Below are 144179 nucleotides of genomic sequence, written 5' to 3'. Positions count from 1 at the left end.
CAGCAATTTTATGGAATTGTTTCATAATTTTTTTAGACCATCCTTTGCAAGGCCACAAGAGACAAGAAGTCTGACACATAGTCAATGGCTGGAGAGGATGATATAGGAGTATCTCCAAAAGAACATCGATGCTATGACTGTGCAACTGGAGCCTTGCTCATTTTGGGCTTCCAATCTTGAAAAATGGCCTGAGCTCGCCACTTACGCCCTGGAGATCTTGTCGTGTCCCGCAGCCAGTGTATCTGAACGTGTCTTCAGTGCTGCTGGGTGTGTGCTGACAGATAAGCGCACGTGTCTGTCCAGTGACAATGTGGACAGACTAACGTTCATCAAGATGAACAAGTCATGGTTCAGCAACGACTTTGCTACCCCAGTGTCATCCTGGGGAGAGTAAAGGCTGGCGTCTTTTTGAATGTGCTTGATGCAAATCAACATGTCCAGTTTGCAACTGGGGCACAAGTGATGCCACTGAAGTGGTGTGTGTGGCCCAATTTTTGGAAACAAGGGAGACTCTGCTTGGAGTCACGTTGCTATGTTTTTAACAATGAGCCAAGATGAACAAGTCATGGTTCAGCAAGAACTTTGCTACACCGGTGTCATCCTGGAGACACTTAAGGCTGGCGTATTTTTGAATGTGCTTGATGCAAATCAACATGTCCAGTTTGAAACTGGGGCACAAGTGATGCCACTGAAGTGGTTTGTGTGGCCCAATTTTTGGAAAAAAGGGAGACTCTGCTTGGAGTCCCCTTGCTGTGTTTTTAAAAATAATCCAAGATGAACAAGTCATGGTTCAGCAAGGACTTTGCTACCCTGGCGTCATCCTGGGGAGAGTAAAAGCTGGCGTATTTTTGAATGTGCTTGATGCAAATCAACATGTCCAGTTTGCAACTGGGGCACAAGTGATGCCACTGAAGTGGTGTGTGTGGCCCAATTTTTGGAAAAAAGGGAGTCCCCTTGCTGTGTTTTACATGATATTAAAAGGGCATGACATGCCTATATCTATGTCTCCTCCTCTTTTTACTCATCCAGCTCTTTTGTTTTCGAATGAGCATATGTCCTTGTCAGTTTCCCATGTGTTTGTGGTGTCTTGGGAGTTGTTTGTCACCTTTTGGACACCTTTGAAGGTGTTTTCTGTGTTTGTATGTTTTTGTGTTTGCCTGCCATTGTTTTCAATGGAGTTCGAGTTGGTTCGTCGAACGTTCGTCGACGAACCGAACCGAACTCGAACTCTAGGGGGGGGCTCATCTCTAGTCTGCATACATACAGTTAGGTCCAGAAATATTTGGACAGTGACACAATTTTCGCGAGTTGGGCTCTGCATGCCACCACATTGGATTTGAAATGAAACCTCTACAACAGAATTCAAGTGCAGATTGTAACGTTTAATTTGAAGGTTTGAAAAAAAAATATCTGATAGAAATTGTAGGAATTGTACACATTTCTTTACAAACACTCCACATTTTAGGAGGTCAAAAGTAATTGGACAAATAAAACAAACCCAAACAAAATATTTTTATTTTCAATATTTTGTTGCGAATCCTTTGGAGGCAATCACTGCCTTAAGTCTGGAACCCATGGACATCACCAAACGCTGGGTTTCCTCCTTCTTAATGCTTTGCCAGGCCTTTACAGCCACAGCCTTCATTTCTTGCTTGTTTGTGGGTCTTTCCGTCTTAAGTCTGGATTTGAGCAAGTGAAATGCATGCTCAATTGGGTTAAGATCTGGTGATTGACTTGGCCATTGCAGAATGTTCCACTTTTTTGCACTCATGAACTCCTGGGTAGCTTTGGCTGTATGCTTGGGGTCATTGTCCATCTGTACTATGAAGCGCCGTCCGATCAACTTTGCGGCATTTGGCTGAATCTGGGCTGAAAGTATATCCCGGTACACTTCAGAATTCATCCGGCTACTCTTGTCTGCTGTTATGTCATCAATAAACACAAGTGACCCAGTGCCATTGAAAGCCATGCATGCCCATACCATCACGTTGCCTCCACCATGTTTTACAGAGGATGTGGTGTGCCTTGGATCATGTGCCGTTCCCTTTCTTCTCCAAACTTTTTTCTTCCCATCATTCTGGTACAGGTTGATCTTTGTCTCATCTGTCCATAGAATACTTTTCCAGAACTGAGCTGGCTTCATGAGGTGTATTTCAGCAAATTTAACTCTGGCCTGTCTATTTTTGGAATTGATGAATGGTTTGCATCTAGATGTGAACCCTTTGTATTTACTTTCATGGAGTCTTCTCTTTACTGTTGACTTAGAGACAGATACACCTACTTCACTGAGAGTGTTCTGGACTTCAGTTGATGTTGTGAACGGGTTCTTCTTCACCAAAGAAAGTATGCGGCGATCATCCACCACTGTTGTCATCCGTGGACGCCCAGGCCTTTTTGAGTTCCCAAGCTCACCAGTCAATTCCTTTTTTCTCAGAATGTACCCGACTGTTGATTTTGCTACTCCAAGCATGTCTGCTATCTCTCTGATGGATTTTTTCTTTTTTTTCAGCCTCAGGATGTTCTGCTTCACCTCAATTGAGAGTTCCTTAGACCGCATGTTGTCTGGTCACAGCAACAGCTTCCAAATGCAAAACCACACACCTGTAATCAACCCCAGACCTTTTAACTACTTCATTGATTACAGGTTAACGAGGGAGACGCCTTCAGAGTTAATTGCAGCCCTTAGAGTCCCTTGTCCAATTACTTTTGGTCCCTTGAAAAAGAGGAGGCTATGCATTACAGAGCTATGATTCCTAAACCCTTTCTCTGATTTGGATGTGAAAACTCTCATATTGCAGCTGGGAGTGTGCACTTTCAGCCCATATTATATATATAATTTTTATTTCTGAACATGTTTTTGTAAACAGCTAAAATAACAAAACTTGTGTCACTTTCCAAATATTTCTGGACCTAACTGTATGTGTGCATGTCTGCATAATGTATGTGTACATGTCTGTGTACTGTATGCATGTGTGTGCAGGTCTTTGTATTGTATGTGTGCATGTCTGAGTATGTGTGTAGATATCTGTGTACTGTATGTATGCATGTCTGTGTACTGTTTGCGTGTGCGCATCCCTGAGCACTGTATTAGTAAATGTCTGTATATGTGTGTCCAGGTCTGTGTATTGTATGTTTGCATGTCTATTTACCAGGTGTGTGCATGTCTCCTTGTGTGCATGTCTGTGTACTGCGTGTCTGACCTCCATACAGAATAATGAACCCCACATAGCCCTCCATACAGAATAATGGGCCTCACATAGCCTCCATTCAGAATAATAAATCCCACATAGCCCTCTATGTAGTATTATGGTCACCATATAGTCCGCTTTATAATATTATGGGCTCCACATAGTCCTCCATATGGTGTAATAGGTCCTATATATTCCTTCATATAGTATGATGGGCCCCATATAGCCCTCCGTATAGTATACTGGGACCCATATGGTCCTAAATATATTATTGTTGGTCCCATGTAATCCTCCATTTAGTATTCTGGGCCCTGCATAGCCCTCCATATTGTATTATAGACCTCACATGGTCTTTCATATAGTATTATGGGCCTTATATAGTCCTCCATATAGACTCCATGTAGTATTATGGATAATAAATAATCATCTCTCCTTTTTCCCCCGCTACTCTGGTCTTGGCAGCAAGTGCTCTGAAGCTCTTCACTACCCAGCACAGTGGGTGCGAAATAGTGATGTCATCATTCCTACTGTGTGGAGACGTAAGAGTCAGAATGTTGGTGGATGGAGAAGACAGTTCCCGCTTCCATCACTGCTTTGAACGGTATCGGCATCCAGGATGCCGGTAAAGTGAAACTGCAATGCCAGGCATGGGTGGTCAGTACCGGCGCCCAGCATTGCAGGCCAAATAAAATCAGTCTACAAGCCAGATTTGGCCCCCATAACAGAGTTTGACATATCTGCTCTAGAACCACCTGTAGGAAGACAGCGGCATTGACTTTCAAGGGCTTCTACTTATGGATCCAACTAGAAATACAGTTTTCTTCCTTCTGGGAGAGAGCTAGTTTGCAGAATTCTTCCCAGACAAGATTGCATGTAAGATTTACTAAGTCGACTTGCTCTCAACAAGATGTAATAGTATTCTGCCTCCGATCCATAAAAGATCTTGCAATGAACCACAAAACCATCAAGAAACTATGGCCATAGATTCTGTCCATTTTTTGTTTGTTTCTTAGTGAATGATAGAATATGTAGCTGTCACCTTCTCTTTGGTGTGGTAGTCTCCTGCTATTCTTCTCTCTATTTAGCTGCTTAATGACTTATGACTCAGAGACTTAATGTGACTTAATGTGAGTTTTTGGCAGGATAGCAAATAGCAGCCAATCTGAACAATACTGTCATAAAGTGATTAATTAGTACCACCATTAAGTGCTTAGATGATACTGCAATACAGTAACTAAATAATACTTCGGGGGGGGGGAATAAAAAACACAAAAAGTGATGAAGAGGAAATTAATATCCTTTACTTTCATGTTGGGTGAAAAATCTGGTAACATTCTCTTTTCTGAGAGGTAAGAACTGCTAGGGTGTGGTGGATTTTTGGAAATAATGCTACACAGCATCTGTATGGACTGGAGACTTCTGCTCAATGCAAAATGTATGAATCAATTTGTCTGTTTTTGGTGTTTTGTCAAATTGTTGAGGCATAGAACATCTGGGGAAAACTGCTTCATCTATCTTACACAGACTTTCCCAAAAAAGCAAGTATAAATGTGGTAAAATATTTCAATAATGCTTCCAAAAAGGGGCAGCAAGTCAGCAAGATGCAAATCAGGCAACCATTTTCCTTACAATAGTAGGAGGGGGTCGTGTTGTCCCCATTTCTACTGAGTTTTATATTGTTTTACAAGTATTATGTCAAGTGTGTTTTATATGGACTGTGCTGCTGCAGGATGATGAGGTTCCTCGATGTAGCAAAGCCAGGATTGTGCAGTGGCCGGTAGCACCTAGTGCTGAGGCATGGTAAAGTCAATTGTAAGTGTATTGTGCTGTAATAACTATGTATATGGTAATGTGAAATGTGACCTATTATATGACGTTAATGTGTTAACAGTGTAATGTAAAGTATAAGAATGTTTTGTAGATAGACTTTGATAGTGAATAGATGTAGCAGTGAAGCTAGGTTCCATGGGAACAGAAGGAGCTAGGAACAAAGGTGGGAGGAGTGACAGAGGGCCAGAGGGTTAGTTAGATAAATAGGTCTATATAGAGTCAGTTCTGCAGTGGGGTTCCTGGAGTAAAGAAGACATGACCTTGTAACTTGGGTACGTCAGGGAACCCAAGGTATCCTCTAACAGTCCGGAGCCTACGGCTCATCTCCGGATGGGCTTAGAAGATTCCATGGACTAGACAGACATCCAGAGCGAGAGTACCTTGGGATGAGCCTAAGGAAGTTGAATGACTAGAAGCTGTTAAAGGCAGTGAGAGGACCATGGGTAGCTGAAGAGAGAAGAAGAGGGGAGAAGCATAGGCCTAGCAGCTGGAGGACAAGGTCCCAGTCAGCGGGATAGCCAGATGGAGTACCCCGGGAAACAGCAGAACAGTATAAATGTGGCCATGTCTGTCATGAAGTTATTTTGACAAGAATTCTCCAGTGTCCTATGTCTCTCTACTTCATTTACAACGACGACCAACTGTGCAGTGCTGGACGCTGCCCTGAAGAGTACAGTAAGTGTGGCACAGCCCCACCCAAAGTAGTCTATAAGCACTGGCCCTCTCTGGCGAAGGAGTGCGGAGCCCTCACTGCTTAGTGTTGTCACTGTCATTCATATTCACTGAAAGAATGATACTTAATACAGAATATTGTGCTTTTCAGCTGAACAATTAGTTGTCTCTAAAGGTTACTTCTCTAAAAGAAGTTTCTATTGGAAGAAGAAGTATTTGCTTAAAATGTACGTCTACTGTGTGGCCATAGCTTCAATAGTGTGATGGCTGGATGTGAACCCACTGTGTCACGGGTCAGGCTTAGCCTGACCAAGCGGCTATCTGGTTTTCACTAAAGCCTCTGATGGTGAGGATAGATTTGGGTTGCAGGTAGTCACCAGGTGCTACTCCAGGACAGTCCCTGGGCCTGCAGCACCTGACTAACACTAGAAGTCCCAGAATTTTCGAGCTCCTCCCTGAAGTCCCGAAAGAGGGTCAAATGACCCTTAGTCCAAACTGAATAGAACTAACTAGAAACTAAATGGCTAAACTCAATGGAAAACTCAATGGAAAACAACAGCCTCCTGTGGTGCGACAGTAATGGCCTTAATTACAGAACAAAAGACGTTGATTATAGGATGTTAGCTAAAATCCTTCAGGTCATTCGACCCGTCTCTGGGTTCCAAAGGTAGAAATGTTACATGACCCCTCTCTGGGACTTCTAGTGCTAGGATGTAGGAGACACGCAAGGCAAAACCCAGAGACATGGTCACAACATGTAGGACAGAGATGGAACAAACAGCATAGTTACAGGAAAAATAGTCAAGGATACAAGAGGATAGGTAAGGACAAACAGGAGGCAAGCCAGGGGAAAAACAGCAAAGACAAAATGGAGACTAAATGAATACACCAAACAGACAGAGCCCTGAAACAAACAGACCAGGAACTAAAAATCAGGAGCCTTGCAGGAATCTAGACACAAGAACTAAAATCATGTGCTTTGCAAGAATCTAGATCTAGAAATAAGAAGTTGAGATCAGGCTCCTGTGTGGAGGTGGTGGCTGACAGAAATAGCGAGTGCTGGCAAAAGATTGGCTGGGGGATAAACACTCTGCAGAAAATTGTATTCCCCGTGTCCTGCAGAGTTTGGCGACACTTCCCTATAGCCAGGAGGAGACTTACCAGCAACAGGCCAATACAGCAGAACTGGGAGAGTTGCATGAGAAAGTTCAGCAAGCTGGCCAGGCACAGTAAGCATGATGGCGCATACCGGCCATGTGGGTCACAGGTGTGACAAGCAGATATTCAGTAACAAACTACCTCTGTGGCTGTTTCTTGTATCCTCCACCTGCTCCTCCTGCTGCTTCATAATATATCTTACATTGAATCATACCATACATCACTGTAATCAGATTGGAGACAGCGTCACAGATTTCCTCTATTTCTCCTATGTTGCAAACAGCCCCCCTCCTCCCCGTGGTTTTCCCAGCTCTGAGGCAAGACATCTCACGGCTGTCAAGACAGATCTCTGAAATTCCAACTTTGTCCCTTCTTTCCCAAGGAGATGATAGGTCCTATTTGAGTCCAGAAATGCAAAATACAGGTAAATGAGAAATAAAGTTCCACAACAGCATTTAGTCTGCAGTATTTTTTGCACGTTCCTAAAAAAAATCATAAAAGATTTCTGCAGGATTTCACCCCAACCCCAAACTATTTATAGCTCTTTCAAAGACAAGTCCAGAAATACCTTGACATGTCCAGTCCGCTCCATTTCTGAAAAATCAGTGTTTCAATTGATAAGCAAATGAGGCTGTAGATCTGAAGCCTTTGTCACTCCAGTTCTATTCCCCGAATCGTGATGCCGACTCAAACTTAAAGATGCAGCACTGGGCGGGGAACAGCCTCATTTGCTTATCATTTCAAAGGCTCTTTATAAGTAATTGAAAAAAGGACTGGCCATGGCGGTATATTGCTTGACTTGCCTTTGGAAGCGCTACATGCCTGTATAAATTGTTTGGGATGTGAAATAATGCAGACAGATTAATCTTAAACATTGGCCAGTTTTTCTGCTGATTGCTCTAGTTTTGGCCAGTATGCAGCTGAGGTGACAGGACTTAACCTCTTCACCCCCAGACGATTTTCTATTTTTCATTTTCCTTCTCTCCTTCCCTTCTCCGAGACCATAACTTTTACATTTTTCTGTCAATATTGCCAGACGAAGGCTTATTTTTGTAGGACGAGTTTTACTTTTGAATGAAATCATTAGTTTTACCATATAGTGTACTGGAAAATGAGGGAATGAGGGGCACTGCAGCCAAAATTTGAGATGCTGCCACCTGACTGCGGGCCCCCTATGCTAATTTTAGGTGGTTTCTCCCCCTGGAAAGACTCACCAGCTACCCCCCCCCGGCTCCTGTGGTATGATCTGATCGGATATAAGTCACTGCGCTGCCCAGCTTCCGGTCTCTTTGTTCCTGGACCCGGACCTGTTTGGGCGGCCGGTGGCGTGTACCCGCTTCGGAGGGCGGTAAGAGAGCTATCAGCAGGGAGGGAAGAGTTTTGCCCATGGCGCTTTAGCTGTGAGCGTTTATCTTTCGGCCCCTGCGATTCCTTAGGTATGAACTTCAACTTTGCGGTTAAGGTCATTTCTATTTCTGTCATTGTTTACAAGGCACCTTTCCTAGGCTTTCCGGTGTAGGTCTAAGCGGCAGGGTCACGTTCCCCGGTATCGGTATATTGGTCCAACCCTAGGTGCGGTAAGTTTAAATTTTATTTTCCGCTACATGGAATCAGGCACCTGAAAAGGAGGAACTGATTGGTAGCTGAATTTTCTTTAAGCTTCAACGGCTACATTCGCTTCAAGAGCAGTAACGGTTGAATCGATAGGGGGTGTATTTAACAGCAGCAGGTCTGGCTGTTTGGGTTTGTTTTCAACACAACAATAAAAAAACCAAAACTGTCTAACCACCTGTTTACAACTTTCCTTTTCAGTAGTGGGCTGTTTAGGCTTTTTGGTTTTTAGAATGCGCATAAGTTAACGAAAGGTTAAAGTCATACCAGGTATCCAGTTGCCGTGATAGTATTGTTTACTCCCTATTGATTTTCCAATCCCAGGTATCCTCCTTAACTCCGTCCGCTGGCAGGTCCAAAGGGTTTTTGATTCTTTAAATTCGTAATGGTACTCCCATCAAAAGGAGGCCGATGACCCGGCCTCTCGTTAAAACACAGACATGATGGGCCTATAGTAGGGTATGCAGCGAGTGGGGTTTACCAGGCGGGTGAAAAGCATGATGATTTTCAAGCGATCCCTTGCTATTGTATAACCGGCAGTATTTAATGATTCTACTTCACCAACGGGTACCATTTTTTCCTGTTATGAGCAAACTGGTATGGGGTTTTTGCCCTGAAATTTTTTCAGTTGCGGAACTGGACTTGCGTGACCAAGGCCTAGTGGGACCCACGGTATGAAATGGGTAGTGGTTTAGCGACAGGTGGGTGGATGTCAGGAGGCCTAATACTCCTGGCCGTTTGTCGATCTTATAAGGTACCGGGCCGGGTGGTTATGTACATTGTGGTTTTGATCTTAAAGCTTAGTCACACAGGCTGAAGAAAGGCCTAGGTCTATCTAGCCAAGCTTAATATATTGAATAGACCTGGCTCACTAAATATATTAGGGTGCTCTGGAGAAACAACCAAACTGTAATCCAAAATAAATCTCCGGCACTCCAATGGAAGAAAGAAAACAAAGTCTGGGTATCTTTGATGTTTTTTATTGTGAAAAAAGTCTGTCTCTGTCTCAACGTTTCGGTCATACTTCGACCTTCATCGAGAGAATTTACCAGACTATAAAGAAGAAACATAAATACAAAAGAAAAATGTCACATAAAACAAAACAGAATATTTATCAGGAGACAACTGCTCCGGTTAATGCAAACAAAGTACAGAATAGAACATATAGCATATAATTCAGTTTCAGGGTAAAAATATATGTATCGAGGCATTAGCATATATATACCCAGAAGGGAACAATGAAAATAATCCAAAAGACCATTGTTTACAAACATGAAATTTATCATACGTATATATGAAGAGATGGACAGTTACACATACCTATGAGGTAAGGGAATCAATGTATGAATAGTACCAAAAAGGAGCGATGTAGGTCACCACTTAAATGGGGAGAGAACGGTTGGTACGTGTGAGCACTAGGTGAAAACAAACAAGATGTCCATTTAAGAGACCATGCAGTAAATATAACACGTAATAAACTATCAAGTGCGTGTGAGTACCTGTGACTATATAGTGGGATATCAGAGTCAGCCAGTCAGTGTTGCAAAGGGATCATATAGTAGTATTTTGCCAGGGTAGGAGGCCACAAGTCAAGGCTGGATATAAGTAAAAAGAACAAAGGAGAGTGAGACATGAAATATAGTGGAGGAGGGGGAAAAAGGGGGAAAAAGGGGAAGTTGTTGGGGGAGAGGGGAAGGAGGGGGGGGTTTGGGGGTTTTGAGTAAAGTATAAGAGGGGTAAAAGGAGAGATATTTAGAATGGTACCTGCCGAATGGAGGTGAAAAGATTCAGTGGCTACTGCATAGATAAGGCGCCTATCTCCTCCAGGAGGGGACAGCCTAATAAAGAAAATTGGAGTAAAAATGTCAATACGTAGAAAGACCTATATAGGGAAATTATGGGACTATGCTCACTACCTGTCAAGAGCCGTAGAGAGGTATGTAGATGCTATATGTATCAGGATACCGGTAGGATCAGTCTGGGATTGCTTAGTGTGACAGGGCCTTAACACTATCTCTAGCAAGGACTCCTATACGATCAGTTGGTCTCTCCACTGCTTTTTACAGATAGTGAGTATTGTTACCCATATTTCATGTAGGTTTCACCTTACCATATATTGCACGTTTTTTAGCATTATTTACCATAGGGATTCTTCTCTTTTACCCATAGAGCATTAACCCTCGCTATAAGTTTACAGCAAGTACAGGAGACTGGCATTACCAACTAGGTAATTCATGCCAATCCCAGACTGATCCTACCGGTATCCTGATACATATAGCATCTACATACCTCTCTACGGCTCTTGACAGGTAGTGAGCATAGTCCCATAATTTCCCTATATAGGTCTTTCTACGTATTGACATTTTACTCCAATTTTCTTTATTAGGCTGTCCCCTCCTGGAGGAGATAGGCGCCTTATCTATGCAGTAGCCACTGAATCTTTTCACCTCCATTTGGCAGGTACCATTCTAAATATCTCTCCTTTTACCCCTCTTATACTTTACTCAAAACCCCCAAAACCCCCCCACCCCACCCCCCCTCCTTCCCCCCCTCCCCCAACAACTTCCCCTTTTTCCCCCTTTTTCCCCCTCCTCCACTATATTTCATGTCTCACTCTCCTTTGTTCTTTTTACTTATATCCAGCCTTGACTTGTGGCCTCCTACCCTGGCAAAATACTACTATATGATCCCTTTGCAACACTGACTGGCTGGCTCTGATATCCCACTATATAGTCACAGGTACTCACACGCACTTGATAGTTTATTACGTGTTATATTTACTGCATGGTTTCTTAAATGGACATCTTGTTTGTTTTCACCTAGTGCTCACACGTACCAACCGTTCTTTCCCCATTTAAGTGGTGACCTACATCGCTCCTTTTTGGTACTATTCATACATTGATTCCCTTACCTCATAGGTATGTGTAACTGTCCATCTCTTCATATATACGTATGATAAATTTCATGTTTGTAAACAATGGTCTTTTGGATTATTTTCATTGTTCCCTTCTGGGTATATATATGCTAATGCCTCGATACATATATTTTTACCCTGAAACTGAATTATATGCTATATGTTCTATTCTGTACTTTGTTTGCATTAACCGGAGCAGTTGTCTCCTGATAAATATTCTGTTTTGTTTTATGTGACATTTTTCTTTTGTATTTATGTTTCTTCTTTATAGTCTGGTAAATTCTCTCGATGAAGGTCGAAGTGTGACCGAAACGTTGAGACAGAGACAGACTTTTTTCACAATAAAAAACATCAAAGATACCCAGACTTTGTTTTCTTTCTTCCATTGGAGTGTCGGAGATTTATTTTGGATTACTATCTAGCCAAGCTTGTCTTTCCTCACAGTTTTGGGATCTTTTTCCCCACCTCTGGTTGGTATGCCTAAGGTGTTAGTGACAGCCCTCAGATGAACAGGGATGACGGGGAGCAATTTTTAACCATGAAGATTTTTTCCCATATTTGGCGGGCAATTTCATGGCGGTAACTTGGTGATGGTTGTTATTGTGGGTGCATTAGTTGCAGTACTTGGGATGTAAAAACCCCTCCCTTCCCCCCCCCCCCCTGCTGAAGCTTTGGGGCAAGTGTGTATGAGCGTGGTTTCAATGAGATGGGTTTGGCAACGCAAATGCATTTTGAGGAACGTCCGTACCGAGTTTGTTTTATAAACCGTCACTAGTAGAAGGGCAAGAGGCTACTGACTGTCATATAGGTTAGCGTAACATTACATACGTTTCAGATTTGTGTATTAAAAAAAAAAACAAAAAAAAAACAAAACACAACGGGAGTTTTTGCCAAATCAACCCCAAGGAAAAGGGGGTCTGCTGTTTAAGAGAATTTTGATGGTTTCAAGAGTTTTTCCTTTTTGACAATGTTTTCCTTTTCAGATGTAAGTCGGCCTAGGTTTCAAGATTAGGTCATGCCCATACTTTTCGGGCAGCGGGAAAAGGTGATCCTCGCTCTGGCGGTTGGTCCGTGGTTTCCATTGGCCTGGAAGTGATTGGAGAAGCTGCCGGGAGCTGGTTGAGCTGAGTGTGCTACCTGAGGTTTTCAGGATTGTGGAGCCGCTCTCCACAGTTGACTTGGCGACACAAGTAGATGTCACAGATTTGGTCTCCTGCAACCTAGCTGCGCTTCGCCTCGTACCCTCATCCGGTCAGTGATGGTACAACTTTTCCTGTTATTTTCCTAATTAAAGATGGGCAAGGCAGAGGTGATTTTCAGCTCATATTGGAACGTATCCAAGGAAGGATGTGTTACAGGGCTGTCCTTGGTGCACAGGCAACCAGTGCCTACCTAAGTTGATTGTGTAAAATATATATATTTAAAAAAAAAAAAAATTGGTGTGGTACCGCCAGCTGGAAGGTATTAACTTTGCTGTCCTTATGAGGGAGCGGGTGCATTTTCCATGATGCGGTTTTCGGATGGATTAATAGTGGGAATGTGTGAGGAGATAGCTCAGGTACTGTGGTTTTTGGGGGGGTCGCAGCTTGCTAGCGCTGTGCTGCTCCTTGGCGGAAGGGGTAGGAAAAGTGGTGGTGAAATACCCGCACCGGACGGCTGGTGGCGGAAAATTTCCCAAAACCCCATGGTGTTGGCTGGTAATGCCTAATTTGAAAGCTGCGACCATAATTTATGCCAAAGTAAAAGATGAGAGTGTTTTTTCCCTATGCCTCTCTATAAGTGAAAAATAAAAGTAATTTAATTTATAAAGAACTGTGTGGTGTCTTTCTAGGGGGGAAAAGGTGGTGTTTGGGTCCTGGCAGTCAAATCCAAATGCGGTGAAATTGTAAAAATAGTGCAACTGTATGATAGTTTTTGGGGACTTTTATTTACCACTTTCACTATATGGTAAAACTGATGCATCCGTATGATAACTCACATCGGTTCCAGTTCATAGATACCAAACGTGTATATTTTTAATATTATCTTAGGGGTGAAAAACAATTCAGAGGTATGTCCCAAAAAAAAAAAAGAATAGCGCTTCTGTCACCATTTTCTGAGACCCGTAGCGTTCCCATTTTTTGGGATCTGGGGCTCAGTGATGACTTATTTTTGCATCTTCAGATGACATTTATAATTATACCATTTTTGTGCAGATGCGATGTTTTGATCGCTTGTTATTGCATTTTAAAAAATGCTGTGCTGACCAAAAAATGTAATTTGGGAGTTTGCAATTTTTTTCTTGCCATGCTATGTACCGATCAGATTAATTGATTTTATATTTTGACATATCGGGCATTTCTAAATGCGACAATAGAAATGTGTGTATTTTTTTTAATTATTTAACTGTTTTATTTTCAATGGGGCAAAAAGGGGTGTGATTTAAACTTTTATTTTTTTTTTTTTTATATTTTTTAAAGGTTTTTTTACATTTTTTATTTATTTCACTAATCTTTCTATGGGACTTTATCACCACACAGCCCAATCACCTGTGCATTTCTGATGATCAGAGCACCATCAGTCTGATCATCAGAAATGCTCATTTTCTGTGAGTGCAGGCACTCTGTCAGCTCTCACAGGAAGTGAGTTATTGCAGTGTCAGGTGTAATCAGTTGACACCGCGTTACCATGACAACACATGGGTGCCCCTTAACCACAGCCATTTACAGTCATATGAAAAAGTTTGGGCACCCCTATTAATGTTAACCTTTTTTCTTTATAACAATTTGGGTTTTTGCAACAGCTATTTCAGTTTCATATATCTAATAACTGATGGACTCAGTAATATTTCTGGATTGAAATGAGGTTTATTATACTAACAGAAAATGTGCAATCCGCATTTAAACAAAATTTGACCGTTGCAAAAGTATGGGCACCTCAATATAAAAGTGACATTAATATTTTGTAGATCCTCCTTTTGCAAAAATAATAGCCTCTAGCCGCTTCCTGTAGCTTTTAATGAGTTCCTGGATCCTGGATGAAGCTATATTTGACCATTCCTGTTTACAAAACAATTCCAGTTGAGTTAAGTTTGATGGTCGCCGAGCATGGACTGCACGCTTCAAATCATCCCACAGATGTTCAATGATATTCAGGTCTGAGGACTGGGATGGCCATTCCAGAACATTGTAAATGTTCCTCTGCATGAATGCCTGAGTAGATTTGGAGCGGTGTTTTGGATCATTGTCTTGCTGAGATATCCATCCTCTGCGTAACTTCAACTTCGTCACTGATTCTTGCACATTATTGTCAAGAATCTGCTGATACTGAGTTGAATCCATGCGATCCTCAACTTTAACAAGATTCCCGGTGCCGGCAATGGCCACACAGCCCCAAAGCATGATGGAACCTCCACCAAATTTTACTGTGGGTAGCAAGTGCTTTTCTTGGAATGCCATGTTTTTTGCCTCCATGCATAACGCCTTTTTGTATGACCAAACAACTCAATCTTTGTTTCATCAGTCCACGGGACCTTCTTCCAAAATGTAACGGGCTTGTCCAAATGTGCTTTTGCATACCTCAGGCGACTCTGTTTGTGGCGTGCTTGCAGAAATGGCTTCTTCGCATCACTCTCTCATACAGCTTCTCCTTGTCCAACAGACACCATCTGCAGCAAGATGAAGCTGCAGGTCTTTGGAGGTAGTCTGTGGATTGTTCTTGACTGTTCTCACCATTCTTCTCTGCCTTTCTGATATTTTTCTTGGCCTGCCACTTCTAGGCTTAACAAGAACTGTACCTGTGTTCTTCCATTTCCTTACTATGTTCCTCACAGTGGAAACTGACAGTTTAAATCTCCGAGACAACTTTTTGTATCCTTCCCCTGAACAACTATGTTGAATAATCTTTGTTTTCAGATCATTTGAGAGTTGTTTTGAGGAGCCCATGATGCCACTCTTCATAGGAGATTCAAATAGGAGAACAACTTGCAAGTGGCCATGTTAAATACCTTTTCTCATGATTGGATACACCTGCCTATGAAGTTCAAAGCTCAATGAGGTTACAAAACCAATTTAGTGCTTTAGTAAGTCAGTAAAAAGTAGTTAGGAGTGTTCAAATCAAGAAATTGATAAGGGTGCCCATACTTTTGCAATGGTCAAATTTTGTTTAAGTGCGGATTGCACATTTTCGGTTAGTACAATAAACCTCATTTCAATCCAGGAATATTACTCAGTCCATCAGTTATTAGATATATGAAACTGAAATAGCTGTTGCAAAAATCCAAATTGTTATAAAGAAAAAAGGTTAACATTAATAGGGGTGTCCAAACGTTTTCATATGACTGAAAATCGTGCTGTCAGTGTTTGACTGTGCAATCTAAGGGGATAACTGGCGCAGGTTGGTCTCTGATCCACCTGCGCCTGTTAGGCACACATATCTGCTGATCAGATCAGCAGATGTGCGGGCAATACTGCGGGCTTGCCGCTGGAGCCCGCGATGACCGTAGGGAGGCGACCAAGGACATACTAGTATGTCCTTGGTCATAAAGGGGTTAACACCAAAGGCATTTGATACTGTACCACATAATAGCCTAATACTAAAGCTCCAGAAGCAAGGATAGGGGAAACTATATGTAATTGGGTAAGGAATTGGCTAAAAGATAGGAAACAAAGAGTAGTCATAAATGGTACATTCTCTAAATGGGCTATAGTCAGCAGTGGAGACCGCAGGGATCTGTGTTAGGACCGATTCTTTTTAATCTCATTATTAATGACCTTGTGGATGGGATTGATAGTAAAGTGTCAAGCTTTGCTGATGACAACAAACTATGTAGAATATTAAGAACTGAACTTGATACTACAATATTACAAAAAGATCTGGATAAGATGTCAGAATGGGCAGATACTTGGCAAATGAGATTTAATGTTGATAAATGTAAAGTAATGCACCTAGGACGGAGTAATCCTATAGCTGCTGTAGCGGGGTGGGGTTCCCCCAGGACGACAATGAGGCAGTGACCCAAAACAGTCTGATCCAAACAGTTTTATTGTCATCGCTGTACAGGAAAAGTCATCCGGAACACAGCCGGGTTACTCACAGTCCATACGGTTCCCCGTCACACAGGCACTGCTTGCCGTAGGAGACGGTCTTACTATACTCCGTTTTTCTATTCTCGGGGGTCCACAGACCTGTGTTATAGTTCCACACAGGCCTGAACTCTCTTCAGTCTCCTGCTCTGCAGCTTACACAACAGGCTCTGGCCCACCCAGGCCTTTACAAAGAGCTTTTAAATGAGAACTGTGGACATGAGCCACCTGCTTAACCCGGCCTGGAGGTTACTGGACTGACCACTATGTAGGGCTCTAATATGTTTCTGTACGCATTCAGGGAGATACGTACCGTCCGTCACATATCAATGGCCCCGCTATCTCACATACCCCCCCCCCCTCCGTTCAAACCCGAGGGGATGAACGGACGCACCCAAACAGGCCGCCTGAGACAGGGCATCGGCATTGCCCTGGGATGAACCGGCCCGATGTTCTACCGTAAAACTGAAATTCTGAAGGGACAGGAACCAGCGGGTGACCCGGGCATTCCGTTCCTTCGCATTTCTCATCCAGACGAGGGGCGCGTGGTCCGTTACCAACCGAAACTGTCGCCCGAGCAAATAATAACGCAGGGACTCCAAGGCCCATTTAATAGCCAAGCACTCCTTCTCCACTACGCTATAATTCTTTTCTGCCGGGGTAAGTTTCCGGCTCAAATAGGTAACCGGATGCTCAGTTCCGTTCACCTCTTGCGAGAGTACGGCACCCAGACCCACCTCGGAGGCATCTGTTTGTACCAGGAAGGTGTTACCGAAATCGGGGCTAATGAGGACCGGTTGACCACACAAGGCAGTCTTCATGGATTGAAACGCTTCCTCAGCTTGAGGGGTCCAGCGTACCATAGCCGCCTTCTTCCCCTTCAGCGGATCGGTCAAAGCTGCTGTTCTCCCGGCAAAGTCCGGTATAAACCGCCGGTAATACCCGACAATGCCGAGGAACGCTCTCACCTGTTTCGTGGACACTGGTCTGGGCCAATTTTGGATGGCCTCTATTTTATTTACTTGAGGCTTGATCACCCCGCGGCCAATCACGTACCCCAAATAGCGGGGTTTCTCCTGACCGATTGCACATTTCTTTGGGTTTGCGGTCAACCCTGCCACCCGCAGGGAGTTAACGACGGCCTGGACCTGGGACAAGTGGGTCTGCCAATCGGAACTGAAGATGATGTCGTCTAGATAGGCGGATGCGTACTTCTGATGGGGTTCCAACACTATGTCCATCAGTCTTTGGAAAGTAGCCGGGGCTCCATGTAAACCAAAAGGCAAGACAACATAGTGATAGAGCCCCTCTGGTGTAATAAAGGCCGTTTTTTCCTTGGCTGATTCTGTCAGTGGCACCTGCCAATAGCCTTTGGTAAGGTCAAGCGTCGTGAAATATTGAGCCTTTCCCAACCGTTCAATAAGTTCGTCCACCCGGGGCATAGGGTTAAGGTCGAACTTGGAACCTCATTCAGTCTCCGGAAGTCATTGCAGAAACGTAGCGACCCGGCGGGTTTTGGAATCAGCACAATGGGACTAGCCCAGTCACTCTTTGATTCCTCGATCACCCCTAGGGTAAGCATCTGTTTCACCTCTGCTGCAATGGCTTGTCTCCGGGCCTCGGGCACCCGGCACGGTTTCATACGCACCTTTACCCGAGGCTCGGTGACAATGTCATGTTGGATAACCGAAGTACGGCTGGGTATCTCGGAAAACACATCCGAGTTCTGCTGTACCAACTTCCGAACTTCCCGACGCTGCAGTTTAGTGAGGGTGTTGCCTAAGTGTACCCCCCCTTCGGTTCCCAGGATGGGTGGCACTACAGGTTCCCCCCAGGGCCCCACCGGTGTTACTCCCGTCACCATACAGTCACGGTCTTTCCAGGCTTTAAGCAAGTTAACATGATACAGTTGTTCCGGCTTCCTCCTCCCTGGCTGGTATATTCGGTAGTTCACCTCCCCCACCTTTTCCCGAACCTCATACGGCCCCTGCCATTTAGCCAACAGTTTACTCTCGGCCGTGGGCACCAAAACCAAGACCCGATCCCCTAGATTAAAAGATCTGATGGTGGCTTGTGTGTTATAAGTGCGCCTTTGTGCCCCTTGTGCCCTTGTTAGATGTTCTTTTACAATAGGCAAAACCGCTGCGATGCGGTCCTGCATTAGAGCCACATGTTCAATCACACTTTTATATGGGGTGGGCTCCTGTTCCCAAGTTTCCTTGGCTACGTCCAGCAAGCCCCTAGGGTGTCTGCCATAAAGCAACTCGAATGGCGAAAAACCCGTGGATGCCTGCGGCACCTCTCGGAGCGCAAACATAAGATAGGGCAACAGCATGTCCCAGTCCCTCCCGTCCTTGGCAACCACTTTTTTAAGCATGGACTTAAGGGTTTTGTTGCACCGCTCGACCAGCCCATCGGTTTGCGGATGGTACACCGATGTGCGCAGGTGCTTTATTTTCAACAGTTTACATAATTCTTTTGTCACCTTGGACATAAACGGGGTCCCCTGGTCAGTAAGGATCTCCTTTGGTAACCCAAGACGACAAAACATGGCAAATAACTCCCGAGCAATAAGCTTCGCGGAGGTATGGCGCAGCGGAATGGCCTCTGGATAGCGTGTGGCGTAATCCACAACCACCAATATGTGTTGGTGACCGCGTGCGGATTTTACCAGGGGCCCTACCAGATCCATTGCAATCCGTTCAAAAGGTTCCTCTATAATTGGAAGAGGCACCAATGGACTCCGGAAATTTGCAATGGGCGAGGTCAGTTGGCAGTCCGGGCAGGATTCACAGAATTTCCGTACATCTGCGTACACTCCTGGCCTAAAGAACCTCCGTAAAATACGCTCTTGTGTCTTGGTAACCCCTAAGTGCCCCCCCAGCGGGTGTGTGTGAGCCATGTTAAGCACTGCCTGACGATGGGATTGTGGCACGACCAGTTGTTCTACTATCTCTTACCTGCTTTTGTCTATTCGGTAGAGTAAATCGTTATAAACCGCCATGCGGGGAAAGACAACTTCTGCCCCTGGTTGTTGGGCCACCCCATTCACCTCTTTTACATTCTCCCACGCCTGGGAGAGGGTAGGATCCCTTAGCTGGGCCGTCCCGAAGTCCTCCCGGGACGTTTCCAGCTCCGGGATTGCTACAGTCTCTTCACTTTCCCCTGCCAACACCTCTAGTGGACCCCTGTCAGGTTCTCCCCCTGTCCCAAGGTCGGCGATCCCTACAGCAGGTATCCCCGACTCGGGATCATCGGGCTCCGCACCCAGATTCATTTTTGCCTGGGAAAAGGTATTATTTCTATCCCACAGGTACCAAAACAACGGAAAATCCCTTCCCATTACTACCCCATATGGTAGGGTTTTCACCACTCCTACCACATGCGTCACGTCCCCGCACGAAGTGGAGAGGCATACCTCTGCTGTTGGATATTTGCGGAGTTCACCATGTATACACACAATCCCAACCTCCCTCTCCGTGGACTCCGACCCCGAAATCAGCGACCCATGAACGAGGGTCACTATACTGCCCGAGTCCAAAAGGGCCTCTGCCCGATGTCCATTTACATACACATGACAGAGAGGAGGTTCAAGAATAGGGCGTGCAGCATACATCGTATTAGCATACATAGACATTCGGCGGGTGTACCCACAATCCATGGACTCCGTAATCAACGGGCAATAAGCGGCGATATGGCCGGGCCCTTGACATCTCCAGCACTTCATAGCGGTGGCGTCACCAGTTTTTGTTACTATTCCTGGGGGAACTAGTCTTTTGCCGCTCTCAGTGTGGGTTGCCCCCTCAATATGGGCTTTGTTTTTATTGTTCACCAGTGCCGTACGTGTCTCTCGGCCAGGGTCCTGTGGCCGCCGGGCCTGACGCACTGGGGCAGAGTCTCGTATAAAGTCCTGTGTGGCGGTATATCGCTCAACTAAACTCACCACCTGGTCCAGGTTACCCGGGTCTCCTTGCCCCACCCAACATTGAATAGTGACTGGCAGAGTGCGCACCAACCGATCGACCACCACCCTTTACACCATCTGGGCTGGAGACAACACCTCCGGATGTAACCACTTTTTAACCAGTTGTAGTAAGTCATATGCCTGAGACCTGGCTGGACAGGTCTCCACATAGGCCCATGAAAACACTCGTTGAGCCCTCATGTAGGTATTGACCCCCTAAACGTGCAAGGATCTCACCTTTCAATTTCTTGTAGTCCAGGGCATCCTCCTGAGGTCGAAGTAGGCTTTCTGGGCGTCCCCTATCAGGAACGGAGCCACCACTTCCGCCCACTGGTCTGCCGGCAGTTTTTCCTGCTCCGCTGTGCGCTCAAAAACCGTAAGGAAAACCTCCACGTCATCCTCCAGGCTTAGTTTCCGCAGGGCAGAGCGAACCCTGTCCCAGGGCACCCATCGGTCGGCGTCCGTTGCTGCCGGTGTCTCACGCAGGGCCGCAATCTGCTGCCGTAGCAATGCATTCGCCTCTTGTTGTTGTCGCTGGGTCTCCTGATGCTGTCGCCGGGATTCCTGATGCTGCCGCTGGGATTCCTGGTGCTGCTGCTGGAACAGACCCAATTGCTCCTGTTGCTTTTGCTGAATTGTTACCAACTGCCGCAGAAGCTCCTCCATGTTATCAGCCGGTTTATACTGTAGCGTAGTCGGCCTAATTATGGACATGCAGAGCCGTCACAGACTTCAGCTGGTGCAGCGGTGGGGTATGCCTCAATGCTCCATGACCGCATTCTCCACCATAATGTAGCGGGGTGGGGGTCCCCCAGGACAACAATGAGGCAGTGACCTAAAACAATCTGATCCAAACAGTTTTATTGTCCTCGCTGTACAGGAAAAGTCATCCGGAACACAGCCGGGTTACTCATAGTCCATACGGTTCCCCGTCACACAGGCACTGCTTGCCGTAGGAGACGGCCTTACTATACTCCGTTTTTCTATTCCCGGGGGTCCACAGACCTGTGTTATAGTTCCACACAGGCCTGAACTCTCTTCAGTCTCCTGCTCTGCAGCTTACACAACAGGCTCTTCCCCACCCAGGCCTTTACAAAGAGCTTTTAAATGAGAACTGTGGACATGAGCCACCTGCTTAACCCGGCCTGGAGGTTACTGGACTGACCACTATGTAGGGCTCTAATATGTTTCTGTACGCGTTCTGGGAGTTACGTACCGTCCGTCACATATCAATGGCCCCGCTATCTCACACTGCGTATACATTAAAAGGAAGTAAACTCGGGGCTACAGAACAGGAGAAAGACTTAAGGCCCAGTCACACTAAACAACATCGCTAGCAACATCGCTGCTAATGAACAACTTTTGTGACGTAACAGCGATGTTGCTAGCGATGTTGCTGTGTGTGACATCCAGCAACAACCCGGCCCCTGCTGTGAGGTCGTTGGTTGTTGCTGAATGGTCTGGGCCATTTTTTAGTTGTTGCTCTCCCGCTGTGAAGCACAGATCACTGTGTGTGACAGCGAGACAGCAACAACTAAATGTGCAGGCAGCAGGAGCCGGCTTCTGCGGACTCTGGTAACCACAGTAAACATCGGGTAACCAAGAAGCCCTTACCTTGGTTACCCGATATTTACCTTCGTTACCAGCGTCCGCCGCTCTCAGCTGTCAGTGCCGGCTCCTGCTCTGTGCACATGTAGCTGCATTACACATGGGTAATTAACCCCATGTGTACTGTAGCTAGGAGAGCAGGGAGCCAGCGCTAAGCAATGTGCGCAGCTCCCTGCTCTCTGCACATGTAGCTGCAGTACACATGGGGTAATTAACCCCATGTGTTCTGTAGCTAGGAGAGCAGGGAGCCAGCGCTAAGCGGTGTGCACTGGTAACCAAGGTAAATATCGGGTTGGTTACCCGATATTTACCTTAGTTACCAAGCGCAGCATCGCTTCCACCGGCGCTGCTGGCTGGGGGCTGGTCACTGGTTGCTGGTGAGCTCACCAGCAACTCGTGTAGCCACGCTCCAGCGATCCCTGCCAGGTCAGGTTGCTGGTGGGATCGCTGGAGCGTCGCAGTGTGACATCTCACCAGCAACCTCCTAGCAACTTACCAGCGATCCCTATCAGGTTGGATCGTTGTTGGGATCGCTGGTAAGTTGTTTAGTGTGACTGGGCCTTTAGGTATTCATGTTACAAATAAGCTGAGCAGCAGCACTCAATGTCAGGCAGCAGCTGCTAAAGCAAACAAGATTTTAGAGTGTATAAAAGAGAGATTAGATCCCGTGATCCCAACGTATTGTTACCCCTCTATAAATCACTTGTAAGGCCACATCTGGAATATGGGATCCAGTTTTGGGCTCTACATTTTAAAAAGGACATTCAGGAGTTAGAGTCAGTTCAAAGGCGGCTAACTAGACTACTACAAGGAATGGAGGGCGCACATATGATGAGAGGTTGAAAAAGTTAGATTTGTTTAGCTTAGAAAAAAGAAAATGGAGATCTCATTTATATGTATAAATACAGGTGTGGTCATTATAAAGGACTGGCACATGACTTATTTCTTCCAAAGACAATACTAAGGACCAGGGGGCATACACTGCGAATGAAAAAAAAAACGATTCCGGCAGCTAAATAGGAAAGGGTTCTTTACAGTTAGAGCAGTCAGACTGTGGAATGCCCTACCACAAGAGGTAGTGATGGCAGATACTATAACAGCTTTTGATAAAGGAATGGATGATTTTCTCAGTACACACAACATTGTTGGTTATAAATGACTTAATGACAAAATGTATAATAATTGGTGGAGGAAGGTGGAATTAGATGGACCTAGGTCTTTTTTCAACCTATGTAACTATGTAACCATTGAACTATAGTTGGATAATAGATATAAAGGTGTACCACTGGTGGCCACAGATAGAAGAAGGCCCCTGTGCAAGTCCAATAGTTCATCATAATGCACAATTCTACATCCTTTGGAGATGGAATTGGCCCACTTACCTCTTGGGCCCCGATGTGCACCAATGATATGTCCACCCCTGAGATGTACATAGTTTTTAGTTTATCTTTTTAGAGTGAAATGATTACAGTTTTTTTGAATGAAGCAATTGTGAACATTATGCCTTGATACAAAATGTATTCTCTGCATACCTATGTGATTGTTATACCAACTTCATATATGGAGATATGAAATTAATTGTGACTGCAGGAGCAGACTACATAGGGTTTGTATGTAGTTTGTAACACTGAAGATTTCCTCATTTTTAGTGAAAAGATACACTTTAGTTTGTATTTTTCCACTTCTTTTTAAATTGATCATTGTATTTTCTTAACAAAAACACAATGACTGAGTTACAATTCTTTGCATAGCAGAGTGAATGCTGCTAGTTTCACTGTCATCTGTGACTGGCCTTTGTGGAATACTATCTTACTCCAGCGATATGGATGATAAAAAGAAATGTAATTTAACTGATGGAGATCACAGAAACAATTTCCTAATAGGGACAAAATAGATGGTAATATTTTTTATTAAATAACAGACATGAGCCACGATTTACAATGGAGAGAAATAGCATGCTATATATGTTTAATGGTCTTATTGCACAGTGGGCGTTTTTACAGAGAATAGCTGGCTGCTCTTTCTCATTGCTGCATATTTTATAGTCTACGAATGTAACATTGCATGATTTAACAGAAATCTCTAAAACCATCTGTGCCCTTCTTATAGCAAGTATTAAAAATCTAAATTTTAGATTTGTACAATATTCCTAAATGCTAAAATTTCCATGACTAGGAGTGTAGCTATATACGCTGCAGATGAGAGAGTAACAGCCAGCTCTGCAGCCTAAGGTGATATCTCTGGTGCATACTAGGACTCTATAATTTTACATGGTATCCATATCATTAAATGATTTTTTTAAGGGGTCTAAGGTGTCTGTCTGCATATTTGGCTTTTCTGTTCCAAGATGCCTGCTTACTGGGTTGTGTGATGTTACAAGGTGCTTGTCTGTATATAAAGCATACGCAGCTTTGCAGCTCCAAAACTAAGCATACTCCACTCTGCAGTTCCACAAATGAGATACCTTACAGCATAGTAAGCTCTGCTAGTCCATGACTCAAGTGCTAACTAGAGATGAGCCAGCCTCTAGAGGCTCGAGTTCGGTTTGGTTCGTCGAACGGAGGCCGCGTTCGAGTTCGGTTCGGCGAGCCGTTCGACAAACCTCTCGAGCCCCATTGAAACCAATGGCAGGCAAATACAAACACATAAAAACTAGAGTTGAGTGGATCGGCTATAATCCGGGTCCGACGGATCCGGATCGGGTTGCCGGCAAAGTCCGGATCCGATCCGGAATCCGCGGCTATGTAACTGAATGGGGAGTCGGATCAGGGACGAGAGAGAGAGAAAGAGAGAGAGAGAGAGAGAGAAAGAGAGAGAGAGAAAGAGAGAGAGAGAGAGAAAGAGAGAGAAAGAGAGAGAGAGAGAGAGAGAAAGAGAGAGAAAGAGAGAGAGAGAAAGAGAGAGAGAGAGAAAGAGAGAGAGAGAGAGAAAAAAAACAAAAAAAAAACCACGGATCCGGATTGTGCACCCCGAATCCCGGGTAGTGGTCGGACTCGGATCGGAACCTCGAACCGTGTGGATCCGGATTTTTCAGATCCGGGTCCGCTCAACACTAATAAAAGTACATTATAAATGTACACATACAGTTAATAAACATTGCCATAACACTTACCTGTCCCCGCGATACGTCCTGCACTCTGTCTCCTGCTGCTTTTCCTTCCGATAATCGCTGCATCCTCCCGGTAACCAGCACTGATGATAGGACCTATCGTGACGTCAAAATAGCATGTGACCAGTCACGTGTCTATTATCTCATTAGCTACAGACTGGTCACATGGCTAGACATCATGCTAGGTCCTGTCATTGCATCTCTCCGGTACGCGGTGCACGTTTGTACATCCCCGTGTACCAGCGAGATGCCCTGGCACACGGTCGACTCCCCGTTCTGCTTTCCCATTCCGTTATTCACCGACTGCCACAGCCGGTCAATAACGGAGATCACCGTTGCTATAGCAACGCGCCTGTCAGCGGTGACATCACCGCTTACAGCCAGCAGCTTCTTCTCACTCACGGAGTGAAAAGACTGCACGGGAAGCAGCAGCATCCTTCCTCCCATGCAATGCTGTCTGATATAGCAGAGCTGCATGGGTTGAAGGAGAAAGAAGACAGAAGACCATGGATCATGGAGGGATAAGAGGGAGTAATAAACATGGAGTCTCTAAGTGTGTCTGTGTATTTATTTCTATTAAAGTATTTTTTCTCTGTGTGGTGTCTGTTTTTTTAACCCGTTATTGGAGATTCTTAATGGCTGGGTCAAACTTGCCAAACATTAAGACTCTCTGGCTTAATACTAGCTAGTAAAACAAAGCTAGTATTAATTCATAATTACACAGCGAGCCACCATCACCAGGGCAGCTGGAAGAGTTGGATACAGCGCCAGATGATGGCGCTTATATGAAAGCGCCTTTTTCTGGGATGGCTGCAGATTTCAATTCGCAGCAGAGGGGCCCAGAAAGCTCAGGCCAAACTGTGCTGCGGATTCAAATCCCCAGCTGCCTAGTTGTACCTGGCTGGACACAAAAATATGGCGAAGCCCACATCATTTGTTTTTTTTTAATTATTTCATGAAATTCATGAAATAATTAATAAACAAAGGGCTTCCCTATATTTTTGGTTCCCAGCTGGGTACAAATAGGCAGCTGGGGGTTGGGGGCAGCCCGTAGGTGCCTGCTGTACCTGATTAGCATACAAAAACATGGCGAAGCCCACGTAATTTTTTTGGTGGGCAAAAAACTCCTGCATACAGTCCTGGGTGGAGTATGCTGAGCCTTGTAGTTCTGCAGCTGCTGTCTGCTCTCCTGCATACACTAGTGAATGGAGCATGCTGAGCCTTGTCGTTCTGCAGCTGCTGTCTGCTCTCCTCCGTACAGACAGACAGCAGCTGCAGAACTACAAGGCTCAGCATACTCCATCCAGGACTAGTGAAAAAAGTTTTTTGCCCAGCTCACCTGTGCAATGGAAGCCAGTAATCCTGGGCTGTGCACGGAGAAGAGATTTGGAGAGCCAGTCCATATGCATAGGAAGTGATTAAGAGATTTCACCAGCACAAAACTCCAGGCATCTTGTTCTTTAAAATAAAAACTTCTTTATTTTCTTGTCATTAAAAAGTCCATGCTATAATGGTTAAGCCCATGTCAGAGAGGACGCGTTTCAAACATCCAGTTCTTATTCAGTCTCTGAGACTGAATAAGAACTGGATGTTTGAAACGCGTCCTCTCTGACATGGGCTTAACCATTATAGCATGGACTTTTTAATGACAAGAAAATAAAGAAGTTTTTATTTTAAAGAACAAGATGCCTGGAGTTTTGTGCTGGTGAAATCTCTTAATCACTTCCATCCAGGACTGTATGCAGGAGTTTTTTGCCCCCCAAAAAAATTATGTGGGCTTCGCCATGTTTTTGCATGCTAGCCAGGTACAGCAGGCACCTACGGGCTGCCCCCAACCCCCAGCTGCCTATTTGTACCCGGCTGTGAATCAAAAATATAGGGAATCCCTTTTTTTATTATTTCATGAATTTCATGAAATAATTAAAAAACAAATGACGTGGGCTTTGCCATATTTTTGTATGCTAGCCAGGTACAGCAGGCACCTATGGGCTGCCCCCAACCTCCAGCTTCCTATTTGTACCCGGCTGGGAATCAAAAATATAGGGAATCCCTTTTTTTATTATTTCATGAATTTCATGAAATAATTAAAAAACAAATGACGTGGGCTTCGCCATATTTTTGTATGCTAGCCAGCTACAGCAGGCACCTACGGGCTGCTGCCAACCCCCAGCCACCTATTTGTACCCGGCTGGGAACCAAAAATATAGGGAAGCCCGTTTTTTTTAATTATTTCACTTATTTTATGAAATAATTAAAAAACAGATGACATGGGCATCGCCAAATTTTTGTGTCCAGCCAGGTACAACTAGGCAGCTGGAGATTGGAATCCACAGCACAGGTTGGCCTGAGCTTTCTGGGCCCCTCTGCTGCAAATTGAAGGTAATAATGGGGTTGGGGCTAGCTGTATATTATCAACTGGCCCTAAGCCCGAAATTCATGGTGTCATGCCAATATTAGACATGGCCACCATGAATTTCTAGTACCGATAAAAAAACCACAACACAGAAAAATATTTGAATTATAAATAAAACACAACACAATTAGTGACTCCATCTTTATTGAAATAAAGAACCCCCCTCCGCAGTAATCCTGGGTCAAGGGTCCCGCGCCGTCCAATCCGGATCAAATATCATCTGATCGGTTTGCTGGAAGGCAAAGCGATCAGATTATGTGTCAGGTTCAAGGGCCTGAATTACTTGACACAGCAGCTGATTGTATAAACGGCTTTTATACAATCAGCTGATGCATCAGTGCAAAAAACCCAAAAAAACTACACACTTCATTGCAGACTCCTGTCCGACAGCATGAGCTGATAGTTTAGCCGGTCGGCGTTAAGAAGCCGGCCACACCGCTCAACTTATAGTGTCAGCTGATTCCGTCAGGTGACCGCATCAGCTGATCATCGCCAGGTCTGAAAAAGAGAGAGAGAGAGAAAGAAGAGGGAGAGAAGATAGAGAAAAAAGAGAGCGGAGAGAGAGAAAGAGAGAGAGGAGAGAGAAGAGAGAGAGAGAAAGAGAGAAAGATGAGAGAGAAAGAGAGAAAGAAGAGAGAGAGAAAGAGAGAAAGAAGAGAAAGAAGAGAAAGAAAGGAGAGAGAGAAAAGAGAGAGAGAGAAAGGAGAGAGAGAAAGGAGAGAGAGAAAGGAGAGAGAAAAAGGAGAGAGATAAAGGAGAGAGAGAAGAGAGAGAGAAAGGAGAGAGAGAGAAAGGAGAGAGAGAGAAAGAGAGAAAGAGAGCAAGAGAGAGAGAAAGAGAGAGAGGAAAAGAGAGAGAGAAAGAGAGAGAGAGAGGAGAGAGCAATGTAGCCTCATTTCGTGAACTGCTCCGATTTTGGAGGTGTGTCCCGCGGCTCACAGCTGATGTCTGGCTCCTCCCCTCAGTGCATAATTAAATTATAATTATAAATAAATTATAAATATATTACAAATATAATTTAAAATTAAAAATAAAAATTTACTGGGACTAGAACTCGCAACCTAAGGCTTCTTAGGTGAGCACTCTATCCACTCAGCTACTGACTCTATTGATAAAGATAGGCAGTAATTGGTAATCTTGAAGTCTGCATTACTGAAGTCTCTGCTGACTGCGCGATTCACTTCATTGCTACGTGGAGCTGATACAGAGCACTCGTGTTCTGTAGCAGAGCTGACAGTGTCGTGTGGATTATGTTGGACCTGGAGGGGTATTTGTGGATTTTAATAAAGGGGTGAAACAGGGTTTTTTTGTCTTTTATTCCAAATAAAGGATTTTTCGGTGTGTGTGTTTATTTACTTTCACGTTGATTATGGAAGGTGTCTCGGGGAGATGCCTGGCATTATTAACTCTTTATTACCTCAATTGCCAGCGCACCAGGGCAATTCGGGATGAGCTGGGTAGAGTCCGCCGGGACTGTCGCATCTAATGGATGCGGCTATTCCGGGCGGCTGCTGGGTGATATTGTTGGAGGGCTCCCCATACCGTGGCACTCTCCATCCTGACAATACCAGCCTCCAGCCGTGCGGCTTTATCCTGGCTGGTATCAGATATGGGGGAACCACATTTTTTTTTAATTATTATTTATTTATTTATTTTACTGCACAATATAGACCCGCCCGCCGGCGGCTGTGATTGGTTGCAGTGAGACAGCTGTCACTCAGCTTGAGGACGTATCTGACTGCAACCAATCATGGGCGCCAGTGGGCGGGGAAAGCACGGAATAACTAATTTACTAATGAAGCGGTAGCCATTTTCTAAAGAGGAAAAGACACCGCAGATTTGTGACAGACGTGGAGCGAGACGCCCGTGATTGGTGAGTAGGAAAGGGAGAGGGATTGTGCTGGGGACGCAGGACGCATGCAGATAGCAACATGTGCACATAGCCTTACTGTGAAAAGCCACGTTTATGGTGATCGAACCGTTCTCGAATGTAACTCGAACCGTCGAGCTTTTAGCAAAAAGCTCGAGTTCAAGTTCGATCTTGAGCACCCCCCAAAATAACTCGAACATGAAATTGGCGAACCTCGAACATCGCTCAACTCTAGTGCTAACCATTGATCTTCCATGTTGCTTCAGGTGCCAGCAAGGCTGTTCTATGCTACATGAACATGTCTGGTTCCTGTTGTCCTTCATGGCCTAAGGCTTAGAGAGCTCATCTTACCAGGTGAGCCACAACAGGCATAATGGTCATGATGTGATGGCATTATTTGTTCCCTGTGGTATTATTGGTAAGTAACTATGTTCCTATAGTATATAATGTATGAACATACTGTCAGTTGTCCATTTCAACAACTAAAGGTCAATTTTGACTTTTGCCCAGGGCCACACTGTTATGCACAAGTAGGCATACCAACCCTCAGATAGGGAAACACAATCTCTCTGCAGTCGCATATGCACCAAACTTAATCCTGTACAGCCAAACACTCTAAGGGGTACTTTGCACGTTGCGACATCGATACTGCGATATCGTCGGGGGCAAATCGAAAGTGACGCACATCCGGCGCCGGTAACGATGTCGCAACGTGTAAAGCCTAGAAGCACCGATAAACAATCGCAAAAGCATTGAAAATCGGTGCTCTGTGTAGTGTCGGTCATTTCTATAATTTCGCTGCAGCGACAGGTACGATGTTGTTCCTCGTTCCTGCGGCAGCACACATCGCTCTGTATGAAGCCGCAGGAGCGAGGAACATCTCCTTACCTGCGTCCCACCTGCAATGAGCAAGGAAGGAGGTGGGCGGGATGTTTACATCCCGCTCATCTCCGCCCCTGCGCTTCTATTGGCCGCCTGCCGTGTGACGTCACTGTGACGCCACATGACCTGCCCCCTTAGGAAGGAGGCGGGTCGCCGGCCAGAGCGACGTCGCAGAGCAGGTAAGTGCGTGTGAAGCTGCCGTAGCGATAATGTTCGCTACGGCAGCTATTACAAGATATTGCATCTGCGACGGAGGTGGGGACTATCGCGCTCGGCATCGCTACAATCGGCTAGCGATGTCGCAGCGTGCAAAGTACCCCTAACAGCACAGTCCCTAAAGCTCCTGCACGGACTGAAATATCCTAGCTACAGGACTAGGAGATAACAACTCAGACCTTGCATCCTGATCATCCATCGAGTGTTTCGTGTGCATCCTTAGGAACCAGGGGAGAGGTTGCTAATGTGATGCCCTGGCCTATCAAGTTGTCACAGGGTATTGTGCAATCTGCCATTCTGTACAATATCCACCTCCTCCTTGGTTACGGGTCCCTGACCTTTGGTGTTGCCAAGAACAAGCTAATCAAAATCCTAGGAATACTCTGCACCACACCCACCAGACACACTAGTGGCAAACCTGAAGGGAATAGGGTCGCCAACTTGGGGGGTTGGTTAGGGGAGGTCAGGAGTGTCAGGAGATAGTCAGTTGAGTGGTGACTCTCGAGAGGAGAGGTCAGGAGCAGAGCTCCTCGAGACGACTAGGTGGCAGACGTTGGTCTGGGCCTGGTAAGAGCTGGACCCCGGTCGCAGGGGATCGTGACCATGGGCACAGACTGTCAAGGAGGACAGCCAGCGGCCTTGTGCCATTACCGGGCAGGGCACGATGGGGTACGTGGACCCTAGGTCAGGAAGGAGCTTCAGGTGTCCTGACAACTTACCCGATGAGGACGGAGCCTTCAAGATCCGTTGTCCACCGGCTCCAAAATCGGGGTAGTAGCGCAATGAGGGGAATAGGACATTCCCACTACACGGTCCAGAAAATCCCAAGCGTGAACCCTGAAGCAAGCTCCCCCAGTTACCCATACGGGTTAGCGGGACCTGATTAGTTTCAGGCTAAAGGGACCAACCAGAAGACTAGGTGCCAAGGCAAAGGTCACAGACTAACAGACAACCTCAACGGGCATGGGATGCAGGCGTGCTCCCTCCGAGCGGCAACGGTGTCAAGAACTTTGGTTTACCACAGTTGTCTGTGTCAGCGTTATTGGACTGAGTGAGTACACAAGTGACCCTTACCATCCCAACGGCACCTCCCCGTCATCATCACCGAGTCCCGGGGACTCCCTCCTACCCGTGGAGGGATAAAACACGTAGCTGCCCACACCATCGCCACCGGGTATTCCCAATCGCAGCGGTAGTACTCCATCTTACCACGCAGCACGGGTGGCGTCACAAACTTTTCACATCATCCCCTGTAAATACATCCCCTTTTATTCCGAGTGGCCGCGCGACTCCGACCCCCGGGTCCGGAGACCCCTCGAACCATCCGGATCCGAGCAGACTGGCTGCTGACGCGGGGACGGCACACTAACACAACAACCACTACAGGGCAAGCAAACAGAGTGAGGTAAAAACCCAAAAGTGAGGTAATGCAAAATACATGCACAGGTGGAGTTTTCAGAAAGAATAAGTGAAAACAAGGAAGATCTCCTACAAACCTAACCAATAAGCTGAAGAAAGTGCAGGTATGAGAAAAGAGATACAAGTGTAAGGGGTGGGCAGACTCCTTACCAGGAAGCACAGTTTACCCGAATGTCGTTGTTATTAATAAAAATGTTTTTATTGTTATTACATTGTTTTAGTGGGTCCCCCTAGTGGCCGGGTGGGACGGCTGTCACCACAGAGGAGAGGAGGAGCCGGCAGCAGAAAGGGGAGGGAGGAAAAGTGTTGTTGAGGAAAGTGTGAGATCTATAAGGCAGTTGAGTCCGGGACGGGAGAGAAGAAGCAAAGCAGGGGCAGAGTGTGGGAGCTGGATAAAAGGGAAGCCGGAGAGAAAAGGAGCGGGCGGAACCTCAGAGTGCGAAGCGGTACCGGTGTGGGTCCGGTCTGTGGGTAGCCGTAGTGGGAGCCCGGTGAAGAGAATTAGCCGGGCACATCCCCACTGGAGGAGAGGTCAGGGCAGGCTTTCCCCCCCCAGCTAAAGGAAGTGTGAAGTGTCATCTATAACTGCCGGTTGTGTGAAGAACTGTGAAATAAAGAATGCTTTTTGTTTGCACCGATTCATGCCTGGAAAGTGTTTGTACGTCGGACGACATCTGCACCACCACACTCTGCCCCACCAAGACATCTCCTGTCCCGATAGTGACGGCGGAACCAGGGGTAAGCCTGAACGAAGGGGCCACGACTACAAGCCCCGAGGCACCCCTGGCACCCCATTACATGTGGCGTAGTCGGCAGGATCCGGATTGTATGCAAGGGGTCCCGACCCAAGAGGACGGAGACCAAGTGGTGCCTAGGGCACAGAATCCGGATTATTGGAGAAGATTCCCGATCCCATGGTGGGAAGAAGAAGCAGTGCCTGCAGCGTTGGACCGGGCACAAGATGGCGGCAAGATGGCCGTCGTCTTCAAGGACACAGAAAGCGCGCGAAAAATTGGCGCCAAAAGAAGAGCCTGGGGCTGGTCGGTGCCGAAAAAGAAGTTCGGAGTACTCCACCCAAAGAGGGGAGGTGCCGGTCCCAGGGCACAGATGAAGAGATGTGAAATGGGCGGTGTTTCAAGGAAAAAGAAGTACCGCCGCGGAGGGGTCGACCTGATGTGTGAGACTGGGGGTGGAGTATGCCCAAGAGCGGGAAAAGTAAGCCCGCTTCCACTTCCTCCAGCTTCTCCACCGACCCTGACGCCTTTACTAGTGACTCGTACTGCAGGAAAAATGGAGAACCCCGAGGGACAGCACGATGCATTGGTCGCGCCTGGTTTGAACCGAAGCCACCAGAAGCAGATTGCGGCTGCGTCTGCAGAGGGATTTCCCTCTCACTTGCCGGCTGTACCCGGAGGACCGGGACGGGCCACAAAAGTGACCTGGGTGACGACGTGGGACGCGGTAACCGGAGAGACCACGACCGAGGTCCGAGCGACGTACACCGCTCAGCTGCCAGCAGGGAACCGGCTCCTGGGAACCCCATACCTGGAGACACCCCCGCCAGTCACGGTGGGACCCTCGACGCCCGTTCTAGTTCCGGCTCCGGAAGAAACACACGCCCGGAAGCTGGAGAGAGACAATTGGGGCTTCTTTTGGGACCCAGTACAGCCGTCACCCCTGCCTCAACGGAAATCCCCGTCCCCAGAACCGGACCCGGTACAGGAGAGGCTGCTGGCCGAGACCGTGGCCCGGGAAATGATGACTGGTCCCCAGAGTGCGGAGTTCGAGCAGCAGTGTACCACATGAACGGTGGTAAAATTTAATCAGAAGGAGGGGTATGGCTTCATTGAAGATGAGGAAACCGGCGACCACTACTTTTATAACAGAGTGAACCTGGACATTGAAGGCCTGCCGCAACATTTGCACACGCTATATCCGGGAGAAAAGGTCCGGTTTATGCGACAGGGGGGGGATGTCGAGGCCTCTTTGCAGTCGGAGTAACCCGGATGCCTACTACGCAAGAGGCGGCTCAATGGCAGCAAGAACTGGAGTGGGAGGAATGCCAGTACCGGCGGCGGTCACAGCAAAGACCGGTACTAGCCGAGCTCCCCCACCCGAGACGCACCCTGGCCGTGGCCCCGGAAGTCCTGCCCGGACCGATCGCTGACCCGGAGAAGGGAACCCCGGAGGTGCTGGCTATTAACCAAAACATCACCACGCATCCGGTAATTGTCATGGGCAGCCCCCAGCCGTCCCGTGCCGCGACCCCCTCACCCCCGTCGGGGGTAGAAGAAACAAAGCCGGAGACGGAGACAGCGGAGTAACCCGACAAGTACGCGCCCTTCCGGAGGCTGCGCCGGTTGCCCGGGCAGTCCCTGTCGGATTACGTGAAGGCCCAACGAGCTGAATGGCAACGTGCCTATCATCCGGAGTGAATTTTCAAGACCGGAAGATGGCGGTCCTGTTTTTGTTAAACACCGGCGTTGTTTTGAACCGGAAGAAGCTGTGCTGTTTGTAACCGTTCAAGTTGTTGAGCCCGGAGAGAGCTTGATGCTGGACTGAGCCAGGGGCTCCTCCGCGTCGTTAAGAAGATTTTGCCGAGATGTGTTCCTGCCGTCTAACGTCTAAGACCGGGAGTGCTGCAAAAGCCTCCGGGCAGAAACTCCACTAAGACCGGGAGTGCCTGCCGACGGCCTCCGGGCATGACTAAGACCGGGAGCTTACAGGAGGGACTCCGGGCGCTGGACTGGTGCGCCCCTTGCGGTTGCCCAAAGGTGAACATGCTCGTAGTTTCATTGAAATGACGTTGTTTCCTTTTATGTGTAGTTTTAGATTCATGCCTTGCCGGGAGGCTTAGGCTTAAAGAGGGGAGGTGTGTAAGGGGTGGGCAGACTCCTTACCAGGAAGCACAGTTTACCCGAATGTCGTTGTTATTAATAAAAATGTTTTTATTGTTATTACATTGTTTTAGTGGGTCCCCCTAGTGGCCGGGTGGGACGGCTGTCACCACAGAGGAGAGGAGGAGCCGGCAGCAGAAAGGGGAGGGAGGAAAAGTGTTGTTGAGGAAAGTGTGAGATCTAGAAGGCAGTTGAGTCCGGGACGGGAGAGAAGAAGCAGAGCAGGGGCAGAGTGTGGGAGCTGGATAAAAGGGAAGCCGGAGAGAAAAGGAGCGGGCGGAACCTCAAAGTGCGAAGCGGTACCGGTGTGGGTCCGGTCTGTGGGTAGCCGTAGTGGGAGCCCGGTGAAGAGGATTAGCTGGGCACATCCCCACTGGAGGAGATGTCAGGGCAGGCTTTCCCCCCCCCCAGCTAAAGGAAGTGTGAAGTGTCATCTATAACTGCCGGTTGTGTGAAGAACTGTGAAATAAAGAATGCTTTTTGTTTGCACCGATTCATGCCTGGAAAGTGTTTGTACGTCGGACGACATCTGCACCACCACACTCTGCCCCACCAAGACATCTCCTGTCCCGATAGTGACGGCGGAACCAGGGGTAAGCCTGAACGAAGGGGCCACGACTACAAGCCCCGAGGCACCCCTGGCACCCCGTTACACAAGTACACGTCAATAGAATATCATCATAAAGATCATTTATTTCAGTAATTCAATGCAAAAAGGGAAATCATATATTATATAGAGTCAATACACACAGAGTGATCTATTTCAAGTATTTAGTTATGTTAATGTTATGTCTTACAGCCAATGAAAACCCAAAAGTAGGGCGGTTGCAGGCTGTTATTTCTAGGCTGCAACGCCAATAAGCATGGGTCTTTAAAAATATTGGTGGGGGGGGACCGCACACTGTTTTTTTTTAAATAATTTATTTAATTAAAAAAAAAAGCCACATGCGGTTCCTCTTATTTTGATACACAGCTAAGATAAGCGCACGGCTGGGGGCTGTAGCCATGGGCTTTATCTCTCCTGGTATCAATATATACTGGGACCGTACAGCATTTTCTAAATTTATTTTACATGAATATAACGCTGTTAGAGATGATGGGGACACGGTCTGACTACAGGCAATCAGAAACGACGTGGGCGGGCAAAGCACTGAATACAGATGAGAGAAAATTATCGGTCTCGGAACTAGTGCTGCAGGAGACTCCGTAAACATATACTGCTTTAACACTTTTGCTTCTTTTTTTTTTTTTTTTTTTTGCAGTAGCCAATCACATCCATGCTAATACTTGACATGGTTGTGATGGGCAGGGAGAGGATGGTTTGTGCCATTTACAGATCCTTGTCAAGATCGCCGACTTTTGTAGTAATTCTTCAGATGTCCGAACCCGATCCGATTCGGCCAAAGATTTTACGATTTTAACATTTTCCCATCTTTGCCGATCAGGATCGCTCATCTCTACTCAATAGCCACTGCCTTGTGATTGCCCCCAAGCTGAAATGTGCCAGCCAGCCCCTGTATAACACATTTGTAATCAGTGTCAGACTGGCCCAGCTGAGCATCGAAGAATCCTCCAGTGGGCCCCCAGTGAGCCACCGGTTCACAGTGGGCCCCCATGCTTAATATTGTGCGCGGTACTGTGAGCTGGGCAGGGGTGTTTAACGGGCAGACTGGGCCCCCATGCTCTGAGGGGCCCCCAGCCTTTCCATCATAAACTGCAGTGATCGCACAGAATCTGTGCGATCACTGCAGTTTCCACAGTTGTAGCAGGACCTGTGGTGACATCATAGTTATGTGACTCACCAAAGGTCCTTGCAATGTGGTAGTCCTCAGGGCTGCACAAAATGAGGTGCGTGTAGGACCTACAGACTTCGCCTCTCATATTCAAATGTACTCGCATCTTTCAGGCGCGCAAACATTTGAACGGTGCGGTGCCTGGACTGAGGCAGATGAGTTCCTCAGCACCATACCGACATCCGTCATTCAGGCCGCACGGAAGAAGTGGACGCGCAGGCACCAGGGAAGTACATCTGCCTCCCCCTGCAGTGTACCTTCCCTTGCAGTGAGCCTACCCCTGCAGGGAGCCTCCTGCCTCCCCTGCTGTGAGCCTCTCCCTGCTGTGAGCCTCCCCCTGCTGTGAGCCTCCCCTGCTGGGAGCCTCCTGCCTCCCTGCTGTACCTGCCTCCCGCTGCTGTGAGCCTCCCTGTTGTACCTGCCTCTCGCTGCTGTGAGCCTCCCGCCTTCCACTGCTGTGATCTTCCTGCTGCTGGGAGCCTCCCACCTCCTGTTGCTGTGAGCCTCCTGCTGTTGTGTACGCCCCTAGTACTGTGTGCCACCAATCCAGTGCTGTGCCACCCATGGTGATGTCTGTGCTCTCTCAGTCCTGTCCATGTGCCCCTCTAGTACTATCCGTGCCCCAGCTCCTCCTGTGATGTGTATATGCCCTCAGCCACTCCTGTAATGGGTATATATATGTCTATATACAGTCATATGAAAAAGTTTGGCCACCCCTATTAATGTTAACCTTTTTTCTTTATAACAATTTGGGTTTTTGCAACAGCTATTTCAGTTTCATATATCTATAGTAATAACCGATGGACTGAGTAATATTTCTGGATTAAAATGAGGTTTATTGTACTAACAGAAAATGTGCAATCCGCATTTAAACAAAATTTGACCGGTGCAAAAGTATGGGCACCTCAACATAAAAGTGACATTAATATTTTGTAGATCCTCCTTTTGCAAAAATAACAGCCTCTAGTCGCTTCCTGTAGCTTTTAATGAGTTCCTGTATCCTGGATGAAGGTATATTTGACCATTCCTGTTTACAAAACAATTCCAGTTTACTTAAGTTTGATGGTCGCTGAGCATGGACAGCCCGCTTCAAATCATCCCACAGATATTCAATGATATTCAGGTCTGGGGACTGGGATGGCCATTTCAGAACATTGTAATTGTTCCTCTGCATGAATGCCTGAGTAGATTTGGAGCGGTGTTTTGGATCATTGTCTTGCTGAAATATCCATCCCCTGCGTAACATCAACTTCGTCACTGATTCTTGCACATTATTGTCAAGAATCTGCTGATACTGAGTTGAATCCATGCGACCCTCAACTTTAACAAGATGTCCGGTGCCGGCATTGGCCACACAACCCCAAAGCATGATGGAACCTCCACCAAATTTTACTGTGGGTAGCAAGTGCTTTTCTTGGAATGCCGTGTTTTTTGCCTCCATGCATAACGCTTTTTTGTATGACCTAACAACTCAATCTTTGTTTCATCAGTCCACAGGACCTTCTTCCAAAATGTAACTGGCTTGTCCAAATGTGCTTTTGCATACCTCAGGCGACTCTGTTTGTGGCGTGCTTGCAGAAACGGCTTCTTTCGCATCACTCTCCCATACAGCTTCTTCTTGTCCAACATGCGCTGTATTGTTGACCAATGCACAGTGACACCATCTGCAGCAAGATGAAGCTGCAGGTCTTTGGAGGTGGTCTGTGGATTGTCCTTGACTGTTCTCACCATTCTTCTTCTCTGCCTTTCTGATATTTTTCTTGACCTGCCACTTCTGGGCTTAACAAGAACTGTGCCTGTGTTCTTCCATTTCCTTACTATGTTCCTCACAGTGGAAACTGACAGTTTAAATCTCTGAGACAACTTTTTGTATCCTTCCCCTGAACAACTATGTTGAATAATCTTTGTTTTCAGATCATTTGAGAGTTGTTTTGAGGAGCTCATGATGCCACTCTTCATAGGAGATTCAAATAGGAGAAGAACTTGCAAGTGGCCATCTTAAATACCTTTTCTCATGATTGCCTGCCTATGAAGTTCAAAGCTCAATGAGGTTACAAAACCAATTTAGTGCTTTAGTAAGTCAGTGAAAAGTAGTTAGGAGGGTTCAAATCAAGAAATTGATAAGGGTGCCCATACTTTTGCACCGGTCAAATTTTGTTTAAATGCAAATTGCACATTTTCTGTTAGTACAATAAACCTCATTTCAATCCAGAAATATTACTCAGTCCATCAGTTATTAGATATATGAAACTGAAATAGCTGTTGCAAAAACCCAAATTGTTATAAAGAAAAAAGGTTAACATTAATAGGGGTGCCCAAACTTTTTCATATGACTGTATGTGGTCTGGTAATAATGTTGCGGTATTTCTCCCTTGTATGTGATAATAGTCGGTCACTATGTGCTCTGTTTATGGTGTGGCGGTATTTCTCTCTTGTATGTGGTTGTAGTCGGGTACTATGTGGTGGAAATATGTTGTCTGGTCACGGTGTGGTGGTATTTCACCTTTGTATTTGGTATTACTAGTCTTGGTATAGTGGATTGTGTTGTGTATGGAGGACATTTTTTTTCTCTATCTATAAAGGGAAGATTATTTCCAGTAGAGATTAAATATGGGAATGTTTAACCCCACCCTGTCCTGTGACTATTACACTGTAGCAAATATGCTAAGTAATCGCCTATTCTAAGGGGTACATTGCACGCTGCGACATCGCAAGCCGATGCTGCGATGCCAAGAGCGATAGTCCCCGCCCCGTCGCAGCTGCGATATCCTTGTGATAGCTGCCGTAGCGAGCATTATCGCTACGGCAGCTTCACATGGACTCACCTGTCCTGGGACGTCGCTCTGGCCGGCGACCCGCCTCCTTATTAAGGGGGCGGGTCGTACGGCGTCACTGCGACGTCACACGGCAGGCGACCAATAGGAGCGGAGGGGCAGAGATGAGCAGGATGTAAAAATCCCACCCACCTTCTCCCTTCCGCATATCCTACGGAAGCCGCGGTGACGCCGGTAGGAGATGTTCCTCGCTCCTGCGGCTTCACACACAGCGATGTGTGCTGCCGCAGAAGCAAGGAACAACATCGGACCATCGCGTCAGCGTAATTATGGATTACGCCGACGCTACACCGATGATACGATTACGACGCTTTTGCGCTCATTAATCGTATCATCTAGGCTTTACACACTACGATGTCGCCTGCGATGCCGGATGTGCGTCACTTTCAATTTGACCCCACCGACATCGCACCTGCGATGTCGTAGTGTGCAAAGTACCCCTTAGGCCATGTGCCCATGTTGGGAATTTGGTCAATATTTTACCTCAGTATTTGTAACCAAAACCAGGAGTGGTAAAATCAGAGGAAAAGTCTAAGGCTTCCTTCACACGTACGTGCCTCCGGTACGTGTTTGGCGGTTTTCTCACATACAGGAGACATGTACATACGTAGACCTATGTATTTCTATGGTTTTGGACACACGTAAGTATTTGCGCACGGAATGTGTGTCCGTTCCGTACTTACGTGTGTCCATGTGTTTCTCACGCCGACATGTCCGTTTTTCTCCGGCATCACGGGAGTCACACGGAACGCAAACGTGTCACACGTAATGCTAACGGACCACACAGATGTGTTCTCTGTGGCACGCACCGGAGAAAAGACGTGTCTGTGAGAAAAAAAACCCTTTACTCACCTTCTCCTGCCCTGCAGTCTCTGCCACTGCTGTCATTGCTTCCAACCGCCGCTCATTTTGCTCATTGAATATTCACTTCACTGCGGCCGGAAGCAGCAGCAGCGGGGAGTCGGCAGGACCAGAGACCGTAGATCAGCACCACAGACAGCGAAGCTAGGGACAGGTGAGTAGAAAGTTCCCGTTCTCCGTGTGTTATCACGGATAACACACGGAGAACACACGTGTGCCATACACACGGCACACTGAGGGCAAAACGCACCTCTGACACGTCCGTGAAAAACGTGCGTGTTTTTCAGGGACGTGTGAAAGAGGCCTCTGCATTTTTAACCTACTCTTAATTTTGGCTTAGAAATACTGATGTAACATTCTGACCAAATACTGAACGTGTGAACATGGCCTAAAAATCAGTGATAACTTATTCATCTGTGGAGACCGATTGCTGGGACCTGCACCGATCGTGCAACTTTTATCCCCTTGAAAGTGGAGCTCATGTCCGACTCAACCCCTGATCCATTCATTCAATAAGTGATCACCTAACTAACCTGTAGATCGGTGATAACTTGTTTTCACCAAAGATCCCCCTTATTGCAAACTACTGTAATTGTACATCAGTTATTGTGCACAGTAGATGGGCAGGAGACGCCTGTGTTTCATAGTCGATGCTCCACCTTAACGGGGATAACGGTTAACAGGTATTTGCATATCGCTGTAGGTAGGCCCCTGGAGTCAAGTCCTCTGGTGGGCCCCAGATACCCCAGTCCGACACTGTTTCTAATAATACTATATTGTAGTCAACAGACGAAGATTCAATCATTTTCAATAAATCAACCATAGACTGCATTTTGTATTCATAAAACAACTATAATGAACTGTGGGTCTTTAAATAAATCCCAAGCCTTCTCAGTCAACGCTGAATAAAGCCGCAGCAGTCTAGCAAATCCATTATTCTAATAACCCATAGCAATTAGGAGTAATTGATTTGTTAAAAGCCAGTTAGCATGTACTGCAAAATTATGGGGGATTATGCCCTGCAGTTTCTAAGTATTTAAAGGCTCTGGGTATGCTTAGGAATGGTGATCATATTTGCTGCAGCAGCCATAAAATAGCATCCCTGGCTTCAAACATTTTACAAACTAAGTAATTCTCAATCAGCACTTTTGTTGTGGTGCAGATTTTCAAGATTTTCCTTTTGTGAGATTTCATTAGGTGCACAGTGTATTTGTAGAAAATTGCATATTTCATATATCATCCATGCACCAATTTGGCTGCATTAATGTTAGAATGGTTGTCAAGTCAGCTATATCAAGCGATTCGTCTATAGATGGATGACATGCTATCACTTGACAAATCAGCTATTGAGAGTACATAAGGCCTAAGGGTAAAATAATGCTATTTTATATCTTTCCTATAGAAGTCATGTAATAAAATATGCACCATTTCTCCTATAAAAGGATGTATCGCATAGTTTTTCTATGAGTTAGTGAGGAGCATATTCATAATGTATGTCTCCCTGGAGCCGGAGCTGGTTTTAGATAAAAAATGGCCCTGGGCAAAATTAATGATGGGTCCCTGAATGCTGAAATATCACAATAACAGACAATTACTCTATTGTAGTCGCAATACAAAGATCAATATTACAAATAATACCCCTATAAAACACCCAAATAATTCTATTACTCATTACATATAACATGAAAGACAAAAAAGAAGAAACTCCTGTATGAACCTTGTATATGTAGGATTAACAGAGGTGAGAGATGCCACTCACCTGGTGGTGTTGTGCAAGGGGCACAAATCCGATTCAGGCAGTATTTTGAAACAGATACCGCCGATCTACGTTCCTCTCTCCAATCAATAGCAGTGTGCCAAAGAGGATTGACCAGGCAAAGGGTAAGTGGAAAAGCGATTGCTCCTCCAATGACTGGGCTTAACGAAGGATATGTGCCGGCCCAATCATCTGTTAAGCTGGGAACTTGATTCCATGAGGCTCCATCCTGCGTGTCCAGGTGGTGCTGCTGCACCGACTGTCAGCTTCCACAGGATATGGGAGATTACTTGGATTGTTTCAATAGGTGAAAAGAGACGGTAGTTCAGGCACTGCAAGTCACTGTTCACCAGGTGGATAGAACAATACCTTATTGCACAACACGTTTCAGGGGCGAAAATGAGGAGAACAATAAAAAGAACAAATCAAAAACCATATACCCTGGTTTGGATGGGAAGGGGTGCATGAGAATACCCCAGAAAAAAAAAAACATTAGAAATCGCTTTATGTTCTGCTACTATCATCCAGTAGGGTTGAAAGGTCTGGGCAAATGCAGGCCTTGCTCATTTTGATAAAAGTCAGCCTGCCAGCATTTTCAGTTGACAGGCAGATGCATTTATCAGTTATTATGCCTCTGACGGCAATAAAAAACCACTTTGCCAAAACACTAACAACAGAGCAGGCCAAAACCTCCAAGACATAGAGGGACAGTTCATGCCACTTTTCCAGCATCGATACCCAATAGTTGTATGGCACAGAGGAATCATGGAAGATGCTGATACGGCAAGGTACTCCTTCAGCATCTTATAAAACGATTCTCTCCTTGTCAGAGTGCCCCGAACATCAGGGCCTGAGTGCTGGGAGGAACTTATGAAAATGTCCCAGACCTTTGATAGTGTTCCCCTGCCTCTGTTGGAGCTGATGTGTGTCTCCTTCTTGTCTACTCCTTGATTGTCCAAGGAACTATGACCTCTGCTGCCAGCGTTGTCAGTTGGGAATTTTTTGACAAATTGCTCAACAAGGGCCTTCTGGTATTGCACCATGTTACTAGCCCACTCCACCACAGAATGGAGAAATTGAAGGTTCTTCTTGTAGTGTGGGTCAAGAATGGTGAACAACCAGAAATCTGTGTTGGCCAAAATGCATATAACACGGGAAATGCAGTGGAATATAACGTCAACCATATCATATGGGAAAGACTGACAAAAGGCAAGACTTCCCTGTCTCTACCAGGAGGACAGCTCTCCTTCTCCTCCTCCCCTCTCTCCTCCTCCTGCTCCTCGTCTTCAGGCTGGATAAAGGTGGAGTGCATAGTACCCTCTGTATTGCAGGCAGCCATCTCCTAATCCTCCTTCTCCTCAGGCTCCTCTTCCTCATTATCACACAATCTGACCTGAGAAGATGAGATGAGGCTGGGTAGCACAATGTGTACTTTCTTATTCCATCTCCACCTGGTGTGCCTGCAAAGCTTCCTCTTTAATTGTCAGCAGCGAGTGTTTGAGTATACATGGAAGCGAGATGATTATGCTGATTGTGGCGTGATCGCCGCTCACCATCTTGGTTGATTCCTCAAAGTTTTGGAGAACTTCACAGATGTCAGACATCCATGGCTACTTGTCAGTTGTTATGTGCAGAAGCTGATGGGAATACTGGTGGGCATGTTGTAGCTGGTATTCAATCACTGCCCTATGCTGCTCACAATACTTTGCCAACATTTGTAATGTGGAGTTCCAGCCCATGGGCACACATCTCACACAAGTTGATGAGCTGGCACTTGCAAGTTCTGCTGCAGAACTACCAGACCGGTGTCAGCTGTAGCTGACTTGTGGGAATGGGTGTTTAATAGGATGACCAGTCCACTACCGCCCCCACTTCTCTGTGGTGATTGTTGCAATGACACTATTGTATTTGTATTCACTGCCTTTTATTAATGTGTATTTTTCCTCCTGTAATAAGGCCGGTTGCCACCAGAGGTCATGGGTCCCTCAGAGGGAAGGGATGGACTGGGAGATGACGGGGCAGCATCAGTTAATTGAGAGGATGCTCATAAGCACAGGAGGAGATATAGAGGAAGGAACGTCCTGGTTCAGTCAGATAGGTAAAGACTGTGAGGCAGCAGTCATCAGGTACCACCTCCACACCACCACATACCACCTACTTCACTCTGCCCTCCATGTCTGTACTATGCCAGAGTGGAGTAAAAGGCAAAATTTCCAGGGCAGCAGTCTGAAACTGTGTCTGTTTTATGTTTGGGCCAGTAGGTGCCTGCGTATTTCCATTTGATTTCCAAGACCTGCGGTAGGGACTGCAGAATGCTGCGCTGGGACAAGGAAGTGAACGTAGTTGCTGATGGTGGTTGCGCATGTCCAACAACAGATGTACGGCGGGAGACATAAAAGCTTGATTCCTGCTCAGTGGATTGCCAAGAAAGGAGCACAGGGGTAGAGGCTGTGGTGTGACCTACAGACACTGATTGTGGACCAAGATGTTCAGCCCTCCTAGTCAGGTGCTTTGATAACATGTAGAAAAAACAAAAAGCCAGCACTAAATGTGCACTTCAGCACTAAAAATTCCAAACTGTACTTATAAAATTTTGAGATTTTTGGCAAAAAATTGCAATTTCTTTAGCTACCCCGCCACGTCACGGCAAATCTCATTTGGGGCAGTCCTACACTAAAATATTTTCATAAAATGTGCCATACGGCCTCACATATGAATAGTAGAACTGTTCTTAGCTGCACTCACCTGGTCTATTTCAATCCCGTACCCATGACTGAGTCATGGCTGTGGGCGGGACAGGTCCAAGCAAATGCTGCATGAAGTAAACAGCCTGTGGACAGGGCCTGATGACTGAATGTGAACAGTCACCAACCGCCAAAATCTAGACTTAATACATCCCAAATTGGGGTGCATAGCAAGGTGGGGGTCAGCCACCGACCAATTCAATGAAGAAAAAACAAAAAGCCAGCACTAAATGTGCACTTCAGCACTAAAAATTCCAAACTGTACTTATTATAAAGATTTTGATATTTTTGGCAAAAAATTGCAATTTCTTGAGCTACCCCGCCACATCACGGCAAATCTCATTTGAGGCAGTCCTACACTAAAATATTTTTATAAAATGCGCCATACGGCCTCACATATGAATAGTAGAACTGCTCTTAGCAGCACTCACCTGGTCTATTTCAATCCCGTACCCATGACTGAGTCATGGCTGTGGGCGGGACAGGTCCAAGCAAATGTTGCTTGAAGTAAACAGCCTGTGGACAGGGCCTGATGACTGAATGTGAACAGTCACCAACCGCCAAAATCTAGACAGGTGGAATACATCCCAAATTGGGGTGCATAGCAAGGTGGGGGTCAGCCACCAACCAATTCAATGAAGAAAATACAAAAAGCCAGCACTAAATGTGCACTTCAGCACTAAAAATTACAAACTGTACTTATAAAAATGTTGAGATTTTTGGCAAAAAATTGCAATTTCTTGAGCTACCCCGCCATATCACGGCAAATCTCATTTGAAGCAGTCCTACACTACACCTTGCTATGCACGCCAATTTGGGATGTATTCCACCTGTCTAGATTTTGGTGGTTACCTGCTGGGAGAGCAAGTGCAGCCGTCCGTGGGAACCGTCTTTCCAGCCGTGTGGTTTACCGTAAAACTGTGTCAACGTCTCAGGCTGAGTGAGTACCACAGTGCCGCAAGGCACAGCGCTGCCCCCGCGTCCCTGCGCCCACCAGGCCCTGCACCCTTCCACCCCATCATCGGGCCCCGGGATCACCAACCCCTACCCACAGAGGGGCAACACAACACCTGGCTGCTCCGCATCACCACTCCCGGGATCCCCATATTGAGCAGCGGTGGTGCTACAAATCACCACAACCGTGGGTGGCGTCACGGACAATCTCCCCAACAAAATCCCCTTTTCACTCACGGGCGAGGAGTGCCGCTCGAGAACCCCCGGGATCCGGCCCACCGCTCGAGCCACCACTGAGCAGCAGCAGCCGGACCCGAGCAGAGGGGTGAGCGCGGTGCCGGCACCCTCCTCCCCGCCCGCGACAACTTGGCGTCACAAACAGGATCTTACCGCTCTGCCGTTGGGTAGAGGTGTGCCTTGTAACCGCCGGAGGTATCCAGCTGAAAATTTCCAGAAGTCGCCATCTTTGGCGCGAAAAGTTCCCGCTCGAGCGTCTTCTCGAGTAGCAGAGGCGCGAAGGCCAAAACTCCGCCCCAATAGAGGAGTGGCCGAAAAGAAGCTAAGGGGGACGCGATGGCGGCTGGCGGCATGTAACCGCAGCTATAGAAGCAGGGACACCAGGACCCTGCGGCCATTGACTGGTTCCTGGAAGGGGCCGCTGCTAAAGATGCTGAGTCCGACCGACAACACCGTGGTCCCCGCGCCTGGCCCCGCAGCGTGGGTGGAAGTCCGGACCGTCCAGCTAAGCAGCCGTCTGCAGGTCCGCATGCAGCTCCTCCTGGAGGAGTGGGAGGCCGACATGGCGGAAGTGGTGGCGGCCATACGGAGACGCGAGGTGGAGGGAGTCTTGGAAGGGAGGGTAAGTGACCCACGCCCCTATGCCCCTAGTGGGTCGGTCATCGCGGCTGAGGGACCCGGTCCATACCCGCTCACCCTGCTACCTCCCCCGCTACCCGCGTTAGCTGCTGCTGCCCCGCCACTAGGCCCACTACCACCACCACCGTTAGCGGTACCCTGCCAATCCGCCCCGGCGGACCGACCTGCAGCAGAAGCTCATGACCACCCTGAACCGCTTTTATGGAAGAAGCCAAAGGCTGAGCCCGTCAGCAAAGATGCACCGGAGGCACGGCGGGGATGCAGCTGCCAGGAGGCAGAGGAGGCCATGTCACAGCGGGGTCCCTCATTACTGAAGGTGCCGGTCGTAGCCGACACGGAGGGACTCTGGCTGGGTCCGTCCCCCGCACACGCTGAACCGGAGCAAACAGAAAGTACTCCCGACTGGGAGCGGCGGCAACAGCAGCTGCGCAGGGAGATCGATGTCCGAGAGGGGTGTAGAGCGGATGTGCATGCCCGCATGAATATGGAAGAAGATCGCCTGCAGCGAGCTACCATTGGGGTCCAGAGCGGTGCACCATGTGAAGGTGGCACTAGAGCCCCATGAGTGAGAATGGACTGTTAAGCCGGAAAAGGCAGCGGAGCACCGTTGTCCAGTCCCCGTTGGGACCACCAGAGTGTTGTTGAATGTTTCGAAAAAGTTGAAAGTTTTGAGAATGATAAGAAAAATGATGATACCAAGTACTTTACCTGATTCTTTGTGATTGAACCGGCCGGAGCCGGCACCGTTGTCCCCGCGGGGACCGTTTAAAAAGTTAGCATGGGAACTATCCATGGACAAGCCCGTGAACTTGCAGGGCAACCACAAACGTTAGTGGCTTGTAAATATGTTGTTTTACCGTACCGTTTTCCGCAGTTGCCGCCTCTGGAGAGGCAGGTTGGAGGGAGGGCCCTCAGCAGAGCAGGCTGGGGCCCAGCCACCAAAGGAACCGGTGGCTACCCTCTGGAGGGGAAGGACAGATCCCGCTCGGGTAACTGGTGGTGGACTGTGGGTCAAGGAGTGCTGCCTGGGCTTTAGGGGCAGCATCAGGGCCAGGTTGCTTGGGTGGGAGAGAGCGGAAACCGTACCCGTAAAACCGTTTAGTAACGTTTAAGAAATGTGCCTCCCGTTGTGGGATTATGTTATGTTTTACATGTTACTTTTTATATTTACAGAAAATAAAACCGGTGTTAGACGGGCAGCCCGCGGACGGTCTGCATTTTGCTAAGGGGGAATGTGACGCCCTGGGCAAGCCAGGGGTCACAGGTCATCACACCACCACACCCTACATCCCAGTTAGGAACACCAAAGCTACTCAAATCCTTGTTGCCTTCCTCCAGGGGCTGATGTTCACACCAGGGGGTGGGCCAGGCGGTTGGCTCCGCCCACCGAGGAGTTCACAGCTCTGGAGGCGGGAAGAACCAGGCAGATAGAAGTGGAAGTTCAAAGTAGAAGGAAGTGGTAGAGGAGCTAAGTGAAAGTGAAGTGGTAGTGGAGCAAAGAAGAAAAGGAACAAAAGGGAGCGTAGAAAGGCCTGAAGTGAGTCCAGCTAAGTGCAGGACAGGTCAGCAAGGTCAGCAACAGCGGTGATCGTCTGGAGGGGGACTGCTCGGAGGTTGCTGGAAGGACCGCGGTCGAGTAGTGGCCCGGCGGTCTGGAGCAGTATACGAAGGACAGTCAGCACTAGGGCAGGGGCCTCTCGGACCCCGGCAAGGCTAGGAGTCGCCATAATTTGCCGAATCCGTCAGTGAAGGGGACGTCGATCCCCCAACAACCAAGTCCCGATTGAAGACAACCGTCCAACCATTAGTGAGGAACACCGCCACCGCCAGGGCACCAGCTCCTCAGGGCCAGCGTCTGCGGGCAAAGAAGGGCTCCTCCGGCCCATATCCAAGCCGGGGAGCGGGTTACCGGTGGGAACCCATCGCTACCAACTTAGAAACATCAGGTGCAGGTCAGAGGGACATCACCGTTACCTGCTGGGAGAGCAAGTGCAGCCGTCCGTGGGAACCGTCTTTCCAGCCGTGTGGTTTACCGTAAAACTGTGTCAACGTCTCAGGCTGAGTGAGTACCACAGTGCCGCAAGGCACAGCGCTGCCCCCGCGTCCCTGCGCCCACCAGGCCCTGCACCCTTCCACACCATCACTGGGCCCCGGGATCACCAACCCCTACCCACGGAGGGGCAACACAACACCTGGCTGCTCCGCATCACCACTCCCGGGATCCCCATATTGAGCAGCGGTGGTGCTACAAATCACCACAACCGTGGGTGGCATCACGGACAATCTCCCCAACAAAATCCCCTTTTCACTCACGGGCGAGGAGTGCCGCTCGAGAACCCCCGGGATCCGGCCCACCGCTCGAGCAACCACTGAGCAGCAGCAGCCGGACCCGAGCAGAGGGGTGAGCGCGGTGCCGGCACCCTCCTCCCCGTCCGCGACAACAGGACATAGACATAGCACTGAAAAGTACTTTTGGTTTTGCATTGCAGCAGCAATGGCTGTAAAGCGGGGTTTACACGCTGCAACATCGCTAGCATCGGCTAGCGATATCGAGCGCGATAGCACCCGCCCCCGTCGCACGGCCGATATTGTGTGATCGCTGCCGTAGCGAATATTATCACTACAGCAGCGTTACACACACATACCTGCTCTGTGACGTTGCTGTGACCGGAGAACTGCCTCCTTTCTAAGGGGGCGGTTCGTTCAGCGTCACAGCGACGTCACAGCAGCGTCACTGAACCGCCGCCCAATAGAAAAGGAGGGGCGGAGATGAGCAGCCGGAACATGCCGCCCACATCCTTCCTTCCTCCTTTTCCGGTGGAGGCAGGTAAGGAGATGTTTGTCGCTCCTGCGGTGTCACACACAGCGATGTGTGATGCTGCAGGAACGACAAAAAACATCGAACCTGTCTCTGCAGAGATATTATAGAAATGAACAACGTGTCAACGAGCAACGATTTTTCATGTTTTTGCGCTCGTTGATCGTTGCTCATTTGTGTTACACGCTGCGATGTCGGAAACGGCGCCGGATGTGTGTCACTACCGACGTGACCCTGACGATATATATCGTTACTGATATCGCAGTGTGTAAAGCACCCTTTAGGTAATAATCACCCTAATACACTATCTCTTCTCCAGCAGCTCTCTTTACAATAAATGCAGCTATCAGCGGTATCAGAAAGGACTGTAAGGCAATAATCACTCTAAAGGCCCTGTCACACACAGAGATAAATCTTTGGCAGATCTGTGGATGCAGTGAAATCATAGACATATTGATCCATTTGTACACAGCCACAAACCTGGCACTGATTTCCACAATTTCACTGCAACCACAAATCTGCCGCAGATTTATCTCCGTGTGTGACAGGGCCTTAATACAATATCCCTTCTCCAGCTGCTCTCCCTAGTCTGTTTCCAAGGTAGAGTAAAGGCCGCTTTACATGCTGCGACATTGCTAGCGATCGCACCCGCCCCCGTCATGCGTGCATCACGGGCAAATCGCTGCCCGTGGCAAACAATATCGCTAGTACGCGTCACACGCACATACCTTCCTAACGATGTTGCTGTGGCCGGCGAACAAACTGTTTTTTAAGGGGGCAGTTCATGCGGCGTCACAGCGATGTTAGACAGCGGGCCACCAATAGAAGCAGAGGGGCGGAGAGCAGCCGCATTAACGTCACTTCCACCTCGTTGCCGCAGGATGCAGGAACGCTGTTGTTCATCGTTTCCGTGGTTTCACACATAGCGATGTGTGCTGCCTCAGGAACGACGAACAATCAACGATTTTTGCCGTTTTTCGGATCGTTAGCGGTCACTCGTAGGTGTCACACACAACGACATTGCTAACGACGCTGGATGTGCGTCACGAATTCCGTGACCCCAGCGATATCTCGTTAGCAATGTCGTTGCGTGTAACGGGGCCTTAAGCTGAGCGACCAATCATCGGGTCTTTTATAGACCCAATGATGCAATGTGACCAGCCAATCACAATACTGCAATCGCTAAAATGGCTATGGCATTACCATTATTGGCATGCAATCCACGCATGTTTATTGGCTGAAAACAGTGGTGAAACAAGCAGGGTGGAGACTCGAGCATTGCACTTGAGTACCAGAGATACCATTTTGGGGTATCAGTCTCCTTCTCCATATGGCGGGCACTGTGGACCCTGTGGGGAGGTACGTTTCCGAACCCCGATCCTAGTTTACTGCTGATGCCCCTGAATTATTTGGTTTGGTGAAGTCCATGAAAGTGTCCACACCGTGCAGGTGTTTATCAAGCCGTGTAAAACTGGCACCTGATCTAGGGCCCTGTACCCCGTGCGTGCTCTGGTCCCATGGTACTTGTCCTTACTCACCCTGGTGACCTCTCTCCTGTGTCCCCGGGTCACCATTGCACGGACCCAGCTCAACCACGTCTGCACACTTCTCTGTGTGCCACAGTTCTCTCTGTCTCTGTGAGTGTGTGACTTTTTTGTCACAAAAAATCTAAAAATCTGAGAGATCATTTGGTAAGAGCCGATATTGGCCCTTCTAAACCCTCTCACTTTCAGTCCACCTTTACCACACAGAAGAATGGAACCTTCCCTTGTTTAGGTTGTACACAATGTTCCAATGTGACTAAGGGCGACTCCTTCACTCACCCCCATACCGGTCAACGTTTCCCCATCAAGGGTCTTTTCACATGTGACTCCTCATATGTCATTTATCTCATCAAATGTCCCTGCGGTCTCGGGTATGTTGGGGAGACGACCCAACATATCCGAGACCGCATAAGTAAGCATAAATCCACCATCCGTTGTAAACAAACCCTATTACCCATCCCCTTCCATTTCATTTCACACAACCACTCCATAGCCCAGTTGCGGTACCAGATTATTGAACATGTCCCCCCGATCCGCAGAGGTGGCGATCGGATCCAGAGACTCAAGTTACGAGAAGCCTTCTGGATCCACACACTTAAAACCCTGGAGCCCATGGTACTCAATAGGGAATATGAAATTCTCTGTTGAAATTATATTTGCTCCTTATGGTAATTTGTATGTCTTATGAGGTTCCACAGGAGTCCTAACGTACCTCTGGTACTAATACTTGACATTACGGTATTCATTTGTCTTTGTATTTTCTACTATTGTTGCACTCTAATATCTTCGATACCATAGTCTCATTTTTCGACATGACTCCACTGTAATGTATTTCTTATTATGTTGTCCCCATTAGGGCATATTGTATCATGTTTTGACACTATAGTGATGTTCTCTAGATCTCACTTGTTGATACACATACATTTGAGATACTAAATATGTTAGCACCTGTATAGCATATTACTCACATAATCCCATGTATGTGATTATACTTATGTTTCTAATTGATATTTTATATCTTTTTCTAGATGTCCTAGAACACCCTTCATATGCATTATAGTATGCACTTAGGCTGTCTTCCCCTACAGCACGCTCCACAGCTGCCTATCTGTTTCACCAAGGATTCCCCTATCTGCAAGGAGTAGCTCCGTGTATCTATGTTCACTTCTGGCTCATCTGCACAGCGCATGCGTCCATTCCACGCCGTCCATCTGCGCTCTATACATTGGAGCGTGGAGAGGGTACTGTGCAACGCGCATGCGCAGGCACGTCACGTCTACGTCATGTATTTACCCATAATTCATAACACACTGTGGGTGTGTGCCTGGCGCGCGTCTCCCGCCTATGCCTCGCCCAAGGGGGCGTGGCGGCTGCCGCGCCTCATGCTCACGCCCTCAAGTCATCTCCTCTGACACGCATCACACTGTGTGTGTGTGTGCCTGGCACGCGCCGCCCGCTGATGTCCCGCTCACCGGGGGGCGTGGCAGGTGCCGCGCGTCACGCGCACGCCCGCACGTCATCACTGCCTCTCCTGTGTGTGTGTGCCTGGCGCGCACCATCCGCCTACGCTCCGCCCACAAGGGGGCGGGGCGGGGGTTGCGCGTCACGCGCACACCCACGGGCTACCCTTACACTTGGAAGCGGTGACTCCCACTCCGCCAATGGATGTTCACAAGCCAGTATATAGAGGCTCACCCCCCTCATAGTCCCTGGGCTCCCTCCACATACTGCCAAATCACCATGCCGCTCTAGGTAAGATGTTTCCTCTTTGCTGCTCCATTATGTTTCCTTTGCTGATTCTTCCATGTGACTGACTTTATATCCTGATAACATTGCAGGTATTCCCCTGGTGCTCTCACCTTATCCTATTACTTATAGGTATGTTCCAATCCTCCCCCCCCTGTTTCTATTGTCACCAACATACCTTTACACCCATTATTATTCTCTTCCTCTAGTACCACTGACGTTACCTTGGCAACTTATTTACCATACTACGTATGATCAGTAATTTTACTACACATATGACAGTGTCTCATTGGTATGTATTCTCCACTCTATACCCCTCTATCCCTGCTATATTTCTTCACTACAGTACCTTTACTGACACTCTTTTCATTTGGCAGCATTCATTTTTTTACCCCATACCTTCCGTGTGAGCCCCTTCACACTGTACGTTAGCCTCTTACTGGTACGTATCAATCATCCTAACCCCCCCCTATTCTCATCACCAGTGTTCCCCCAACTTATTCCTCTTACACTATTCATATGTCTCCACACTAGGCACTCCCCTTGTCTACTTCACATGTAGCAATGATACCTTCTTACCGAAGTATTCCTTAAGCTGACTCCTAAGTAAGTTATTCAAGGTCCCACTGCTGTGGCCCCTTCCACCCTTGTTTTCACTTTGTTCCATTCAGTGTATCTCCTTTTCTTCCCTTCTTTCTCCCAGATCTTCCTTCCTGTTTTCAGGCCCTGATGCACCTATAAGATCTCTTATTACAACTATTTACCTCGGGTATGTCCCCTATGAAGTTTTGCCTTTTTGACTATTTCGAATCTTTCTCGTTTTCCTATGCTTCCCTCTCTTCTTGTCCTCCCCCTTCCCCCCCTTTCCTTTTTCTTCCCTCTAGTTCCCTTCTTATCTTTGTTTTCCTTTTATATCTTTAGATCCTCCACTTTTATCCCTAGCGACTATATCCTTGTGTTCCACATTCCACACTACGACAATGTCTCCCTTTGTCTTCATATTCCCATATAGGTTATTATTTATTTTCATGTTTTCTCCTGATGCAATGTCATGATGCAAATTGTAAACATTTTTCTGTTTGTTTTCTTTCTCATACCATGTATGTTTTAGTACTCTTGGCCCCTGGTGAAGGCTCCTGTACGAGCCGAAATGTTGGGCGGGCAGAACCGTTTTTTGGTGAAAAATAAAAAACCTTGTTCAAGCATACCATACCTGGACTTGTCCTATTTTCTTGTACTGTGTGCCGGGACTACCTTTTCGATTGACTATATTTTTTCTCTCGAGCACCAGGACTATAGCAGCTGAGCATAACTTATCCCTTTCTGTGATTATATTTTTGGTTGTTGCTCCTGCTTTTTTATCCTCCCTCTGGATATGTCGTTTTCTATGTTTTTCATATAACGATGACGATACATCCGCTATATTATCTAAAGTTCATGTATCTAACCAATTCCTTGTAACTCCTACTGAGGAAATCCGAAGCAAGGACTACGAGAAGGAATTACGCCGACACACCACCCTGGAACTACATTACATCACTCTAGCCGAGTACCATAGGGCGAAGAGGATCCCTCGTGGACTTCGCATCCCCCTACGACCGACCCTTTTTTCCGAAAATACCTCCTGCTGCGACAAATATGAGAGCATTCTGAATAAATGCTCAATGGACCTTATACTACTAACCATTGACTTCTTGGAGAAGGAAATTAATGAAATTGGTGCCAATATTACCACCATTGAACAACAACTACAGAATACTCTTTCATCTACAGAGTTTTCGACCATCAAAACCAAAACCGAATCCACGATTCTTGAATTCCGTAAAAATCTACAAATACGCAAATGATCGAAATTCCAGCGAGACCAAAAAGATTACGTAAAGAACCAAGTGTATACATGGCGTTCATCCAGCTACACCCATCCAGGACGTCCACCTTACCCTGGACATTACACCTCGTCCAACAGCTCGGACAGCGAGCAGAACCAAGCTCACTCTTCTCATTTTTTAGGTCAGCGACGGCCGCAAAAAGGAAAACGCGGCAGAGCAAGGGAATTCGTTCCGAGAACCGTGACAACTCGTTCACAGGTAAGACCAATCTGGTCTTCAATATCTCTTCCTACACCTTGTCCCCCAGTGAGTCAGCAGTCCTCCAGAAGGGCTTATCGTTCTGTCCCACTCCGTCCTTCGACTCCTTTACCCTAGATCAAGAGACAAGGAGATTCTTTAGGAAGCTCCGTCTTAAGGTGCATTTCGATAACCTACAACCTAATCCCACAGACACCAGTAATCCTGTGTCCTCTGATTCATTTCACCTCAAGGGTTTAGGCCTACGCATTCCCAGCACTTTCTCTCCACCTAAAAACCACCATCCAGTGGAAACATACATTTCCTTGGTCTCCAACGACATCAACCGTATCGTGGACAACGTACACAAAGGCACTTTCCGCCTTAAACACAATTGCACACCTGACGAGACACGTGCAATCTCTAGTTTAAAGAACAATCCACATATAATAATTAAACCTGCGGATAAGGGCGGGGCCATTGTGGTCTTGGACAAAGTCTATTATCTCTCTGAGATTACTCGCCAGCTAAGTGATGCCAATACCTACATCCCAATTACACAAGATCCTACTTCCAACATACGTAGCGTCATCACTAACACTGTCAACTATCACCTACAGATTGGCAGTATTGATAAAAAGCTAGCTGAGTATCTTCACAAGACCAATCCCATCACACCAGTCTTCTATATCTTGCCCAAGATCCACAAAAACTTGACCCGCCCGCCAGGACGACCCATTGTAGCATCCAGCGATTCTACTCTCTCCCCTCTGGCCATCACTCTTGACAAGATCTTGTCCCCTCTGGTCCCTTCCATTACCTCATACCTTAGGGATACCACAGAGTTCTTATCCCATGTTCATACTTTAGGAACACTACCCACCAATTGCCTACTGGTGACCATGGATGTTAACAGCCTCTATACCAGCATTGATCACCACCTTGGTATAGAGGCTGTTAACTGGTTCCTCGAGTGGTACAGCCTTTTTTCTGAGCAGCAACACACTTTCTGCCAAGACCTCCTACGCATTGTGTTGGAACACAACTTTTTCTTACTTGGGGACCAATACTATATCCAGCGGAAAGGTACCGCAATGGGGTCATATGTGGCACCCCCACATGCCAATATTTTCATGGCCTGGTTCGAGGAACGCCATGTCTACAACTCTCCACTATTTCAGTCTCACGTACTGTCTTGGAAGCATTACATTGATGACGTGTTTGTCATATGGCATGGTGAGCTCCCTGATCTACTTTCATTCTTTGACTCTCTGAATGAATGTATCCCTACACTCACCTTCACACTACACCATGATCCCAGGTCTATCAACTTCTTGGATACCACCGTAATACTGGACGCAGACAGTCACATAACCACAGATTTATACACCAAGCAAACCGACCGGAATAGCCTTTTACACTACACTAGCAGACATCCCAAACACACGAAGAATTCTCTACCACTTTCTCAACATCATAGGATCACCCATATTGTATCTAACCCTGACACTAGAAACACTCGTCATGCCGAAATGAGTTTGAAATTCCAGGAACGTGGTTACCCACCACATATATCCCGACATAATGTATCACCCACTGATAACATTCCTAGACCCGTTATGCCTACGAGGATCCCTTTTGTGTCAATATACCATCCTTTCAAAATACCCGTTCGGAACATTATCCGCCAACATTGGCCCCGAATTCAATCATCCCCCACTTTTTTGTCATAAAAAATCTGAGAGATCATTTGGTAAGAGCTGACATTGGCCCTTGTAAACCCTCTCACTTTCAGTCCACCTTTACCACACAGAAGAATGGAACCTTCCCTTGTTTAGGTTGTACACAATGTTCCAATGTGACTAAGGGCGACTCCTTCACTCACCCCCATACCGGTCAACATTTCCCCATCAAGGGTCTTTTCACATGTGACTCCTCATATGTCATTTATCTCATCAAATGTCCCTGCAGCCTCGGGTATGTTGGGGAGACGACCCAACATATCCGAGACCGCATAAGTAAGCATAAATCCACCATCCGTTGTAAACAAACCCTATTACCCATCCCCTTCCATTTCATTTCACACAACCACTCCATAGCCCAGTTGCGGTACCAGATAATTGAACATGTCCCCCCGATCCGCAGAGGTGGCGATCGGATCCAGAGACTCAAGTTACGAGAAGCCTTCTGGATCCACACACTTAAAACCCTGGAGCCCATGGGGCTCAATAGGGAATATGAAATTGTCTGTTGAAATTATATTTGCTCCTTATGGTAATTTGTATGTCTTATGAAGTTCCACAGGAGTCCTAACGTACCTCTGGTACTTATACTTGACATTACGGTATTCATTTGTCTTTGTATTTTCTACTATTGTTGCACTCTAATATCTTCGATACCATAGTCTCATTTTTCGACATGACTCCACTGTAATGTATTTCTTATTATGTTGTCCCCATTAGGGCATATTGTATCATGTTTTGACACTATAGTGATGTTCTCTAGATCTCACTTGTTGATACACATTCATTTGAGATACTAAATATGTTAGCACCTGTATAGCATATTATTCACATAATCCCATGTATGTGATTTTACTTATGTTTCTAATTGATATTTTCTATCTTTTTCTGGATGTCCTAGAACACCCTTCATATGCCTTATAGTATGCACTTAGGCAGTCTTCCCCTACAGCATGCTCCACAGCTGCCTATCTGCTTCACCAAGGATTCCCCTATCTGCAAGGAGTAGCTCCGTGTATCTATGTTCACTTCTGGCTCATCTGCACAGCGCATGCGTCCGTTCCACGCCGTCCATCTGCGCTCTATACATTGGAGCGTGGAAAGGGTACTGTGCAACGCGCATGCGCAGGCACGTCACGTCTACGTCATGTATTTACCCATAATTCATAACACACTGTGGGTGTGTGCCTGGCGCACGTCTCCCGCCTATGCCCCGCCCACGGGGGCGTGGCGGCTGCCGCGCTTCATGCTTACGCCCTCACGTCATCTCCTCTGACACGCATCACACTGTGTGTGTGTGCCTGGCACGCGCCGCCCGCTGATGTCCCGCCCACCGGGGGGCGTGGCGGGTGCCACGCGTCACGCGCACGCCCGCACGTCATCACTGCCTCTCCTATGTGTGTGTGCCTGGCGCGCACCATCCGCCTACGCTCTGCCCACAAGGGGACGGGGGTTGCGCGTCACGCGCACACCCACGGGCTACCCCCACACCTGGAAGCGGTGATTCCCACTCCACCAATGGATGTTCACAAGCCAGTATATAGAGGCTCACCCCCCTCATAGTCCCTGGGCTCCCTCCACATACTGCCAAATCACCATGCCGCTCTAGGTAAGATGTTTCCTCTTTGCTGCTCCACTATGTTTCCTTTGCTGATTCTTCCATGTGACTGACTTTATATCCTGATGAAATTGCAGGTATTCCCCTGGTGCTCTCACCTTATCCTATTACTTATAGGTATGTTCCAATCCTCCCCCCCCTGTTTCTATTGTCACCAACATACCTTTACACCCATTTTTATTCTCTTCCTCTAGTACCACTGACGTTACCTTGGCAACTTATTTACCATACTACGTATGATCAGTAATTTTACTACACATATGACAGTGTCTCATTGGTATGTATTCTCCACTCTATACCCCTCTATCCCTGCTATATTTCTTCACTACAGTACCTTTACTGACACTCTTTTCATTTGGCAGCATTCATTTTTCTACCCCATACCTTCCGTGTGAGCCCCTTCACACTGTACGTTAGCCTTTTACTGGTACGTATCCATCATCCTTACCCCCCTCTATTCTCATCACCAGTGTTCCCCCAACTTATTCCTCTTACACTATTCATATGTCTCCACACTAGGCACTCCCCTTGTCTACTTCACATGTAGCAACGATACCTTCTTACCGAAGTATTCCTTAAGCTGACTCCTAAGTAAGTTATTCATGGTCCCACTACTGTGGCCCCTTCCACCCTTGTTTTCACTTTGTTCCATTCAGTGTATCTCCTTTTCTTCCCTTCTTTCTCCCAGATCTTCCTTCCTGTTTTCAGGCCCTGATGCACCTATAAGATCTCTTATTACAACTATTTACCTCGGGTATGTCCCCTATTAAGTTTTGCCTTTTTGACTATTTCGAATCTTTCTCGTTTTTCTATGCTTCCCTCTCTTCTTGTCCTCCCCCTTCCCTCCCATTCCTTTTCCTTTTTCTTCCCTCTAGTTCCCTTCTTGTCTTTATTATCCTTTTTTATCTTTAGATCCTCCACTTTTATCCCTAGCGGCTATATCCTTGTGTTCCACATTCCACACTACGACAATGTCTCCCTTTGTCTTCATATTCCCATATAGGTTATTATTTATTTTCATGTTTTCTCCTGATGCAATGTCATGATGCAAATTGTAAACATTTTTCTGTTTGTTTTCTTTCTCATACCATGTATGTCTTAGTACTCTTGGCCCCGGGTGAAGGCTCCTGTACGAGCCGAAACGTTGGGCGGGCAGTACCGTTTTTTGGTGAAAAATAAACAAACCTTGTTCAAGCATACCATAACTGGACTTGTCCTATTTTCTTGTACTGTGTGCCGGGACTACCTTTTCGATCTACAATCTGTTTTGTGACTGTTGTGACGGATGTATTGGAGATTGTGGTACAACTGATGGGACGGATCAGTTAAAAAAACGGATCCGTTGCAGCAAAGAGTCCAGCAGTAGCCGTAAGTAACCTGAGTGATGTCACCACTGACAACGCGACTTACTTTAGTTGCTCCGTGGAGCTCACAGCAAGAGGTGGTGCTCTACGGCCGCTCCTGTCAGTTTCCAATGTAGCAGAACTGAAAGCATCGTGGGACCTCGTGTGGATTACGTCAGACCTGGAGGGGTATTTGGGGATTAATGAAGTGGTGAAAGAGGGTGTTTTTTTGTCTTTTATTTCAAATAAAGGATTTTTTTGTGTTTGTGTTTATTTACTTTCACTACAGTTTAGTGATGGGTGGGTGTCTCATAGACAGTTGCTATCAATAAGCTAGGATTTAATGGCAGCTATGAATGGTAGATAATTTTTCAAAAGAATTTTTTATTTGAATAAACAGTCCATTCAAAAATTAAAAAAATGTTCACACTCTCTCCCTGAACACCGGCGCACAGAGCAATGTTCTCTAATCCACTTACAGTGGGCTCATTTGTCCTCCCATAGAAATAATCCTGAACCATAATTGGTAGCTATAGCTAATTGAGTCCTGTTGGATCCTTTATTTCATAAAAACTGTGACCGGGATATTACACATTGTCTACACCTGGATGCATGTATATATCATTATTTCTCCATAGGTTTCCATATACCGCAATAGAATAAAAGACACCTATTACGTGCAAATGACAAGCTATATTTACCTTGAGAGGTTTCTGCCTATCTGGACATAATTAGTCATCTAGTGATTTATCCAGATAATTAAAAAAAGTTCAAAAAAACGTTTCGGCTTAAGCCTTCTTCAATAACTAGTGGACCAAATCATGGTCCACTAGTTATTGAAGAAGGCTTAAGCCGAAATGTTTTTTGAATTTTTTTAATGGACTGTTTATTCAAATAAAAAATTCTTTTGAAAAATGATCTACCTTTTCAGTGTCTGATTCTCTATTATATTATTCATAGTTTTTTCTGATGAGCACCTATCGTAACTGGTGAGCAGGGTTATACCCCTTGCTTTAGTGGCAGCTATGGGCTGCCATTAACTCCTTATTACCCCGATTGCCACCGCACCAGGGCAATCGGGATGAGCCGGGTAGAGTCCCGGGATTGTTTCATCTAATGGATGCGGCATTTCCGGGCGGCTGCTGGCTGATATTTTTAGGCTGGGGGGCTCCCCATAACGTGGGGCTCCCCAACCTGAGAATATCAGCCCTCAGCCGAGTGGCTTTACCTTGGCTGGTATCAAAATTGGGGGGGATCACAAGCCGTTTTTTTTTTAAATTATTTATTTATTTATTTTACTGCAAGATATAGACCCACCCACTGGCAGCTGTGATTGGTTGCAGTGAGACAGCTGTCAGCCAGCGTGGGGGCTCGTCTGACTGCAACAAATCATAGGCGCTGGTGGGCAGGGGAAGCAGTGAATACGAGATGATCGTCCGGCATTTTCAAAAGCAGGAAAAGCCGCTGGAGCAGTGTGACAGCTGTGCAGTGCCACGCCGCGCCGGTGATCGGTAAGTATGTGAGAAAGAGTGAGAGAGAGAGACCGACATCGACAGGGAGAGAGAGACCAACTGACCGACAGACAGGGAGAGAGATCGACAGACAGAGAGAGAGAGAGATTTTCTAACCAGAAAGGAATTTAAACATCTGAGCATGCTCTGTTGCTAAAAGACGGAACCGTTACCGGAATCCGTCATTTGATGGATTGGACAAATTCTGACGCTCATAGGCTTCCATTATAACCAACAACGGATGCCGACGGAATCCTGCACACTGCGTTTTGTCAACGCTACAAAAAACATTACATTCTATGTTGCTTCCGTCCGGCGGTCAGTCATTCCATGACTGATCAGTCGCATAGCGGATGCAATGCAGGGCCATCAGTCGCAATCCATCATTAATACAAGTCTATGGGAAAAAACTGAATCCTGCAAATTATTTTGCAGGATTCAGTTGTTTCTCTAAGCAACGGATTGTGACTGATGGAAAAAGATGGAAGTGTGAAAGTGTGTTGCCCAGGTAAGGGGATACTCCGTACCGGGCGGTTGCAAATGGAAATGTCATTTTGGTGGTCGTTGCCCGGTCTTGTGCCCTGGGGCTTCTCTTGTAAAAGGGGAACTATTTTAAGTAGGGATGAAAGTTAGTGTACGTGACGCCACCTGCGGGTTGCGGTTAAGGGTGAAGAACCGCCGCTGATGAATGTGGGTACTCCCAGGGCTGGTGGTGGTTGCAGCAATGATGTTTGGCCCTCCGCAAGTAGGGCTGTGCCTGGGAGTTGTGAAGGGCAATAATGTAGACCACACAAGGTTGCAATTAACAGTCTCTACATACTCCGACTGGTTCAGGTTCCATGGAGTATCAGTGCCAATGTAGTGACCCAGGTTGCTCTGTCCCCAGCACTGTGTTGATTGGGTCCCTGTAGCATAGAGCGTTTGGGGCCCGACTGTCCATTTTGGGGTATCAGTCTCCTTCTCCGTATGGTGGGCAGTGTGGACCCTGTGGGGAGGTACATGTCCGAACCCCGATCCTAGTTTACTGCTGATGCCCCTGGATTATTTTGTTTGGTGAAGTCCATGAAAGTGTCCACACCGTGCAGGTGTTTATCAAGCCGTGTAAAACTGGCATCTGATGTAGGGCTCTGTACCCTGTGCGTGCTCTGGTCCCGTGGTACTTGTCCGTACTCACCCTGGTGACCTCTCTCCTGTGTCCCCGGGTCACCATTGCACGGACCCAGCTCGAGCACGTCTGCACGTCTGCACACTTCTCTGTGTGCCACAGTTCTCTCTGTCTCTGTGAGTGTGTGTCTCCTCCCACCAGGCTGGCTAATGCCAGGACTGGTTCCTAACTCTAGGCAACCATCTCCTTTGCATGTTACCTTGCTTTATTGCAAGTTGGGGGTGCAGCCCTCCTAATACTGAGACTGAACAACTGATTGCGTCTCACTTTGCTGTGTATTTTATCTGGGACACAGCTGACCACTTGCCACCATCCACATTGGAGTTTTGACATGACACAAGTCAGGTATTGATAATGTTTTTAACTTCAGTAGGTTAGGGACTGTCTCAGATGGGTACACCGTGACGAGGTGAGACAGCTTTTTACCTTTTTGCAAAAATGTATACACTGAGTACCCTGTTGTTAAGCACTTGCAATTTATTTTGTATTCAGGGTATTTTTCATACAATTTTTCTCCTTGGTTTTTTCTGGTCTTGAGGCTGCAATTCACATGCTTAATGTTGCATGTTTACTGAACATTGTTTCAGCTCAGGTTTTTGTGTTTTTTGTATGTTACCTTGCTCTATTGCAAGTTGGGGGTGCAGCCCTCCTAATACTGAGACTGAACAACTGATTGCGTCTCACTTTGCTGTGTATTTTATCTGGGACACAGCTAACCACTTGCCACCATCCACATTGGAGTTTTGACATGACACAAGTCAGGTATTGATAATGTTTTTAACTTCAGTAGGTTAGGGACTGTCTCAGATGGGTACACCGTGACGAGGTGAGACAGCTTTTTACCTTTTTGCAAAAATGTATACACTGAGTACCCTGTTGTTAAGCACTTGCAATTTATTTTGTATTCAGGGTATTTTTCATACAATTTTTCTCCTTGGTTTTTTCTAGTCTTAAGGCTGCAATTCACATGCTTAATGTTGCATGTTTACTGAACATTGTTTCAGCTCAGGTTTTTGTATCATTGAAGGATCGGCAGTGTCTAGCAGAGGGGCAATGATAGAGCAACAGGGAATGCTGGGTAGTGATATATTTTTAATTTATAAGATAACTGTCATGATTCAGTTTGGAAGCTGCTGTTGCAGAGCTGTATGTGTCACCTGGTTCTGCGGTCAGTGTTTTCCTGTGCTTGGCAGGTGGGAGGAGCCTATTTTTCCGTGCCTCATTCCCGGGATCACGACACTTTATTAGGATGTCTCCTCTATCGGTATGGCGCCAGTTATAGCCCTGCTCTGGAGCATGCGCATGTAGTACCTGTAAGTTCTCTTGATTCTGCCCGCTACCTGGTCCGACCCCCCTCACTTCCGTCCTCCTCGTTCAGTCCAACCTCCCTGACTTCTGTCCTCCCCATTCAGTCTGACCTCCCTGACTCCCGTCCCCTCCATCTTGTCTTACCTTCTGATCTTCCTCTCCTGCTCCCTGTTTGTTGTTCCGTCCCTGCGCCCCTTTCCTACAGCTTGCTCTCCCGGTTCTCGCTCCTTACATTGACTCCGACAACTCCCTTGTACTGCGTAACCTTGCCGACTTCTCTGAGTAATCAATTTGTGATTACTCCTGTGACACCTTGTGGATCCATAGTCCTGTTACACACACCAGTGTTCCGGTTCCCCCTAGTGGTGACTTTACAACATCCTACTCATTGCCAAATTTTGTAAAATCACTTTAGCTCCATGCCTATGCAGATGATTTTGGGTCCAAATGTAATAAAAATATAATAGAAAATAATCAGCACAGACTCTCGGTTGTATAGATAACATGGTGATAAAGAGTGGACATTTACGAAGTGATGTTTTAGTAAAGCTTTTCAGAACAGATTGGTGCTGCCATATGAATAAGAAATAAAGTTGTAAAACTGAAGCAAAACACAATTATAAAAATTGGATGATATTAAAATTTTAAAACTTCTCTGTATGCTATTTTTCTTTAGAAAAAGGCCTGACCGAAGCATTAATTCCCATCAGAGGAGGCCACTTTCATTAATAATTACTATAATTTAAAATGTATTAAATAATCATTTCCAGCACTGGCGTAATTACAGTGGAAGTGCAGAGAGCATGTGTACTGGGTGACCTTGGTGTGGGCAGGGAGCAGACAACCATACACTTTGTGAGGCTCCTCGTACAGGGAACATAAGCAGATCTCCAGTTTGCCATAGATTTCCTCGTATCTGGTTTAAGAATCACATCAAGTGTCTCTGAAAAAGATGGGATTGAGCTGGACAGAAAATCCAATTACTGCAAGCTTTCAGGGGCTGTCCGTTAAGAAGCACTGTGAGGCCATTATGGCTTCAACATGACATTTCTATTTTGACAAAGATGTCTCTATCAAGCTGCTTACTGTTGGAAACCTCTCATGTCTACTGTGTATTATAGGGAATATTTTACCCCACCTTGCTCAATAGTGATCCTATCATCTGAAGCCAAGATGTCTTAAATTTGATGAATCACAAAGGTACAAATTTCAGACTACATTCCCATTTGCCCCCAGGTTTGCTAATGGGTTAATGAGAGCCAATTATAATTATCAAACAGACAGCCAATTGTCTCACCAATCTAAAAAACTAACCAGAGGCCCCCCAAAAAAGAGTGTGGAACGAATCATGCTTACATGAGAGCCACATATCGACTGGTTATCTACTTTCTCTTAACAAAAAATAGCAGATCTAGGGTATCTTACTAGCCTTGTTAGCAGGGGTGTAACAACCGCGGTCACAGAGATCACCACTGCGACCAGGCCCGGCAAGGTTAGGGTCCGGTGTCCGCCCTGCAGAAAAGCAGCCAGACCCTCTCTGTGAGAGAAAAGCTGCGCTGTTCAGTGGCAGACCAGGCGGCCGCTATGGGGCCCGTAAGTCAGGGGGGCCCAATGCCAGTGGTGGCACCAGGCCCCCCTTGCCCACGAACCCTCACCCCTCATTTCACATAGTAATGATGAAGGATGGAGCGGAATTCTTCACTCCATCCTTCCTCATTCTCCCCCTGTGCATGCACTCAACGTTTCAGTGCAGCCGAGCGTCGTGACATCACAATTGCTCGACTGCTGTGCTGAGACTGCAGAGCGTGTTACACTGACCAGAGCAGTGGGGAAACAAGGAGAGGTGAGGACTTGTTTATTTACTTTTTAATTAGTGAGTACATGGTAGCCAGAGGCCTATGGGGGTGCATTATACTATATGTAGGATTATGTGAAGTGTATTATAAAAAGTAAAGTTAAAGGTAAAGATTCTTTTAACCCCTTCATGACCTAGGACAAATATCTATGTCCTTAGTCATGTATGGCGAGAGCCCACATTATTTCCCACACATGTCTCTGCTAATCTGATCAGCTGACATGTGCTGCTAACAGGCGTGGGTGGATCCACTCTGACAGTGCAATCTACCACGCTCTGGCGAGGATCGCTGTTTTCTGCCGCCATCTGTGACCTCGTGACGTGATCATGGAGCGCTAATGGGTTGTGATGACGGCGAGGTCAGCTGATGACCCCTGTCGCTGTCATGACTCACTTTCTGTGAATGCCAGCAGAGTATCGGTATTCACACTAGATCAGCATTTCTGCTGTTCAGAGCAGTGATGAAGCATCGCTCTGATCAATAGAAGCAATCGGATAGTGTAGGCATAAAGTCCCCTAAAGTAACTAGTAAAATAACTAACAAATGTAAAAAAGTTTTTGTTTTTCTTTTGTTTTGTTTTTTTAAAGTTTAGTTTTAAAAAACTTAAAAGTTCAAATCACCCCCCTTTTGCTCCCTTGAAAATTAAACAATAACAACACATATTTGGTATTACCATGTTCAGAAATGTCTGATCTATCAAAATACAAAATCAATTAATCTGATCGGTAAAGGGCATTGCGAAAAAAAAAAAAAATCAAAATGCCAAAATTACATTTTTTGCTTGACGCAATATTAAAATGCAGTAACAGGTGATCAAAAATCCCAAAAATTGAGAATGTTATGGGTCTTGGAAAATGGTGCAAAAAGCGCAATACGTTTTTTTTTTTATTTTACAAACTTCTGATTTTTTTTTTATCACCATTTAGATAAAAGTAAAACTAGACATGTTTGGTATCCACAAACTCATACTGACCTTGTGAATCCTATTACCAGGTCAGTTTTATTATATAGCAAACATGGTAAATATAAAAAAAACCCAAAAAAAACAATTGTGGAATTGCACTTTTTTTTTTTCAATTTCACCACCGTTGAAATTTTTTCTTGTTTTCTAGTACAATATGGAGCAGACGGAATGGTTTCATTCAAAAGTACAACTCGACCTGCAAAAAACAAGCCCTTGTAATGATGAAGAAATAAAAAAAGTTATGGCTCTTGGAAGAAGAGGTGGAAAAATTGAAAACGGAAAATCACCTGATGGTGAAGGAGTTAATCTGGGGTTTAGACACTTACCTTCTAAGTGTACAAACTCCTCAGCTCATGATGTGGGGTGCATTTGCAACTATTAATATACCTCCTCTCACTCATTCCAACACTCAACCTCTGTTATAGGCTATAAAGTAAGCATAAATCACACCCGAACACAGTCCACACATTCCGGCTACACAACACATGCTACCACTACTCATCAAACACGCATGTTGATGAGTCCCCAAAATATGGAATTGATAATAAACAGGGTCACAGTTTCTGAAAGGCTATGGACTCTTAAGGGTAAGAACGAACTTTGCGTTTTTACCTGCGTTTCTGCAGCGTTTTGAGAAGCACCTTTTTCATGCCAAATGGCCTGCGTTTTGCGTTTCCATGATATTCTATGGATAAATATGATTTCCAGACCGCACTTTGCATTTTAAAACGCTGCGTTTAATTTGCATATTTTGTGGCAAAAACCATGCGTTCAAAGAAGCAGCATGTCAATTGTTTTTGCCATTTCTGCAGCGTTTTGCTAACATTGAAGTCAATGAGAAATGGCAAAAAACAAGATTCCTTCAAATTCCTGCGTTTTACCTGCTTTTTCAGTGCAGAAAACATGCGTTTTGGACATCAAAATAATGATTTGATATGTCCCTTTACACACACACAAAATCCGACAAATTTCTGAAAAATATGCATTTATTGCTATATTTCCGAGAAAATGTATATTAGCGCTATCATTTTATGAATTACATCTATTTTCATTATTTTTCCCATTAATATTGTTTTTTCTTTTTTTTTTCTCTTTTTTCATTCTTTTTGACTGTTTAAACTTTGTTAGGCAGTGTCTTGATGTTCAAAACGCATCTGTAAAAACGCAGGTGAAAACGCATGTAAAAAGCGCTGAAAGCGCATAAAAAACATGGTAAATACGCATGCGTTTTCAGCGCTAAAGTTCAGAAAAAGGCAACTTTGGTCAAATCAATTAAGCCCAACAGGTGCGTTTTGAACTGCAAGTAGGTGAAGGCAAAGTGCGTTCACAGCCTTAGAGCATATAAGGATCAAACTTATCAAAGTTTTATGCTTTAATGTAAAAAATACAGACAGAAGGTGAGGGCCTTTTTGACAATCAACAATGTCACAAACTCTCTGTAATGCCGGCATCACACTTTTCACAAGTGCATTGTGAGAAAATCTCGCATTACACTCGAACCAATGTTAATCAATGAGGCAGCTCCGATCTGCTATTTATTCCTCAGCTCAAATCGGACTGAGAAGAAAAACCACAGCATGCTGCAATTTCTAGAGCTTCTCGTGCGATACTCTCCAATGCAAGTCTATGGGTGCGAGAAAAAAAACGGATGTCACACGGACGGCACACAGACCATCCTAATGACATCCGTTTTTCTCAATACAATTCTATTATGTATCAGAGAACACTGTAAATTCTCCTGTGCATGACTGGGGCCACACGTTAACTACTGCGATCCACTTGCATGACACTCGGCTCGTGCTGGCAGTACAGCAGAGCCGAGTGTCATGCGTGTGTCCTTGCAACTGAGGTCCGTTCGTGCGAGCAGACCTCAGCTGCGGGGGCCGGGCCGGCACTCAGGAGGGGAGGGAGGGATTATTCTTCCTCTCTCCTGCATAGCCGGCTATTGCCATTCTCGCACTGCACTAGCGGTACACCGGTGTACCGCGAGTGCAGTGCAATTTTTCTCTCGCCCCATTCACTTGAATGGGTGCGAGAGAAAGAGTCTCGCATTACAGTCGCAGCATGCTGCGATTGTTTTCTCAGTCCGATTAGGGCTGAGAAAATAATCGCTCATGTGTGCTGACACACAGGCTAGAATTGGTCCGAGGGGAATGCGATGTTTTATCGCACTCCACTCGCACTGTTTTTCTCGCCGTGTGGCTTAGGCCTAAATGAGTAACAGCTGCTGAGCCAAAAAACGGTTTGCACACTGACAGCACACTGACAGCACACGGATGAAAAGTGAGAAAAAAATTATCCTACTCTCCGGCATAAGAATCGGACCGATTTTTCAATCGCAAGTGTGACGCCGGCCTAAGGCTTTGGATTCTATAGCGCATACAAGAATCACACTTATTAAAGTTTTAAGCTTTAATATAAAAAATATAGTGCTAACAACATAAAGGTATAAAAGTTAAAGATAAAAACGACACACCAATATGCAAAAACAGTTATAAAATAAAAAAAGAGAAATAACAGAAATACCTAAATGTTCTAGCCTAAAGTTATTTCCTGTTTATTAGTGGGGAGGGGAAAAGGAATTATGGATTACAATAAGCGTCAGCCAACTCCCATATGTGAGAAATTTTCTTTTGTGCAACCTAGATTTTTATAAGCCTGGTTCTTGGCTCAGGTTTCAAGTAAAATGCTAACAATGAATAAAGGAACTCTGGTATCACATTACTGATATAGGAATATTTGAAAAAAGAGATATTTAGCTTATGTATTGGCCAATGCGTGTGAGCCCGGTAACCAGCGGCAAAGTATATCTCCATATTCCAGGAACCTAACTCAAATGCCTCTATCTGGGTTAAAAACCTCCATGTCTGGGCAGCTAGGCTCCAGCTATAAAGGGGAATGAACGCAGGCTGGTTACAGGGCAGGATGCTCAATCAGAAAAAAATGCATCTAATATATAAAGCTGAGTGTATGTGAGTGTGTATGTATGTGTGTGTGTATGTCCGCTAAAGGAATCCGCACCGTCACATTTACAATCACAAAATTTTGTACAGACGCCTTTTACAGTTACTCTCCAAAAAACCTGCCTCCATTAAAGTGAATGGAGCTGCGAGCTACAGGCTATTAATACGAGCTGTGATTGGTTGCTATAGGAACAAAGGACATTCATAGTATAAGAAGCTCATTTGTGAGGTAATAAGATGTCAGTGGAGAGACCTACACAGACAGACATAAAGGCATTGACAGAGAAAGAGGCATACAGGGAAAGAGACAGAGACAAACAGAGATAGACAGAGACAGATAGGAAAAAAAGCAAGACAGACAGAGAGACAGAAAGACACATGAGGAAAGAGACAGACAGGGATAGAGACAGAGAGAGACAGACAAGGAAAGAGACAAACAGAGACAGACGGGGAAAGAGATAGATGGGGAAAGAGACAGATGGGGACAGAGACAGACGGGGACAGAGACAGAGAGAGACAGACAGGCAAAAGAGACAGAGAGAAACAGACGGGGAAAGAGACAGACGGAGAAAGAGACAGACGGGGAAAGAGACAGACGAGGAAAGAGACAGACAGGGAAAGAGACAGAGAGACAGACAAGACAGACAGGGAAAGAGACACACCTGGAAAGAGACAGACCTGGAAAGAGACAGACAGGGAAAGAGACAGACAGCAAAAGAGAGACAGCAAAAGAGAGAGACAGACAAAGACAGACAGGGAAAGAGACAGTCCGGGGAAAGAGACAGACCGGTGAAAGGGACAGACCAGGGAAAGAGACAGATGGGGAAAGAGACAGACAAGGAAAGAGACAGATGGGGAAAGAGACAGACGGGGAAAGAGACAGACGGGGAAAGAGACAGACAGAGAGACAGACAAAGACAGACAGGAAAAGACAGGGAAAGAGACAGACCAGGGAAAGAGACACACCTGGAAAGAGATAGACCTGGAAAGAGACAGACCTGAAAAGAGACAGACCTGGAAAGAGACAGACAGCAAAAGAGAGAGACAGACAAAGACAGACAGGGAAAGACAGGGAAAGAGACAGTCTGGGGAAAGAGACAGACCGGCGAAAGGGATAGAGCAGGGAAAGAGACAGACGAAGACAGACAAGGAAAGAGACAGATGGGGAAAGAGACAGACGGGGAAAGAGACAGATGGGGAAAGAGACAGACTTGGAAAGAGACAGACGGGGAAAGAGACAGATGGGGAGAGAGACAGATGGGGAGAGATACAGATTGGGAGAGAGACAGACGGGGAAAGAGACAGATGGGGAAAGAGACAGAAGGGGAAAGAGACAGACAGGGAAAGAGACAGATGGGGAAAGAGACATACGGGGAACGAGACAGATGGGGAAAGAGAGATGGAAACAGACTGGGGAAAGAGACAGACCAGGTAAAGAGACAGACGGGGAAAGAGACAGACTGGGAAAGAGACAGACCTGGAAAGAGAGAGACCTGGAAAGAGACAGACCTGGAAAGAGACAGACCTGGAAAGAGACAGACCTGGAAAGAGACAGACCAGGAAAGAGACAGACGTGGAAAGAGTCAGACATGGAAAGAGTCAGACGTGGAAAGAGTAAGACGGGGAAAGAGTAAGACGGGGAAAAAGTCATACAGGGAAAGAGTCAGATGGGGAAAGAGTCAGATGAGGAAAGAGACAGACGGGGAAAGAGACTGACAGACACAGAGAGAGAGACACAGAGATAGAGAGAGACAGACACAGAGATAGAGACAGACACAGAGACACAGAGATAGAGACAGACTGATACAGAGAAAGACAGAGAGATAGACACAGACAGACACACAGAGACAGACAGGGAAAGAGACAGACAGACAGAGACTGAGAGAGAGACAGTTACTATCCCAGGCAATGCCCGGGTACTACAGCTAGTAATTATATAAAAAAGACTGACCCGCACATTCAACATTTGTGAACAGGTGCTAGCTGAAAACACATTATAACTACAAAATACATATAGCTGCACTCTAGAGAGCTAACAATGAATAAGGGAACTCTGGTATTGCATTACTGCTATAGGACTATTTGAAAAAAGAGTTATTTAGCTTATCTATTGACCAATGCATGTGAGCATGGTAACCTAACTCAAATTCCACTATCTGGGTTAAAAACCTACATGTCTGGGCAGTTAGGCTCCAGCTATAAAGGGAAATGAACACAGCTTGGTTACAGCGCGGAGTGCTCAATCAGAAAAAAAAATGTAAGGCAAGCACCTTGCATTTTAAATAGATTGTGTCTCCAACCACCCCCTCCAAACAGTAACTAGAGAATCCCGCTACAATGACCAACCGCCCACACTTTCATGATCAGACTCACCAGGCTGAGGTCTCAAAGTTGACACCTCTGTATCCTCAGCAAAACCCTCTATAGTTCTGAGTTGTAAGAGTAAAGGCCCCGTTACATGCTACGATTTATCTGGCGATATGTTGTCAGGATCACGGTTTTCGTGACGCACTTCCATCGTTGTTAGCGACGTCGTTGCGTGTGACACCTACGAGCGACTCCGAACGATCGGAAAAATAGCGAAAACCGTTGATCGTTGACACGTCGTTCATTTTAAAAATATTGTTCGTTGTTTCGAACACAGCAGACATATTGCTACGTTTGACACCCTGCCAACGACGAACAACATCGTTAGTGAGTCCGTCATCAGCGACGTGGGAGTGTCGTTACGAGCAATGCTCCACACCTCCTCCGCTCTGATTGGTGTCACGCCAGGGTGTATGCTATGGACAATTATACGCCTCTGTCGTTGCCGGAATCGTTGGGAGGAATGCTGTGTGACAGTGTCCACACGACTGCCTTGGTCAAACAATATATCACTGAACGATGTAGCGTCGTTTGTGAGATGGGTACGTGTGACCGCTAAAAAATGACCTATGAGCAATCTCGGCAAATCATAGCAACGATCTGGGCGTGTCACATCGCTAACGAGATCGCTGAATATCGTTGTGTGTAAAGCGGCCTTAACTAGGGGTTATTATGGGGAGATAAGGTATGCACACCAGTGACTATGTAAGGGGAATACATGAAATAGCAGAAACTGCTGTGTGAATACTGACTTGAAAAATCCAATAGCTATATGTAAGAGTGAAAATGTGAAAAATGGAATCTGCATTACTGCCATGAACATATGAATCAAGAGAAATTTAGCTACTGAATTGATCAATGCAATAGAGCCCCAACACTACGCCAAAGTATTTCTCTACGTTGGGGTCCCTAGCTTGTGTGTGTCCTCTCATGCAGTTAAAAAACTTACCGTGTATGGGAAGCTGAGACCCAGGCTATTTATGCGTATGATATGGATTGGCAATAGGTGTGGTTGGGGAGGGTTCACAAACGAAAAACTACTAACAATAAGGATAACGTTTGGAACACCATTCTAAGTCTGAACTGGGTGCAAAAACCTAACCTTTTTTTAGGTTTTTGCACCCAGTTCAGACTTAGAATGGTGTTCCAAACGTTATCCTTATTGTTAGTAGTTTTTCGTTTGTGAACCCTCCCCAACCACACCTATTGCCAATCCATATCATACGCATAAATAGCCTGGGTCTCAGCTTCCCATACACGGTAAGTTTTTTAACTGCATGAGAGGACACACACAAGGAGGATCTATATCAATCAATGGGGGCCAGAAATCTATCTTTTCATAAATCAATTCTAAAGCAACTGAAGGGAAAATGCATTCTATTGTATAAATGAACACTCTTAAGGGCCATTTACACGCTGCGACATCGGTAATGATATATCGTCGGGGTCACGGTGTTTGTGACGTACATCCGGCGTCGTTAGCGACATCGCAGCGTGTGACAGGCTGGAGCGACCTTAAATGATCGCAAAAGAGGCAAAAAATCGTTTGTCTGAGAGAGGTCGTTTATTTATGAAAAATCATTGTCTGGTCAGTAGCGATGTTGTTCGTCGTTCCTGCGGCATCACACATCGCTACGTGTGACACCGCAGGAGCGACGAACATCTCTTTACCTCCATCCACCAGCAATGAGGAAGGAAGGAGATGGGCGGCATGTTCCAGCTGCTCATCTCCGTCCCTCCTCTGCTATTGGACGGCTGCTGTGTGATGGGTGTTAGCGATGTTGTGCGCCACCGGCAGCGATTTGCCCGTGACGCACAACCAACGGGGGCGGGTACGCGTGCTAGCGATTTCGGTATCGATATTGCAGCGTGTAAAGTGCCCTTTAGAAGTCCCATTTGAGTTTAGTCCTGTCTATGGTCATGAGTTATAATTTACCTTATTATACATATATACAGTAAATGCAGTAATATGTTCTTATGCTAAAACTACTGTAAATACTGCTAGAAGTAATTAAATTAAAATTTTACAGTGGAAATTTAATTGAACCCCTTTAATTTTATTTCACTCAAAGAATAGAAGTTTTCTCCATTCAAGAAATGGATCCATTCAATATGAAGTGCATTAAGAGCATAAAATAAAAGCCCTTCTATCTCATCTGTGTAGTCTTCATTACTAGTAGATTTACTCTGAGCCAAACTTAAGTGCCTCCTTTTGGCCTTTATTAAAATTGCCTTTGAGTTATGGTTAACGTGCCTATAGGAATAAATAAAAACCCAACAGGCGAGGACTTAAAGGTGTTTCGAGTAAATAAAGCTTTTGCTACTTGAAAGAAATTATCAGTGTAGCATCCTCACGCCTCCACAAGACAATGTTGTTTAATTAGAGATTTCCTATCTGGTCTATCAAGGGCCTTTTATAATATAGTACTTTACCTGAGATATGCCCAGACTTGCTTGTATCGCCAAGAGCCTGAGTGTTTTCCTGGGCCATAACTGTATTGGTTTAGTGTTTATTGCATTCCTCATCCAGGCCAGTAATTCCAGCTCAAGCAAAGGTGTTATTAACCTCATATTGCAGCGGGGAACACACATCACTGCTGTCAATAACTGTGAAGAAGTGATATTGATAACCGAGTTGGACGGCACTAGTCGCTCAGGCATGAAATAAAGCAGGTGACTGTATTGAAGTCTCTGATTCTGACCACATTCAATTTCTTTTTATTTCCCTTAGTATAACAAAATTTAGCATTTTGTGTCCAAGAAAAAGCATCCTGTATGTGTATATGTATATATATATATATATATATATATATATATATATATATATATATATATATATCGGTGTAATATAAATTACATCCAAGGAAATGGCTATTCACCTTTATGTCTGAGTTATCAAGTATAGAATATAAACTAATCTCTAGTATTTCATGTAGTTTAACACCCTCTGGTAGAAAATGCTCTAAATTTGTTTATAGGGCATAAATGTTTTATTCATCTGAGGCAGTTCTGGTGGCAGAGGGTGTGAAGACGTTTCACATTTATTACAGGAGATAGTATGGTACTGCAATGTACAATTGAATGTGGATTGGACTTCTTCAAGTAAAATGTCACTTCAGTCTCTAAAATGTAGAAATAAAATGACTGGATGGATGTTTGAAAGAAAAAAATAATGATCTTTCGAGAAATATGGTGAAGGGAAGATTGTCTCAAAATGTTCAAACATTAGAGAAATTCTTATGTGAAATGCTCTCAGGTTGCAGTGTGGTAAGGGTCTAAACAGAAACAAATCAGAAGGATGGGACTCTATTTGTAGAGTCATCAAGTACCACTGCCGTTAAGTGCCCATATATCACCATAGTGCACAGGTACAGGAACAAAAACCAAGCTTACTACATCAATATGGGAACAAAACTATACTTACTACATGGATACAGCAACAGAATCAAGCCTATTACATAGATATTGGAACAAAATCAATCTTACTGCATAAATATGGTACCAGAACGAGATAAAATACAGGAAAATAAAGGAGCTTACCGCATAGATAAGGAATCAGAACTGATTTTTCTACATAGATGTGGGAACAAAAATAAACTTACTATACAATGCAAAAACAGAACTGAGCTTACGGCATTAACATGGGAAAAGAACTTAGCTTACCACATACAGTAGATACAGCAACAGATCCAAGTTTGCTACAGAAACGTGGTACCAGAACGAAGCTTAGTGCATAACTATGGTACCAGAACCAAGCTTACCGAGTATGTATGGGAATAGAACTGAGCTTATTACATAGATACAGTACTAGAACTGAGCATACTGCATAGGTGCAGGAGCAAAACCAAACTTACGAAAAAAATATAGGGACAGAACACAATGTCAAAATAAAATGTCTTTTGATTGGAAATGGCATGTTATTCTCATTATTTTGCTTAACTCATCAAACAGCAAGTTCTGTTGATAAAAGCTAAACAATTGTCACGCTCTCCGGCTCCCCTGCCATGCTCCCCGGCTCCCCTGCCACGCTCCCCGGCTCCCCTGCCATGCTCCCCGGCTCCTCTGCCAGGCGTCCCCCGCTCCACAGCCTCCATGCCCCATCACCTGCGGTCCCCAGGCAGCCCGGTCCCCGCTCCCGGCGCCCGTCGGCAACTCTGCTCCAGCCCGGCACTCCTGCCTCCTGTGCACCGCTCCCTGCTCTGGCTTCTGGCACCCGGGCCTCGCGCATGCGCATTAGGGCGCGCGCGCGGTCATTGACCCTCTCTTAAAGGGCCAGTGTCCTCCAACAGGATATTGAAGAATCAGGTACAGGGTATATAGGGGGATCCTTTCCAAGTGGGCGGGGCCTGTTCTTCGTGTTTTGCTAAGCTAGGAGTCAGGTCTCCTTGTGTCTTGTGGTATACTTACCTATCTCTCTCGTAGAGCCGCTCCTGCCTCGCCAACCGGTCCTGACGATACCCGAACCCCGAACAGTGATTGTCTGCCATCCCGTCAGTTCCTACCATCTCCGATCCCTGTGGTGACCCACCTTCTCGCTCCGTTGGTTACGGACTCTGCCTGACGTCATCTCGGCCTCCGAACCTGAGCTCCGTCACCCGGACTACCTTCAGAGACCCCGTGGTCCCAGGGACTTCTTCACTCCACTCCTCTGAACGGACTGTCCTGCTACCCGTAGTGCTCCGGCTACCGGGCACCTTGCCCTCAGTGAGGTGTTCAGCCCAGTGGATCCACCTCCTGGGTCTGCCCGTCCACCTGGCCCTAACAACACTGTACAAAAGATATATAGTGAATCCCTTAAAAAAAACATTAGAAAACTTTATTTTTTTTCTCAAATTATATAGTTTTAGGATACTGTTACGATTCAGCTGTTTTCACACCTTTTGCGCTCATCATTTTGCTGGACAATATACAAGTTGCCTACTTACAATCATGTGCCAACCTCTTTTTCTTCTGAGTTTCACAATTCAAACAATGAGAGAATCAGAAAAGAAAGCAGGTGGCAAGTGGATATTTTTATGAAAATTGCGTATAAAGTGGTAATGTAAGGAGCACAGAGAGTGTGAAAACATTGGAATCCTAGTAGTACTTTATACAATGTTAGGCGTGAAAGTTAATTCCTACAAATGTCCTAGACTCCTCTTTAACTTGTCGTGTCAAGAAATGCATTTTATCTGCATATATAAGGTCAATCTGCAAGTAAATAGCATTTAAAGCCTGGTTACCCAGCTTACTGTAAAATCATTGGCTACAGGGAGAAAATTAAGTTTTATTCTCCTTGCTGCCTAAAGCTTCCTGTCATAGGGTTGATGTAACTAGCCGTTATAGTCACCACTCACTACAAAGTGAGCATGATGTAATAATGTCAATAATGTCCTGACTAGTGATTGGCTTACAGACAGGTCGCATGGCTATGTAGGTCGTTTTAACTGAACTTTGACTGTCACTGTGCAAGTGTCGCATCACATCACCCGGCACAGCGCACAATCTTCTGACAGGAGCGCGTTGGCTGCATGTATTTCCATGCAGCTGAGGCGCTCCTGTCCAGAGAGCGTCAGGCCATACCGGCTGATATCAATGCGAGATGTAATCATCCCCTCACTGTCAGCTTGCTTCTCACTCTGTAAAGAGCGATGAAGCAGAGCTGACATGGCTCTCCCTGCTTCTCTCTCTGTGGGGACGTTTGTCTGTACAGAGTGATGAAGCAAAGCTGACAAGGCTCTACCTGTGGACTACGTCAGACTAAGGATTTTTTTTATAATAAAGATGGAGCCTCTAAATTTTTTTTCTTTTATTTGTAATAAAACAAAATGTCTATGTGTTGTGTTTTTTTTATTGTTTATTGGAAATTCATGGTGGCCATGTCTAATTTGGCATGACACCATGAATATCGGGCGTAGTACCATCTGAGAATACAAGGCTGGTATTAACCCCTTTATTACCTAGCAAGCCACCACCATCAGGGCCGCTGGACGAACCAGGTAAAGTGCCTGGAAATGGTGGTAAGAAACAATGCAGACAGTGTCTATACAGAGTAAGAAGCAGGCTGACACTGAGGCCGGAGTTCCCCTTGCGTATGACTCGTGCAGTTTCACATCGGCATCACTTTGCACGGACTGACACTCTCCAGACATGACCGCCTCAGCTACATGGAAATACATGCAGCCGACCGCTCCTGTCAGGAGAGTGTGCAGCCGTACAGTGTGATGCCGATGCGATACTCGCACAGTGATAGTCAAAATTCAGTTAACAGGACCTTCGATGACATCATAGCCATGTGACCAGTCTGTAAGTCAATGTCTGTACAACATTCACACCAGACTGGTCACATGGCTATGATGTCATGGAAGATCCTTTAGTCAGTGGGACACAGCAATGATCGGACGAGGAAGCAGAAGTGGCCGGGAAACAGAGTCTGCAAGACACGTCGTAGGACTTGTAAGTATGATCATAATGTTTTTTAATAATGTGCTTTTTTTTACAGCCCCTGGATCCGAACTGTGACATGAGCTTCCCAGGAAAGCTTGTGTTCGGGATCGTGTACATGATCAATATGTGTTTGGTACCAACCCCGATCTTTACAGTTCGGGATCGCCCATCACTAGTCCTGACACTTTGACATTTTCCATAGCTGAAAGATGCCAACCTCAGATTGGACTTCATAGAACTACAAACATGGCAGTAACACATGGCAATCCATCAAAAACCCAGAGATGCATCACAGGGGTCTGATGGGAGCTGGTGAATGCATGCTCCAGCCATCTTGCTATCCAAATACTGCTGCCAGTGATTTACAAGGGCATTTAAATACTTAAAACAGCAACAGCCAAGGCTAACTCTGGTCACTGCTGTTACAGGCTGATGCAAGCTATATATCAACATCTGCCAGGTATGGTGCAAGCTAAGGTCCCTAACTCGCTCTATACAAGCACATCCCTATAGTGACACAGTTACAACAAGGTTCACAAAGGTGCAAATTTCAATTGTCTGTTCCTAAGCTTGGAAAGAGAAAGACAAATGGAAATCTGTATCACAGATGTGAATGAACGCTTATAGATTTAGTAAATGTGCCCCAAACATATGAAAGCTTTTACACACCACAATACTTTATTACATACATACATCTTAAGAAAATACATATAATTCCAAATACACAGACATACACACATACACAAACATGCACACATAAGCAGACATCAGTGCATTAATACATCACCTAAACCACCATCAGTATATGAATACATCACCAGGAATACTATCAGTATATGAATACATCACCAGGACCACTATCAGTACATGAATACAACAGGAGCACCATCAGTACATAAATTAATCAGCAGGATCACTATCAGTATATGAATACAACAACAGGAGCACCCTTAGTACATTAATACATCACCAGGACCACCATCACAACATAAATATAACACCAAAACCACCATCAGTATATGAATACATCACCAGGACTACTATTTATACTTGAATTCAGCACCATAGCTTCCATAAGTACATAGTACATCCGTTGTGATATCAGGTCCACCCAATATTGCATGAACCTATAACTTCCAGTATGTCTTTAACAATGGTAAGGAGATACTGAGAGTTGTTGTTATAAGTCATTCACAGACTGTGAACCATTCAGGAACCACAATACAGATGATAAGTAGTCATTATCAGAAGTAAACATTTACATCCTGGTACCTTATAGAGGACATTATCTCTGATTGTTCTTTTTCTTTCCTTCTTCACCTGGTATAGACACCATGTTGACATTTTACATCCACAGTTTGTCTCTGCAGACTTCCATCTTCTCTATCCTTCTGCAGCACATCCTGATACCATGCAATTAAATATAGTAGCGCAATTATAATGCACCTGAATAAAAATATTTGACCCATGCTGTGACCATGAATAAATTATTGCCTCTCAACGTGATCCTTGCACAAAACATGACCCATACACTGTCCCTCTTATACCATAGTACATGCCCCCCACATTGCTTTCTCCTTTCCATACTGGGCCCTCTCTTCACACTGTCCTCTCACATTGTGTCCCTCCTATACTGTACACATGCACAGACCTGTCGCATGTACAGTGGGGAGAAAAAAATATTTAGTCAGCCACCAATTGTGCAAGTTCTCCCCCTTAAAAAGATGAGAGAGGCCTGTAATTGACATCATAGGTAGACCCCAACTATGAGAGACAAAATGAGAAAACAAATCCTGAAAATCACCTTGTCTGATTTGGCAAGATTTTTTTGCAAATTATGGTGGAAAATAAGTATTTAGTCACCTAAAAACATGCAAGATTTCTGGCTCTCACAGACCTGTAACTTCTTGTTTAAGAGGCTCTTCTGTCCTCCACTCATTACGTGTAGTAATGGCACCTGTTTGAACTTGTTATTCTGGGGTTAGTGAGGTCCGTGAAGGTCTCCTCACTGTGCAGGTATTTGTCAGGTTGCCTGAAGCTGTTGCCTGACCTAGGGCCCTGTGCCTTGTTGGTGCTCTGGTTGTAGAGGTACTTGGCTATACCCTCCCTGGCAACCACTCTCCTTTGCCACCTGGGTCACCGTTACACGACCCCATCTGGAGCCACGTACGTCCCCTTCAACTGTCACTACCGGACTCCCTGTCTGAGTCTCCATGTCCCCTCCCATCTGCTGCCTTATAGTGGCCTGGCTCCGCCTCTGGGTGACCATCCATTGGGTCCCGGACTAGTCAGTCATCCGTAATGGGGAGTGGGAAATTGGGGATGTTATGTGTTTAGGTTGTACTGGCACTGGGTTTCCAGGTCCCTGGGGGTAGGCCCTGCATCTTTGTGAGGATGCAGTACCTAGTAGTGCCTTGGAGGGTTTAGGGGCGCTACATATAAATGGACATTACTCCTAAGCATTTAGAAGGGCTGAAATTATTAATTATATTAAACCTTATGTCTCTTGGTCCTATGAAATCTGTGAGATTAAGATGATCTCACCTAACTACAAGTGGCTGGCAGTACTTTAATTTCAATGGTAGCAGAGCTTTGAGTACTTTTTACAGCAAACTACTTCAACAATGTACATGAAAAAGAATATGTAACTCCATTAATATTAGATCATGACAGGGCCCCATCTGGCGTTTGGGCTAGGGGGACATATGGTATTACAACCTCATGTAGTTTATATGCTTGCAATTAGCCCTGTTATATTTTATACTATATGTTCTCCCACATTCCTCTCTTTCTTTAACCTTCTTGGTATTTTAGTGTAATTTCAACCTTTGATGATTTCCTGATTGTTCTGGTATTCGGGCAGATTTCAATCCTCCCTTTAATTTGTGGTTCAGATTATGGGAAAACCATATTTAGAATCTTGCATGTATCATACAAGTAGTTAGACTGTGAATATAAATAATAAGGCTCATATTAATATTAGATTTAAAGCTTTTAATGCTTTGCAAATTATTGCTAACAAGATTTTGAGTAATATAATTAGATAATTAATTTGTTTTAATCACCTTTCATAAAATGTAATTGTCAAATTGCTCCATTACTACATTAATAATTATAACCAATAGTATTTTAATAATGACAACAATTAACAACACTTATATTTTCTGCTGAATTGGGATCTATGGTATATTTCATTTCTTAATGGCGCCAAGACAATTTATCAAGTCTATCACCATCTTTAACACATATGCTATATTCTGCTGGACAGTCTGTAGCTGACGTGATCGCTCCGATTTCTTAAGGTGCAGGTTTAAACTCAGTTTACTGAAGGATGCTTCAGAATATTTGTTACAAGCATACAGAAAAAGAAAAGTAACTTAAGATCATATAATTAATGTTTACATCAAGAACAGTAATATGAATATTATAGCATAATTAGCAAGGATAATTGCAATAAGTTTGGGCAGATCTGGGTAAAGTAGCTGTTCCAGCCCGGCCCGTAGACCAGGACAGCTAAAGAGCCGCACCATGTCCTCCCCCACTCGGCATTGCCGCTTGATGTCTGGACTTCACCGCTCAACATTAATGCTATCCGCCTCCTCAGGATGCCGTGAATACATTGTTGGAAGGTAGGGTTCTAGGTTCCTTCACCATTAATTATCTAGACAAAATTGTATAATTAAAAACGTCAGCTCAAGGCACAGAAAATAAAAACTGTAACTGATCCCCAGATCCCGAAAAATTAGAACGCTACGAGTCTCAGAAATTTGCGACAAAAGCTCATTTCTTTTTTTGGACAAATTTCTGAATTGTTTTTCGCCACTTAGATAAAAGTAAAAGTATACATGTTTGGTATCTATAAATCATATCAGCGTGAAGCATCATACTGACACATCAGTTTTAACATATAGTGAATGTGGTAAATAAAAGACCCCCAAAACAATCGCATTTTTTTGCACTTTCACCACACTTGGAATTTTTTCCCATTGTCTAGTACACTATATGGTAAAACTAATGGTTGTAGTCAAAAGTAGAACTTGTCCGGCAAAAAATAGGCCTTTATATAGATATATTGATGGAAAAACAAAAAAGTTAGAGCTCGAGGAAGAAGGGGAGGGAAAAAATGAAAATGAAAAACATACATTACCCATGGGTGAAGGGCTTAAAGCCCAAGGTGAATTTAGAAAATGCTAATAGAATAAAAAAAATTGAAACTTAGATATTTAGAAGCAAAACAGTGACAATGCAGTGACATGACAAGAATCTGCATTACTAATCATACGCTAAATAGTTGCAAGTCAAATTTATGTAAGAGATAGCCAAGATGATTGTCTATAAAATGAAGTAAAAAGTTCAAAACATTGTTATCATATTGCTCATTGGTGTAGGGCATTGCACACGTCTGAAACAGCAGAATTACATGAATGCTGCAGAGATCTGAGAATGTATTTATTCAAGCTACATACACTTTTTTGATCTCGTGTATGCGAAGATTCCCACCATTTGTATTTGGATTCCTGGATCACATCAGTGTATGTAGCACAAAAGTGCGTTAGAGGTGAGTCCCACCACTGTCCCCAAATTTTGTAGAAATTTTCAGAACAACCTCTATTCCTATACAGTATATTATATTCTTACAGGCCCGGACTGACCATAGGGCAATTCTGGCAAATGCCAGATTGGCCGGTCCCTGTAGTGGGCCGGTGCCTGTAGTGGGCCGCTGTATCTGCAGTCACCCCCGCGCTCCTCAGCAGAGTGTACAGGCCGGGCACACTAGCTGCAGCAGGAGGCAGCGCGCTGTGCTGCGACAACTCTGCTGTGTGACAATGTGCCCAGCATGCACACACTGTTGAGGAGCGCGGCGGTGGTGGTACCGGTGACCGCAGCTTCCTCCTTCCTATTCAAATGTATTTGCGTCTTTCAGACGGAACATAGCTTTGTGACAGGCAGTGGGGAAATACTGTATTCCGAGGGAGGGGGGGAAGGCTGGATTTTGTAGTGATGGGGCAGTGTAATTTGTGTGTGTAGGGGGTGATGGGGGGTGCATTGTATTATGTCTGGGGAGGGGGTAATGGAGGGTGCATTGCATTGTGTGTATAGGAGGGTTAATGGGGGGTGCATTGTATTGTGTGTGTGGGGAGGGGGTAATGGGTAATGGAGGGGGGGTGCATTGTATTTGTGTGTGTGTAGTGGGTGATGGGGGGGTGTATTGTATTGTGTGTGGGGGTGAGGGGTAATGGAGCGTGCATTGTATTGTGTGTGTGTGTGTGTGTGTGAGGGTAATGGGGGTGCATTGTATTGTGCGTGTGTGGGGGGAGGGGTAGTGGCCGTGCATTGTATTGTATTGTGTGTAGAAGGGTAATGGAGCGTGCATTGTATTGTGTCTGTGAGGTTAATGGGGGTGCATTGTATTGTGTGTGGGGGGGAGGGGTAATGGGGGTGCATTGTATTGTGTGTGTGAGGGGAGGGGCATGGAGTCATTAATCGAGCACTAATTAGTGTGATATTAGTTCTGGACCTGTCCGCACAGGTACAATCCCATGTAGTGACTGCAGCGCTTGTAGAGTGATTAGGACACAGGTATGTGGCGGAACAATCCACAAATCAGGGAACCAAAGAGCAGAAAAGACATCAAGCTCTGCTACACACTGCAAAAATGTGTCACATAGTGCCATACAGTACTCACATAGTGCCATACAGTACTCACATAATGCCATATAATGTCACATAATGCCATACAGTACTCACATAATGCCATAAAGTACTCACATGATGCCATACAGTGTCACATAGTGCCATACAGTACTCACATAGTGCCATATAATGTCACATAATGCCATACAGTACTCACATAATGCCATAAAGTACTCACATGATGCCATACAGTGTCACATAGTGCCATACAGTACTCACATAATGCCATACAGTGCTCACATAGTGCCATACAGTGTCACTTAATGCCATACAGTGTTCACATAGTGCCATATAGTGTCACATAGTGCAATATAGTACTTACATAGTGCCATACAGTACTCACATAATGCCATACAGTACTCACATAATGCCATACAGTGTCACATATTGCCATAAGTACTCACATGGTGCCATACAGTACTCACATAGTGCCATACAGTGTCACATAATGCCATACTGTGCTCACATAGTGCCATACAGTACTCACATAGTGCCATACAGTGTCACATAATGCCATACAGTGTCACATAGCGCCATACAGTGCTCATATAATGCCATACAGTACTCACATCTACAAGTGGCCAAAGATATTACACATTCACCTTCGAAAAGTGGGCTTGTGTACCCCCAAATGCCAGGGCTGAATTTTAGTCCGGCCCTGTATTCTTATATGGTATTATGTCATTAACTAATATTTTCCATTGTGTAACAGTGGGCGGTCCTCCCCCATCCAGTGGTATTGGCTTTCTAGCAAGAAATGTAGTCTCATGGAAATATTGTATCATAATGGGGCCATACTTTCTCATCTACTATTCACAGGGCACAAATTTCTAGAATACAAACAACTAGAGCTTCAATTATTTGTGACAACGTGCTGATCCCTTCACTTCAGCATCATCATCTGAGCATACAATTTACTAGATGCAGATTTACATTTGATTATTTAGAGGCTCTATGAAAGATCGGTTGCGTATATTTTGTAGGGTAGGGATAACAGCTTGTTCATACTATCAATATGGCAAACATTACCATGTGGCCACAGTTTGGGGCGCTGCAGATAATATTTTAATAGGCTAATGTGGTATCTTAAGGGTGTAGAGGGGGGAGGCAGTGCATGTGCTCTGGTGCCATTGCATGGAATGCCTACAAGTCGCTATGATAGTTACTGACATTGTTAAGGAAAATCTGGTTATTACAAGTAGTGGAAAAATGTTTACCTAAAGCTTTGGACATCATATAAAAATTAGTATATGCTGCCTTTTGTGAAGTGTATATTGGCATCCCTTAAGCCCACTAAATGTTTCAGGTCCCTAACAGAGATGAGTGTGACTCGCCCACCCCAGGGCTATGGGACACCCGGTGCCGGGCCGGACTAGTCCGGGGGTCGTCAGTGGTGGTGGGGCCCGACTCCGTGGCCCTGGTGGGTGTCAGTTTTATATGTGGCTTGGTTAATAAAGTTTGTGTTCGTGACGCCACCTGTGGTATGCAGCTATTAAGCCGCCGCTGCTGTGTGAGGCCTCCGGGGTGATGATATGGCAGCAATGGTGGTACTGCTCCCCACAGGTGGAGCGGTGCCCCGGGGACACTGTTGGTGCTCGTGACAGTCTATGGTGCAGTGGAAGTCTAAGCAGACGGAATAACAGAGGCAACGCCAAGGGTGCAGTTTCAAGTTGTTTACTCACACATCCTGGTATGCGCACACTGGTGCCCTCAGACGACTGGAACCCACTGTCAGGGACCTCCGCCGTTTCTGGATGATTCCTGGAGTGAAAACCGGTACCCTTCTCTCTAAGGTGTCTCTGTCTTCAGCTGTCCTCCTAAGCCTAGCTCTTTTAGGATGAACCTGCTCGGCCTCCACTACAGCCTCCAGGCTGGGGGGTCACCTGTCGGTTGATTGTCCCCTTTCCAAAGGTTCTGTGGTGGGCTGTGGCCCGGGGAGTTTACAACTTTCCCTGGGCCTCGGTTTTTACTGTCTGGAGATAATTTTGCACTCCTCCGGTTTCTAGGGACCGTCCCCTGTTGCAGCTTGATCCCTCCACCGATGTTCCTGTGGAACAGGCCACCACAGCTCAACAGCTATCCGTGGCCCTGGAATCCCTTCTTCTCTCTGCTTGGTGTCACCTGGACCCTCTGAGTCCCAGGATCTTAACAGGAAGCGTCACTTTCTTTTCTTAGCTCCTGCCTGACTAGAGCTGTCTTTCCTTCTCTCCTTCTTGTCTGCCTCCCGCAGACCTCCTCCTCCTTCCCCTCACTCTCTTCAACTACCCAAACTTGACCTTCCTTTCTCTGACTACTCTCTGATGGCTCCTCCCACCTCCCCAGTTGCTCTGATCTACCCTATAGGAGCAGGGATGGGTCTTACGGCCCCTCCCAGCATGCAGCATGGGAGGGTTGCTGCCACTATCCCTGGTCCCAGTGTGTTCCTTAGGCGGGCTTTGCACGCTGCGACATCGGTAACAATGTGTTACCGATGCTGCAGCGATAATCCCGCCCCCGTCGCACATGCGATATCTAGTGAAAGCTGCCGTAGCGATTATTATCACTACGGCAGCTTCACACGCACATACCTGCCGTGCGACGTCCCTCTGGCCGGTGACCCGCCTCCTTCCTAAGGGGGCGGGTCGTGTGGCGTCACAGCGACGTCACACGGCAGGCGGCCAATTGAAGCGGAGGGGCGGAGATGAGCAGGATGTAAACATCCCGCCCACCTCCGTCCTTCTCATTGCAGCCGGGAGGCAGGTAGGTGATGATCCTCGCTCCTGCGGCTTCACACACAGCGATTTGTGCTGCCGCAGGAGCGAGGAACAACATCGCACCTGTCGCTGCACCGGCATTATGGAAATGTCGGAGGCTGCAGCGATGATACGATAACGACGCTTTTGCGCTCGTTCATCGTATCAAAAAGGTTTTACACATTGCGATATCGACTGCGACGCCGGATGTGCGTCACTTTCGATTTGACCCCATCGACATCGCACGTGCGATGTCGCAACGTGCAAAGCCGCCCTAACAATGGGTGTAGTGTGGATTTTCCAGGGGACCGGCGTTCACTCCTTTCCTCACCCAGAATGGGGCATCACACCACTGGATGGGGTGCAATGTCCTGTGGCGACGGAAGCCTCAGGGGCGCCACACTCCCCCACAGCGAATCCCAGCACGTCCTCGGGCTGAAAAACAACAGAAAATGTGGAAAGAAACTGCAAAAACATTTTTGTTATGCATAACACAAAACTATTAAACTTTTCTTCCCTTTATGGGAGGCACAGGTACTTAAACGTTACAAACTTTCTTATAAAGAAACTCTACATGTGCACTTCCAGTCCATTGCACGGTTTGGCACTTCCCCCATAATTCTGGTAGGGGGCACAACTGGTGCAACTATTTACATATCGGCTACAACAAGTCCAGTAGCCTGGCAGTTCGTTCAGCTTTTCAAACTACAAAAGGGCAATAAACCATCCACTAAGTCCAGTGGCCTGGTTACACAGGACACATTACATTCACATACACATTCACCGGGGACCACATTCCAGTTCCGTGGCCCGGTACATATAAACATGGGGGTGACATCTTCAAAAAGTACAAGGGGCAGAAAGGCTTGAAAGGGTGTCGTCTTCAAAAAAAACATTAGGGCAGAACAAAAGGGACGTTTTCACAAAGGGATGAGGGGCAGACAGGGGCTATATACAGTTCGGCATCTTCACTTTCACTTTACTCTTCATTGCTGGGGTCCCGCTTTAGCAGGGCCCTGGGCAGCATGTAGGCCATGGAGATCCTGGTCTGCGTCTCCTGTGTGGCTGTAGCAGGCCTGCTGCAAAGTTCTGTGGCCTGGGCCTGCTTTGAGGTAGTGCTGCTGGCAGGAGCAGTACTGCACGCTGGCATAGTGCGGCGCCACTCCGGTTCTTCTAGGGCTGCTTCCTCCCGCAGGATGTGGACATTCAGGGCGTACCAGCCACGGCTCCCCATCAGCCTGGTGTATTCCACCATGTCGCCAGGCTTAGCATCACGCTCTGGATGGCCTCTAGGCAGGTGCTCCTCTATATCACGGCGGGCAACAAACACATCCTTGCCCAGTCCGGGCTCTCTGATAAAGCCCCAGCCGTCTTTCTGCATGAAGTCTATTACCTGGCCCCTTCTCACTGGGCCCTGAGATCCCTTGAGGGCCTTTCGGATCTGCTCTTTGGAGGCCAGGTTGGACACCTCCTCGGCCCTCCGCTTCTCCTCCCGGGTCTCCCGCTCTTGCTGGAACTCCTGCACCATTTTCTGGCAGGCCAGTTCATTAGCCATGGGGGTCTCCTTGGGGCGCAGCGGCTGCTGCAGTCTCCCGCCGCCAATGGGCGCTGCGTCCCAGTTCACTCCCGGTGATGTTGCTCCCAGGAGATTAACAGGGGGACTTGGGAGGGGGCCCACTAACTGTTCGGGGTCCACCCCACCCCAGGCACCGTCATCGGGGGTCTCCGGCAGGCCTCCGGTGCCCCACAGAGCGTCAGCGAGGCTGGCAGGGGAAGCTAGCGGAACGGTCGAGGGACTGGGCGGTGGCGCTTGGTAGGGCCGTGGGTCCTGATGGGTCAGGGTTGTAAATAGCTCACCCGGGCGCTGCTCGACGGCCTCCATCCTGTGGCCCACGTTCTCCGGCCCCATCGGGTTCCCTCTCCACCGGTTCACCTCCATCTGCATGGTGCTCAGCCTCCGGGCCAGGATCTTCATCTCCTCCCGAAGCAGGTCCAGCTCTGGATCCATGTTCCCGGTCCCTGGTGTGCACTTCTGCAGCTTCTCTGCCATGCTGCCGACCTGGGAAATGCTTGCTAGTACGCTGCTCGGGTGCTCGACCACGCCACTCGGCTGCACCCTTTCCCTTTTCGGAGGCGGAGCCGGAGGCTGCACCAGCATCTGGCGCCAGGCTGGCGCCCAGCCCATCACGGCCGGCACCGCTCCGCTTGCAATCAGGTACATTTTTTTTATCTGCTGGTCTGGCATTTAGACTCGTTCTGCCAGCCAGCCAGCTTTTCTAGTCGCCATATTTTTTTCTTCCGCTCCCCACGGCGGGCACTGCTTCACGCTCTTTTCTTAGACAAGGGGGCAGGGCTTCTTTTCGCGCTCTTTCTGCAGGCACGCCCCCCTTCTTCCCGCGCTCAGTGGCTTCAATGGCGGCAGTTTCTCACAGTAAAACACAGGCTATTTCACGATTCTTTAAGGCACACAGTACCCGGTGGAACCGGGCACGTAATCCTGTTCGGGGACGCCAAAAATTGACTCGCCCACCCCAGGGCTATGGGACACCCGGTGCCGGGCCGGACTAGTCCAGGGGTCGTCAGTGGTGGCGGGGCCCGACTCCGTGGCCCTGGTGGGTGTCAGTTTTATATGTGGCTTGGTTAATAAAGTTTGTGTTCGTGACGCCACCTGTGGTATGCGGCTATTAAGCCGCCGCTGCTGTGTGAGGCCTCCGGGGTGATGATATGGCAGCAATGGTGGTACTGCTCCCCACAGGTGGAGCGGTGCCCCGGGGACACTGTTGGTGCTCGTGAGAGTCTATGGTGCAGTGGAAGTCTAAGCAGACGGAATAACAGAGGCAACGCCAAGGGTGCAGTTTCAAGTTGTTTACTCACACATCCTGGTATGCGCACACTGGTGCCCTCAGACGACTGGAACCCACTGTCAGGGACCTCCGCCGTTTCTGGATGATTCCTGGAGTGAAAACCGGTACCCTTCTCTCTAAGGTGTCTCTGTCTTCAGCTGTCCTCCTAAGCCTAGCTCTTTTAGGATGAACCTGCTCGGACTCCACTACAGCTTCCAGGCTGGGGGGTCATCTGTCGGTTGATTGTCCCCTTTCCAAATGTTCTGTGGTGGGCTGTGGCCCGGGGAGTTTACAACTTTCCCTGGGCCTCGGTTTTTACTGTCTGGAGATAAATTTTGCACTCCTCCGGTTTCTAGGGACCGTCCCCTGTTGCAGCTTGATCCCTCCACCGATGTTCCTGTGGAACAGGCCACCACAACTCAACAGCTATCCGTGGCCCTGGGATCCCTTCTTCTCTCTGCTTGGTGTCACCTGGACCCTCTGAGTCCCAGGATCTTCACCAGGAAGCGTCACTTTCTTTTCTTAGCTCCTGCCTGACTAGAGCTGTCTTTCCTTCTCTCCTTCTCGTCTGCCTCCCGCAGACCTCCTCCTCCTTCCCCTCACTCTCTTCAACTACCCAAACTTGACCTTCCTTTCTCTGACTGCTCTCTGATTGCTCCTCCCACCTCCCCAGTTGCTCTAATCTACCCTATAGGAGCAGGGATGGGTCTTACGGCCCCTCCCAGCATGCAGCATGGGAGGGTTGCTGCCACTATCCCTGGTCCCAGTGTGTTCCTAACAATGGGTGTAGTGTGGATTTACCAGGGGACCGGCGTTCACTCCTTTCCTCACCCAGAATGGGGCATCACACCGCTGGATGGTGTGTAATGTCCTGTGGCAACGGAAGCCTCAGGGGCGCCACAAGTGTACTCATGGAAGTTCGGTTCGGCGGGTTCAGCCGGCCTTTAGATAAAGTTTGGCTTGCTACCTGGACTTGACATGGAAGTCACTTATTGGGCAGTTAATTTCTCTGCTCACATGCAGTCAGCCATAAACAGAACACTTCCGGGGGCAATGAGTGGGTTTTTTCTTTTTTTTGGTACACACTATATCCAATCATGCTGTTGTTATCCCCAGTGCAAGCCGTTCATCAATGAAAGCGGCTCACACTGGGCTGAGCACCAAGCGTACCCGAGCACAGCGATACTTCTGCAAGTGGTGCTCATAGGTAATGCACCCAAACTCTGAATCCGAACTGTGTTTTTTGTGTAAAGTCTTTGTTTGGTACTAACTCTGAATCTTGGGTTTACTCATCTCTAGTCCCTTATTCAAATCGAACTCTTATATGGTATCACCATATGCCATGACATAGCACCAACTGCAGCACTTGGCTATCTTTGAGAGTCTCATACACTTTTATAAATAGAGCAGTAGGGCGCACACGGGAACATTGCCTAATTCCGATGGGGCACTATAGGCCTCATTTTCTTAAACAGAGATCAGCAAATTGTTACTTTTCCTATTGTATAAATACTGTATAATAGATTTATGGTCCAACCTTTTTAATCTGAAAAGCTTTAAATATTGAAGTAAAACACGTTCTATGTAAAGCAGCAGACATACTTGTATTCTGAGTATTTTTCCTAGAATATAGCAAACCTACTCAAAACTTTTTGTAAATATCTCAACATTTTTACAAAAAACAGCAACACTTCCTACAAGAAACGTGGTGTAAAGTAGCTGGGAAGATCTAGCGGTAAAGCAAACCTTGACCGTAATGCTGCTCATTATATGAAGCTGTATTATGTAGCTAATTGCGCTGATTTATGTGTAACAATAACCGTCATGTCTGCCGCGTTGTAACTATAAAATGATAATGCCATATTAGAATTGTAGGCTAATAATTTTTTTAATTGCTTCTTGCCGCATCGATTACTCAATTTAGGAAACTGTTGTCCCAGATTTCAAGACCGACATTGTAACGCAAAAGCTGATGGAAGTGCAAAGCAAAGGTATTGCAGGAGTTTATTAGATGCACCATAAAAGATTAAAGACTAACACTGCTCCAAGCTAGTTTATGTATTCATGTATCATTAACTATTTAGCTGCCTAGAGCATTGGCTTTGCCTTGAACACCATTCTAGCTAGTTTTTTATATGACCACCATGAATTTCATAAAATATGTTTTTGAAAATGGAGTCTACTCATTAAAGTGGTAGGATATTGTTGAATACCCTACCACGATAGGTAGCAATGGCAGACACAGTAAGGCTATGTGCCCACGTTGCTTTTTTGTGTGCTTTTTTTCTGCACATAAAAAAGCATGTTTTGGCAGGAAAAAAGCAGCTGAAGAAATTAGCATTTTTTTATTGCGTTTGGGCATTTTTTTCACTTGCGTTTTTTCCTGCTTTTTTGAATTGCCGCTCTCTGGGTTAAAAACCTACTTGTCTTGGCAGAAACGATCCAGCTATAAAGGAAGATGGAAACACCCTGATTATAGGGCGAAGTGCTCAGTCAGAAAAAAAGTAACAATAAATATATATAAAAACATTGATTCACACATCCAATAGGTGTGTACAGTTGCCAGCTAAAAACTCAAAACTGCAATCAGAGTTCCCTTATTCATTGTTAGCATTGTAGAGTGCAGCGGTTTGTATTTTTGTAGTTATATTGTGTTTTCAGCTGGCGCCTATTCACAGCTATAGGATATGTGGATCAGTCTTTTTTTTATATATTTATTGTTCATTCGTGTGTCCATGCTCCTTTGTAGCTGGATCCTTTCTGCCCAGACATGTAGGTTTCTAGCCCAGATAGTGGCATTTCAAGTTAGAGTCCCGATATATAAAAGATCACCTTGTTGTGATTAATGAGCTCACATGCATTGGCTAATACATAAGCTAAGTATCTCTTTATTCAAGACAGACACACAGACAGACACACACACACAGAGACACAAACAGAGACTGACAGACACACTGAGACAGAGAGAGACACAGAGACAGAAACATGGAGACAGACACACACAAACAGAGACACACAAGGACACACACAGACACAAAGAGACACACAAAGACTGACACAGAGACACACAGACACACAGAGACAGAGACATAGATACAAACATATTCTTTTCTTCCCCTGATGAAGCTGGTGGTTACCTCACTCATGTGAAACGTACGTAGGGTGTTTTCTCTGGTCCCAGGATCCATGGTTTGCTGATCTATATTGATGCCTGTATTTGTGTTTTGAGACCTTTGTAAATACTGTTTGTGCACCTTTATTTTGAGGCGCCGGTTACACTATGAGCACTTTAGCTCTGGCATGCACATCCAGCCTTGGTTTACATTTTTCTTAATACTCAGGCACTTTATACATGTTATGTATTCCTATTTTGTCCGTCCTTTGACTTATTTATGTGGGCTTTGTGCAATCTCATTGTATTTATTGTCCTTGTACTTTTCGGACATTTTTGTATACCTTTGATTGGCGTTTAACCATTGTTTCTGGGCCCCTTTTTCACGTTCTTCCTTCACTTTCTCCATTAACCCCTTGGGGGTTTTTCAATTGCCACAGTAACCAATAAAATCATTTTTTGCAAGCATTATACTCTTGTTTCTCCGGTTTTTTATTGTCCTTGAGTATGCGTTATGCTCCCTAACTACTTAAAGGGGCACACTATATGTAATCCCTATGGAAATTATTATTTATAGATACACACAGACAGAGACACACAGAGACACACACAGAGCCTGAGACAGAGAAACACAGACACACAAAGTCAGACACACAGAGACAGAGATACATAGAGACAGAGACACAGAGAGAGACACAGACACAGAGAGACAGACACACAGAGACAGAGACACACAAAGACAGAGGCACACACACACATAGACACAACAGAGACAGAGAGCAGCAGACAAACAGTGAGAGAGACAGACAGAGAGGGAGACAGACAGAGATAAAGACAGACAAACAGATGAAGACAAACAGTCAGAAAGGGAGAGTGGGAGAGGGAGTGTGAAAGAGAAAGAGAGACAGTTATTATTCCGGGCAATGCCAGATACTACAGCTAGTTATTTATATTTGCCAAATGCCATGATAATAAGAAAGAGAATGTTTTAAAGGTATTTTTATTACTCTCTGCAAAGTCAAACGTTTACATACATTTCTTTAGTATTTGGTACAATTGCCATTAACTGACTTGGATCAAATGTTTTGGATATCCTTCCACAAGCTTCTCAGAATAGTTGGTAGAAATCTGGGCCCAGGTTTCTTGAAAGAACTGGTGTAATTGAGCTATGCTTGTAGATCACCTTGTGCGCACCTGCCTTTTTAGCTTTGCCCATACATTTTCAATAGGATTGAGATCAGGGATTTGTGATGGCCACTCCAAAACATTGAATTTGGTTACAAAGTGGCTTAAGGATAACAATTTGCCAGTATGCTTTGGGTCATTGTCCATTTGGAAGACCCATTTACACCCTAGCTTTAAGTTCCTGGCTGATATCTTGAGATATTGCTTCAGCATTGCCACATAATCGTCTTTCCTCATGATGCCATCTATTTTGTGAATTCCACCAGTTTCACAGTTGGGAGGGTATATTTAGGCTTCAAAGTTTCTCCCTTTTTCCTCCAAATGTAGCGATGGTCATTATGGCAAAATAGTTCAATTTTAGTTTCGTCAGACCAAAGGTAATGTCTCCAAAAGTTAAGAACTTTGTTCCTGTGTGCAATTGCAAACATTAATCTGGCTTTTTATGTTTCTTTTAAAGTAATGGCTTCTTCCTGGCAGAGTGGCTTTCCAGCCCATGTTAATACAGTACTTGTATCACTGTGGACAATGATACAATCTTACCAGCTTCCGCCAGCATCTTCACAAGATGCTTTGCCTTTGTTCTTAGGTTGATATGCACATGTCTGACCAAACGTGCGTTCATCTCTGGTACACAGAAGCCGTCTCCTTTTTGAGTGGTATGAAGGCTTGACATTTCCTTCAAATCTGTATTTGTGTCTAATAATTTGGATAGATGAACCAGACTTCTGCAAGTGCACAATTCTCTTCCTGTGCACTTGACTGATTTCTTTTTACTTTCCTGTGATACTACACAGAGAAGCAGTGTGTTTCAGGTGTGGTTTCATTAAAATGCATCTACAGGTGTGTCTCTAATTAACTCCGATGTTGCCAATAAACCTATCAGAAGCTTCCAGACATGACATCATCATATGGGCTGTCACATATTGTTTAAAGGCATAGTACTCATAGTGTATGTTAACTTTTTACTTTGCAGAAAGTAATAATAATGCCTTAAATATTCTCTCTCTCTCTCTTTTTTTTTTCTCTCTCTCTCTCTCTCTCTCTCTCTCATTATTCTGGCATTTGGCAAATACAAATATTTTTTGTAATCCTAATTGACCTAAAACAGGAAAGGTTTATTCTGATTATGTCAGATAGTGAGAAAAACATGCCTATGTGTCTTTTTAGATAGTATATGTAAACTTCTGGTTTCAACTGTATATATACAGATTTTTCTTCAACATTACCGACAAGTGTTCGATTGGGTTGAGGTCAGGGGACTGTGGGGGCCAATCCAGCATCTGTACTGGAGGGGAGGAGTTTGTCAGTTGGTTGCTGGAGTTGCAAGCGAGAAGTCTCATTCCTGTTGTGCTTCCAGATTACACCCATCCAGCTGTCTCCTCTTTCCCCAGCGAGGAGGCAGTGTGCCTGGGGAACACAATTGAGCCCCAGGCCCCCAGCCCTGGTTGCCATCACTGAGGGCTTGGATGGTGAGAATACAGCAGGAGGATTTTACCCGTTGATGCATGAGGTCCAGGACAGCTGTGCTCCAGGATGCTACCACAGAGGGGCCCAGCTCAAGTGTCAGCAGCTCAAGCATTGACAGAGGTAAGGGGGCCATGCCCACCCCTGGGAAGGCCTCTGTGGCTTTGGTCAAATGCTGGGGGGTTATGGACCCCCGAGAGGATGTGTGAACCTATGTGTCCAGAAATGCGCACATGTTCTGGAAATTTGAGGAATCGGGGAGAAGAATGTGTGCTCTCAGAGAGGATTTTAAAAATGCCACGGGGCCCAAAGAAATAAGGATGAAAATAGTGAGGAACCTGAGAAAGGAGTTAGAGGACGTTACTGCTCTCCGTGAGGGGATCTTACAGAATGTGGGTCTTTTCATGGAGAAGCTCCGGAATGATGGACACTTTGCAGCCATGAAGGCAGGAGCCAGGGGGGCCCTGGACCCCGTCGTTGGGACTCCGCACCTGAGGGCTGCCCCACGAGCCATTCTGGAGCCAGCCCTAGACCCTGGAGCCATTACGGGTGTGACCCCGCCCTCCACTGTGGCCCCACCCCCTGTAGGTACCTCACAGCTTGGGAGGTCACAGGAGAGTGTTGTGCCAGCCATAGCACAGCAGGGTGTCACCATACCAGACGGCATCACTCCTAAAACCGAGGTACGGGGACCCCAGAAGTGGGGTTTCCAGGTGTAACAAAAGGAGGCCCACCAGTGATGATGTGGGCTTGCCATGCTGCCTCCAGAGTGGAGAGGCCTCACCCAGTACTGCTGCAGGTAGTAGCAATATGGTGGATGAGCAGGTTTCCCCTGGCAGTGGAGAAGTGCAAATCAAGAGTAAAAAGGTGCAGAAGAAGGAGGTGAGTGGGCCAGCAGGTAGTAACATTGCTGGGTACGCCCTGAGGGATGGCCAGGAGGAGTTCAGGGCAGCGTAGCCACGCCCAATTCGAGTGTCAGCAGTGATGCATGGAGGGGGCAGGGCTCAGAAGAGAATCCAGGAATTGGGGCTGGTAGCAGAGGAGGAAGCTGTACCTCTTTGTGCCTGAGGCAGAAGACATTATCTTGCTCCTTGCCGGCTTCAGCTTCAGCCTTAGCAGCAGTATAAAAGGCAGATGGAGGCAGATAGAAGTGCAAGTTACAGCACAGATGACAGCTCAGATGTTGGGTCAGATGGAGAACTCTTGATGGAAATACGTCAACTAGAGTCTCCCAAGGTAGATCTAACCAAGTTCAGTTTTGGGGATGAGGAGGCAATAGAAGATGATGGTGGAAAAAAGAAGAAAAAGAAGAAGTCTAAAGCAGGACAAATGGAAGGACATTCAAATCATTATGGACAATGCCTTGCCTGTGCCTGCCCCGACAAGTATGGATGAGGAACATATGAAAGTGGTTTTGGTTGAGGGTTCAAGTGTTCTGAATGATGTGGCTGGTGGAGAGGTTGTGAGAGTGTCTGGTTGGTGGGAATGTCTGACGTGTCTGGGCGGTGACTGGAGAGGGGGGAGTGCCTGTTGTGGGTTTCACTGCCCTCCCAGTGGCAGCCCTCAGCATTTCGCAGGCTAGTACCTATGCCCAGGTGATTGCTGCTGGGGAGAGTGCAAGGAAAGTGGCTGAGGTTTTGTACAATGATTTTGGGGCAGGTGACTTGCCACAGTATCTTCTGAGCGCCCTGAATAGAGGGGAGGAGACCAAGTAGGTAGGGGATGGGATGGTGGACCTGTCTTTCTGGATAACAAGACATGGCCTAGCCACCTTCCAAGATAAACAACAGGAGGGACCCCCAGTGTGGTCCCTGCCAACAGCAGGTCAAGGTGGTGTCAGGAAGAACATAGTCCATTTCCGATGGGCCACCTTGAGCGGTGAAGCGTGTCCCTGGAATTGCAGGGACAAAATAGTGGAGCTCTTGTCGGGAATGGGCTTCAAAGGTCATGACCTGGTGGCTTTCATCCAGCCATTCGGCACCACCAATTTTGAGGCCACTTTCATGAGGCCAGAGGGAATGGAACTCTTCTGGGCTCAATATGAGCTGGTGAAAAACAACCCTGCGTGGAAAAATATCATGGTGAAGGACGTTTCTTGGCAGAACATAGTAAAGAAGGTGACTATGATTACAGTGAACGAGTCACTTTCTTGTGTTAATATCATGACCTGCATCAGCCGCTATGGAGAGGTGGTTCAGGTCTCCGAGAAAATAAGGGATAGGTTTGGCTTCTGGACAGGGTCCTGGACTTTCTTGGTTAAGTTAAAAGTTGCAGGTAATTCTGTTGCCCACATCCCTCCCTCGACGTTCCTGGGGAAGGATAGGATCCTGATCCACTATTGGGAGCAGCCAAAGGTTTGCCACAGTTGCGGTAGCCCCTGCCACTTCAGCGCCAATTGCAAGGTGCAGAAATGTGCTTTGTGTGGCACACTTGACCATCTTGCAGCACCTTGTAGGGCCATTTGGTGTAACCTGTGTGGGAAACTGGGTCACCCATTTAGCCATTCCCCGTGTTCCTTTGCCAATGCGATCCTTCGCCTGGCTGCAGCTCCTCAGGATGGGGAGAGCAGGCTTGGGAGGGTACTAACAGAGGTGAGAGGGACAAGGGTCCGATGAAGTGCAAGGGCATGCACCCCTCACGTGTGAGGCAGCTTGAACAATGCCAAAGGGAAAAGGAGCAGGGTGTCAAGACTCTGCCCTCTGCTCCTGGGACACTTGCAGCTGAGGACCTGGGTGGCAAGTTGGATGAGGAAGAGAGGAGGTTGCGGAGAGAGGAGTAGGTCGACGCCTCACACTCCTCATCCAGTGAAGATCAGGATGAGGGTGCACAAGCATTGCAACATAAACATCATAAAAAAGGGCAACAAGGCTTAGAAAGCCAGGAGGAATGCAAAGAGGAGGGGGTCCGGAACGCCTTCCTTGGAATGGGACACCTCAGGAACATCTATCTTGGAGGTCCCTCCTGGGGAGATACCATCAAACTGGACCAGCAAGCCAGGGAAGGTTTCTGCTACCCCGCCCTTGGTTACCCTTTCCAACCGGTACCAAACCCTGGATAACATCTCTTCTCCCTGCCCCGAAGGGGGGGAGGGTAAGGTGCCGGTGATTGCGGACAAAGACGTAGGGGCCTTTGGGAGACTTCTCCCTGGGTGGAGGGATCGCCCCGAAGCCGCCGGACAAAGGCATAACTGAGAAAGGTATGGATGTTTCTGTGTATTTGAAGCAGGTGGCCTCCTCATCAGAGGAGAAACATGTTGTTGGGGGTGGGAAAAAGTTGGCTGTCGAACTGGATCACCCATGATGGCAGCACCCACCCGTTGACGTTGGCGACCATTAATGTCGCCAGTATTAACTGAGATGCGGCTAGATTTATGGCCTTTAATTTTTTCAGCCATTTTGATGCTATTTTATTTTTGCAGGTTGACGGACCAGTTATCCTTGTGTAAAGCAAGACAGTAGAGGACCCTTGGTCCCTTCTACTGGTCTCTTGTGCCCGAACCGTATAGCGGGGTGGCGGTCCTTTTTGTGGATGTCCACATTAGGAATAACCCAGGCCATGTGGGGTTCACCTTTTTTACAGGTAACCAGATTAGGAGTAGAATAGACAGGTTGTAATTGAAGGAGGAAGCCATCTGCTCACCAATGTCAGTGGTGGAGGAGGAGTTCTCCGACCATTGTCTGATTTGGTTTTCTCTGAATGTTGCAGAGACTCCGCGGATGCGAAGAGGAGTGTGGAAGTTAAATTCATCACTCCTGGAGGAAGCAGATGTAAGACGGTCCTTTGAGGAATACCTTCAGAGCCAGGTATCATTGTTGGGCCTCTGTAACAATTAGTCAGAGTGGTGGGAGATGTTTAAGCATCGGGTGGCGAGGTTCTTCCATCCGTTTTCCAACCTCAGATGCCTGAACAAGGATCGCCAGAGCCTGAGGAGGAAACTTGAGACCCTAGTCTCAACTGGGGCTGACCCTGAAGAAATCTCCAGGGTGAAAACCTTGCTGCAGTGGTGTCAGTACGATAGGCACATATCCTTGGTCTTTGAGAGGGACTTCAGGAAATACCGCTTGACCGACCCTTACAAAAACTTTAAGATATCACTGAATAGTAAATTGGTGTTGGGTCTGAAGGATGGTACGGGATCCTTGGTACGGTCCAAGTCAGGGATCCTGGAAGTCGTCAGATCCTTCTACTCTCACCTCTTGGGGAGGAAGGAACCAAATCGGGAAGGGGTCTTGGCTTTCCTGGCTGAAACTATCCCCATGGCAGGGGTAGACCCCTCGGATGGTGTCTTGACGGAAGCTATTAAAGAAGAGGAAGTGAGACTGGCGATTGATGGCCTCCGGCCTAAAAAGTCACCAGGTTTAAATGGCTTAACATATGAGTTTTACAGGGCTTTAATGACTCTTTGGTCCCCTTGTTGACTTCGGTCTAAAACCCTAGAACGCATAACTGGGGCCTCGCAGGCCTGCTAGGTTACTTGTTTTCTATTGAAAATTTGTAAGGTTGCACGTTCTAGGGTTAATGCGTGTCTTTGCTTGGGCACCCTGCCGAAGTCAATGAAGAGATCAGCTTTGATACTTCTGTCAAAGGGTAAGGATCCATTGCACATTGAGAACTGGTGGCCCATATCGCTTCTCAATGTGGACAGACAGGTTCTGGCTAAAGTGCTGTTTACAAGGCTGGAACAGTTTGCGCCACAGCTCCTTTCGGGGGCCCAACATTGCACTGTTCCTGGCCGTAGCGCTGTTAGCGTTGTTGTGGGTTTCTGGTAGGCCATGGGGCAGGGCAGGGTGGGTCTCTGGAAAGGGTACATGCTGTCCTTGGATCAAGCTAAAGCCTTTAAACAGGTCGATCATGAGTACCTCTGGTCCACTCTTTTGAGGTATGGCCTGTCAGGGGGGTTTGTAGACTGGCTCAAGGTTTTCTATAAGGGGGTTGAGAGTTTACCATTGGTGAATTGTTGGGTTGGACCACCCTTTATGGTTGGGTCTGGTGTCCGCCAGGGCTCCCCGCTAAGCCCCTCGCTTTACGCTTTCGCAATCGACCCCTTCATTAGGAGAATAGATTTAGGACGTTTAGCGGGGGTTCAAATGGATGGCCTGGACAAGCGGGATGCCACCCTAATTGTAGTAGCCTATGCGGATGATGTCTCTGTCTTCGTTTCCTCGGGTGAGGAGGCGATGGTTGTGCTTTCGGAAGTACAGCGCTACTCGGAGGTTTCCGGGTTCAAGATCAACCAGGACAAATGTGAAAGTCTCTTGTTGGGCGGAGGAGAACCTGATTTTAGTCTCCTGGACACTCTCCCAGAGCTTCAGGAGTATGCTAAAGTCCTAGGCATTGAATTTGGCTAGGGTGATTACCCAGCAAGAAATTAGGAAGGCAGGATCCGCCTAGAGAGTGGACCACTGGAAAGGTTTGACTTTGACCCTGACGGAAATGGTCGCCCTGTGCAAATCTTATTTGCTCTCTATGATAATCTACCTGGGCAGTGTCTGCATTTTGCCAGAACCTCTCTGGACGAGGGTCTATAGCCTGTTTTTCCAACTGTTATGGCGAAACAGGTTGAACCTAGTCAAGTGAGAGGTTACTTACGTACGAGGAGACTAGGTGGTTAAATATGGTTAACCCCGTGGTATTCCTTGTGGATACCTGTTTAAAAATGAATGTTGCAAACCTCTGGAAATAGAGGGCTCCTCTGTGGGTATTCTCCTGTAGGGGTTGGTTTCGGCCTCTCTTTCAGGAATGGGAGACTGGAGGGCATGGGAAGGACCTTTGTGTGCCCCACAGACATCTTCCGACTTATGTTACCCTGTTCTGAAGGTCATCCGCTGGTAGGGTCTGGGGGTATGGGATATAAGGACCCTTTTGAGGAAGTTACTCAACAAGAGGGTCTTTTCTACACACTTCCAGAGGCTGCTGGTCCTCAGGGACTGCCCAAGCCGGGATCTAGAGGTAAGTTTGAGGGTAAGTCAAAGCGGATCCCTGAGAAGTTTTGGGACTTTGCTTGGCACTTCCAAAGTAAGCTGTATGTTAGGGACAATTTGAAGTAGAAGAACTCTGATGACAGAAATTGTCCTCGTGAGACTTATGTGGACATACTGGAAAGCATGGATCCCTTCCTGCTTTATTGTCCCTTCAATATGGAGGTTTACAGATGGGTGAGTGCTTCCACGGGTTGGCTTCGGCTGGCTAGTCTCTCCTATGCCGGGTGGGCTTATAGAGCATTCAGAGAGCTGGGTGGACGGGACCTGACCATTTTATTCATAGTCAGCATAGTGGTTAGGTACTTCATATAGAATATACATTGTTTAGTTTCGACGGATAGAAAAACCCTCCCAGTCGAAGAAGTTGGTGGTAACATCCTTGGTGACCTAGTGAAGGTACGCTCCTTGAAGTACAAGCGGTTGGGCCCATCAAGAACCTCTCATCTGTGGAGGGGTTTCTTTTTTATGGTGTGGAGGTGTGGAGCTTATAAAAAGGGCAAGTAATAGGAAAGTTCCCAGTGAGGAGAAAGTGAAGATTATCTGCTACTGCAGTAGGCCTTAAACGCCAAAAGCCCATTTGGAGTAATTGGGCCAGACCTTAGGGGCCAGACTCGGACACCGGACATGCAGGGTCCTGTGCAAGGAAGGACTAAGTGTAACTGCATCCCTAGAAGAGGGTTTAGTCCATACGGTCTGAGTGGCATCAGTTTCCCTGCAAGGAATACCCAAAGAACCCCCTCAAGAGACTGACAGTTAGTGTGACCCTAAAGAGAGGGTGGGAACCGAATGTGAGAGCAGAGGTTGAGTCTGCCACATACTGTGATGTCCTTAGAGGGGATGAGGGGCTTAGAGGTTCTCCAAGAGACCCAAGTGCCAGGGAAGCGGTCGGCTTGTAAATAGGATATTGTGACTGTCGCTATGCTGACCCTTGTCAGGGTCAAAGACAGTGCCCGCATATTGCGAGATGAAGATGTATGTGCAAAACTATCAAGTAAAGTTCCGGTGACTAAAAGAGTTACTGTGTCCGCAGATGAATGGACTTTCATTGATGTGTTGCACTGGAGTGGCGACTAGAGTATGAGGAGTTAATGACAGGCTGCACTGCGGCCAGGGAGCCTCTGCAACAACTATCATGACCCCTGTTAGCCACCCCAACACAAACTTATTTGCAACCAACAGAGCCTCATCTGTTGACTTCGTCTCATCGCTGTAAATCACCTGTTTTCAATCTTTTACTGTCCACTTTTCATAATTTGTTGCAAACTTGAGGTGACACTTTTTATGATGATATTGAAATTGGGGCTTGATCACCTTTTTTCGGGCCACTATTCGAGACTTGTGTGAGTAGCGTCACACAGTACTTGCATGGATTTCTGTGATTTCTCTATTACAAAACATACAAGCCACCTTTACTGCTGTGTTTGTCGCGCCAGAACTGATAGATCTTGTGACGAGCCAATTTATTGACTTCAATATTTTGCCTGGACATCAACTTCTTGGCTTTTCAATTGATGTATGGATTTCATTTCTTAATATTCCAACTGTCTTAGCACCAACATGATGCAGTTTGGCAATTTTCTTGGCCGAAAGACCACTATCTGTGAGCTGCATGATGCTGTTCCTTTTTTCTTGGGAAATCTTCTTCATGACTGCTCCCTTATTCAAACTAGTGACTTTTGCTTGAAAATCAACCTAATAAGACACTGAGTTATTAGGAAATGTAAGAACAGGTTGTAATTTATAGTATACAGGAAGAAAAATATTTTGCAAACGCCAGGAGCAAAACAGTATAATGGAGTGACATGACAAGAATCTGCATAACTGATCATATACTAAACAGTAGCAAGTCAAATTTATGTATGAAATAGTCAAGATAATTGTCTTTAACCCCTTCACGACCATGGACGAATATATCCGTCATGGAGCGTGTCCCGTTAAGCCCCGCAGGCGGCGGCGGTCGGCACACATATCAGCTGTTTTCAACAGCTGACATGTGTGCCTGCATGTTGCGAGTGGAATCGCTTCCACTCGCAACATTTAACCCCTTAAATCTCGCTGCCAAAGTCTGGCAGCGAGATCTATATGCGCGCGACCATGATTTTTACTTACTGCTGCCCCCACCGGAAGTCACGTGTGTGCTCACGTGACTTTCGGTGGTTGCCATCGTAGCACAGGGTCATGTGATGACGCCTGCAGCTATGAAGTTTCACTTTCGTTTTCCCTCGGCCGAGAGCAGAGAGAAACAGGAAGTGACTGAATCTGCTGTTTACAGCTGTATAGCTGTGATCAGCAGATAGATAAGAGCAATCAGATTGCTGATCACTATAGCCCCCTAGGGGGACTAGTAAAATAAAAAAAAAATTAAAAACAGTTTTAAAAAATAAAAAAAAAAACCTAAAAGTTCAAATCACCACCCTTTCCCCCCATTGAAAATTAAAGGGTTAAAAAATAAATAAATATACACATATTTGGTATCGCTCAGAAATGCCTGATCTATCAAAATATAAAATCAATTAATCTGATTGGTAAACGGCGTAGTGGCAAAAAAATTACGTTTTTTGGTCGCCGCAAGTTTTACGCAAAATGCAATAACAGGCGATCAAAACGTAGCATCTGCGCAAAAAATGGTACCATTAGAAACGACAGCTCGAGATGCAAAAAATAAGCCATCACTGAGCCATAGATCCAGAAAAATGAGAACACTACATGTTTCGGAAAATGGCGCAAAACGTGAGCCACTTTTATTGGACAAGCTTGTGAATTTTTTTTAACCCCTTAGATACAAGTAAACCTATACATGTTTGGTATCTACAAACTCGCACCAACCTCAGCCATCATACCCACACATCAGTTTTACCATATAGTGAACACCGTGAATAAAACATCCCAAAAACTATTGTGCCATCACACTTTTTTTGCAGTTTTTCCACACTTGGAATTTTTTTGCTGTTTTCCAGTACACCATATGGTAAAACTTATGGTTTCATTTAAAAGTACAACTTGTCCCGCAAAAAACAAGCCCTTACATGGCAAGATTGACAGAAAAATAAAAAAGTTACGGCTCTCGGGGGAGCAAAAACGGAAAGTGCCCCGGGGCTGAAGGGGTTAAAATGAAGGTAGTTTCAAGCTCAAAGATGTAGTGGGTGGTGAGATATAGAGCCTTAAATTCAAAAGTTCAAATTATTGTTACCCTTTTGCTTATCACTATATATGTCTTTATCCTAGACCTATCCTGATATATATGTTAATCAATAGAGAAGGAACACTGGGCACTATTTTTTAAAGCTTAGATGGGTAGAACAATTCAAAATTGTCTCCGGCAATAACAAATCTGTAGTCTGTGTGCACGCTCTCCCAGCACCCTCCCTTATGCCTAAATAAATTCTACTAAACCGGTGAGTTCCTCCATTTTCTACATTCCTCTGATATATATGTTCTCCTCCTGGTATATTTGGTCCTTATCCTGGGCCCATCCTGGTAAGTATGTGCCCCATCCTGGTATATATGTCCCCATCCTGGGCCCGTTCTGGTATTATGTCCTCATCTTGGGACCCATCTTAGTATACATAGTCTCCATCTTGGTGTATATATCTTCATCCTGGGCCCATCCTGGTATGAATGTACCCCATTCTGGTATAAATGTCCTCATCCTGGGCCCCATTGTGTTATATATGTCCCCATCCTGGTATATATATGTTATCATCCTGGTATATATGTCCTTATCCTGGCCCTATCCTGGTATATATCTCCCCATCCTGGTACATATGTCCCCATCCTGTGCCCCATCCTGCTATATATGTTCTTATCCTGGGCCCATCCTGGTGTATATCTCCCCATTCTGGTATATATGTCCCCATCCTGGCATATATGTTCTTATCCTGGGCCCATTCTCTCATGTACAGTGGATACGGAAAGTATTTGTCACGCTCCCCGGCTCCCCTGCTAGGCTCCCCGGCTCCCTTGCCTTGCTCCCCGGCTCCCCTGCCTTGCTTACCGGCTCCCCTGCCACGCTTCCCCGCTCTCAGGTCGCGCTCCGCCGCTCCCATGCCAGGCTTCCCGGTCCCCCGCTCCACAGCCTTCCTGCTCCATCGCCTGCGGTCCCCAGGCAGCCCGGTCCCCGCTCCCGGCGCCTGTCGGCAACTCGGCCCCAGCCCGGCTCTCCTGCCTCCTGTTCACCGCTCCCTGCTCTGGCTTCTGGCACCCGGGCCTCGCGCATGCGCATTAGGGTGCGCGCGCGGTCATTGACCCTCTCTTAAAGGGCCAGCGTCCACTGACAGGATATTGAACACACAGGTACAGGGTATAAAGGGGTTTAATGTCCAAGTGGGTGGGGCCTGTTCTTCGTGTTTTCCTAAGCTAGGAGTCAGGTCTCCTTGTGTCTTGCGGTATACTTACCTATCTCTCTCGTAGAGCCGCTCCTGCCTCGCCATCCGGTCCTGACGATTCCCGAACCCCGAACGGTGACTGTCTGCCATCCCGTCAGTCCATACCATCTCTGATCCCTGTGGTGACCCGTCTTCTCGCTCCGTCGGTTCTGGACTCTGCCTGACAACATCTCGGCCTCCGAACCTGAGCTCCGTCACCCGGACTACCTTCGGTGACTCCGTGGTCCCAGGGACTTCTCCACTCCACTCTTTTGAACGGACTGTCCTGCTACCTGTAGTGCTCCGGCTACCGGACCCCTTGCCTTCAGTGAGGTGTTCGGCCCAGTGGATCCACCTCCTGGGTCTGCCCGTCCACCTGGCCCTAACAGTAAGAACAGGCCATGGATCCCGCCGAAGCACTAGCGGCCCAGCTGGGCACCTTGCAGCAGGAACTCGGACGTCAGCGCGAGACTCAGTCCCGCATGCTGGCCTTCATGACCTCAGTGGATACCCGCCTGCACACGCTGCAAGCATCTGCCACGTCCCTGGCATCTCAGGTTACCACTGCACAGTCCACGGTCACGGTTCCCGTGGCGGCTCCCTCGGAAGCATCTAAACTTCGCTTGGCCTCTCCACCCCGATATGCCGGAGATCCCAAGACCTGCAGAGGATTCTTAAACCAGTGCTCCCTCCATTTCAAGCTGCTTCCGCACCTGTTTGCCTCCGACCAAGCCAAGGTGGCGTTTGTGATGTCCCATCTAGAGGGTGAGGCACTGGCCTGGATGAACCCCTTGTGGGAAAAGGAGGACCCTGTAACCACTAACATCCAGGACTTCCTGCAGGCGTTTAGAACCACCTTCGACGAACCCGGCCGTGCCGCCGCATCCGCCTCATCACTCCTCAGGCTACGTCAGGGGACCATGACGGTGGGGCAGTATGCCATCTGCTTCCGCACTTTGGCCTCAGAATTGGGCTGGAACAATGAAGCCCTCACTGCCGCCTTCTGGGAAGGACTCTCCAGTCGTATTAAGGACGAGCTCGCGATGTTCCTTCTACTCTGGATGCCCTGATCGCACTAGCCACCCACGTGGACCTCAGATTCCAGGAACGATCCAAAGAGGTGTCCCGTGAGAGACGTCCGATACAGCATTCCTCTCCTCCGCAGAAGCCCGCCGTACTTCAGTCAACGTCGTCTGGTGTCTCCGTCCACGAGCCCATGCAGATCGACCGTTTGCGGCAGTCCGAACAACGCCGAGCAGAACGGCTCGCCAAGGGTCTCTGCTTCTACTGCGGAGAGGGCACACACCTTCTACGCTCCTGTCCAGAGAGGCCGAGAAACTCCAAAGCCTAGGGCTGGTAGGAGAGGCCACCCTAGGTGCTGGGACTCTCTCAGACCCGGTTACGTGGACTGTTCAATTGACAATGGGAGAGACGCGGTTCACGGCCGAGGCGTACCTCGATTCCGGGGCAGCAGGCAATTTCATCCAGCAGGCCACGGTGGACAAGTACCAGGTGCCTGTTACTCCACTCGACAAACCCCTCGTGATTGCCTCTGTAGATGGGAGACCCCTCTCTGACACCATCTCGTGGATCACCAAGCCGGTGGAACTGCGTATCGGTGCCCTGCACACCGAGAACATCGCTCTCTACGTCCTCCCACACATGTCTCATCAAATCCTGCTGGGACTCGACTGGTTACGGACACACGAACCGTCAGTCAGCTGGGGTACTGGTGAAATCACCCGATGGGGCTCCTCTTGCCACGAGAACTGTCTGAAGACTATACAGCCCATCCGACGACCTCCGGTTCCGGAGTCTCTACCGGGACTGCCCTCGGCTTATTGGTCCTTCGCGGACGTCTTTGATAAAAAGGAGTCAGAGGTACTGCCGCCACATCGTCCTTACGACTGTGCCATCGACCTGCTCCCGGGAACTACACCACCTCGAGGACGGATATATCCGCTGTCTCCTGCCGAAACAAGGGCCATGTCTACCTACATCACAGAGAACCTGGCAAGGGGATTCATTCGGAGATCCTCCTCTCCTGCTGGAGCAGGCTTCTTCTTCATTAAGAAGAAAGAGGGCGACCTACGCCCATGCATTGACTACCGGGGATTGAACCAAATCACCATGAAAAATAAATACCCCCTGCCGCTTATCCCCGAATTGTTTGATCGGCTTAGAGGAGCTCGTGTGTTTACCAAGTTGGATCTTCGGGGTGCCTACAACCTGGTCCGCATCCGCTCTGGGGACGAATGGAAGACCGCATTCAATACTCGCGATGGGCACTATGAATACTGTGTGATGCCCTTCGGCCTGTGTAACGCACCAGCAGTCTTTCAGGAATTGGTGAACGACGTGTTCCGGGACCTTCTCTACGTCTGTGTGGTGGTGTATCTCGATGATATCCTGGTCTTTTCTCCGGACCTTCAGACCCACAGAGAGAACGTGCAGCTGGTACTACAAAGACTGAGGGAGAATCGTCTGTACGCCAAGTACGAGAAGTGTGTCTTCGAGCAGTCTTCTCTTCCCTTCCTGGGTTACGTAATCTCCGATACCGGTCTGCAGATGGACCCGGAGAAGGTCTCTTCCATTCTCAACTGGCCCCCTCCTTCTGGACTGAAGGCAATCCAACGCTTTCTGGGATTCGCAAACTATTACCGTCAGTTCATCCCTCACTTCTCTGCTCTGACTGCACCTCTCTCCGCCTTGACCAAGAAGGGGGTTAATCCAAAGGACTGCTCACCTGCGGCCGACGCCGCGTTTGGCTCCCTGAAACAGGCATTTGCTTCCTCCCCTGTGCTCCACCGTCCTGAGTTAAACCGACAGTTCACCTTGGAGGTGGATGCCTCCTCCTCGGGAGCCGGAGCAGTGCTCATGCAGAAGTCCTCCTCCGGGAAGATGGTTACTTGCGGTTTCTACTCCAAGAGCTTCTCAGCGCCTGAACGCAACTACACCATCGGTGACTGACAGCTATTAGCAGTCAAACTGGCTCTGGAGGAATGGCGCTATCTTCTGGAGGGAGCAGTGTACCCCGTGATCATTTACACGGACCACAAGAACCTGGAATACCTGCGGTCCGCTCAGCGACTGAACCCACGGCAAGCCAGGTGGTCCTTGTTCTTTGCCAGGTTCGATTTTCAGCTCCATTTTCGACCCGCAGACAAGAATGTACGCGCAGATGCCTTGTCCAGGTCATTCATGCCCACGGAGCAGGAGGAGGAGACATCCCAGCCCATCATCTGCCCTAGTAAAATCATTCCGGTGGCCCCTGTCACCCTGGCCCAGATACCGCCCGAGAAGACCTATGTCTCTGAGACTGACAGGCAAAAAGTGTTGCACTAGGGCCATGCCTCGAAAACAGCCGGCCATGCTGGTCAGAAGAAAACATGGAGTACAATTGTACGTCACTACTGGTGGCCATCCCTTCGCACGGACGTCGCTTCTTTTGTCTCAGCCTGCTCCTCTTGTGCCAGGAACAAGACGCCCAAACACCTGCCATATGGCCGTCTTCTGCCTCTGCCTATACCCTCCGTTCCGTGGCAACACATTGCAATGGACTTTATTACGGACTTGCCCCTGTCCTCCGGACACACAGTCATATGGGTCGTGGTGGACCGGTTCTCAAAAATGGCTCATTTCGTCCCTATGGCTGGACTGCCCTCTGCCCAGGAACTCGCTGACGCCTACATACAGCACATCTTCCGGTTGCATGGCTTTCCATCACACATTGTGTCCGACAGAGGAACTCAGTTTACCTCCCGCTTCTGGAGGGCTCTCTGCAAACATCTGGGAGTGACTCTGGACTTTTCTTCAGCCTATCATCCTCAGTCGAATGGCCAAGTGGAACGAGTCAATCAGATCTTGACCTCCTTCTTACGTCACTACGTCAACGCCCATCACGACGACTGGTCCACGCTTCTTCCTTGGGCTGAATTCTCCCATAACCACCACGTCTGTGAGTCCTCCTCCAGCTCTCCCTTCCATGTCGTTTACGGACTTCAGCCTTCCGTCCCATTACCTGTATCCTCTTCCTCGGATGTCCCTGCTGCTGATGCTGTAGCCCGTGACTTTGCAACAATTTGGGACTCTGTCAAGGCGTCCCTTGGACGTGCTTCCCTGCGGATGAAGAGACACGCAGACAAAAGGCGTTTGGATCCTCCGTGTTTCTCTCCAGGAGATCTGGTCTGGCTTGCTTCCAAGTACGTCCGATTGAAGCTACCATCATACAAGCTGGGCCCTCGCTACATCGGGCCGTTTAAAGTCCTCAGCAAAATAAATGAGGTCTCCTACAAGCTGCAGCTCCCGGCCACGATGAGGATACCCAACTCCTTCCACATCTCCCTGCTCAAGCCGGTTGTCCTTGGTCCCTTCTCCGCTGCTGCCAGTTCTGCTCCTCCTCCTATTGCTGATGATGACATCTATGCGGTAAGGGATATCGTGGCCATGAAAACCGTGCGGGGCCGACAGTTCTTCCTGGTGGACTGGGCAGGGTATGGTCCTGAAGATAGGTCCTGGGAACCCCAGGAGAATGTGGGTACTCCTCTGATACATGCCTTCCTGTCCCGGTTGCGGGGAGGGGGGCGTGGGGGAGGGGGTACTGTCACGCTCCCCGGCTCCCCTTCTAGGCTCCCCGGCTCCCCTGCCTTGCTACCCGGCTCCCCTGCCTTGCTTACCGGCTCCCCTGCCACGCTTCCCCGCTCTCAGGTCGCGCTCCGCTGCTCCCGTGCCAGGCTTCCCGGTCCTCCGCTCCACAGCCTTCCTGCTCCATCGCCTGCGGTCCCCAGGCAGCCCGGTCCCCGCTCCCGGCGCCTGTCGGCAACTCGGCCCCAGCCCGGCTCTCCTGCCTCCTGTTCACCGCTCCCTGCTCTGGCTTCTGGCACCCGGGCCTCGCGCATGCGCATTAGGGCGCGCGCGCGGTCATTGACCCTCTCTTAAAGGGCCAGCGTCCACTGACAGGATATTGAACACACAGGTACAGGGTATAAAGGGGTTTAATGTCCAAGTGGGCGGGGCCTGTTCTTCGTGTTTTCCTAAGCTAGGAGTCAGGTCTCCTTGTGTCTTGCGGTATACTTACCTATCTCTCTCCTAGAGCCGCTCCTGCCTCGCCATCCGGTCCTGACGATTCCCGAACCCCGAACGGTGACTGTCTGCCATCCCGTCAGTCCATACCATCTCTGATCCCTGTGGTGACCCGTCTTCTCGCTCCGTCGGTTCCGGACTCTGCCTGACAACATCTCGGCCTCCGAACCTGAACTCCGTCACCCGGACTACCTTCGGTGACTCCGTGGTCCCAGGGACTTCTCCACTCCACTCTTTTGAACGGACTGTCCTGCTACCTGTAGTGCTCCGGCTACCGGACCCCTTGCCTTCAGTGAGGTGTTCGGCCCAGTGGATCCACCTCCTGGGTCTGCCCGTCCACCTGGCCCTAACAGTATTTAGACCCCTTTAAATTTTTCACTCTTTGTTTCATTGCAATTATTTGTTAAATTAAAAAAGTTCATTTTTTTTCTCATTAATGTACACTCTGCACCCCATCTTGACAGAAAAAACAGAAATGTACATATTTTTGCAAATTTATTAAACAAGAAATACTGAAACATCACATGGTCATAAGTATTCAGACCCTTTGCTCAGACACTCATATTTAAGTCACATGCTGTTCATTTCCCTGTGATCCTTGAGATGATTCTGCTCCTTCATTGAAGTCCAGCTGTGTTTAATTAAACTGATAGGACTTAATTTGGAAAGGAACACACCTGTCTATATAAGACCTCACATATCACAGTGCATGTCAGACCAAATGAGAATCATGAGGTCAAAGGAACTGCCCAAGGAGCTCAGAGACAGAATTGTGGCAAGGCACAGATCTTGCCAAGTTTAAAAAAAAATGTATGCAATACTCAAGGTTCCAAAGAGCACAGTGGCCTCCATAATCCTTAAATGGAAGAAGTTTGAGACCACCAGAACTCTTCCTAGACCTGGCCGTCCAGCCAAACTGAGCAATTGTGGGAGAAGAGCCTTGGTGGGAGAGGTAAAAAGAATCCCAAGATCACTGTGATTGAGCTCCAGAGATGCAGTAGGGAGATGGGAGAAAGTTCCACAAAGTCAACTATCACTGCAGCCCTCCAGCAGTCGGGCCTTTATGGCAGAGTGACCCGACGGAAGCCTTTCCTCAGTGCAAGACATATGACAGCCTGCATAGAGTTTGCAAAAAAACACATGAAGGACTCCCAGACTATGAGAAATAATATTCTCTGGTCTAATGAGACAAAGATAGAACTTTTTGGTAATAATTCTAAGCTGTATATGTGGAGAAAGCCAGGCACTGCTCATCACCTTCCTTCCTAATACAATCCCAACAGTGAAACATGGTGATGGCAGCATCATGCTATGGGGGTGTTTGTCAGCTGCAGGGACAGGACGACTGGTTGCAATTGAAGAAAAGATGAATGTGGCCAAGTACAGAGATATCCTGGAAGAAAAACTTTTCCAGAGTCTGGACCTCAGTCTTGGCCGAAGGTTCACCTTCCAACAAGACAATGACCCTAAGCACACAGCTAAAATAACAATGAAGTGGATTCAGAACAACTCTGGGACCATACTTGACTGGCCCACCTAGAACCCTGACCTAAACCCAATTGAGCATCCCTAGAGAGACCTGAAAATGGCTGTCTACCAACGTTCACCATCCAACCTGACAGAACTGGAGAAGATCTGCAAGGAAGAATGGCAGAGGATCTCCAAATCGAGGTGTGAAAAACTTGTTGGATCATTCCCAAGAAGACTCATGGCTGTATTAGCTCAAAAGGGTGCTTCTACTTAATACTGAGCAAAGTGTCTGAATACTTATGACCATGTGATACTTCAGTTTTTCTTGTTTAATAAATTTACAAAAATGTCTATATTTTTGGGGTTTTTTTTCAAAATAGGGTGCAGAGTGTACATTAATGAGGAACAAATGAACTTTTTTGCATTTGCCAAATGGCTGCAATGAAGAGTGAAAAAATGTAAAGGGGTCTGAATACATTCCATACCCACTGTATGTCCCCATCCTGGTAGATATGTACCAATCATCGTGTATATATATATCCCCATTCTTGTATATATGTCCCGTTCATAGGCACATTCTGATATGTATGTCCTCATTCTGGGCCCCATCCTGGTGTACATGGTCACAATCTTGGGCCCATCCTGGTACAGGTGTCCCCAATCTGGTATATATGTCCCCATCCTGGCCCAGTCATGGTATAAACAGTATGCTCTTATCCTAGACCCCTTCCTGGTATATACAGTCCTATTCTGTCTGTAATACATAAAAAAAATCTACTTACCTTCCCTCTGCTCTCATGTTGTCCTCCTCTGTAGCCAGCGCTCAATGTCTACCAGCTGACATTGGAGTGTGTGCCATGGAACATCATGTCAGTGTCGTGCTCTGCACCTAGTCCGGGACTGTCGATGTCAGCTGACAGCCACTGTTTGGTCAGCAGTGTGTATTGCAGCACAGGGACCTGATGGGTTTCTGTGCTGCAATGCATTTCAGCTGGATGTGCACCCTCAGACGCAATCCAACTGAAGTTGGAGCTAAGGTTGGCCGGCCCCCTGCACTCTCAAGCCTTATACATCAGTAATGGCGCAAATGCCTTGAAAACTGCCCAGTCAGTGACCACTATAGCCCCCCTTCTTTTTAATAACAGCCATAAATTTCCATCCAAGGAGTTTGTTAGTTTCTTAGTTTGTTAACCATCAACTTTTTGGATAACAACTAGATATTGTTCAGAGAGCTATACTGCTTCACTTTACTATAAATCTAGCATTTAAGAAGGGCTAACAAGCCTTCATAGGGTTTAGGTGACAAATGGGGTCATGATATTTCATGTTTAGGGCCATTACTGGCTAGTCAAGCAGTGGAGGATTTTGATGCATGAGATGAAGAATCTTTCCTGAATGAAAATCATGGTTTTCTAGAAAGATGCAGACTTTTCCTATACCACTGCTTGAAGAAAGTATCTTCTAAAAAAAACTGGCAATAGATTTGGGAGATGATTTTGAGTCCCAAAAAAATCTTTAACCCCTTCATGACTGATATGCCCACACTTTGAAGCTTCTCTCACTGGGCCAAAGTGTCACGATTGACACCTCTCAGTATTGTTTCAGGGAAAGCCTTGCTATTGCTAACTCCTGGGCTTAATGCCAGCTGTCAAATCACAGCTGATATCAACCCCAAAAACATTACCCCGATTGCAATTGCAACAGAGCAATCAGGAGGAGACAGGTAAAGCACCAGAATTGGCGCATGTGGGGTATTTCCACATTCAGAAGAAATTGTGTAACCCATTTGGTGCCTATTTAGGCACCTCAGGGGCTCCCTAATTGTGATATGGCATCCACTAATGATTCCAGTTATTTTTGCGTTAAAAAATTCTAATGGCACACCTTCCCTTCCGAGCCCTGAAGTGTGCACAAACAGTAGATTTCCACTGCATATGATATATGTGCACAAACTTTCTAATAGATGCACCCCTTCTTGGAAAGCTGAGGGTTTCTTTTTTAGGCTGGGAAGGGGGCCAAACAACCATGTGCCTTACAAGTCTGATAATATCAGCCCCCAAATGCCTGAGTTACCTTGGCTATTTATCAAATATAGGGGGGCTATCAAATATAGGGGGGGACCCCAAACTGTTCTTTAAAATTATTTAAATAAATAAGTTCAGGTCATGTCCAGGTCTCGAACTGAACTTTTAACTAAAGTCAAGCTGAACCAGGCAAACTCGAACTTCCACAGATCTGCTCATCCCTAAAAATGGACCTTTTAAAAACTGTGATCAGATGACATCACATTGATGCCTGTTTATTCTGAATGTGTTGACATTCTCAAAACACTTTAGAAAAGATACATTCCACCTCTCATTTCAGGCCATAGTGTAGATGTTTAGACTTGTGGGAGGACCTTAAAAGGAAATTCTTCATGATAGAAACATAATATCAACAAGAAGGAACTCAAAGAAGTGTGAACCTTGGCTAACTAAAAATTCAGCGGCCAAAAATATCTGTTTAAATAGTACTACAAATAAAAGAAAATATTGAATTATCTTAAAGTGGTTTTTGAAATAAGAAAAACATGGCTGCTTTTGTTCAGAAAAAGTCCTACCCCTGACCATGGGTTGTGTGTGGCATTGCAGCTAATCCCCACTTTACTTCAATAAGATACAATTGCAAAACCAAAAATGACCCATGTCCAGGGGTGGCGCTCTTTCTGAAAGATATCAGCCATGTTTGACTCAGAAAGCAGTCAGAATACATATAGTTATAGCACGGGAGCTCTGCTACATTTGTATATGCATTCATTCATACATATTCATTCCCATCTACAGATCTTTCCTTAGTTAATTTGTACCATTGATTGAATTGTAGGCAGTATGTTTCTGCATTTTGCTATTTTCCAAACAAAAAGCACACATCAGACTCCACTTGGTTTTGGAAGCACGGATCCATTAAATCAGTGTTGGTAATTGAACATGCTGCTGCTTTTAATTTATTCTACTATCCATCGTGTATCCACTCATCTGTGCCTGCGCTCTCTCATTTTACACATGTAGACGCCTCTGGAGAAGACTTGAGTTGATCTTCCAGGTATAGAATATAAATATTAAACGTGATATTGACTCAGACAAGGATCTCATGGCAGGGAGATTATAATTATTTGCAGTGTATGATATTTAAGAAATAAAATGTAAATTTTGCAGCTAACATTTAAAGTACATTTTCAATTTTAGCGTATTCTCAATTTTAGACCACACACGTGTGTATTTATACAGTATATATAAATATATATATATAAATATATATACAGTATATACATATATATATATATATATATATATATACAGTCATATGATAAAGTTTGGGCACCCCTATTAATGTTAACCTTTTTTCTTTATAACACTTTGGGTTTTTGCAACAGCTACTTCAGTTTCATATATCTAATAACTGATGGACTGAGTAATATTTCTGGATTGAAATGAGGTTTATTGTACTAACAGAAAATGTGCATTCCGCATTTAAACAAAATTTGACTGGTGCAAAAGTATGGGCACTCTTATCAATTTCTTGATTTGAACACTCCTAACTACTTTTTACTGACTTACTAAAGCGCTAAATTGGTTTTGTAACCTCATTGAGCTTTGAACTTCATAGACTGGTGTATCCAATCATGAGAAAAGGTTTTTAAGGTGGCCACTTGCAAGTTGTTCTCCTATTTGAATCTCCTATGAAGAGTGGCATCATGGGCTCCTCAAAACAACTCTCAAATGATATGAAAACAAAGATTATTCAACATAGTTGTTCAGGGGAAGGATACAAAAAGTTGTCTCAGAGATTTAAACTGTCAGTTTCCACTGTGAGGAACATAGTAAGGAAATGGAAGAACACAGGTACAGTTATTGTTAAGCCCAGAAGTGGCAGGCCAAAAAAAATATCAGAAAGGCAGAGAAGAAGAATGGTGAGAACAGTCAAGGACAATCCACAGACCACCTCCAAAGACCTGCAGCATCATCTTGCGAGAGATGGTGTCAATGTGCATCGGTCAACAATACAGCGCACATTGCACAAGGAGAAGCTGTATGGGAGAGTGATGTGAAAGAAGCCGTTTCTGCAAGCACGCCACAAACAGAGTCGCCTGAGGTATGCAAAAGCACATTTGTACAATCCAGTTACATTTTGGAAGAAGATCCTGTGGACTGATGAAACAAAGATTGAGTTGTTTGGTCATACAAAAAGGCGTTATGCATGGAGGCAAAAAAACACGGTATTCCAAGAAAAGCACTTGCTACCCACAGTAAAATTTGGTGGAGGTTCCATCATGCTTTGGGGCTGTGTGGCCAATGCCGGCACCGGGAATCTTGTTAAAGTTGAGGGTCACATGGATTCAACTCAGTATCAGCAGATTCTTGACAATAATATGCAAGAATCAGTGACGAAGTTGAAGTTACGCAGGGGATGAATATTTCAGCAAGACAATGATCCAAAACACCGCTCTAAATCTACTCAGGCATTCATGCAGAGGAACAATTACAATGTTCTGGAATGGCCATCCCAGTCCCCAGACCTGAATATCATTGAACATCTGTGGGATGATTTGAAGCGTGCTGTCCATGCTCGGCGACAATCAAACTTAACTGAACTGGAATTGTTTTGTAAACAGGAGTGGTCAAATATACCTTCATCCAGAATCCAGGAACTCATTAAAAGCTACAGGAAGCGACTAGAGGCTGTTATTTTTGCAAAAGGAGGATCTACAAAATATTAATGTCACTTTTATGTTGAGGTGCCCATACTTTTGCAACGGTCAAATTTTGTTTAAATGCGGTTTGCATATTTTCTGTTAGTACAATAAACCTCATTTCAATCCAGAAATATTACTGAGTCCATCAGTTATTAGATATATGAAACTGAAATAGCTGTTGCAAAAACCCAAATTGTTATAAAGAAAAAAGGTTAACATTAATAGGGGTGCCCAAACTTTTTCATATGACTTTATATATATACAGTGCCTTGCAAAAGTATTCGGCCCCCTTGAATTTTTCAACTTTCTCCCACATTTCAGGCTTTAAACAAAAAGATAAAAAAATTAAAATTTTATGGTGAAGAATCAACAAGTTGGAAACAATTGTGAAGGTGAACAATATTTATTGCTTACTTTAAGTTTTTGTAAAAAATAAAAACTGAAAAGTGGGGTGTGCAATATTATTCGGCCCCTTTACTTTCAATGCAGCAAACTCACTACAGAAGTTCATTGAGGATCTCTGAATGATTCAATGTTGTCGTAAATAACTGATGATGATAAATATAAGCCACCTGTGTGTAATCAAGTCTCTGTATAAATGCACCTGCTCTGTGATAGTCTCAGTGTTCTGTTTAAAGCACAGAGAGCATCATGAAGACCAAGAAACTCAACAGGCAGGTCCGTGATACTGTTGTGGGGAAGTTTAAAGTCGGATTTGGTTACAAAAATGTTTCCAAGACTTTAAACATCCCAAGGAGCACTGTGCAAGTGATCATATTGAAATGGAAGGAGTAGCATACCACTGCAAACCTACTAAGACCAAGCTGTCCCTCGAAACTTTCATCTCAAACAATGAGAAGACTGATCAGAGATGCAGCCAAGGGGCCCATGTTTACTCTGGATGAACTGCAGAGATCTACAGCTGAGGTGGGAGAGTCTGTCCATAGGACAACAATCAGTCGTACACTGCACAAATCTGGCCTTTATGGAAGAGTGGCAAGAAGAAAGCCATTTCTCAAAGATATCGATAAAAAGTGTTGTTTAAAGTTTTCCACAAGCCACCTGGGAGACACACCAAACATGTGCAAGAAAGAGCTCTGGTCAGATGAAACCAAAATTTAACTTTTTGGGCACGATATGTTTGGCGTAAAAGCAACACAGCTCATCACCCTGAACACACCATTCCCACTGTAAAACATGGTGATGGCAGCATCATGGTTTAGGCCTGCTTTGCTTCAGCAGAGACAGGGAAGATGGCTAAATTTGATGGGAAGATGGATGGAGCCGAATACAGGACCATTCTTGAAGAAAACCTGTTGGAGTCTGCAAAAGACCTGAGACTGGGACGGAGATTTGTCTTCCAACAAGACAATGATCCCAAACATAATGCAAAATCTACAATGGAATGGTTCACAAATAAACATATCCAGGTGTTAGAATGGCCAAGTCAAAGTCCAGACCTGAATCCAATGGAGAATCTGTGGAAGGAGCTGAAAACTGCTGTTCACAAACGCTCTTTCACCATTCAACCTCACTGAGCTCGAGCTATTTGCAAAGGAAGAATGGGCAAGAATTTCAGTCTCTCGATGTGCAAAACTGATAGAGACATATCCCAAGCGACTTGCAGCTGTAATTGCAGCAAAAGGTGGCGCTATAAAGTATTAACTTAAAGGGGACGAATAATATTGCACGCCCCACTTTTCAGTTTTTTATATTTTACAAAAATTTAAAATAAGCAATAAATATAAATATCATTCAACTTCACAATTGTGACCCACTTGTTGTTGATTCTTCACAATCAAATTTAAAAGTTTTATCTTTATGTTTGAAGCCTGAAATGTGGGAAAAGGTTGAAAAATTCAAGGGGCCGAATACTTTCCCAAGGCACTGTAATATATATATATATATATATATATATATATAGATAGATAAAATATATATATATATATATATATATATATATATATTATATATATATATTATATATAATGATTTTTCCTTGAAATAATAATTTTCTCCTTCAAACTCTCCTTTCGTTACAGAATGTTCCCTTTCCAGCAATTTCCGCTTTGCAGACCTTTGGGATTTTAGCTGTTAATTTGATGAGGTAATCTGGAGATATTTCACCTCATGCTTCCAGAAGCCCCTCACACAAGTTGGATTGGCTTGATGGGCACTTTTTGCATACCATACGGTCAACCTCCTCCCACAACAGCTCAATAGGGTTGAGATCTGGTGACTGGGCTGGCTGTTATGAACTGGTAACCGTGGATAATCACAAAAAATCCCATCAATCAGGAAAAAACAAAAACCACAAGAGTTGTTAGAAACTAAGCTGACCGCAATCCCCTATCTATCGGACAACACTAGAAGTAGCAGTGGGGTGTTCCTAACACACCTAGGCACCTAGTCACTGCCGGAGAAACTTGCTACACCTCAAATATAGAAATGACGAATCCTAACTTGCCTTGGAGCAGTCCCCAAAGGAATAACAAGCCCCCAACATGTAACGATGGTGATATAAGAAAACAAAATACATAGGTAGAAAATATAGATTAGCAAAGGTGAGGCCCGACTTACTAGATACAACAGGACGGGAAAGAAAACTGATTGCGGCCAGCAAAAACCCTGCAAAAAATACCAAACTCCTGATAGAAAAAAGTCCTAAGACCACACGGTTTTTCCCCCACTATATCACGTACTCTTTTGCCAAACACTTTAAACAGAACTGCAGATATAATAGGAAAAAACAAAATCACAGAACAAATGGAATTCAAAAGTGCAAATAATCAAAATCAGAACAGGGAGAAACTCCCTTTCTTGCTGAAGGAACTGCCCTCTCAAAAATAGCAGAGAGCCAGATCCTCACATGCATGAAAACAAACACAGAACAAAATGGAAACAAAAACACAAACATCCGTAGGTGCAAAACCAGCAATTTGGCAAAGAAAGCCAGCAGACTTATCTGGAGTGAATTCTGGTGCAGAATAAATGGAGGAAACTGAAGGACAAACTTCAAGCCATCTTCAAAGGCAGAAGGAACATTTATCACCGTCAGCAGCTAAGCAGAAACTGCTTTCCTATATACACCAGGCTGGTCAGTAATAGGACTTCCTGGATTCCCAATTAATAACAACACCTGTTTGAGTCATAGATTCAGACTCAGCTTCATTACCATTCCTGGCCACCAGAGAGCGCTCCAAGCCAGAACCCACCCGGATGACATTCACAACAGTTGGCCACTTCATTATACATATAATACCAGTTGCCTGCTTCTTCTCTAAATAATTCATGCATAATTTGGAGGTGTGGTTTGGGTCATTGTCCTGTTGTAGGATGAAATTGGCTCCAATCAAGTGCTGTCCACAGGGTATGTCATGGCATTGCAAAATGGCGTGATAGCCTTCCTTATTCAAAATCCCTTTTACATTGTACAAATCTCCCACTTTACCAGCACCAAAGCAACACCAAACCATCACATTACCTCCACCATGCTTGACAGATGGCGTCAGGCACTCTTCCAGCATCTTGTCAGTTGTTCTGCGTCTCACAAATGTTCTTCCATGTGTTTCTAACACCTCAAACTTTGATTTGTCTGTCCATAACACTTTTTTACAAATTTCCTCTGTCCAATGTCTGTGTTGTTTTGCCCATATTAATCTTTTCCTTTTATTAGTCAGTCTCAGATTTGGGTTTTTCTTTGCCACTCTGCCCTGAATGCCAGGATCCCGGAGTCACCTATTCACTGTAGATGTTGACACTGGTGTTTTGCATGTACTATTTAAAGAAGCTGCCAGTTGAGGACCTGTGAGGAGTCGATTTCTCAAACTAGAGACTCTAATGTACTTGTCTTGTTGCTCAGTTGTGCAGCAGGGCCTCTCACTTCTCTTTCTACTCTGGTTAGAGCCTGTTTGGGCTCTCTCCAAAGGGGATTGATACACACCGTTGTAGGAAATCTTCAGTTTCTTGGCAATCTCTTGCATGAAATATCCTTCATTTCTAAGAACAAGAATAGACTGTCGAGTTTCACTTGAAAGTTCTCTTTTTCTGGCCATTTTGAGAGTTTAATGGAACCAACAAATGTAATGCTCCAGATTCTCAACTAGCTTAAAGGAAGGTCAGTTTTATAGCTTCTCTAATCAGCAAAACTGTTTTCAGCTGTGCTAACATACTTGCAAAATGGTTTTCAAAGGATTTCTAAACATCCATTAGCCTTCTAACACAGTTAGCAAACACAATGTACCCTTAGAACACTGAAGTGGTGGTTGTTGGAAATCAGCCTCTATACACCTATGTAGATATTGCATTCAAAACCAGACATTTGCAGCTAGAATGGTCATTTACCACATTAACAATATATAGAGTGTGTTTCTGTTTAATTTAATGTCAGCTTCATTGAAAAAAAAAAAAAGTGCTTTTCTTTCAAAAATAAGGAAATATCTAAGTGACCCTAAACTTTTGAACTGTGGTATATATATATATATATATATATATACATATATATATATATATATACACACATACAGTACAGGCCAAACGTTTGGACAAATCTCATGCAAAGACTTTTCTTTATTTTCATGACTCTAAAAAATGTAGATTCACATTGAAGGCATCAAAACTATGAATGAAAACATGTGGAATAAAATACTTAAAAAAGTGTGAAAAAACTGAAAATATGTCCTATATTCTAGGTTCTTCAAAGTAGCCACCTTTTGCTTTGATTACTGCTTTTCACACTCTTGGCATTCTCTTGATGAGCTTCAAGAGGTATTCACCGGAAATGGTTTTCCAGCAGTCTTGAAGGAGTTGTCAGAAATGTTTAGCACTTTTTGGCCCTTTTGTCTTCACTCTGAGGTCCAGATCACCCCAAACCATCTCGATTGGGTTCAGGTCTCGTGACTGTGGAGGCCAGGTCATCTGGCGTAGCATCCCATCACTCTCTTTCTTAGTCAAATAGCCATTACACAACCTGGAGGTGTGTTTGGGGTCATTGTCCTGTTGAAAAATAAATGATGGTCCAACTAAACGCAAACCGGATGGAATAACATGCCGCTGCAAGATGCTGTGGTAGCCATGCTGGTTTAGTATGCCTTCAATTTTTAATAAATCCCCAACAGTGTCACCAGAAAAGCACCCCCACACCATCACACCATCACACCTCCTCCTCCATGCTTCACGTGGGAACCTGGCATGTAGAGTCCATCTGTTCACCTTTTCTACAAAACACGATGGTTGGATCCAAAGATCTCAAATTTTGACTCATCAGACCAAAGCACAGATTTCCACTGGTCTAATGTCCATTCCTTGTGTTCTTCAGCCCAAACAAGTCTCTTCTGCTTGTTGCCTGTCCTTTGCAGTGGTTTCCTAGCAGCTATTTTACCATGAGGCCTGCTGCATAAAGTCTCCTCTTAATAGTTGTTCTAGAGATGAGAACGTGTGTCCAAACTTTTGGTCTGTACTGTATATATATATATATATATATATATATATATATATATATATATACAGTATATATACTGTGTATATATATATATATGTGTGTGTGTGTGTGTGTGTGTGTGTGTGTGCAATTGGTGTATACATACGTGTTCTAAGTGTGTGTTTGTGAATGTGCTCGGTGTATACATGCATGTGTGCTATGTATGTGTAAACATAAGTGTGTGTAAAGTACAGTGTTTGTGTCACATACAGTCATGGACAAAAGTTTTGAGAATGACACCAAAATTATATTTTCACATGATCTGTTGCCCTCTGGTTTTTAATTGTGTTTTGTCTGATGTTTACATCACATACAGAAATATAATTGCAATCATATTATGAGTACCAAAAGGTTATATTGACAGTTAGAATGAGTTAATGCAGCAAGTCAATATTTGCAGTGTTAACCCTTCTTCTTCAGGACCTCTGCAATTCTCCCTGGCATGCTCTCAATCAACTTCTGGACCAAATCCTGACTGATAGCTGTACATTCTTGCATAAGCAATGCTTGCATTTTGCCAGAATTTGTTGGTTTTTGTTTGTCCACCCGTCTCTTGATGATTGCCCACAAGTTCTCAATGGGATTAAGATCTGGGGAGTTTCCAAGCCATGGACCCAAAATCTCTGTGTTTTGTTCCATGAGCCATTTAGTGATCACCTTTGCTTTATGGCAAGGTGCTCCATCATGCTGGAAAAGGCATTGTTGGGCGCCAAACTGCTCTTGGACAGTTGGGAGAAGTTGCTCTTAGAGGAGATTCTGGTACCATTCTTTATTCATGGCTGTGTTTTTAGGCAAGACTGTGAGTGAGCCGATTCCCTTGGCTGAGAAGCAACCCCACACATGAATCGTTTCAGGATGCTTAACAGTTGGCATGAGACAAGACTGGTGGTAGCGCTCACCTCTTCTTCTCCTAATAAGCTGTTTTCCAGATGTCCCAAACAATCGAAAAGGGGATTCATCTGATAAAATGACTTTACCCCAGTCCTCAGCAGTCCACTCCCTGTACCTTTTGCAGAATATTAGTCGGTCCCTGATGTTTTTTCTGGAGATAAGTGGCTTCTTTGCTGCCCTCCTTGAAACCAGGCCTTGCTCAAGCAGTCTCCGCCTCACAGTGCGTGCAGAAGCACTCACACCAGCCTGCTGCCATTGCTGAGCTAGCTCGGTACTGCTGGTAGTCCGATCCCGCAGCTGAAACAGTTTTAAGATACGGTCCTGGCGTTTGCTGGTCCTTCTTGGGCGCCCAGGAGCCTTTTTGGCAACAATGGAAGCTCTCTCCTTGAAGTTCTTGATGATGCGATAGATTGTTGACTGAGGTGCAATCTTTGTAGCTGCGATACTCTTCCCTGTTAGGCCATTTTTGTGCAGAGCAATGATGGCTGCACATGTTTCTTTAGAGATAACCATGGTTAACTGAAGAGAAACAATGATACCAAGCACCAGCCTCCTTTTAAAGTGTCCAGTGGTGTCATTCTTTCTTAATCATGACTGATTGATCGCCAGCCCTGTCCTCATCAACACCCACACCTGTGTTAATGGAACAATCACTGGAACAATAACTAAAGAAAGAAGAAGTAACAAGGCACTCCCAAGGTGTGATGAAAAAGTGTATTTATTGTGCTTGAAGAACGTTTTCGGCCCAAATTGGACCTTCCTCAGTAGCACTAAGCATAAAAATAAAGTACAAAATAAATAACATAAACACAAACGGTGTATATAACACTGAGGACAAACAAAATAGTTTCATGTACGTAACAGTGTACATTGCAATATTCAAATTCATATTCTTTGATAGAAAGAGTCTCATACATATATTCATTTCATATATGTGACAATTTATACATTATTCTGTGATAAATAAATTTCATATTGACTCAGACTTTTTTGAAAATAAAAATGAAGAGAAAAGGAGTAAAGATAAAGAAAGAGAAGAGGAGCCAAAGAGAAGAACAGGTGAAAAAAGTTGGTTTGTACAGGGTTAATGGAAGGAGGAAGATGTGTAGTAAATGTCTATAACAGTGAATGAGCATGGTGAAAGGGAAAGACTGGTTGATAGCATATGTGTATAGCCATCAGGGGTGTAGGATGTGATAGTATGATTACAGAGTAAAGTGAGATAGTATGAATGTAAGCGCTGTGTGTGGGAAAAAGTCATATAGGAATTGTAAGCATAGTGTGAATGAAAGTGAAAGACTGGATGTGAGTAATCTGAGAGAGAGGGAAAGGATTTATTGGATAGTCTGTGAAGAAGTAAATAGCCATCAGACAGAAAGAGTCTCATACATATATTCATTACATAAATGTGACAATTTGCACTATTGCAACTCTTCACTAATTGGTTTCCTTCTTAATAAACTCTCCTTTCTCCGTTCATCCTGTATGCAGCAGCCAAGATCATATTTTTTTCCAGCCACTACACCAAAACTTCTACCATGTGCCAGACATTGCACTGTTTGCCCATCTTTTACAGATTATAATATAAAATAATCATTCTCCCCCTCAAAGCCCTCTACTGTTCTGCACAGCCCTACATCTCCTCCCTCATCTCTGTCTATCACCCTATCGGTGACCTCTGTTCTGCTAATGAATTAAGACTGACATCCTCTATAATCCGAACCTCCCACTACCGTCTCCAAGACTTCTCGCGAACTACACCAATTCTCTGGAACGTACAACCCAGAACAATTTAATACATTTCCAATACTCACAGTTTTAAGTGTACCCTAATAATGCCTTTCTTTAGACTACCTATCAACTCACTTATCTAACTATACCCATTTTACTCTAACAAAATTTTCTTCCAAATCTGATGCCTTGTAGCATCTTTTTATGCACCTACATGCACTTAATAGCACTCTGTACCTTGACTTGTACACATACTGGCTGGTGCCTGGTTCATGCAGCAATATTTAAATACCCTATTTATTACATTGATGGCTGGACCATACCATACAAGGACTTTTTACCATTTATCCTTTGTGCCTCACATATTTCCTCTGATTGTAAGCTTGTGAGCTGGGCCCTCACTCCTCAATGTTTTGGATTAGTGTGTCATCAGTGTGTCCGTTTTTACCATTATTGAGTCTTCAGTGTTTATTACGGATGGCTAAAGAAATAAATAATTGATAAAGTTTCTCCTATACATCACACACAGAACTCAGATGCCATCCTTGTGTGGTACGTGTCTTTCACACACGGACCAGCAGACTTGTATGGCCATTTTTAATCCATGTATTACAGTGTTAAGTTTGTATTGGCTTTTGTTTTCAATCACTTAAAGTGGTCTCTGAACATAAGATATTGATGACTTAGGATCAGTAATGAATATCAGATCATTAGGGCCTGACACCTGGTGCTCTCACTAATCATGTCATTACAGCTCTGGCACCACCATATTTAAACAGTGAATGAAATCAGAAAAGTTCACCTTCATTCAGCATGCAGTACCTACTGTAGGGAACTTCAACTTAGGTCATATTAAATCTTTCTGGTGAAATGACTTAAGGGCCAATAGGGATCCAGCAAGTCACGAGACAGAGACGCAAGCAGAAAGTTAACCAAAACATAAACCCAAAATTAGAAGATTCGACCATAAATTAATACAACATATCCTATCGGGATATACCAACTGATAAATATTAGAAATTATCCCAATAAACTATAGACTCATAAAAATTGTTTTCATTGATGGTAATTAAAAAACAAACACAGACGGGATTAAAATGACAATAACAAAATTGGAAGGCAGGGGGAGCAGATCATACACCAAGGATATAAGAGTATATGGCATAAAAATTCATTAGCAATTAGATTACTAAGTTCTGGCACTACAAGTCACAGAACACACCATTATATAATCTAATTACATGGAGGCATTAAAACAAGAAAATATTTTATGTTTATTTTCATAAAGGTAAAATACCAACGCTAGTCATATATATAGATGCCTCACTGAAGTGTAATCAAATGCCCAATACCAGACTTGCTGCCATACTCATAGTGTAACACCGCTCCCCCGCAAGCCACTCCAACACGTGTTTCACACCGCTTTCCTGAGGAAAAGTTAGAAAGTTAACCAAACTGAGTTTACTGACTGGGTAGGGGGAGGAGTTGTAAAGATAAAGATCAATACGCAGACTCTTCCCTTAGACTGAAAGAAGTGAAAACAGGGAGCGCATGTGAAGAGTCTCAGGGCAGGAGTAACGGTGAGACCGGTAATTAAAACTGCTCACCTGGAGTGGATGTGCAGCCCTCGCACAACCACGGTAATAGACGGGAGTGTAATGTTCCGCTGTCAGGAGGATTATCCGTAAGATCCTTCCAGGGAGACGGATTCCTGTGAGCCTGATCCAGCCGCGGGTTAGTGGAGGGAATAGGTGTCCAAAAGGTCTTGGTTTTGATGAAGCCTCCGTTTAAGCAGCTCTTGCCATGGACCCCCGAAGGGGGAAATAGGTATCAATAAAAGTGAATCATGGTCTAAAGGAGCGCTACGGAGATCACAAATTGTTTAGTAAGTTTTATTTGTTTTATCAAAGCCACAACGCGTTTCGATATACACAATATCTTCGTCAGGTGAATATGTCATATTGTGTATATCAAAACGCGTTGTGGCTTTGATAAAACAAATAAAACTTACTAAACGATTTGTGACCTCCATAGCGCTCCTTTAGACCATGATTCTTCCCTTAGACTACCACAGTGTTACCGTACAATGAGATGTACTTGTGGGAAATAGTGTCAGCTTCAGAGTTCCCCAATTTGTGTTTTACAGCAAATCCTGGAACATATTTACCTACAGTACTCAAGCTGAACAACTAGCACCGCAACGGGAGTGTAAATTATGTGAATGCAACTCCAGGGAAATCTCTGAGACTTCACACCAACATACAACTTATCTCCTTTTATCTACAACACAACACCTAAGCAGAGACACAGTATATGTGCATATACACTAGCAATTAGTATACCCAGGTATACCTGAACTGAAAGTACCATTTGCTCTGGCAATGTCCGTCACAAGCCTGTGAAGGGTCCCGACAGTAGGGTCCAGAGTCTTCGGCTTCAAACAACAGAATCCAATGTGCACACAAATCTGTCCTCTCTATTGCACAGCATTCAAAGGCCCTCAGCCATTCTACTCACTGTTCTGTCAGCACTGGGATGATAGTCCAGGAGTTGACTTCTAAGGAAAAAGTTAACTCTGCTCTCCTCAGCAGGGGTCTAGCTTTTTCTCATTCTCCAGGTCCCAGGATACCTTCTCGGTCAGCAGCTGACCTTCACCTCAGAAAACAGGCCCCCACCTTTGTCAAACAACAAACCTCTGGGTCTTAGTGCCCTCTTCACACTTGATGAGTCACCCACAGAGAGAGGTAACTTGTTAGGATTTACAGCACTGCCTGCAGCACTTTTCACACTGTCACACTGGCTCCCAGACTTGAATATACCTGATCTGTGGGGGTGCAAGATGTTGCACTCCAACAGATCTGATATTGATGACCTATTGATACTGATGACCTACAGTGCTCAGCATTAATGAGTACACCCTGTTTGAAAAGTAAGATATTTATCAATACCCCAGTGAACATAAGCACAATTTGCAATATTTTGACAAATTGAGTTTCATAGAACAATTTTTTAAAGCATAACATGAAAGAAGTATGGTTAATATAACTTTCATTACAAAATTTTCAGTTTTACGCAATAAGTTTATACAAAACTGAATACACCCCACATCAAAAACTGCTACATCTAGTATATTGTATGACCTCCATAATATTTGTGGACAGCATTAACTATTTTAGACATGGAATAAACAAGATGCCAACATATTACAACATTTACCTTTTTTCATTCTTCAGGAACAACCTCTTTTCCAGCCTGTATGCTGGATGTTCAAATTGTGTTTTCAGAATTCCCTGTAGGTGTTTTTGTTGGGTACAGATCAGGAGACATAATTGGCCACTGAATCACTTTTGCCCTGTTCTTCTTCAAGATGCCACAGATGTGTGTTTTGGATCATTGTCATTATTATTATTATTATTATTATTATTTATTATTATAGCGCCATTTATTCCATGGCGCTTTACAAGTGAAAGGGTATACGTACAACAATCATTAACAGTACATAACAGACTGGTACAGGAGGAGAGAGGACCCTGCCCGCGAGGGCTCACAGTCTACAGGGAATGGGTGATGGTACGATAGGTGAGAAGAGAGCTGGTTGCGCAGTGGTCTAATGGACTGAGGGCTATTGTAGGTTGTAGGCTTGTTGGAAGAGGTGGGTCTTGAGGTTCCTCTTAAAGCTTTCCACGGTAGGGGAGAGTCTGATGTGCTGAGGTAGAGCGTTCCAGAGTATGGGGGATGCACGGGAGAAGTCTTGTACGCGATTGTGGGAAGAGGAGATAAGGGAGGAGCAGAGAAGGAGATCTTGTGAGGATCTGAGGTTGCGTGCAGGTAGGTACCGGGAGACTAGGTCACAGATGTAGGGAGGAGACAGGTTGTGCATGGCTTTGTATGTCATGGTTAGTGTTTTGAACTGGAGTCGTTGGGTGATGGGAAGCCAGTGAAGGGATTGGCAGAGTGGCGAGGCTGGGGAGTAGCGAGGGGAGAGGTGGATTAAGCGGGCCACAGAGTTTAGGATAGATTGGAGGGGTGCAAGAGTGTTGGAAGGGAGGCCAGAGAGCAGGAGGTTGCAGTAGTCGAGGCGGGAGATGATGAGGGCATGCACTAATGTTTTTGCTGATTCTTGGTTAAGGAAAGCACGGATCCGGGAGATGTTTTTGAGTTGTAATCGGCATGAGGTGAAGAGGGCTTGGATGTGTAGCTTGAAGGATAGAGCAGAGTCGAGGGTCACTCCAAGGCAACGAGCTTGTGAGACTGGGGAGAGTAAGCAGCCATCGAGTGTGATGGAAAGGCTTGTTGGAGGAGATGAGTGAGGAGGAGGAAAGACAATGAACTCTGTTTTGTCCATGTTAAGTTTTAGGAATCGCGCAGAGAAGAAGGATGAAATAGCAGACAGACATTGTGGGATTCTGGTTAGTAGAGAGGTAATGTCAGGTCCAGAGAGGTAGATCTGTGTGTCATCGGCATAGAGATGATACTGGAAGCCGTAGGACTCTATGAGCTGTCCCAGGCCGAAGGTGTAGATGGAGAACAGCAGGGGTCGAAGAACTGAGCCTTGGGGGACACCGACAGATAGGGGGCGAGATGAGGAAGTGGTGTGAGAATGGGAGACGCTGAAAGTTCGGTCGGTTAGGTATGAGGATATCCAAGATAGGGCCAAGTCTGTGATGCCCAGAGATGAGAGAATCTGTAGTAGGAGGGAATGGTCTACTGTGTTGAAGGTAGAGGACAGGTCCAGGAGGAGGAGGATAGAGTAGTGTCACTTGGCTTTGTCATGTTGGAAAGTGCACGCCTGCCCAGGGCATGGAGTGATGGTAGCATTTTCTCTTTCAATTTAGAGCAGTATGTCTGTGAATTCATAAATTCCCTGACACCAGAAGCACTCATTCGGCCCCACATAAGAACACAGCCATTGGACACTGCTGCTGGACCAACACTTCATGCAAAAGAGGAACAGCAGGAGGCACAACCACAGAGAATTTACAGTACGACAAACTATATAATCTTTTTAACAGATGTACTGTATATTGCAAATACTCTTCATGTGACAGGTCCAATTGCGTTTTAATTAATACATTATGAAGGACAGCCTATAAGGGAGTTAAAAAAAAGAAAAGGCCTGTCACCTTATTACACAATATATCTGTGCTATTCAAATGCCACTGTTAATATGAACCCTGGTTACTTTAAAGATCACACCTGACTAGTCAAATTGATCTAAAGGGTTTGTCCACTACTTTGGCATAGGTTAGGAATAAGTGATCAGTGGGGTACCATACCCAGCACCCCACTATTTAGCGGTTATCACTGCCTGGAGGTAATCAGAGTAAAGAGTAGAAAAATCACAGTTCTGTACACTGTATAGAGCAGGGGTCTCAAGCGGCCCACAAGGCTGCTTCTTGAAGCTTGCAGGTACATACACCCCTTGATAATTGCAGCTGGTGCAGGGGACTGTGGTATCAGAGCATTATTTCAGATAAATATATTGGTGGCACAGTGCAGAGAAGCTTTCTGCGCATGTATACCAATTGTAGCTGCCGGCCAATCAGAGGCCAGCAGCTGACATCACCATATGATGTCAGCTGCTGGCCTCTGAAGGCCCGCAGCTGCCATTGTTATAGCTGTATAGAGAGCTTCTCTATGCTGCACCGCTTATACATTTATCTGAAATAAAGTGCTGGCCCTACCGTCCCCTGCACCTGCTGCAATTGTCAAGATGTCTACGTGCCTAGGGGCCGCAAGAAGCAGGAAAGAGGGTACCAAAGGAACGGAGAATAGGTGAGAAGAATTTTTTATGTGTATGTAAAGATTGACACAATAGAGGACATTACTACAGGATGAGGAACAGGATGGGGACATTATTACAGGATGGGAACAAGAATGGGGCAGGTTACTACAGGATGGGGACAAAGATGTGGCACATTTCTACAGGATGAGAACCAGGATGGGAAAATTACTACAGGATGAGGAACAGGATGGGGACATTACTACAGGATGGGAACAAGAATGGAGCACATTACTACAGGATGAGGACCAGGATGGGAACATTACTACAGGAGGAGGACAAGGATCGGCACATTATTACAGGTTGGGAACAAGAATGCGTCACATTACTACAGATGAGGACCAAGACTTGCCTGTCTGCACTGCAGCATCACTTTTGCCTTCCCGCTCACTGCCACATATATGATATACCCACAAGGTGCAACTCTACGTTATAAATGCTGGAGAGACTGTGCGAGTTTCAGCTGCAGAACGCATGGTAGAATTACTCTGCAGAACAACACTATTTCATGACCAACAAGAGGGCCCTCATGCAGGATGTGTGTGCCGTGTTGCACTGCTTCGAGTACTCCACAAACATGTCCAGCATTGATGACGCAATCATCAGCATTACTATCCCACTTATTTGCCTCCTTGAAAAACGTGTCAGGTGATAATGGATGAGGTGGTGGCACAAGACGAAGAGGAGAAGGAACTAGCACCAAAGTTTGGATTCCCTTTGTCTTCTATAAGTTTTGGGGCATGGGGTCAAGTTCATTTACCAAACCGAACTTTTAACTACAGTTCAACTGAAGCTAGCGAAGCCGAACATCTAGCTTAATGTTTTTTGAAACTTGAAGCAGCTAAAAGATGTTCAAAAGCCTGAACATTTGAACGGCAAGTCGTTTTTCATAGCATTGTATATGGTCATTGTTTTGAGCGTTTTCTCCACCTGAAAAGATGTTGTCTGTGCATACTTAAATAACTAAATAAGGGAGGTTTGGGATATTGCAATGAGAATCTACTTTCCAAATGTCATGTCAGTCTACATAAAACCCTGCCATGTTTGACCACCTTTTTAATTGTTTTAAAACGCACTCATCTTGTAAATTAAAATTCTTTTTTTCCACTTCTAGTAATTAGCCATTGATTTCTGCAGTGAACTTGTCTTTTTCAGAAATCCTCATGTTTCTACAGAGAACCTGCAGCTGAAACAGCGTCAAGCATTAAAAAATCTTGCACCTCTGCCAACAACCTGCAAGTTTCAGTCTGATTTCTCCTTCGCCGACACAGACTTGGAATAATCAAGAAAAATGTAGTGTACAATAGAGGGGTAGAATTAGCATATATAATACATAATCTTCATTAGCAGAGGGAGTTCCGTATTCAAGTTTCCAGAGACACGCACAGAATATATTTGTGCTAAAGGTGAATGGAGCCTCAGTGAATAATTACACAATATAATTACACAATCCCTGCTGAACGGCTATATTACCCCGCACTCGTCTCTTGTGCATGTTTTCCAACACCCACTGATAACTATTGCCAACTGTTACGATATAAAAGCCGTTTTATAGTGCGAGGTAGGACATACCTTTAGGTTCTTTAACTTAAAAAGGACATTTCACTAATATTATTTATTTATATAGCAAATGTAAAAACTTATTTTTTTCAATTTCGGTAATTAAAAAAGATTCACATATTCATGGCATTAACTTTTTATGCATATTACACAATTTTAATCCAAAGTTACCACCAAACAGTGAAGCTTGAGATTTTAGCACTATTTGCTCTGGCTATGTCACTTTCCAATGATACTTAGTGCATACCTACTAACTTTTGAAGACCAGAAAGAAGGCTAAATTATGTGGCATGTAAAGCATGGTGAGGCAAGTTTTGGCCATGTCCTTTGCCACATCCCAAGCCACACCTATTTACCGCTCCTTTGCAGGGCTGTATTTTGCATTCGTGCTGCCCTAGGCACTTTAAGTGGTCGCGCCCCTTATTGACAACGTAAAACTGAGTTTTCGCACACGACATCTGTTTAAGGCAGATCTACTCTGTAAAACACTTTAAAAAGTATCAATGAGAAACGAAGGGCACTAACCCCCCCCAATGGGGATCACCACAGGCACATCAAAACATAGCATGGGTATAAAATATTTCCACCACACTGTCCCCACTTATATACTGTGACTGTGACTCTGCCCCTAATAAACTACACACTACCCTCCCTTATAAATTATACCCACCACACCTTCCTCGATTATGAAATATGATCTGCACACTGTCCTCACATCATGCTGCCCCCTCCTCACAATGTCCCATGCATGCTGCCCCCTCCTCACAGTGTCCCATGCATGCTGCCCCTTCCTCACAATGTCCCATGCATGCTTCCCCCTCCTCACAGTGTCCCATGCATGCTTCCCCCTCCTCACAATGTCCCATGAATGCTGCCCCCTCCTCACAATGTCCCATGCATGCTGCCCCCTCCTCACAGTGTCCCATGCATGCTTCCCCCTCCTCACAGTGTCCCATGCATGCTTCCCCCTCCTCACAATGTCCCATGCATGCTGCCCCCTCCTCACAATGTCCCATGCATGCTGCCCCCTCCTCACAATGTCTTATGCATGCTGCCCCCTCCTCACAGTGTCCCATGCATGCTGCCCCCTCCTCACAGTGTCCCATGCATGCTGCCCCCTCCTCACAATGTCCCATGCATGCTTCCCCCTCCTCACAGTGTCCCATGCATGCTGCCCCCTCCTCACAGTGTCCCATGCATGCTGCCCCCTCCTCACAGTGTCCCATGCATGCTTCCCCCTCCTCACAGTGTCCCATGCATGCTGCCCCCTCCTCACAGTGTCCCATGCATGCTGCCCCCTCCTCAAAATGTCCCAAGCATACTGCTCCCTCCTCACAATGTCCCATGCATGCTTCCCCCTCCTCACAATGTCCCATGCATGCTGCTCCCTCCTCACAATGTCCCATGCATGCTGCCCCCTCCTCACAGTGTCCCATGCATGCTTCCCCCTCCTCACAATGTCCCATGCATGCTTCCCCCTCCTCACAATGTCCCATGCATGCTGCCCCCTCCTCACAATGTCTTATGCATGCTGCCCCCTCCTCACAGTGTCCCATGCATGCTGCCCCCTCCTCACAGTGTCCCATGCATGCTGCCCCCTCCTCACAGTGTCCCATGCATGCTTCCCCCTCCTCACAGTGTCCCATGCATGCTGCCCCCTCCTCACAATGTCCCATGCATGCTGCCCCCTCCTCACAGTGTCCCATGCATGCTGCCCCCTCCTCACAGTGTCCCATGCATGCTGCCCCCTCCTCACAATGTCCCATGCATGCTGCCCCCTCCTCACAGTGTCCCATGCATGCTGCTCCCTCCTCACAGTGTCCCATGCATGCTGCCCCCTCCTCACAGTGTCCCATGCATGCTGCCCCCTCCTCACAGTGTCCCATGCATGCTGCCCCCTCCTCACAGTGTCCCATGCATGCTGCCCCCTCCTCACAGTGTCCCATGCATGCTGCCCCCTCCTCACAGTGTCCCATGCATGCTGCCCCCTCCTCACAGTGTCCCATGCATGCTGCCCCCTCCTCACAGTGTCCCATGCATGCTGCCCCCTCCTCACAGTGTCCCATGCATGCTGCCCCCTCCTCACAATGTCCCATGCATGCGTCCCCCTCCTCACAGTGTCCCATGCATGCTGCCCCCTCCTCACAGTGTCCCATGCATGCTGCCCCCTCCTCACAGTGTCCCATGCATGCTGCCCCCTCCTCACAGTGTCCCATGCATGCTGCCCCCTCCTCACAGTGTCCCATGCATGCTGCCCCCTCCTCAAAATGTCCCAAGCATACTGCTCCCTCCTCACAGTGTCCCATGCATGCTTCCCCCTCCTCACAGTGTCCCATGCATGCTGCCCCCTCCTCACAATGTCCCATGCATGCTGCCCCCTCCTCACAGTGTCCCATGCATGCTGCCCCCTCATCACAGTGTCCCATGCATGCTGCCCCCTCATCAAAATGTCCCATGCATGCTGTCCCCCCTCACAGTGTCCCGTGCATGCTGCCCCCTCCTCACAGTGTCCCGTGCATGCTGCCCCTCTCCAGGAGCTCCTAATGCTGCCTTCCTCTTTTCCATAATGACACCTCCATGCTGCCCCACTCATCATACTAAGACCACCACACTAGCGCTTATGCTGAGACCCCCACACACACACACACACACACACACACTACCCCACTCTTGATATTGACTCCCCTACATTGTTCCACTCCATACTGAGCCCACACATGCTGCCCCTTCTCCATAATGAGCTCCCAATGCTGCCCCCCTCTTATTCTGAGTCCTTACACTCCCCCCCATCGATATTGTCATTGCTCTATCCCTCAAACCTTGTCCTCTGTCTCTAGCATTGGCCCCTCTCTCCCATTCCCCCAGCAGCAGCCTCTCTCCCCCCGCCTCCAGCAGCAGCCTCTCCCCCTGCATCAGCCTCTCTCCCCCCAGCCTTCCTCAGCATCAGCCTCCCTGCTCCCAGCTTACCCCAGCATCAGCCTCTCTCCTCCCAGCCTCCCCCAGCATGAGCCTCCTCCAGCATCAGCCTCTCTCCTCCCAGCCTCCCCCAGCATGAGCCTCCTCCAGCATCAGCCTCTCTCCTCCCAGCCTCCCCCAGCATCAGCCTCCCTGCTCCCAGCTTCCCCCAGCATCAGCCTCCCTCCTCCCAGCCTCCCCCAGCATCAGCCTCCCTCCTCCCAGCATCAGCCTCCCTCCTCCCAGCCTCCCCCAGCATCAGCCTCCCAGCCTCCCTGAGCATCAGCCTCCCTCCTCCAAGCCTCCCCCTCCCAGCCTCCCCCAGCATCAGCCTCTCTCCTCCCAGCATCAGCCTCCCTGCTCCCAGCTTCCCCCAGTATCAGCCTCCCTCCTCCCAGCCTCCCCCAGCATCAGCCTCCCTCTTCCCAGCCTCCCCCAGCATCAGCCACCCTCTTCCCAGCCTCCCCCAGCATCAGCCACCCTCTTCCCAGCCTCCCCCAGCATGAGCCACCCTCTTCCCAGCCTCCCCCAGCATCAGCCACCCTCTTCCCAGCCTCCCCCAGCATCAGCCTCTCTCCTCCCAGCCTCCCCCAGCCTCAGCCTCCCTCCTCCCACAGCCTCAGCCTCCCTCCTCCCAGCCTCCCCCAGCCTCAGCCTCCCTCCTCCCAGCCTCCCCCAGCCTCAGCCTCCCTCCTCCCAGCCTCCCCCAGCCTCAGCCTCCCTCCTCCCAGCCTCCCCGAGCATAAGCCTCCCTCCTCCCAGCCTCCCTCCTCCAAGCCTCACCTTCCCCCTCCCAGCCTCCCCCAGCATCAGCCTCTCTCCTCCCAGCCTCCCACAGCATCAGCCTCCCTCCTCCCAGCCTCCCCCAGCATCAGCCTCCCTCAGCATCAGCCTCCCTCCTCATCAGCCTCCCTCCTCATCAGCCTCCCTCCTCCAAGCCTCCCCTTCCCCCTCCCAGCCTCCCCCAGCATCAGCCTCCCTCCTCCCAGCCTCCCTCAGCATCAGCCTCCCTCCTCCAAGCCTCCCCCTCCCAGCCTCCCCCAGCATCAGCCTCTCTCCTCCCAGCATCAGCCTCCCTGCTCCCAGCTTCCCCCAGTATCAGCCTCCCTCCTCCCAGCCTCCCCCAGCATCAGCCTCCCTCTTCCCAGCCTCCCCCAGCATCAGCCTCCCTCTTCTCAGCCTCCCCCAGCATCAGCCACCCTCTTCCCAGCCTCCCCCAGCATCAGCCACCCTCTTCCCAGCCTCCCCCAGCATCAGCCACCCTCTTCCCAGCCTCCCCCAGCATCAGCCAGCCTCCCCCAGCATCAGCCACCCTCTTCCCAGCCTCCCCCAGCATCAGCCACCCTCTTCCCAGCCTCCCCCAGCATCAGCCACCCTCTTCCCAGCCTCCCCCAGCATCAGCCACCCTCTTCCCAGCCTCCCCCAGCATCAGCCTCCCTCAGCATCAGCCTCCCTCCTCATCAGCCTCCCTCCTCCAAGCCTCCCCCTCCCCCTCCCAGCCTCCCCCAGCATCAGCCTCCCTCCTCCCAGCCTCCCTCAGCATCAGCCTCCCTCCTCCAAGCCTCACCTTCCCCCTCCCAGCCTCCCCCAGCATCAGCCTCTCTCCTCCTAGCCTCCCCCAACCTCAGCCTCCCTCCTCCCAGCCTCCCCCAGCCTCAGCCTCCCTCCTTCCAGCCTCCCCCAGCCTCAGCCTCCCTCCTCCCAGCCTCCCCCAGCCTCAGCCTCCATCCTCCCAGCCTCCCCCAGCCTCAGCCTCCCTCCTCCCAGCCTCAGCCTCCGCCTCCCTCCTCCCAGCCTCAGCCTCCCTCCTCCCAACCTCCCCCAGCATCAGCCTCCCTCCTCCCAGCCTCCCCCAGCATCAGCCTTCCTCCTCCCAGCCTCCCCCAGCATCAGCCTCCCTCCTCCCTCAGCATCAGCCTCCCTCCTCCAAGCCTCCCTCAGCATCAGCTTCCCTCCTCCAAGCCTCACCCTCCCAGCTTCCTCCAGCATCAGCCTCCCTCCTCCCAGCCTCCCTCAGCATCAGCCTCCCTCCTCCAAGCCTCACCTTCCTCCTCCCAGCCTCCCCCAGCATCAGCCTCTCTCCTCCCAGCCTCCCCCAGCATCAGCCTCCCCCAGCCTCAGCCTCCCTCCTCCCAGCGTCCCCCAGCCTCAGCCTCCCTCCTCCCTCAGCCTCCCTCCTCCAAGTCTCCCTCAGCATCAGCTTCCCTCCTCCAAGCCTCACCCTCCCCCTCCCAGCCTCCCCCAGCATCAGCCTCCCTCAGCATCAGCCTCCCCCTCCCAGCCTCCCCCAGAATCAGCCTCTCATCTCCCAGCCTCCCCCCCAGCTTCAGCCTCTCTCTCCCCCAGCCTCAGCCTCTCTCTCCCCCCAGCCTCTCTCTCCCCCCAGCCTCCCCCCCAGCCTTAGCCTCTCTCTCCCCCCAGCCTCAGCCTCCCTCCCCCCAGCCTCAGCCTCTCTTCCCAGCCTCAGCCTCTCTCTCTTCCCAGACTCCCCCCAGCCTCAGCCTCTTTCTCTTCCCAGCCTCCCCCCAGCCTCAGCCTCTCTCTCTTCCCAGCCTCCCCCCAGCCTCAGCCTCTCTCTCTTCCCAGCCTCCCCCCAGTCTCAGTCTCTCTCTCTCTCTTCCCAGCCTCAGCCTCTCTCTCTCTTCCCAGCCTCCCCTCAGCCTCTCTCTTCCCAGCCTCTCTCTCTTCCCAGCCTCAGCCTCTCTCTCTCTTCCCAGCCTCCCCCAGCCTCTCTCTCTTTCGAGCCTCCCCCCAGCCTCTCTCTCTTCCCAGCCTCCCCCCAGCCTCTCTCTCTTCCCAGCCTCCCCCAGCCTCTCTCTCTTCCCAGCCTCCCCCCAGCCTCTCTCTCTTCCCAGCCTCCCTCTCTTCCCAGCCTCCGCCTCTCTCCCCCCAGCCTCCCCTTGCATGATTACAGTGGACAAAAAGAGGCATCGCAATTCGCAACGATCATCAACTAACCTGTAAGGTGCCCATACATTCTAGGCTCTGCCTTACCTGCTCCGGTGCCCGCCGCCCTGCTCTGGCTGGCTCCTCTTCTGGCTTGCTCCAGCTGCAGACACGTCCTCCTCCGCGGCGTGTGTCATCTGCAGCATTGGACGCTGAAGCACGGGGCAGTGAGCTGATTGTCGCGCCCGCGCGCCTCTGACCCCGGAAGTGTAGGCCATGGAACTTCCGGGGTTAGTCAGCTCACTATGCCTGGCGCCCGCCATGTATTTAAATAGACAGCAGAAGTGCGCCTCTCCTCCCTCCCAACCCCCCCCCCCGGAACACAGCCGAGTGTAACGGAGGGAGGGACGGGGGGCGGGGATGTAAAAAAAAAAAAAAGTGCCGCCCCCCGCAACGTGCCGCCCTAGGCACGGGACCACGGGTGCCTAGTGGCAAATACGGCCCTGCTCCTTTGTACCCTGGCAGAAGATGTCAGAAGGGCCGTGGCAGTGAGCGATATTCATTAGATGCCCTAGACCAGTGATGGCGAACCTGTGGCACTCCAGCTGTTGCAAAACTACAATTCCCATCATGTCTTCACAGCCAAAGCTTTTGCTTTGAATGGCCAGGAATGATGGGAATTGTAGTTTTGCAACAGCTGGAGTGCCACAGGTTCGCCATCACTGCCCTAGACTGTAGGGCATAGATAAAAATCCAGGCCTGTCCACCTGCAAAAAACGTGCAGAAAACAAGAAGCAGCAAAAACGCAGCATTTACGCTAAATGTGAATATGGTCTCAGGTTTACATTTTTATTACTTTTTTTATGGGTTTAATACAAAAAAATAATCAATCATGCCATTTTTTACACCATTTACAAATCACCGTAAACAGTTTGATCACTATGTTGTGAGACACAAAATATGTCCATTATATTTTCTTATTTGTGATTAGAGCTGAGTGAACTTGTTCGATAAAGGTTCGCCAATCTCAAATTCGGTACAAGTCTTGGCTGGATCGGCTCGGGTTTGGAAAACCGAACACTTTTCCCAAAATCCGGCAATGTTAGGTTTTGTTCAATAACTGTTTGCGTTTTTTCTAATACTTTACTATTACTTTGGCTACTATAGTGGTGCTTTATGATGAGTGGGAGGACATGTTTGACGAGGACAGAGGGTAATGTGTGGTCAGAGGAACGGCAGACTTTTTTTTTGTCAACTTTATGTGTGGATTTTCCCAGCAGCCAATCAGCGCACAGAAAACACAAAACAATGTTCAGACACAAGGACCTGTGGCTATTGTTGCCTAAATCACATGTCTCTCTGCCCGTAAAATGTGGACATGCATAGTACCGTATTTTTCAGACTATAAGACGCACCAGACCATAAGACGCACCCTGGTTTTAGAGGAGGAAAATAGGAAAATAAAATTGTAAGCAAAAAATTTGGTCATGACACACTGTTATGGGGTGAGGGTCTGCTGCTGACACTGTTATGTGGGGTAATGTCCCCAAATTCTCTACTACGGTACCCCATCATGGTAATGATCCTCCTGCCTTGTATATACAGTATATGTCCCTCATCCTGGTATAGCCCACATCCTGCTATGTACCGATATCCTGGCATATGGCCGCATCCTGCTATATAACCCCATCCTGGCATAGGGCCCCATCCTGCTATATAACCCATCCTGGCATATGGCTCCATCCTGCTATATACCCCCATCCTGCTATATGCCCCCCATCCTGTTATATGCCCCCATCCTGCTATATATCCCGTTCCTGCTATATACCCCATCCTGTGGTATGGCCCCATCCTGCTATATACCCTCATCCTGCTATATACCCCCATCCTGCTATATACCCCCTTCCTGCTGTATACCCCCATCCTGCTATATACCCCCATCCTGCTTATATACCCCTATCCTGCTCATATACACCCATCCTGCTAATATAGCTCCATCCTGCTAATATACCCCCATCCTGGCATATGCCCCCATCCTGCTATATACCCCCCATCCTGCTATATGCCCCCATCCTGCTCATATACCCCCATCCTGCTCATAATATACCCCGATCCTGCTATATGCCCTCATCCTGCTATATACCCCCATCCTGGTGTCTGGCCGCATCCTGTGGCACATAAAAAAAATAAACGTTTATACTCACCTTTCCTCACTCCCTGCAGCATCGCTCCTCCTCCCGTCTGCGCCGCTGAGTGGAGCCAGCCACGATCCCTACAGCATCGCGATATCCTCCTGTCTGTGCCAGCCGCGGCTGCGTGTGGACACGTGCGCACAGCAATAACGTCATCGCTGTGCTCACCACTAGTCTTCACACAGCCGCCACCGGCACAGACAGGAGGACATCGCGGTGTGGCAGGGATCGTGGCCGGTGAGTATACTGATTCACTGCACCCCGCGCTGATGATGATGCGCAGGGGGCAGTGAATACAACCGCACATGATCACTCCAGGCTGTAGTTGCCAGGGGTGATCATGCGGGCCGGCTGTTTACTATGCGCACACCCCCCGCCCATCATCCCGCCCACCGGTCAGCACCGGCTTCAGCGTTGAGAGATGATAGGCGGGATGATGGGCGTGAATATGAAATGAGCGGGTCCACATGTTCACGGCAGGCACTGCTACAGCCTGCTCGTGCCGCCGATGACCCGCTCCACCGCAGCACCCTCATTCCCCGCAGCCCTACATTTAGACTATAAGATGTACCCCCCACTTTCCCCCAACATTTGGGGGGAAAAAAGTGCGTCTTATAGTCCAAAAAATACGGTAATAGCTAATTGTATGCTGCAGCTCAAACTTGCAATTTCTGCATCTAAATAGGACCACATCTGTGCCCCAGCTCCAAATTGCTATTTCTGCATTTAAATAGGGCCACATCTGTGCTCCAGGACAAAATTGTAATTTAATCACCTAATTAGTGATTGTTAATTTGGTGATAGGTAACTGACAGGTATGGAACTAGGGTTGTGAAACAGCTGTTTAAAGAGGGAAAGGGTATATCAAAGATGAGTGGAAAATCACGAGATCGTGGTGGAAGGGGGAATAAGAATGGTGTTCGAAGGAAATGTGGGGTAGGTGCTAAAGTTTCTGAAAACTCTACTAAACAAACATCAGCTTGTCCTAGCCAAAGACAACTGACAACTTATGTTATCCCTTTCTTTGGCAGCTGCACAGCTGTACGATTTCTAGATGAGGGCCAGAAAGAGTATGTGTTACAGTGGATGGCAAGCGCTGCATCAAGTGGCCTCTCCTCTTTCTTCACCTCAACTTCACACACAGTAGTCCATAGAGGTGGCAACCCAATTACCCTTGTTTCTCCCACATCACAACTCTTTAACTGCCCAACTTACTGTGGGGAACCACAAATGAGCGAGTCTGCAGAGTTTTTCACATATTATTTTCCATGGGCATCAGAGGGCTGCTCCAAAGATTTCCAGACTCAAGAAGGGGAAAGCATCTGCAATGATGCCCAAAATCTTTGTCAGTTGCATCCGGTGTTGGATGAATTAGGGAGCGAGCAGAACCAAGACCCTCGTCACCAAATGTTAAGCCCCACCAGGGGTGGCGGTGATGATGACAAGACTCAGATACCTGAGGCGTACGCATAATGTACTGTGGTGTCAGGGCAGGAAGAGGAGGGTAACTGTCAGGGTGATGAGTGGGACAACAGAGAGTATGACGATGAGGTTGGAGATCCCACTTGGTGTGAACCCAGAGGCATGCAGCTTAGCAGCTCAGCAGAGGAGGTGTAGGAGAAGGAAGAAAATGATGAGGATATGTTGCCGATTCCCGCACAAACACGTAGTGCTGCAACCATGACAAGCACTGCATCCTCAGCCACAACTTTGGCTGTGGCCAGCAGAGGTCAGGGGTATGCAGTTTGCAGGAAGTCTAGCCTGGGCTTTTTTGAGACCACAAAAGATGACCCAACTTTTGTTATCTGCCAAGCCACAAATCAAACTGGAGGAAAGTTAAAAGCAAAGTGCCGCAAGGCTCTGTCTCCTGGACCCAGCACTGCTTAATATGTTTAGAAATGATCTGGACAACAGAATTATTGGGGAAATTTGCAGATGATTCTAAGATAGGAGGAGTAGCCAATACTAGAGAGGAAATAGGAAAAAGGATCTAGACACACTCAAACAATGGGCCAAAGCAAGCAGAATGGTGTTTAACAGGTACAAATGCAAAGTCCTACATCTGGGTAAAAGAAATGTAAAAAGCATATATAGTATGGGATGAATAGAACTAGGTTATAGCAGCGCGGAAAAGGACTTGGACATAATAATGGATCCCAGATTTAACATGAGCCAACTGTGTGGTGCTGCACCTAAAAAGGCCAACAAAATTCTGGGATGCAAGACAAGCATTGAATCTAGATCAAGAGAGGTAATTAATCCCAGATACTCTGCTCTGGTCAGACCTCATCTAGAATACTGTGCACCGTTCTGGGCATCCCAATTCAAGAAAGACATCAATAATTGGAGCAAGTCCAGAGAAGAGCAACTAAGATGGCAGAAGGACTGCAAATCATGTCATATGAAGACCGGCTGAAAGAACTAGGAATGTTTAGTTTGCAAAAGAGAAGGCTGAGAGGAGACTTAATAGCAGTCTACAAATATCTGAAAGATAGTCACAGTGCAGCGGGAACTACCCTATTCTCATTAGAACAAGGAAGTAAAAAAGCATTGGGATGAAACTAAAGGAAGGAGATGCAGATTAGACAATAGGACTAACTTTCTGACATGAGGGCAGTTAGAGAGCGGAATAGGCTACCACAGGAGGTAGTGAGCTTTCCATCAATCGAAATCAAGTGGCAACTGGATAAACATATAGCTGGGATGATTTAGGAAAAGCTGCACTTGCAGGGGGTTGGACCCAATTGCCCTTGAGGTCCCTTATTACTCTACCATTCTATGAAGTTTGTAAATGACTCAGGAGAGGCAAAAATTCCAATAATTTGACTACCACATGCATGAACCGGAACATGCTCTAACAACATACCTCACTCTGGCAAATTTACTGAGCTAAAATGTGGCCTAGCAGCTATCGCCAACCACCGATCGATCTATCAACCGCGTCTGCTGCTTCTTCCTCCTTTGTCACCATCGAAACTGTTCTCACACAGGTCTCCAGCCACAGAAATTCCACTTGTTTACCTGCTACAGTCGGGGTGAATGAGAGCCCATCAGCTATTACGGAAGTTGACATGCCTGGTGTTGTTGATCCATCTGAGACACCGAGCACACCTCATGTTTCTCAATCCACCATAACATCTCTGCCTACACCTCCTTCCCAGTCCACTAGTTTGTTGTGTACACTCTACTCCACTCTCTGTTAGCACAGCAGCTAGCCCTTGGTTCTGCAGTTGTGGTCACATAAAAGATCATTTCCTCCTGCACATGCCAATGCTAAGAGCTTGAACTTCACCATATCTAAACTGTTGAACATGGAATTGCCGTCTTTCGGCCTGGTGATTACAGATGGTTTCTGAAACCTGATGGTTGTGGCAGTCACCCAATACCTGTTTCCTAGCCACTATTACTTCTCCAATAAAGCTGTGCCTGTACTACACCAGCGTGTCACAAACAACATCCCCTATTCCTTGAAAAATTCTGTGTCTGACAGGGTGTATTTTATCACTGACACCTGTTTGAGCAAGCATGACCAGGGGAGTTACATCTCGGTGAATGGACACTGGGTGACTCTGGTGAATGTGGGGGAAGGTGGGAAAGGGGCTGCTCCATAATTTTTGGAATCCCTAAGGCTTGCGGGACAAGCCTCTGTATTTATCACTTCCTACATTAATTCTGCCTCCTCCACCTTCTCTAGGGCCTCCAACTGTACCCTCAACCTCTCCCTTAATATAACACGCATTCCAACAGCGCAGAGAGAATTCCCCCACCTCTTTACAGTGCTGCCAAGGCTCAATTCAATCAGGCAATGTTAAAATTAAAATCTATGGGAGAACATAGTCACACAGTTGTGGACAGCTATCTAAGCCAAGTTCCAGCAATGGCTGTCTCCACTGAACCTGGAGCCAGGGAAGGCCATGTGAGATAACGGTGTGAACCTGGTGGTAGTCCTACTGTGGGGCAACCTCACACATGTGC

Source organism: Anomaloglossus baeobatrachus, chromosome 5 (assembly GCF_048569485.1).
Source record: "Anomaloglossus baeobatrachus isolate aAnoBae1 chromosome 5, aAnoBae1.hap1, whole genome shotgun sequence".
In the NCBI taxonomy this organism is placed as follows: domain Eukaryota; kingdom Metazoa; phylum Chordata; class Amphibia; order Anura; family Aromobatidae; genus Anomaloglossus; species Anomaloglossus baeobatrachus.
The sequence above is the reverse complement of the archived record's forward strand: the minus strand, read 5'-3'. Positions refer to the sequence as shown.